The sequence below is a fragment of the Diorhabda carinulata genome, chromosome 7 (assembly GCF_026250575.1).
Source record: "Diorhabda carinulata isolate Delta chromosome 7, icDioCari1.1, whole genome shotgun sequence".
NCBI classification, from domain to species: Eukaryota; Metazoa; Arthropoda; class Insecta; order Coleoptera; family Chrysomelidae; genus Diorhabda; species Diorhabda carinulata.
In genome coordinates, this window is record NC_079466.1 from 17050672 (window position 1) to 17160502 (window position 109831).

The 109831-nt window shown below is 32.3% G+C and overlaps 5 protein-coding genes across 16 annotated transcripts; all 5 read left to right on the top strand.

The window, feature by feature from the left end:
• Positions 1-1451: 1451 nt before the first annotated feature.
• Positions 1452-30322, top strand: LOC130896317 (AT-rich interactive domain-containing protein 4B). Of its 2 annotated transcripts, none has more exons than XM_057804323.1 (20): positions 1452-1709; positions 1767-1877; positions 2310-2469; positions 4014-4182; positions 5771-5989; positions 6440-6635; positions 10283-10981; positions 12121-12518; positions 13673-13950; positions 15876-16051; positions 17705-18208; positions 18359-18791; positions 19463-19716; positions 20341-20646; positions 21195-21596; positions 22744-23126; positions 24341-24462; positions 25838-26074; positions 29013-29153; positions 30117-30322. In XM_057804323.1, exons 1-20 carry the CDS (start codon positions 1707-1709, stop codon positions 30152-30154), a joined length of 5229 nt encoding a protein of 1742 aa, XP_057660306.1. In that variant the 5' UTR covers positions 1452-1706; the 3' UTR covers positions 30155-30322. The 2 variants fall into 2 exon arrangements, with proteins under 2 accessions (XP_057660306.1, XP_057660307.1); XM_057804324.1 differs by having other exon boundaries at positions 1467-1709; positions 29844-30322.
• A 2449-nt stretch (positions 30323-32771) lies between these two features.
• Positions 32772-52068, top strand: LOC130896168 (heparan-alpha-glucosaminide N-acetyltransferase). 6 transcript variants are annotated; one of them, XM_057804078.1, is made up of 11 exons: positions 34651-34682; positions 34766-34863; positions 37834-38001; positions 39111-39366; positions 42002-42164; positions 43455-43659; positions 45106-45279; positions 47945-48054; positions 49203-49369; positions 50335-50521; positions 51724-52068. In XM_057804078.1, the coding sequence occupies exons 3-11, from the start codon at positions 37852-37854 to the stop codon at positions 52040-52042; spliced, it is 1731 nt and encodes a 576-aa protein (XP_057660061.1). In that variant the 5' UTR covers positions 34651-34682; positions 34766-34863; positions 37834-37851; the 3' UTR covers positions 52043-52068. The 6 variants fall into 6 exon arrangements, with proteins under 6 accessions (XP_057660062.1, XP_057660061.1, XP_057660056.1 ...); XM_057804074.1 differs by lacking the exons at positions 34651-34682; positions 34766-34863 and adding exons at positions 35685-35821; positions 35896-36025; XM_057804079.1 differs by lacking the exons at positions 34651-34682; positions 34766-34863 and adding an exon at positions 32772-32900.
• Positions 52069-56543: 4475 nt separating this feature from the next.
• On the top strand, positions 56544-75559 carry LOC130896346 (protein cramped). Of its 3 annotated transcripts, XM_057804357.1 has the most exons (6): positions 56544-57566; positions 61575-61844; positions 64413-64824; positions 66161-66209; positions 66267-66719; positions 69917-75421. In XM_057804357.1, exons 1-6 carry the CDS (start codon positions 56896-56898, stop codon positions 70447-70449), a joined length of 2388 nt encoding a protein of 795 aa, XP_057660340.1. In that variant the 5' UTR covers positions 56544-56895; the 3' UTR covers positions 70450-75421. The 3 variants fall into 3 exon arrangements, with proteins under 3 accessions (XP_057660340.1, XP_057660339.1, XP_057660341.1); XM_057804356.1 differs by having other exon boundaries at positions 66161-66719; XM_057804358.1 differs by lacking the exon at positions 69917-75421 and adding an exon at positions 75440-75559 and having other exon boundaries at positions 56793-57566; positions 66161-66719.
• A 3183-nt stretch (positions 75560-78742) lies between these two features.
• LOC130896347 (zinc transporter ZIP1-like) lies at positions 78743-93463 on the top strand. Of its 4 annotated transcripts, none has more exons than XM_057804362.1 (3): positions 78743-78863; positions 89457-89574; positions 92366-93463. In XM_057804362.1, the coding sequence occupies exon 3, from the start codon at positions 92370-92372 to the stop codon at positions 93402-93404; it is 1035 nt and encodes a 344-aa protein (XP_057660345.1). In that variant the 5' UTR covers positions 78743-78863; positions 89457-89574; positions 92366-92369; the 3' UTR covers positions 93405-93463. The 4 variants fall into 4 exon arrangements, with proteins under 4 accessions (XP_057660345.1, XP_057660342.1, XP_057660343.1 ...); XM_057804360.1 differs by lacking the exon at positions 78743-78863 and adding an exon at positions 84454-84702; XM_057804361.1 differs by lacking the exon at positions 78743-78863 and adding an exon at positions 88640-88894.
• A 4886-nt stretch (positions 93464-98349) lies between these two features.
• On the top strand, positions 98350-102619 carry LOC130896349 (uncharacterized). The gene is made up of 2 exons (XM_057804363.1): positions 98350-98639; positions 101187-102619. Exon 2 carries the CDS (start codon positions 101189-101191, stop codon positions 102566-102568), a length of 1380 nt encoding a protein of 459 aa, XP_057660346.1. The 5' UTR covers positions 98350-98639; positions 101187-101188; the 3' UTR covers positions 102569-102619.
• Positions 102620-109831: the final 7212 nt, after the last annotated feature.

Genomic DNA, 109831 nt, shown 5'->3' on the forward strand with positions numbered 1-109831 from the left:
GATAAAGAAGAAGAATTTGAAAGTTACGACTGGGACGATCAAATTTCACAATTTTTTTTTAATTTAAATTGCTTTTATCTTTTCAACCTCAGCTAATTTCCATTATTTGGCAATAGTTTCAAATTAAACATGATCTAAACAGACCCATGGAATAGGTCTCTACTGGGAAAACCATGTTAAAGAAAGTGCGCATCATCAGCTCATACTAATAAGCTACTCAATCAGTTAAATGTTAATTAAGACATATAGAAACAAAAAAAATAAGAATTAGATTGAGATTAAAAAGAGATTATTTGCTGGAATAATTCTTCATCCAGCCATTCATATCAAAAGTTTATTACCTATTAGGTAGATTGCAGTTACTCTGAGAGTTGAAGCAAAATGAAGAAAATATGTGTTGCTACTGCAAAAACAAGTTTAATATTAAATTTCGTTTGGTTCCTCTTGGGAACATCGATGATCTTGCTGACTTTTTAGAAAGGATAGTTCAGGGAACCCACATGTCACACAACTGTAGGATATGTACCGTCAGCATCTTATGGGAATCTATATTGGGTGACGACGACAATTCATCTGATACTTAGAAGTTTGTGAAAAATATAGTACAAAGGTTCTGTTACATACTATTCTGGCAAGTGGAACTAAAAAGCTTTTTGAAACTATTATTTATTTGATTTGGGCACTCTCTCTCTAGCTGACTTTATACGAATCTCTAGAAAAAGAGCGTTAGGTATGTTCTGTAGTTATAAAAGTGCATGTGAATCTGAGAAAAAATCTCAATTGCGCGAGTTATTGTATCAATTCGTCTTGTGGCGCTAGATTCATCAATTCATTCGAGTTCCAGACTAGAATTATCGATTTTTTTCAAACTGATTAATATTTAAGACAAAGACAAAGTGAGACACTGTTGCCAATCAAAACATCATGAGTTTCTAACAGATCGCTCTTTTTGTGTTTATGATGAATTCATATGTCCATTTTAATTGGGTGTCTTGCTTTTATCCTTAGATTAGAGAAGGGGGGCTAAACTTTTACCCCACTAGAATTTAAGAAGACATAGCTTCGGAAATTTATATAGATTCATCACAAGTGCTCTTCTAGAAAGTATAGTAAGGTCTACTTAACCAAATCTATCAGGTGTTTTTTAACGTCACAAATTATATGGCATTACATTACTTCAAAGTAAAATGCAAACCTCATGGAACCGAAAAATCAATGCGGAGCTATATATTCAGTCAGAAGATTGCAGAAATATTAACTGAGCCTAATATACCGTTATTCTTGTCAATGTCCCTAAGATGAAAGCTACTATAGGGTGGCTACACGTTTGCTATAATTTGTGACGTCACAAAATTGGATTATGTGTAGTTAAAAAAGTAGCATCCGGCAACATAAAACTTTACCCTACTGATTGGCTGTCATCCAATTGGTTTTTATTCATAGGTTGGTATAATGTGAATAAGAATCTGTCAATCAAAGTTATGTCGTGACCTGTGAGTGTATATAAAAGAATCAGTTTATTAACTATTGTAAATACAGAAAAATTCAAACACCTTTAATGGATGAAATTGCTAATTTTTTTGCGGAACAGATGGAAAAATTTATAAAATTATAACATGAAGTCGATGTTTATGAACTTTGCAAGGTTTTTAAGAATATAGTGATATTTTGGCTCCGTTTGTAATAAAACAACATAAATTATAACAATGGTAAGTCATTTATCTTATTATTACTTCATATTAACATTTTGTTTATACATTTTTTAGCAAGTAGACGACCCTCCGTATTTGTCTGTTGGAACTGCTGTTAGTGCTAAATATAAGGGTGCTTTCTGTGAAGCTAAAGTTAGCAAAGTGGTTCGTCTAGTAAAGTGCAAGGTATGTAAGATGCAAGTTGTATGTATGTTTGATATTTACAGAATACTGAATATTGGAGTTGTTTTCACTTTTAAATCAAATAAACCATTCTAGAAACATTCCTTAACTATCATAATTCCTTAACTTATTGTAGCTACTAATTTTTTCTTATATTTAATATGTTTAATAGTATCTTGGAATTTCAAGTCTTTATTAATATATAGTATAAAAAACAATATATTTTTTTAATTTGCATGTGAAATTATATCTTTCCATTTATGTTGTTGATTAACATTCTATTTAGATTCAAAGTGAATTTTCCCATAAATAAGTATTTAATTTATAGTTAGTTTTCAATTTTAACATTATTTTGTTTGCCATAGGCAACAACTAGTCTTTTATTTATTGTTGTAAAAATTTTATTTTGAATACTAAATAATTAATTATTTCCAGGTAACATATAAAATGGGATTAGGAACTGCAACACTTACCGATGAGCAAATTAAAGGTACTCTTAGAGTTGGTCAAACAGTGCAAGCAAAATATCAAGATAAAAAAGAGCTCGTAGAAGCAACAATTACTAAAATTCAGGATTGTAGCCAATATACTGTTGGTAAGCTGAGGAAGTGCTTTGATATTCCTGAAATCTCTGACCTTAAAAATATCTGTTGTTAAATTAATCAAATCACATTAAAAGACCATGGTTTCATGAACCGTTACTATTGTTCAGATCACAGTCTCACAACATTATACTTGACACTGCTTTTGCACTGTGCTGAGAATTCAAGGGACATGTCACCCACTATTTGCCGTGAAAATTAATTAAATAATGGATCCAATAATAGAATATAAATCATATTGGAAATTAAAGCTGGTGGTAGGCTTAAATAAAAAACAAAAAATGAAAAATTATGACTATCTCATCAATGGAAATGATTTGTTAATCTGTGGTAGAATTTTTTGGATAAGAAAGAATGTGATTTAGAATCCTTCAAACAGTCAATAATGCTTGTTGTTTTGAGTATTAATATAGAGGAAATGGGATAGATAGTAGGCAGAAAATGAATGTTGAATATCTGAAATTAAAATCAAAAGATGAAATCCTGGATATGGCGAGAAGTGTTTTAGGTATTGGTTGTAGAGCTCAGAGAAATACAAATTGTAATAATGACACCAAAAAAAATATTCATTAACGGCATTTCTGTACCATGTAACAGAAGTATCTCACCAAACATGTGTGTTAAAGTACTACATTTGATCTGTTCTGCTATATGTATGCTATAACTGTACCCTGAAAAACAAATTAGAAATATTTGAATTATGTGTCTACTGCTGTATGCTAAAAATGCAACAAACAGTGCTGGAATCCCAACATAAAAAATAATTCATCGGCAATATTGGAATAAGACAGAATAAGAATATTTCACCATAACTTTTTAGAAGGTTTCAATTTTTAGTTATTTCAATTGTTTTGAAAATATTTATACATGGGAAAACCGCCTGTGAATTGTGAGTTAGCTGCGTCAGAGTATTATGAGTGGGTGTTGATAAAGTTTTGACAGATTTTTAATGGACTTTGTTACATTTCCTGTAAATTATTAAGAAATTGTAGTAATCTTAAATTACCAATCATCTTCAAAGACTTCAGTCTTCATTAGATTCTTTATGTCTTGATCTCTTCTAGAAATTTCTGTGATTGTGGTAATTGATTATTTTTCCATTCGTCATATTTTTTATATTTTATTAAGAGGTGTTTCATGCATAGATCACTATTATACTTTCGTACTTTGTTTTAATTTTCTCACTAATAGATAATCATGTGTGATTAATATAAAGAGAAAATATTAAGTACTTGCTCACTTCTACTTCTACAAACTCTCCTTGACTGTTAGATTAGAATAGATGGACTCTTTGACCTAAGCCCTTTATTTTTTTCTCTGTAGATTTCTTAAAAATATATTTAGAACTGGTTGAGACACCAGAAGATGTAGTAGCTCTCATTCATTTCATTGTGACATTTATAATCGAGAACCTGCTACAGATGGTTCATGATGTAATGATAAACTGTACAAATGTTTGAAGTAAAACTGTTCAAATGTTGAAGTAGGTGATGATTTGATAGAACATTGTTGTCTAATTATACGAATGTTGTTTTAGTATTTGATGACGGTGATATAACAACATTGAGACGTACTGCCTTGTGTTTGAAAAGTGGTAGACATTTTAATGAAAGTGAAACATTAGACCAACTACCTTTAACTCATCCCGAACATTTTGGAAATCCTGTTGTCGGTGGCAGAAGAGGCAGGAGAAACCGGCAGCTAAAGTAAGATATGATAATATTAAACAAAAATAGAACTTAATAAAATTTAAATAAACCAAATTCTAAAAGTCATCCGAAACATTGTAGATTGTTCCAGTAACTGTTTTTTTCTATGTACCTTCTTTTCTAGTGTATTTTATACTGACCTGTAGCCAATCCCACAAAAAGTTCAGGTCCAATGAAAGTTTATCAACTCCTACTTTAGCAAGTCTGTCTGCTATTTCATTTTCTTGCATTTCAGTGTGTCCTGGAAGACATTGGAGAGTGACTTTATTTTTCTTACCTAAGTGATTTAACAGATCAGTTTGAATCTTACGAAATTGGAGCTCTAACGGTTGCTTGGCTATTGGACAAGATGATAATCTTCCACTTGCAACAATTCCTGTCTATGTTTAAGTGGACCCATATTTCTGCTTAAAAAATACTTGGTGTGTTATTCAAGCTTTCAGAGTGTTTGGTTCTGTGCCCCACACACTCTTATTGTACTTCTGTCTGCAATTTTGGGTTCATACCTACACCATGACATTTGTGTTTGTATATCTATCTATTTTTGAATCCACTTACTTCTACAACTTTGTTTCAAGATATTTCATCCTGAAACATATACCAGATTTGATCATTTTTTGAGAGAGGTTCATTCTTGACGAACTTTTTTCTGAAGCTAGGTTTGTTCCACCACATTTTTCAATGATATGTGAAGAACTGGAAGATTAAGAATCTTGTCATGTTCTCATGACCCCAGTTGTATATTGCAGGGCAGTCTAAGCACCTTCAAGACATTGATTATCATGATGCTCAGACCAGTTCTAGTGTTTGAGAACACTGCCTCATATGTGATGATTAGTCTCAATGTCGCCGTGTACTTCCACGGTAGGATCTTTGGGCCCCAACTTCAATTTTTTCTTGCTAAGTTTCTGCACACTATCAGAATTTTATTCCTCAAATTACAATGTTATTTTTTATTCTGCCTTCAACTATATGATACATATATTCTCCTTTTTGTTTAATCTTTGGTTTCTATACTATTGTAATGTTTTCTCTCAATTGTAATGTATTTAAAATTATATACTCATTTTTTTATTCTAATGTGTCGGATGAATTTAAAACATGACATATTTTCTTATTACTAATTTATTTGTTCAATTCACTTAACCGACATAATTAATAATTACTAATTTATATTCACTATTCGAGCCCTCATTCCTCGCGACGAGGTAATTTTAATATTACTGCTACTATTGCGGTTCATCTGTCGATTATTTACACCATGAAGTTTATTGAGAATTTACTTATAAAAAAGTGCATGTGCCAAAATTTATATTTTCAAAATGTTATGTTAGTAGGGACTTTGAGGCCTACATAAACAAGTGATTTTGTAAAACTCTCTGTTTTCTTAGTTGAACTCAGTAACTTTTTCCAATCCCGTCATATTTATTGGTGTTCACATTATTATTTTTTTATTGATTGGTTCGCCTTTTGAAAATCTTCGATTTTTTCCCCTTATTTCTTATTTGGACCTTTTTGTATTCAATTCGGCTTTCATCTCATAATATGTTAATGATCCTGATTTATTAATTAAAGTTTATTTCAGAGAAGATAGCAGTGAAGGTGAAGTAGAAGAAGAAAATGAACCAGATCTTGAAGCATATATGCTAGATATCAAGAGGGTCGTGAGTGTAGAAACTACAGAGAAAAAAAGAAGTAGAGACAGTTGGTTTCCTGGTCTTGTTGTTATTCCCTCGGCTCAACCCACAGTTAGAATTAATATGAAAGACGAATATCTAATAAGATCATTTAAAGATGGAAGATAGTAAGTTATTGTTATTAAATTTCAACACTCTTACAAATATTATAATTGTATATTGAGTTACAAAACCACTGACAAATTATGCTACTTTCAGAACACTTACACAAAGTATTAATAAGAAGAATTCAGTGGCTATCTCTCTTCCATTTACGGGTAGTAGCATTTTGGGAGTATTAAATATATGTTCTGACGATTACTTGGTTATTATTATTATTATTATTATTATTATTATTATTATTATTGTATTATTTATAATTTAAAAGTATCTTGTATCTGATTTGCTTTATAAAAATTTGAATGCATCTAAATGTTCTTGATTTTAGGTCTCTTCTGTTTTAAAATTAGTTAATAATAATGAATAATAATGAAATTTGAAATCCTCAGAAAATTTCTATATACAGATTTTCGGAAAAATGTTAATAGTTTATCTTATCCTTTTCATTTCTTTTTCAGTTACACTGTACCTAAAAAAGAAGTAAGCGATTTCAACAGAGAACTGGCTGAAAAAGTTGATAGTCCAGTATTGGTAGAAGCTATCAATAAGGCAATACAATTTTTGGATCATAATGAACTACCTCCGCATTGGGAAAAGAGTTCCTTATTTCATTCTCATTCAGTTGACAGTGAGAGTGATGAAAATTATACTGACGTAAGTGTTACAATATTATTTCTTATCCAAATTTATTTTCATACTTTTTTATCCGCAATAGCTGTAACATATGTTTCAAACAGTAGGCTAGTTCATCACAAAACAATTGAAAGTGTTAAAACGGTATTGTTCTATCAACTTAATTAGAAAGTCATTGTAATTTCATTCCAAGTGTTCTCTATGAGGAGATATTGAAACAAATTTATGTAATTTGTCAGCTTCCAAAACATATACAATTTCATTACAATTTTGCCAGTAGTTTCGGTGTGAGAGAAAGAAATGCTTTTTCAAGAAATTGTTACAATTTGTAGACAAAAGCTTGTAAAAATTACAAAATAAACATAAAAATAACTAAATAAAGATGCAAATAAAATAAAATATATCAATATACAGAAGAAAACCACAATGAGTAACAAAATTATAGGTAATAGTAGTAGGCGATAATTAGTATATAAGTCCATAGCAAAATTAAAACAGTATGCAGCATGCCCGGAATGAAATATTATTATTAGAATAGAAGTCGTTTACAGAGTAGAAGGAACTTTCCAGTAAATATGCCCTCAAATTATTGAGGAATGTGAGAAAAGATGATATCGATTTGTTTTCAGTTGGCAAGTGATTGTGCATGAATGTGGAGTAGTAAGTAAAAGTTGTAGTCCGCGTTCCTAAATGTATAGCTGTGCAACTATCTTTCTTAAATTAGAGAAGCCTGTTTACGAATTAGGCAAACTGATTCAAAGATGAATAAGGAAGGATGATTCAGAATTTTTAATCTTTTAAATAAGTCCCTGCAGTGAGCCCTGCTCTTTCTCTCTTTCGGGCACTCCACATTCTATTGGCTTGCAAGACGACATCGTTGTATCAAGCCTTACAAGTTGACTTCTGTTGGTAAGGTACGACTTAAACAATGTGAGAGGTATCCCCCTGAAACCTTAGTACTACAATTTGTTAATTAAAATTTTATGATTAACCCAATCAACAGCCTTAAAAAAATCACAAAAAGTTATTGCAGTGGAGTGTACTATCCGTATCAAGTCGAAGTACAATTATTGGAAGATCTTGAGGAAAATGTAAAAATTTCCATTATTTTTCTGTTATGTTGATAACTGCTAAACTGCTGATCAAAAAAACTAAATAATCAGTTATTATCCAAAAAAACTTGAATTCATAATTCAGATCAAACAAATTTTGACGTGACATTTTATAAAGTCAACAAAATAGAAAACCTTTTCAGACTTAGATATCTAAACTAAACTCTGAAAAAGGAATAGTGATTTTTAGTTGGCTAATAGTGCATTACCAGATGATGAACTTGGATGAATCAATTAATAAAAAAATATCTAATGAACATAAATATGTAAAATAGCTATACTTACCATATGTACAAGGATTTACTCAACAGTTATCAATTTTTTTTTAAAACTAAGAAATTAAATTAAGGCATGAAGGGAATTATCAAAAAATTTATGTGTAATAATTGTAATGCTATTTTACTAGGACACAATATTTTGAGGACATATTGAAAAGTCATCAGTACAATAAAAAAATAAAGCAGCATTGTCATTTTACAAAATCAAGAAAGCATACTTTTGATATGTATTCAATACAATAAATACAATATATAGCAAAACATTTAATTACACAAATCTTAAATTTTTAGCACGAATTGAACAATGGGAATTGGAAAGTATATTATGAAAAATTTTACAAAGCTAATTTAAAATGACTGCCAGAAGAAATAACTACCCCTCAAGAGCCTGATATACTAAAATCGGAAGTTGAAAATGCCTTAAAAATTCTCCGAAACAAAAAAATCACCAGATGTGGATCAAATAACGGCAGAGGTCTTAATGGCTCTAGACAAGGAGGGAATAGAAATATTTCACAAAATCTGTAACCTTAGCAACCTGAAAAACAGCATATCTTACATAACCGTCTTAAACCATTTCTTTTGCCACAGCTATCAGAGAAGCAAGCAGGTTTTGTGTCGAGAAAGGGAATTAGGGAACAAATATTAAATATCAGACAACTTATTGAAAAGGCTAGAGAATTTAATATTCCACTGTATCTGTTTTGTAGATTATCAAAAAACGTTTGATAAAGTTCCTGGAGCTATCTTTGGACCATAGTGGAGGAAATGGGAACGCCAAAATACCAGTCAACCTCTATCAGAAAAACAACGCGAAAGTCAGAATCGACAGGGTTCACTCGGGGGCTTCAGAACGTTTTTAGCGAATACGTCATGAGAGAGCTATATAACCCTGTCTTGATTTGAAATTTGGACCATTTTCAACAAATTGGTCCTGAATTTCAGTGGTTAAACTCCTTATTACAAACGCCTTCGAAAGTTATTTTTGCTCTTCTTTGAAATCACTACTATCAATATTTTTGTTTTCTTCTTGCTCAGTTAATTCCTTGAGTTCTTCATTAGAAAGACTAGCTGCCGTTTCTTGAATTATTTCTTCGACGTCTTTCACATTCAACTCCTCTAAACCGGTTTGCTTCGTTAGTTCCACTATTTCAACCATATTGACAGAGTGTCCAATGTCTTCGCTCTTACTTAAATCTGGCAAAATGTTCTTCCTTATTCCTTTTAAAGATCTTTCAGTTATCTCCATATTCCAAGAAAGGCTTATGCTTTCTACACGATATTGTAGATTTTCCAAAATTCTCTTGCTTGCTTTTCTTTTTCGTCTGTTAAGCTTAAGCGTTGTCTTACTGTATTGTCAAACTGTACATAAAGTATGAGTGAGCTATAAAATTGATTAAAAGAAACAAAAAACCCATTCTAGAAGTGTTTGAAATCAGTAAACTCACGGCTTACAAGAAAGAAAAGAAAGAGAAAAAAAGTTTTAAAACAATTGATACAAACAATTAGATTCCAAAGTATATTTTGGTGGTAAAATTTTTAATATAGATCCTACAAATGTGCTGCTTTCACCCTGAACATGTTATTTATTCAAATATATCTAAAATCAAAGAGTCCATTAATGATTATTTTGCGTATAAGTTGGAATTTCTGGAACCTTTTGTGATATTCATACTGAACACAAGTTCAAATTACAACTGTTTACCTTTAGTCTCTGAAGACAATAACTTGGTTATCGGAACGCGCGTCAGATAGTGTAATTGTGAGTGTTGGTGTAGTGGTAGTGTAAACAGTGTGTTCAGTACATTTTGCTTCCACATCGTATCAAACGAGATCCGTCATCGGTTTGAGAAATTTGCTTGAATTTATTTTCGTTCGCGTTTATTTTTGACGATAATCATTTATATTAAATTAATGTGTATTAATACTGTATCTTTTCAAAGTTCAATTCAATTCCTGTATAGTATATAACGATATGTAATGGGGATACCTTAAAATATAAATATGTTACATCACTTTATGGACATCAATAAAGGAGGTCTCAAAGAAATTACGTAGCGTTATCAATGAAACCGCCCATTTGGCTTGATTTTTTCGAATATTTCCAACAGTTGTCGTTATATTTACAAAATCTTGACAAACTAGATTCCGAAACCTTCCTCATGAATCTCTCTATATATTGGTCAGAACCGCATAAAAATCAATTCTTAGTTTTAAGTACAGACGTGAGATAAAACTTTGATAATATATAGTGATTAATAAAGAGTTTTATTTTCAGAGTTCTGATGATGAGCCTAATGAAGAAAAAGATCGTTTTGTGGCGCAGTTATATAAATTCATGGACGAAGCTGGTACTCCTCTTAATAAAACACCAACGATTTCTAATCACGATATTGATCTTCATCGACTGTTTCGTATTGTAGAAAAAATGGGTGGTTATAATCGTGTCTGTAATCAAAATAAATGGAGAACAGTAAGTCTTCGTTTACGTCTGCCGGGAAATCAAAGCACGTTCAACCAAGTAAAGGCAGTATATAAAAAATGCCTTTCGAGTTATGAAACTTTTTACCGAACTCTTGGTGTGACAATGCTAAATCATACACGACCAACTAAGAAAAATAAAGGTAGAAGTTTAATACGGGATCGGGACAGAACTACTCCTATTAATAGTCCAGCACCGGAAAAAGAAGAATTACCGATTGAGGAGAAGAAGGAAATAGCGACGAAAGAAACTTTTCAAGAGAAAGTGAAACGCGTCGAAAAGAAAAGATTACCTCCTTCAGCTGAAGTTAGCGATACTAATTCCAGTGATACCACCGAACAGGTCGACGTTATTAAAGAAATTCCAAAAGTAAAAAGAGAGAAACAGGAAAACAAAGTTCTACCTGTTAAAGATAAAAAGGGTAAACAATTAACCGAGAAAATTAAACCTGTCGTTGAGAAAATAGAAGAACAAATTAAAAAAGAAGAAGAAAAGGTAAGGTAAAGACCATTTAAAAATTAATTTTTATTATTAAATATTGATGATCAACCCCATTCCCTAATAATTTTAGTCTTTTTCCACTAGTAGTTAAATTCCCTCATTATAACTGCTAATTGTGAAAAGTTCTAACTGTCGAAACAAATTCCGTGTTTTGGGATTCTCTCTTTCGGGAGCTGTCTAAACATGTCATTTTTCAGCCTTCAGGGTTTGTGATAATAACACATTTTTGTTTAATTTTAATAAGATTATGTAGCACAACTACTGTTACATTTCCTTTCACTCCAGTGTGTCCGGAAACCCATTAGAGGTTGACTTTATTTTTCATGCCTAGCTCATTCAACTTATCCAGACATTTCCAAGCCAGCTTGGAACTTATGACATTGGAGCTCAGAAATCTAATGACTGCTTGGTTATCATACAAATGATAATCTTTGTTTTTGATAATTGCTTTCTAAGTTGAACTGGACACATTTTTCAATTGCATATATTTCTATTCAAACAATACTTAATGCATTGCCCAAGCTTTTACAGTATTTGGTTCTGAGTCTTACAATCCAGTTCTGTCTGCTATATTGGTTATTATTTATTGAAACAAGTGTATGGCAATGAATGTTTGTCGCGCCCACGTGTTTTTAAGTGGTTTAAGCTTTTTCAAGATTAACGAGAAGATGTTGAAGATGATTCGCGTTTAAGTTGCTTTTCCACGTCCCAAACGGATGGAAATACCTAAAGTCGGTAATCTTATTCGATGTGACCTCAGTACAGCTGGATTTCTAGGAATTGACAAAGAATATTAGCGGCAAATTTTACATGAAAGTTTTATCTAGCGAAAAGTGTGTGCCTAAAATTTTCACATTTGAACAACGAGAAGCTCACAAAAATATTTGTATTGTTAAAGTACCAACCTTATTCGCCGGATCTTGCACCGTGCAACTTCTACCTCTTTCATAAAGTCAAATCTGCATTAAAAGGAACAATATTGGAGTTTGTTGAAGCTTTCAAAGAAATAGCGGCACAAGTCCTGGAGGAACTGACAGAAAATACTTTCTATACTGTTTTAAACAATGGAAGATTCGCATAGAGCGATATATCTATTATAAATGATTAATGTTTATTAATTTCCATTTTTTTAGGTTCAAAATACTAGATCTAAAGCCCAATCCAAACCAAAAGAAACTGTAACTTCAGTTGTTGAGACAACTAAAACTGAGAAGAAACCTGAAACGAAAATTCCAAAAGATAATAAAATTCTAACTGTTAAAACTGCCAAGAAATGTATAACACCTTTGGTTCCGTCCGACGAAGAAAAGAAAAGAGGCAAGAAACGTATTGCAGATGAAAAACCAGTAACGGCAGAAAAACAAATAAGTGAGGTACCGCCAACTTATAACATTAACGTGGGTGATAAACTTAAAGTTTTCTATGGATCTTCAAACGAATCTAAAACTACTTATGAAGCCAAAGTTATTGAAATTGATAAAGACCAATCAGGACAAATTTACTTAGTACATTATACAGGATGGAATACAAGGTTAGTTATATGTTTGTTTTAGAACAATTTGTTTAGTTTGGCACCTAAATATACATAGAAAATCACATATAATCTGCACAAACTGTCCATATTCTTTTGTCTCCATTCATATTGTAATGTTTTTCTAATTTATATAAACTATTTCTCACTGTGGGGTGAATTTATACATACTGTCTTTTACTCAGTTTATTTGAACACTTACACTACCTTATATAATAATTATTCACCAATACTTAACTGATATAATTTATTTAAATTCATCAGTTCCTGTTTCCTATTTCATTCCCTTCACATTGTATTATAAACTACTCTATCTGCTAAACAAACTTGTATTTATACCCAAAAAGAATGTCTCCATAATTCTAGAATGAAAACAAACGAATAAAAAGACCTTCCTAGAAATTAGTTCTAAAAAAATAATATAAACAACTCGCGCTGCGATAAGAACAAGGCAAAAGACGCCGCCGCATACGCCTAATTTTAAACTTCCATTCTAACCGAACAGGACCGTCTTCACGATCCATTTCGTAAACAAGTTCGTAACAATATACTCCTTTCATTTTATGTATAATTTCCTATATATAAGGGTGATATTTATGTCTCAATAATATTTTTATTGCTGTTGTTTTAGTAAAGTGAATGTTTAGGGTGTATTATAGACTAGAATCAAAAAAACATTTTACTGTCCATATTTTTTTATCTTGTTCATCGACTTTTTAAGAATATAAAAAAATTGAAAAAAAATTAGAATTTCAATAAATTACAGGCTGGTAAAGTAGGGTCTACATAAAAGGTGCTCCTTGCTTGATATGATTCCAGCCGTTGTAGTGAAAAATTCTTAATCTGTAAATAAGAAAAAATTCGATGCTCTATAAACAGTTTGGAGTGATCGAGAGCTGCTCTTCAAACTTTAAACGCATTTTGCTCCAAATGGCTGTTTTTTTAATCTGCGCTGAGTTATTCTTTGTAACCAATCGACAGATACTTTAATTCTTTGTGCGTGACTGTAGGAAAAACTTTTTGACCATAATTCCTATTTTGAGTTCTCTGTAAATAATTTAAAAAAATCGCCGTGCGCAATGTACCAATTTCTATAAAAAAATAATTTTCTTTAAGGTGTTGCCTATTTGAAACGTTTATATTTATGTTTCTAGATATGATGAATGGATACAGTACCAAAGAATAGCAGAAAATTTAAGTGCTACCAAGAAGACCAAACGTTCAAAACAAAATACAGCTCAATTATCTGGAAGTTCTAAAAGTCCAGTTTCCAAACCTGGAACTAAAAGAACACGAGTTACTTCAACATCTGCTAGATCTTCAACTGCAGAACCTCCTAGATCTACAACACCTTCAAGTGTGACATCATCTGGTAGTAGAACTAAGAGTCCTGCTACCCCGGCGACAAGGTCTACTGCTCGTTTAAGAAGAGGTATATATATATATATATATATATATATATATATATATATATATATAGCTTTGAATCAATAATAATGCTTTGGTGTTGATGTGCTCAGGGTGAGTGTATCTAAAGACTCACATGAACAAAGAAGAGGAACATCAGAAATATTCTATCATCAGTTTCTAAAAATCTTAAAAATAATCAATTGCGCGTCACTTTTCATCCAACCAATTCAAACTACTAAACTGAAAAAGTTTTGAAATACAACTAAATTACATAATAATACAATAGTAACGAGTGGCGCGAAAACAACGCATGAATTTGAGTTGAGTAGAGGGTGTGGAAAGAGCGGAGCTGAGGGGCGGGGGCTGGTTGTTTTGTAGGTTTAGGGCGTCCAGTTTTAGAGGGAATGGCGCAATGGACCGTGTCGCATCGCGTTTTCGTTGTTGAACATTTGTTAAAAAGTAATGAATCTGTTATTACTGTTCAACGACTTTTCCGCACAGTGTTCAATGTTCCACAAAACGGTTCGATACCTGATCGCAACACAATACTTTGTTGGGTTGCCTCTTTTCGCACAACTGCACAAAAATCCAAAATATATATTGTAAGCTGTTTTAACAAGATCTATCATGACATTTCGCTGTGATTTTAGTACAAATTCACCACAATTATAGTAAAATCAGTTTGTAGAATATTTACAAGTTCATAGAATTTTATAACCTAAAATTACATAAAATTTATTTTTAAATAATTTTCAAACATCTATTCTATATTTATTGGCTCTGCTCATAACAAAATACATAAACTACATATAAAAAAGATGAGTGGAAGATGAGCCATACCAAATTGATATGTTGAGAAGTTTGGATTAATTTTGGATGAATTAATTAGCTGTTTAATACTGACTGTAGAAAAATGTAGTTTTACATCATTTGCACAATTTCAAGATAATGATATTGAGAAAAATACTAACGATAAAAACACTGAATCATGACAATGTCTCAAAATTAATTTTAAAAAACAAAAGAAAGAATCAGTTGAGTCAATGTTGGACAGCTTCATCAAAAGAAAATCATGACGCACAATCCATGATATTGTCAGGATTGTTATTGTGGATATATGGGAAAAATGGAGCCAAGTCAGTTTATGTATTTTTTTCAAAAACAAAATTATCCACTTGTTTCGGGGTTTTACCATCATCAATATTTTGTTTATACAAGGAACTGGTCTAGGCTAACTAGATATCAATACATCCTCGTATATGAAAGCACTTGAACACTACTTACTTCCAATAAACTCTTAGATCGGGCGTACTCTTAGGCGACCTTACCCTATAACAATTTGTTCGTGTAATTTTTTCGCCATTAAAATTTGATATTTAAATTAAGGTATAATTTTTGATTATATCTCATCCTGAGCATTTTTCAATATCTGGATATATCGCTAATAAGTTTCAAACCAAGCTTTGCTTTTAGGATAGGGTGTATTTCCATGAAGTGTAATTGAAACATTTTTGGAATATGATCTGTTTTGTTTCATGCAAATTCTGTAACAGTGCATAAATGATATTTATCATGATATTTGCATAATTGATGTGGTATAATTATTAATTTTTAACGTTTATAAATAATAATTAAGCTTTTTCACATCTTTCAAATAAAACACGGCAACTCTGCGAGAAATTTGCATTTTATAACTTTCAATGACTTATTGTGATTGCTTATGGCTTATGTCCTATTGAAGGATGATAAATAAACCTTTGTACCTGAGTTTTCAGTTCAACTAATTTAAACCTCCTACAATTTTATTTAACCCGTATTTCTAAGTAGCATTTGCTTTTTGTTCCTTGAAGAGCAATCATGCGTACGGTAAAACCGGTGTCTTGGAATACTGTAACTAACTGAACAATCAATTTTTGCACAAAAATTTATTTCATTAATTTTTTCAAGATTCACTTAGACGCACGAGAAGAATATCAGCCCAAACGGACATTTCGACTCACACTGAATCTGAAAGTGAGGGAACTGGTAGTGATTCTGAAGTGTCAAAAACCAGAAACAATACCAAATCTGATAACGAAGTAAAAACATATAGAAGAAGACCTCCGCGACCACCGGTACAGTTAGTAAGTCAGTTACAACTTACTAATAATATTATTAAATGTACTTGAAATTACTTTTAAGTATTACAAATAATATCAAGTTTTTATAGAATATCTTTTTGAAGTTTCGGCAAAATTTTGGCTATTATGAATTGAACTGACTTGAATTGTGACACTAGAAACTACTTCCAGAACCTATTCCTAATAATCATTCATAATTTTTATATGCGACTTCTTCTTCAACTACCATATATGAGGATATATTGAAAAATTCTTAGCCTACTATAGAACCAAACAAAATTCCAATGTCAAAATATTTTATTACTCAACATACTCTCCTCTTAATTGGATACATTTATTACAGCGAACCTGCAACGTCTCTAGACCTTTCAAAAAAAAGTTTCTTCTTGCTCTGCAAAGCAGACCGTTGCAGCTTTTATTATCTCCTCGTTGAAAGAAAATTTACGATATTTCAAACTTCTTAGGTCTTGGAGAACCAGAGTGTCGCTATTCAATCGATTGTTGTTTTGTTTCTGGATCGTAGAAATGTACCCAAGTCTCGTCCATAGTAACAATTCGGCTTAAGAAGTCTACATCGTTTTCAAATCGAGCACAGATCGAACGCGATGTTGCTACCCTAGCACGCTTTTGGTCAACATTCAAACATTTGGGGATCCATTTTGCAGCAATTTTTCTCATGTCCAAATTGACGTGTACTATATGACGAACGCGTTCGTATGAAATATTCAGTGCTTCAGATATCTGTTTTAGCCCAATTTGATGGTCTGATAAAATCATGTCTTTAACTACATCGATATTTTCGGGGAATGACACAGAAAATGGCCTTCCCGATCGATCATGATCTTCAATGAAAAATTTACCTCTTTTGAAGCTTGCAGTCCAATTTTTCACGGTCAATACGAAGGACATTTAATTTAAATACAGGTACTTAATGATGGCTCGATACTCCAAGTTTTCGATTTTCACAATTTCGGTTGACATCTTTTTTCTTTTAATTCATTGCGTAACTCTGGTTTAATTTTTTGACGTCAAACTTTACACTGACACTTCTAATGAGTTATTGTTCGTAACGCAATATTTTGTTTATTCATGAAATTGGTCCAGTCTAACTAGACATCAATACATTCTCGTACTTTGCAGCGTGTAGGTATTCTCTTGTCCAAAATTTCTAATCTATTATCTGAAGGCACCCCTCTTTGGCACGACGAAAAATTGTTGCCGAACCCTAAATGCCACACCAGTCTCTTATACTCCGTAGCCAGGAATATTGTTGACGCCCTGGTCCTCTTCTTCCGTCGATGTTTCCCGTTAGTATGAGAGTTGAATATCTCGGTCCTCGCAGGATGTGTCCCAAATAAGATATATTCGTCATCTGCTCGATCCATGGAATCCGCAGAAGTCTGCGCAACAGCCACATTTCCATTGCTTCTAATCTGTTTAAAATTTGAATACACAGTCTGCCAATTATAATATCATGCTGTCTTGTACTGTCATTTTGGTTTAATTATTTATTTTCAAATGGTAACCATATTATATCTTATTTTTCCACAGTGCACAAAGAATTTTCATTTTTGTCCACTTTTGTTCTCTAATTCACTGTTGACTGTTGACTTGAATATGTTGTTTCATACGTTCACAATAGCTTTCACTTTTCAGCCAAAAACGGATAAACGCAAAGATAGAGATGATGAGGACCTTAGTAGAGAAGAACAAGATCAAAAACCTTCTAGATCTTCAAGAAGAATAAAAAGATCCCCAGAAAAATCTGCCGAAGAAAGTGAAGATGAAAATAATCCTAAAGGTAGAGATTTTGATTTAAATCAAATCCGATCGGAGCTGAAAGGTTTTACGAAAGCCTTGAAGTTATCAAATTTAGACGCAGATGACGAGAAAGAAGTATTATGTTCTTCATCTGATGAATCAAATCCACCCATTTTAGACAATTCTACACATATTGAAGATGAAATTGAAGAAAAACCAGAAAAACCACTCGAGAAGTCATCCAGTTCTGAAGATGTTTATGAGTTCAAAGAACCTGAGCCGTTTGAATTTGAAAGCAGAGCTAAATTAGGAGATGAGAAGAAACGTTTGGTGTCCAGATTGTTCGAAGAAGTAGATAAAAATACAACTATACGTAATCTTGAAACCGAAAAAATTATGGTAATTTCTGCAATAATTATGTTTTTAAATACATACAGGAACATGTAGTAGCTCAAGTGATTCTGTACTTTTTGTGTCAGTAGATACAGTAATTGAAATATTAAATTTATTTCACTTTTAGATATTCAATTACTTTTTATTCATTTATAGCATCCACCTCGAAGAAAAGAAACTGAATTTGATTCTGAAAACGAAGAGGAAGATGAAGAGGAAACATTGATTCCTATGTCACCTCCCAAAGAAGAAGAAGAAGATCCTTTTGACAAACTTGTTGAATCGCCGAGCTTTAATCTGATAAAAACTACCGAGCGTGTAATTGAGAATAAAGAAAAAGTTGCAAGAAATATAGCTGATGATTCTTTAAGTCTTTTCAGAGATCTTCCGCCAGATGCTTCAGATGATTACAGTGGAGATATGGAACTCTCAGATTGTGAATCACAAACACAAATTTTTGCCACAAATCCAGAAAAACTGAGCAGTTTAGAAACTGGTAGTATGTTTGGAGGTAATAGTTTTTCCAAACCATCTCCGGATGAAAATCTTCTGGATTTAGAGTTTTCTTCTTTGGGGAAAACAGATGAAGGTAAGATACAGTATGTTACTTAACTTACAGATCTCTCAACAGCCAGGAGTGGGCGTTTCTAAATTCGCCTTCATACAAACTTAGCCAGACTCTTTGCAACCCTGATAGACCATATCGCGAATAATATTTCTATGAATTACCCTGAGCGTAGGAATTATTTTTTCTGTGATATGGAAATTAACTATGCACCTACGTAAAATAGCCAAATCGGCATAATCCATTGTGAGGTTTGAATGTTTCTCTTTTTATTTGGAGTTGTTGACAATTTCTCTACTCTGTCCATTAAGAACCTCGTTTTTCACTTTACCGTTCAAAGGCATTTTCAAAGTAACGAACACAGAATTATCACAACAGTTCACTAAATAATTTCTGCACTAACTGTACTAACCGATGTTGACTGCACGAGATCCTCGACGTTAATGAGCTCTCGCCCCCCTCCGCCGTCTAGTCTACTGCGCATCCAATTCTCAGAGGCAAAGCTATGTTGGTCGATCTGTACTTAAAGTATATGTTATTCCTCTCATCTACAACCTCATCCTGTTTATCAGACAGACTGAGTACTGGGATCATTAGTTATCTATGATGTAATCCGCAGTTTACTCTGCATATTTTTTACAATATATTTGCACAAAAGATACTTCTAGATCATATAATTTTATTGTTATCTACAGGTGGAGCGTCATATCCTTCAGATGAAGACTCTATAAGAGAACAAATTCAAAGAGTAATAGCTCAGAGCTCTTCTACCGACGATGACAGTAACGACGGTTTGAATTTACTTCCGACAACATCAGGAAGTTTTAACACTAAAACAACTCGAACACCTTCTTTAAGTAATGTAACAAGTATTTTGGGAGTTAATGTATGTGAACCTATTTCAAAAAAAGAAGTTGAAGTTATTACGAGAGAAGAATCTAAAGATGAGGTCAGTGAATATATAGTTTCAACTATTTTTTTTACATACATATATTTTATGTTGAGTTAAATACACTGCTCACAATAATCAAAGAAACTCATTTTACGTTTTAATTCTAATTTTAATAACATAGAAATCTATAACATAACTTCCAACAGTAATTAGTGTTTCAAATTTCACACATTTTTTAGATGTTGAAGAATCTGTACAAATAAAATTTTCAGGAACGAAATTAAACACAACCTTATGTGATTATCAAGTGCAATATATTTTTGCATAGTTCTTGCATGTAGTACGAAATTTGAAGACAATATATAGATTGAAAATAAAATTAGTGAATAGAAATTATTATATAGGCTTATATGCAAACCATTTAGGTCTATAGCCTTATAATTCTTCTCCACTTCTTTCAGTCCCGTGCTTTTTGAGTAGTTCATATGTCTTGAATAAATCATAAACACAATCATAGTTTCTCAATACGAATGTTGATGAATACAAGTTTTGTGTTACAATTTTTATACAAGAATAGTTATTTTCATTTTGTTTAACAGGAACTTAAATAATTTATGGAATAATCAAATTCAATTATATTTAAAGACATTCTGAATGCATACTCATTTATTTTTGTTTCAGATAAAAGCATCATCAATATCAGAAATTAGTGAAAACGATGTAAGTTTTGTCGAAGTGCAGCATATATCTCCAGCATTACAAGAAACAGATAGTGCCTTGTTGGAATCTATAGTGTCCCATCCTCCAATTTCTCTTAATGTTAAATTAGAGGAGACTGCTAAGGAATTGAGTAATGTTAAGACCGGTACAAAAATCGCTGATTCGATATTACAGAAATTTAATTCAATTAAGAATGAAACTAGTGCAAAAGTTTCACCTAAATCAGAAAATGACGAAAAGGAAGAAGTTAAAGAGTGTTCAGATGAGGTGAGTAATTGTTTTGCTATTTTCAAACAAGTGTTGGTATTCTATGTTCGTACTTACACTTTTTCATGTTTCTATCACACCTGTATGTTACCAATGATTAAATGTTAAGTATTTATTTCTATGTATGCTATTAATTCAGCATTACATGTTTAATCCGTATTTGCAAAATGTCGCAAATTGTCGGTATTCTATGTTATTAGGTTTCTGTCTTTACCTACATTTAATAAAAAAAATTAAACAAGTTTCACTCACTATGTTTTAGAGGTTATATCTCTATATAATAAAAGTTATATGCCTTTGTAAATCCCTTCCATTTGAGTTTTTCGGTCTTGTTTTGAGTTTCCCATGGCGAAAGTTACAAAAAATTCACCAGAGGGACAAAAATCATCAGAAAATCTTCTCTCTTTGTCTTATTACAATTGTACTTGCAGTTATTTATATTTCCATCACACCTGTATGTTACCAATGATTTAACGTTAAGTATTTATATCAATGTATGCTATTAATCCAGCATTACATATTTAATCTGTATTTGCAAAATGTTTTAGGTGTCTTTGAACAAAGAAACAATACTTTCAGAAGATACCAGACATTCTTCAGAGGAGAAAGTAACCCTACAGACGGTTGAGGAAAAAGTTGATGAGACACACATCACAACGAATTCCGGTGAAGAATCTATTGAAAATGTTTCTACATTAACAAAATCCGAAGTTCAAGATGTAAAAAAACGAAAGAAAGTACTTAGTAGAAGTTTTATTGAAGATAGTGAAACTGATAGTAGTGATTCTGAACAATTGATAATAGCCAGATCAGACGAGGATTCCCAAACTGCATCTGTTAAATTACGAGCAGATACTAAAGAAAGTGACAGTAGCAATATGTTCACACAACTTCAAACTACAGACGATTCCCAATCCCAAGAAGCAGATTTCAATTTTGAGGCTAAAAAGGTTAGTTAGTTGTTATAAATTCTGACATTTTTTTTATTTTATTTTACCCCGTTTTATTATGTATTACTACTATCGACCATAAGGAATCGTACAAGTGATTTTAATGTTTACTTAATAGTTATAAACTACTCAATAACTGGAGTATTTTAAAACTAACAATGTTTCCTGCTCCGAAGAGTGATACCCTAGGCGAGTATTAGCAGGCTGAGTAGTTAATTCCCTTCCCGGAACATCCTTTGAAGTTATTTAAACAAATTCATGACATATTAAAAATTGAGCCGGTATTGTAAGTGGTAGTATCATGATTCAGAGATGATAATTGAATCTGTCGAGTATTTGAATCATTAATGCACGTCTTGTTATTTCTTCAAGATGTTAGATTTCTTTCAAATACTAAGTGAATATTTGTATGGAATTGGGATGGAAAGTCATAAACTTTTGAAAATATATATCTATAGCACCATCATTAGTAAACGACTAGTAGTAGTGTCAAGTACTTGTTTCAGTCATGTTGCAGTTAATACTTGAATTCCTGAAGCATTCTTAATATTTCTCTTCACTGCTAGATTTCTTCTAGACACTTAAGTGATTATTTGTACAGAATTAGGAGGAAATTAGTCATAGACCTTCTAAATTATCAATCTGCAGCACCATAATTGGTAGACAACCAGTCAAACCCGTCAAGTACTAGTTTTAGTTATGTTGAAATCCATACTTCAACACCTAACTTATGTCTTGTTATCTCGTTATACTGGTAAATTGTCCAGATTGATATTCGTACAGAAATTGGAGGAATTAGTCACAAACTTAAAAACAACCTTTAATTAGAAATTCTTTCACGTTAAAATAGATTAATGTAAAAAATGACTGTCAACCTACGTCTTTGCTTTACTTCTTATATCTTAATTTATTTATATTTAAGTTGTTGTTTTCTTTATTTCATTTCATTAACTCAATTGATAGTACATTGTAATGGAATACACAGAACCAGAAGAAGACAATAATGCATTGGTAATTCAGTATTCAAAGCACTTATAATTTTTAATTCTAAATTGATTAGACCGTTTCCAGACAAATTTAATTGGCGGACGTTTGAGCGTTCTAATAACTATAAAGATTATTTATCCATCTCTTTTTGTTATTTCAGGACGATCTTGAAGTATCTTCATCTGCAATAGAAAAGATGGAATCAGAAGCGATCAAAGAAGAAGAACCTGACCCCAATCTGCATTCTCTTCTACTCTGCGAAGAAGTAATACCTAGAAGTCCAGCTCCATTAAGCGAATCATCAGTTATTCATGAAACAAAGTGTATTAAATCAGTTTTAGAAATGCCCTTCGCTAGTGCCCCTAGTACAAGTAACAATAAGAATATTCTTTTGGATCAGAAGAAAAGTCAGCAACAACAGCAGCAGCCTGTACCTATGGATGTACAGGAAATAAGAGAAGAGCATTTGGAAAATTCGACGATTGTGGATAATACACCTCCTACAACGCCAGAGAGTACTATGAGTAATATGTCTCCCAGAGGGTCAGTATCTTCTATTGAATTGTCATAGCTTCATTGCAAAGTTGGAATTGAGGATTTTATGTTTTTGAGCCCCATGTTCTAATTGCTTTTTAGGAACAACTGAAAACAAAGTAATCTAAAATCTTAGTATAATACTAAATAAAAATGATAGAAAGCCACTATTGATTTTATTGATATTGATTTGAATACAATATTAATCAACATCATATGAATAATATTATGAAATGATTGTCCATAAATGTATTCCAAACAACGATTTTTGTTGATGTCCAACAAATCCACACAATTTTAATACACTTTCGACAATTGATTGCCAGCAAAGCAGATCATTTCGAATTTTCCATCTATAGTCCGTTGGTAAAAGATCAATAATTTTTGCATTATGGGCATTACCTCACAAGCATACAATGAATCTTGTGATTAACAATTACTGGAGTAACTCCGATTGACAAGGTAGTTAAGTGCATGCATCATAATTCCGGATACTTAAGGAGAAGGGTTGTTATTTGTCTTTCACCTTGTACATCTTATTGAAGATGGCAATTCTGGCTCGTATTTGGTGGAGGTACTTAAATGGGTAAAAGGTATCACCCTGTATGTTAATCTGCCGCGCTTTTGTATATCCCAAAATCCCGCCTGGGCTCCTCTACTAATCATTTTATTAACTAAAAATTGTGGATTTATTTCTGCTACCTCGTGATCTTCGCCCACTGCAATTATAGCAGTATCGTAAGCAAACGTGGCTATCGTATTAGGCTCTAATTGTGAAATATTGCTGGTGCGTAGAAGATACAGGACTAGCCATAATACACTGCCTTGTGATACTCCTGCATTTATTTCTTTTGTTTCGTTAGAGTAAGCGTCTTATTTATTCTAAAAGTTCTATTTTAGAAATTTGTTAAAGTGTAGTCTCTCAAACCACACCAAGTCAAATATCACTTTACATCTAGAAAGACAGTTGAACAGTCTTTTTTTCGACGATTTTTCTATTACAACTGTAATCCTGTGGATATTATCAATAGTGGAGCCAAACTTATAATCTGGATAAGTTTTTTTCTTCAATAATTGGTTTAATACTTTTGAATAATAATTTCTCGAAAAATTTAAAAATTACTGATGTATAAATGCAACAAAAACTCTAATTGTGTCTTCTAACAGAAATTATTTATCATATATTGAATATATTTTCTATATTTTTACGTTTTCTTTTCCAGAGACGTTGATGGATTGTCTCCAAATATGGGCGATAACGAAAGTTGTAAGTCGCAAGATATAGAGTCCGAATATCCTGAGCAGAGGTCTTCAGTAACAAAAGTATCACCATATAGTGAAGAAGGTAATGAATCCTTAAAATTATAGATATTCCATTTTTGTCAAAAATGGCAATACTTCTTATTGTCTTTTCAGTTCTATTTTAATTTAAGAGCATGGTCAGGAAAGTCCAGATTTGATATCTTAACTTACATAACTAGTCATTCAACAACTTCTGGACGATATTTTCTGGTCATATTTTCTTATAATGATTTTATTTCCTATAGAACAACACACTTCAGAAAAATTTCCAGATTCTCGAGAATCGAGTCGACATGTTGAAACAGGCATGCTGCAAATCGTCTTCCCATCTCACATATTGTTGCGATTCTATCTGTCCATGATATTGGTAGTATTCTTCTCAATATCCACATTTCAAAGGCTTCCAGTTTGCCTGTTTTATGAATAGTATTGAAAAGATTTGCCAGTATTTGTAATTGGTCTTCCTCAAACAGCTTAAGTAGTTCTACAGGTCCAGGTGCCTCGTTACTCTTCATATTTTTGAGTGCATGTTTGATTTCTTCTATTGTTATATTTAATCCACTTTCCAAATTCCTTGTTTCTGACGTTGGATCTTGCTATTCCTTCAATCATTAATTGTTAAATTTATGTTTGTCCAGGCAAATTTAAGTCTAAGTTTTCTGGGAAATACAGTTGAATTTGTTCTTTAGCTGCAAACCGTCAAAAAGGGACATTTTGATTGATGGTCTAAGAGTTTGTTGTAAGAATTTTTTTTGTCCAATATTTCTTTTTCCTTTAATTTTATCAAACTTATTAACCTGAGTAACTCATATTTTTCTTCTCGTTATATACTGAACACACTGTTTACACCAACACTCACAATTACACTGTTTAACGCGCGTTCCGATAACCAAGTTATCATTTTCAGAGACTGAAGGTAAACTGAAAATGATAACTCGGTTATAGAAACGCGCGTCAGACAGTCTAATTGTGAGTGTTGGTGTAGTGGTGGTGTAAACAGTGTATTCAGTATGAATATCGCTAACGGTTCTAGAAATTCCAACTTACTTCTCATTATATGGTTAAGGTATTCTAATTTTTTAGTTCTACTAATGCTCTTTGTGTTGTTGCTACAATTTCTCTGATTTGCTGGTTTGTTTCTATGACACGTGTTTATAGGTATTTGTATGACGAGGCTTATTAAATTTTTTGTCGGCATTAATAATTATTAAATTAATTAATCTCAATTCAAACATTTTCTTCTAGTGATGCAACAACTGAAAAAGTACGCATCTCTGTCGAACATCTCGGCATTTCTTAATTTCATCAGTGTTAATTCAGTTTCAACTTATATTAATGTCACGAAATTTTATTTTTGTTTGAGAAATTGCAAACTGCTCAGAAAGTTTATAATTGATTAAACGCTTAAAATGTTACAGATACCCAAATGATGGGGGAAATGAAGAAAAATATTGCTTGTAAAAAAAGACGGAAATCTTTAAGAAATTCCGAAGATACTATGCCTTTGAATAATAAAAAAAGGAAGAAAAGTAGATCGAGACAAAATAGTGATAGTGATAGTTCTGAACATTCAAATACTGATTGTAATAAAGTATCATATAATAGACAGAACCGATCACCAAGGCCTTCCAAATACAATTTTTATGTAGAATTTGGTAAGTATTATTGGTTATATTAATATTTTTCAATGAATACTGATAATGCCCATTTTAAATTACTTGTTTAAAATTGTTACATCATAAAAACAACTTTATTAGTTTGTGGGTAGATAGCTTTCTCCTCCTCTCTTCATTTAGATATACTTCCTTAATAATTGTTTTTTTTGTATTGTTTGACATAAACACAAAACTGAAATATACTTCACTACATGTCAAACAAATCACATCTTCAGACATTATACAATTTATTGAATCTTTCATACAACATATTCTTCCATCTATGTATTACAATTTTACCAATCAATTAAATGAGGAAAATCATCAAAATGCCTATTAACCTCAGATTTGAATATTTTTTTCCATTCGAAGTTTGTCGATTTTTAATTTGGAAAATAATTAAATTCGTATTGCTATTACAATTTAAATTTGGAAGGATCAGTCACTCTAATGTACTGCAGGTTCCATTTCTGAGTCCTCTATTTTTTCTTATGCATATAAATGATCTTCCTTTGTCGATGAACTGTTCTCGTCTTTTGTTTGTTGCCTGCACTAGTCTCGTGGGAATGAATATATCATTTCAAAGATTATGTCCTATACAAGGCACTGATTTGCTGCTCAGTTCAGTTATAAAAAATAATACTCAAAATGGAATGCCCAAAAAGATATTCTGTGCACCATATATATGTGCACTGAAACAATTGTAGCATTGTTGCCAACGAGGATAATTAGGACCCAGTCTAGTTATTCTCGTATCCAGAAACACAGATCTATGCTAGAAATAATTTTAAAACTTACCACCCCTATAACTTCAAAAACCTCGATACAGAGTAATAAATTTCTAGCAGTCAAGTGCAACTTCTCTTGTGTAAACTTTTTGGAAATTGGGTAACATTCGATGAAGTAAATGTACTTTAAATGTTGTTTGAAAATAATCTTAACTAAGTTTGAATTTTTGGAACCGTTGGTGATATTCATACTGAACACACTGTTTACACCAACACTCACAATTACACTCTCTGACTTGTGTTTGGATAACCAAGGTAAACCTTCAGTCTCTGGAGACGATAACTTGGTTATCGAAACGTGCGTCAGACAGTGTAATTGTGAGTGTTGCTGTAGTGATGGTGTAAACAGTGTATTCAGTACGAAAGTAATCTTATTCTATGTCAACACATTTTTTTGAATACCAACTGGATCGGTTAACAGAAGCAAGAAGTGTATATAGATATGCTTCCAAACACAGTTAACGTAGTGATAACTTATTTTTTTAAAGTCCAATAGACTAACGCAATGCACCAAGAAGACCTAATAAACAAGATGTTGATTGTAATTTTAATTAAATTAACTTTTTTTTGCGAGGGCATCTAAAATAATTGGTTTACAAAATAGCAACACTGAATATTGAAGATTTAACACAATAAGAAGATTTAATCTAAAGTCGGATCAGATTGAAAACAATGGCCACAGTTTTCTTTGTAGTGTTATGCACTACGAATATTCTTTCAAAGATCATATGAACCAGCTCTACATTGAATATTGGAAAAACTGTGACAATCTGAAGAAAAAGGCCACTGCTTTGGGCAAACGTTGATTGGCTGTTTCACTACAATATGTACCAGAGCATTCATCGACCTTGTGCAGCAATATTGACAAAGTAGTAGCTTTGTACAACTTTTGGCTCTTTCCAGATTTAAAATACCGCTCAAAAGACACTAGTTTTATTGCAACTAATGCGATGAATGCACTGAAAGTAGTTTCAGGACTGCTTCAGCGAGTGGAAATACCAGTTAGAAGGTGTTATTCGATCAAATGGGGACTACTTTGAAGAATATCACTCACCAGATATTTAAGAATAACACCAATGCGGAGATATGAAGGTAGACTTGACACTTTTGCGACAAATCTCGAATAGCAAGTGGAGTAGCTCTATTTGAGATTTGGAAATTGAAGCTACTATGATAAATGGAAACGTGAAGATCACTTGACTGTCGAATAAGTTGTCTTCGTGATGAAAATAGACGTGTGTCAACGAATAATACAATGTATTGGTGTTTTCAAGTTACTGGGATGGTAAGTTTTTAAGTAAACACAGTCTTTATTCAATTATATAGCTTATGATTTGATATAAAGTTGTCTATTTGGAATTAAATCTTACAATAATGCAATGTATTGGGAGTTTCAAGTTACAGGGATGGTAGGTTTTTAAATGAACACAGTCTTTATTCAATTATATAGTTTATGATTTGATGTGAAGTAGTCTCTTTGGAATTATATTTTACAAGTTTTTGTCAAATGTTCCATCTTTTTTATGTATTTTGCATTTTATTTTTATGTTAATACCATTGTAGATCTATGTTATGTAAAAATATTTAATAAATGTTTCAGATCCAGTCTCCTTAATATATTCACTAATTTGTCTACCTCTACTTTAACTAAAATATCTTATACTGCTATTGAGATCATGCTTGCTTTGTCTTTCGTAAAACATAGATCATGAACAACGCATTTAGTTTTGTGTTTATTGAAAAAAGTCCATGAAGTTCTAAAATGTTGGTAATGAAAATTGTTTATGAGTGATATGGCCATTAAAAAATAGAAATAAGTCAGTTAGGGTCGGAGAACGATCAGCACGTCCTTTGACCTTAAAAATAGATAAAAATGTGCAAAAATTAAACAAGAACTTTAAATTTTGTAGGATCGCTGTAAAGCATTTTAATATATGATTTCCAAATCATATAAGTGTCAAATTTGTTCCCACCCTTTTAACTGATAAACAATGAGAAAATCGTGTTTCAATGTTCATGACAATGGGAGATCTTGTTGGCGCAGGATTTCATTGCTAAAATTGTTACCTTACAATTGGCACTATAACTAACATTTTATTTAGCTTCTATCTGAATATTGTTAATGAAATTTATCAAATATACATTTTTAGATCACAGCTTAGATAGTACTCAGCGTATAGCAGTGCTTCAACAAAAATTGGCCGAATTGAGAAAGACATATGCTGATGTTAAAGCAGAACTTGCAGCAGTTGAGAGAAGAAGGAAAAAAATTAGGAGACGTGAAAGAGAAGGTAACAAAAGAAAAACAAAGTATTTGAGGCGCCTAGAATCAAAATCCGCCAAGTCCATCTCAAGAAATTTTCAGAAAAGTGGAAAAACCTGTTACAAACAGACCAATCATAAGAAATTATTAATTTTTTTACCAAAAAATCAATAATTTCCACTTTATAACAGAGACAATGTATGATCGAGATACCCAAAAGAGTTTCATAAATATTTAGAAAAATTTTAAATCAATATTTGGACTTGTCGGATTTTGATACTAAGTTTTGGATTTAGCGGGATTTGAAACAAAAATAAGCTTAGACTGCAAAGCGGTTGAGCTATAAAAGCTATACTAATTGTAATTTTTTTACATTTTAATTACGTATAGGCTTAGTAAAACAAATATTTAATAAAAAATCTTGACTTCAATTATTACAAAATTACAATTATTGCAATGTATCCTAAAATGAAATTTAATGTTTTGTAAATTGTAAACAAAGTCTTTATTCTTATACTAGGTCAGACAATATCTGTATCAATTTCCTCATCAACAATAATGTTTTCATCTTCTTCATTGTTGAGATCTTCGGCTTTATTGTTGAGACCTTCGGTTTCTTGGTTGTCCAAATCCCGATAAAATTTTAGCGTCTCGTGGTTTCTCCACCCTTGTCCAAAGTGCTTTGTTAGCAGTTTTGCAACATCCTTTATTTTTACAGCTTTACGGATTTTGAAACTGAAAATGGCGTAACTGCCTTTAGACTTGGAGTATATTGCAATTAAACCTCAACTCTGATCTCAAAATACACTAGGATATGGCGGGATTTGCTACAAAATATCAGTTGTACTGAATTCAGCATGGAAAAATCTATAAGAAAATATCAAACTCAGCTTCGAAAAAATATGGCGGTTTTTGATTCTAGGCACCTCATTTGTTGGATCATATGGCTTTACAGTATTTTCAATTGTTTAAATTTTTTCTAAACTTTCAGCAATAAAAGCAGCTAAACAAGAGTTGGCGTGTATATGATTAAAAGAAGTTCCAATCCGTGAGGTTTGTCCAAGACATGAAATTAAAAAACATCGTAGAAGACTTAGTAGGTGTTAAATAATTTTAGTTATATGATAAATCTTTAATTTCAATCTCTGTAATTTAGGTTACCGCATATTTTGTAAATAAATTATCTATATGATTAAATTTCTTGTATTCTTTGATTTTTGTGGATTTAGTATTTTCACCAAAGGAAAACTCGTGGGCAGTCTCATCAATGAAGATTTTGGGACACCAAATAATTTTCTTGATAAACATTTCAAATTTGTCTTTAAAATCGTTTGAATTTAGCTACAGCTTATACAGAAAAATATAACATTTATTTAAAAAGAATACATTCTAATAAGCTTAGGACAGTGATATACTTGAAAAGAAAACAAAAAACAGGTTTAAATAAGGATTGTTGTAATTTTGAATAATACGTGAGTTATTTCCAGTCACTGTGATTGAAAATGTTTGGATTTGAAAGAACCATACAGAAAATAGGGTTGTTAGATCAGAATATTGTATCAGGTTTTCATTTTTTTGTGATAATCATTTTCATTTCATAAGTTATGTATTAATGTACAACATATGTATAAAACAGAACCAAAAGTTGAAGTTAAATCCTCAAAGCTGTGAATCTTGAAATACACCATCTTCAAAACTTAAACACATCTTATTTTTTCCTTGGTTTTCTTCGTCTTTTTCCACACATTTTAGTACTATTTTCAGCCATCTATCTTCTGTGATTCTACCTATATGACCAACCATCTAACTCTCTGTGTTTTAATTATATGGGTTATACTTGAGTGCTTATACAATTCTAAAAATGATCTGTTTGTTCTTCTGTACACTTGATTTTTATTTATTTCATCGTAAATCTTTCTGTGCATTTTATACACCAACTTTCTCGTTTATATTGCTCTTTTTTGTTTATTTATTAGGTTTCACACGCTTAGGCAACTCTCCATAACTAAGTATCTTCAATTCGGTAGAAGTACTGCCCTCCAAAATTACTGTCACCTTGACTTTATTTTAACAATAAAAAAAAATAATATTTATTTTGAAAATTGTTTTGTTAATGTATGCATTAGAACCAGATAAACATAACATAATTTGCATAAAAAATAAAACATCCTATGCAAGCCCACAATAACTTCTTGTTGGGGGTTATGGATTAGGTAACAGGGTTTTCATGAAAAATAATTAAAGACGTTAATAATTGGGAGATTGTGTTTTATTTCTATTAGAGTTAGGAAAGAATGTCTTTACAATATCAATAGTTCAAGATCCCACCGCTTAATCTTGCAGGTATCTGTTTTTATTGATGAAATTAATTTTAAAGGAATCATGAGGTTGTATGGAATGGATTAAGCATAGGTTGCCTTGTAAAAATTAGCCGCAATTACCTGTAATTAATTTTAATGTCATTAATATACTAATATGACTTGCAGCTATATGTTTTTTCAGTCAATCTTCCAGCATTTGAGAGAAAATGATGTCACAAATCAAAATAAAAATGGTTGCCAGCTCTCAGTCGGCCGCAGCATTAGAGTTGCCAAGTGTAAACAGGTATATTATTGTTAATTAACTACATTCAGCGGTTTTTTTAAAATTTTTATGCAAAATTAAAGTTTTATATACATTGAACACAAAAATCCATGGTTGCCAGTTGCATAATGGCCGCAAACAAAGGTTGCCATGATTTTTGTGAACGAGTCTCGCTCCAGGTAAGTGGAAGCGCAAGAGAGAAGATGCACGCATTGTTACGTGCTATTAACAATAGTATAAAGTTGTGAAAATTAAGTTTTATTATTTTTTCATTTATTATTTATTAAACATAAATTTTTGAGCATAGTGAAATGAAACTACGAAATGCCTAAACTGCACATAAACTGTATAAGTGTCGCAGCTGCCAAGCTTTGTCCTTAAAAACCGGTTAATGCAGCTAATTAACAATAATATACCTGTTTAGACCTGGGAACCCTAATGCTGCGGCCGACTGAGAGCTTCCTTTAACTGCTTGTCTGGGTCGGTTATTATTAACTGTTTACATAGTAATCCGACATCTGCCTTCACAATGAGGGAAACCCAGAAAAACCTTATCAAATCGAAAAACACAATTACAATTATAATATTATATATAGATATTATTTATTAATCAATCTTCTAATCCCATTTTTGCCCTTAACTCCAGGAATTTGACCTGGATTTATTAATCAATCTTCTAATCCCATTTTTGCCCTTAACTCCAGGAATTTGACCTTTGGTTGTGGCTTGGTGAGTATGTCTGCTCATCTGTTGAAATATGTCTAACAATTATAGTCTTTTTCTCACATTGTTCCCGAGAGAAATGATGATTCATGTGAATATTTTTGAAATAACACTTATAATATTTTACTTGTTTGGAATTTTTCAAAAAATAATGAGTTTTTCATCTAAGTTATTATAATTAAATCTTAATAGAAAAGATGAAATTTCAGTACCCTTAGTATATACTATTTAATCCTCTACTCAAGTTACATTCAATTTTTCCACCCGTTCACGCCCTTATAGTGACCTTAATATAAAAAGCAGGAAAAATAATACAGGATGCATTCAGTTATTCACCTGCAGTTATATTTAACCCATTCAATACGGAGAGCGTGCCGGCTTTAACTTTAATTTTGACCATAGTGTTGATAAATGTTTATATCGTATATCCTGGAATGTGTATAATTAATATTATAGTTAAATAATCGAGGTAGGTTGACATAATTGAAGTTTTTAAACATTTAAGAAAAAAATAAGCAATTCTTTTAAAATAATACAGTAGGAACCATTATTTTCTAATAATTAACTGAAAACTCTGCTATAAAATAAAGCTAGAATTTATTGTAGGTGATGGATTCTACCGTACAATATGTTATGATAGTTATGATAATAAAAAAAATGGTGGGAAAAGTGTGAAAAAATAATTAAATGAATGAACATACAGGGTGCTCGGGGACTTGATGCAAAAAATTCGGCGAATGAGTAGATAATATGAAAATAATGCTGTGATATTAAAAAATTTCTCATACGACCCCTCGTTTCTGAGTTATAGGCCTTTAAAGTTGCGGAAAAATGAGTTTTTAATGGATGATTACATATATCCATGGAGGGTGTTTGATGGAATAAATAATTCTACACAACTAATTGAACGTCAGGGGCGGCTCATGACCAATGGTTAACAATCTGTAACTTTTACAGGGACAATCTGTACAATTTAAAGACAGCAAAAATGCATTTTTCAATGATTTTTTAACAAAAGGGTTCAAATAAACTTTTTTTAACTCGACAAATTTATGGTTTAGGACATATGTAGGTTTTTAGATCGTTGTACATGGCAAGGAAAGCGAAAATACTTACAGGAAGTATTAGAACTCAATCAAACATTTAAGAAAAATTGAGTTGTTTAGCTTTGGGTTTTCTTTGATGATCTCGTCTCTGAACATTCTAAGTGATGTTTTTTCTGCCACACTTTACAGAACAATGTGGAGAGGTGGGATATTTAGAATCACTTCTAGTGCAGCTGTTGGGTAATATGTCATGGTCCCAATTGCACATAAGCAAGTAAGTCTGTACTTTTGAGAGATTGTTCCTCGTGGTATTCAGACTAGTTCTAGTACCCCAAATCACTGCCTCATGGTCTCACAATTGCCATGTACATCCACCGTAGGATCTTTGGGTTACAATCCCAACTCCTCCAAGCAAAGTTTCAGCACACCATCAGTGTTTTTGTGCCTTTGGTGATTATTTTGAATATTCAAATATTTCATCAACTCTTTCCATAATTGGAACAATCTTATGATGTAACATTTCAATGTATTTGACAGAATTCACTAAGCTTCCAGTGTCATTTATTGTAAAAAAAAACTCCAAGTTATCTGTTTAGAAGGGTGTTTAATAGTCTATTGGTTACAATCTCTTTGTAGTGGTTCATCTTCACTTCGTCTAACAAAAATGTATTGATATTCCCGTACAAATACATAGATCAATTGGAATGTGGTCCAACTTAGTCCAGAATATTGTTACGAAATAATGGCATTTTTCTTTTAATTTTTCAATAATCTAATGGAGAACGTCTTTTCTTTTTGTCACAAGTTGTACCGGTGAAATTTTATAAGATTTGTAGCAGCTATTTTTTATAATGTGTTGGATTTTTACCTGATCGATTAAATATAATGTTTATATTACATTTGAAGTAATCTAAAATATCTAACAAGGTAATACCTTACACATTTTGTTTATTAGATCTATTCTTTGAGTTCTCCCACTTCTAGTCATTTTTTATTTTCAATTTCGTATTTATAATATAAATATAACTATTACCTGTTATAATCATACAGGGATTTGAGTTTATGAACAATAACAAAGGATTTGAAAATTTTGCTCCAGGACAATCTGTTTGCTAAGTTTAAACGGAGTGAATTGAGCACCTAGGACAATGCACGTAAAGGCTGTCACCGATGAAAGCATCCAAAAAGTCCATAAAATAATTTCGGTAAGCCGTAAAATGAAGTTGAATGAGATAGCTGAGACCCTGAAGATATTAGAGGACCATACTGAACATATTTATTATTTCAGTACGTGAGGAGCTCTGCTAGAAAAGAAACACGAGCACAAAATCGACCAAAAACAACAAGGCATTGATGATTCCGTGCAGTCTTTGGAACTGCTCAATGGTAATAATCCCTAATGTTTGCTTTGATTTGTGACAATGAATAAAACATGGATCTATCATTTCACATCGAAGTCCAATCAATAGCTAGCCGAGTAGATTTTACGTGATCAACCGACTCTAGTACGTGGAAAGAAGCCAAATTTGGCTGACAAAGAAAAAAGTGCTTTTTCATCAAGACAGTGCACCATCTTATAAATTAATGGAAACGTTGGCCAAATTGCATGACTTGGGTTTCCAATTGATTCCGCATCCATCGTACTCTCCAGATCTGACCCCCAACGACTTTTTCCTGTTCTCAAGTCATATAAGGATGCTCACTGGATAGGAATTTTGCGCTGAGGAAGAGGTTATTGCCGGTACTGAGGCCTATATTGAAGCAAAAAACAAATCGTACTATAAGAGTAGTATTAAAAATTGTATCACCGCTATAATCGTTGTATCGCGCTGAAACGCAAAAATATTGAATAATAAAAAATATTCTTTCTATGCTATATTACGAACGTTCATCTTATACACAGTTAAAAAATAATATATTCATTGTATGTCAGCTTATTTTAAAAATATTCTTCTCTTAAATGGTCTTCCTTTTTATAATAAATTCAAAGATTTTAGAGTAAACTCTGTGTTACGTTTTGTAAAAGGTCAGCAATAGTGAAATTGACAAACCGGTCCTGAGTATACTTTACAAGCGTGTTGTAATATTATCTTTTTTGTATAAGCAGCTGGTGAGTGTATGAAAACAAAAGGTTCACAAGTACTTTTCACTAATCAAGGTAAAATAATTTTTATGTAAATAACACCACAAATCGTAGTGATAATCTATTTGAATGATAAAATTTGATCATAATAACTTTTGATAAATCGTGCAGCATAGAAATTTCGTAAATTACCAGTTCCAACTTTACAGTTGGCAATTTTATTATTACTGCAAAATTTTTGATGTCACCTTTTTACAACATGTGAGTAATAAAAGAATTGTTCCAAATTTGATATTAATCATAATTTGATTTCACTTTAACGATTGTAATTTTAGACTATTAAACATCGATAGGTAAAGCAAATACTATTAAAAACACAATGCACACACGAAAAAAATCACCAATTTAGGTCGACGAAAGTCAAGTCAAAAGTTTGGATTTTCTGAGTGATTTTATTATTAGTTGGTAAGACAGTCTTTCTCGCCGTACCATATTTTATTTAGTTATTTATGCAATAAGTGCAAAAACTAAGTGTTTATTGCACGCGACGTGAATTTGTCTAACGAGGTCGTTACGTCCACTATGACAACACTTACAATAAACACTGTTTGCACGAGTTGCATACAACATTTTTTCTACGTTCATGAAAAAAATGGTTTTTATTTAGATGTAGAAAATTAAGAAGCGTAATTTAAGAGCAAATTATTTAATAATTAATTAACACTATCGGTTAACTTTGAGAAAGTTAGGAACTAGTAATTAGGAATAATTTAACTTAAACATTATTTGTACCATTAATATTGAAAGTAAATGTACAGTTCTTGCAATTTTCAATATTGATATTTCTTAGTGAATTATTTTTTAATTCTACTCTTTGATTTGGTACTTCTCTAAAAGTACTGCACATTGTTATTTTCTTTATCTTGAAATATTTGTTTTGCAACATTAAGTTTGTTTGTAACTGATTGCTCTACGTATCCTTCCGCTACTATCGACGATTTCCATCCGCTATGTCGTTTGAACTTTAGTATATCCGCTCCAGTATCTGCAAGAAGCAGGGCCGGATTAAGATTAATAAGGCCCGGGGCTAAAATAATGACGGGGCCCCCTTAAGGAATTCGGAAACCCGGAAAAATTCACAAAATAATATCAATACGTTAGATTTGTGGTATCAACATATCAAAAAATACAGAATGATGGGGCCCTCTTGGACCTGGGGCCCGGGGCTATAGCCCCCACAAGCCTCTAGCTTAATCCGGTCCTGGCAATAAGTGTTGCGGATGATCTCTTAAAGCAGTGACCCGTGTATTAGCAAACGTGTTTACACCAATAGCTTGGACAGTGCACTTTTCATTTCGGTAATTGATAAAAAAACATTTATGTGGAATATGACTGGGACGTAATTTCGTGTATTTAAGGTAGATATCGGTCGAATTTAATCCTTCTTCAACCTCACTACTTTTTCTATGTGTTTAATACTCAATTTTGGAGCTCATCTCTACGATATGCATATACGATGCCAAATGTTGCAGTGAACTACAAATAATTTTAATATGTCTTACAAAAGCCAAACAATAATTACTAACTTACTTTTTTCATTAAATACTGGGAATTCGGAGCTTTTTTTTAGAAATTTAAATGTGTCCTGCAGAGGTCTGCTTCATATATGCCATTCGTTTTTTATAATTTTTAATATTAATATCTTCTTTTGTAGACAAGTAAACTCTCACCATTGAGTACTCAGATCAATGTGATGAGGGTTTAATATATTTCGGTCCTTTTGATAAATCTGCAAGAACCATATTTTCTGTAAGATTTACAAATTTTTTATCGAAGCACCACTCTTTAAAATGATTGTAACAAATATTCTTCATCACTATCATCTATTTTGCCGATAATATTTTTTACTTTTCAACTTCGTTCAATTGTGAAAATTAATTTTTGACTGACATTTCTAGAGCTGCAGAGTTGCAGTGCATAATAAATATGATTGATAATAAAATCAAATCCGCAATTGTTTGAAACGTATTACAATTTCACAGAAAAAGGACTAAATATTTCGCTCATTTGAATATTTATGTTTGTCTTGATCACAAACCTCTGTACTATAATGACAGATGAGTGCAATAAATATTTATTACACAATATCAAATTATACAATAATATATTATTCAAAATTAATAAAAAATACGTGTGCTTTTATATTTTTCCGACTTCTCACTGTAGCTATTCACTGTATTTTACTATTATCCAAATCGATAATTCTACTTCAGTTTTAGGTAGATTCAAAAATGAAATGGTGTATGATTGATGACTACGACGTTGCCAACTTCAAAGGATATAATTTGTCGAGCTTAATTTTGGACCAATATTATTTAAACATAAATGTTAGTTACTATAAAAACATTTTTTTATATACTCTTAATAAGGATTGTTATGAGGTAATTAAAGTTCTAAAATTTATACATAATCATTTATACCAATAATAAGTTAAATGTTATTTATGCAACAAGTGAGTGAAGTAATACTTTTTTTGCGAGTAGGACGGTTTGACCTACTACTTTACTTTACTCACGAGTTTCATACAAAATTTTTTCTGGAGAAAATTCAAGTGTATGAGTGGTTTTCTCGATTTAAAAATGGCGACATGTCGATTGATGACAAACCTCGCTCTGGACATCCATCCCGAATCGATGAAAATGTTGACAAACAATTGATCAACTGTCTGAAATCAGTGGAATATCTTGGAGCTCGATTCAGCAAACAGGTGACTGGTTCTTCCACCATGACAACGCACCTGCACACTCAGCCATCACTGTTAGCCAGTTTTTGATTAAAAATAACATGGTTCCGCTGCCCCACGCACCTTACTCGCCTGACCTGGCTCCGTTCGACTTTTTCTTGTTTCCACGCATGAAAAGGGGCATGAAAGGACGGCGATTTGAAAACATTGAAGATATCAAGAAAAGAACGAGTCAGGAGCTTGCAGCCATCTCTAAAGATGATTTCAAACAATGTTTCGAACAGTGGAAGCACCACTGGGACAAATGTATTACTTGAAATGGAGAGTATATTGAAGGGGATAAGATCGTTTTGTACATGGTAAGATCGTTTTGTACATGGGTGCTCCAGGTTGAAATATGAAGATTCCTTGGAACACTGAACCTGACCAGTGGTGCGGAGTTTCTTAGCCACGTTCGAGGATGAGGTTTCGAGAGAAAGAAGGAATTGAAGAAAGGGAATTTAACCCAAATTATCAGAATTTAGGTTAAATAGTTCTTATAGTAATGTTACTGAATAACAACACATTTTTTGATGGTTTGTTTTCTAGAATGGTATTGAAAATCGTCCAAGCTTCCACAATATTCTCAAGCATCCTATAAAATATTCTCTTTCTTTACATATGTAAGTCCATGGTGTGAATAATAATTATTTCATTCATTCATTCATACACCTAATTCTCGTATATTGATGAATATTCAATAGTTGTTGTTTTAAAATATCCTAATACAGTGTCCTCCATAAATTGATAAAATATCTACAATTTTAGTGCCCCTATCTTATAACTGACTACTGTATAGATTTAAATGAAGAATGCAGCAAAGATCTAACGAAAAATATCTTTAATACACATATGACCTTCAGACTGGCAACAGAACGAAAAGAGTATTTTCCCCAAGATCAAACTGAAAATGTAATATGTGATATCAATAACGAATTTGGACAATTTGGTGTATATAATGTAGAAGTTAACGAGTCCGGATGTTTTGTAGATGTTTTAAAACAACCTGTAAATATATATACACGTAAGTTAATTTTTCGACCATTATTACATTAGATGCTTCCCAATTTATCAAGCACTTTGTACGCGAATCCCATGGGTTCGAAGCTCAAGAACTTGACACTTAAGAATCTATTGAAACAAACTTCGATAAGTTTTTTGTCAAGTATCAAATTTTTCATGTCACAAATTAATTGTTTATTTGTCACCCAGTGCGAGATACAAGATACTTGATTAGTTGAATATAAAATACGAATACTATAGAAGCACTTCCTTGAAACTCTATTTTTCACTATATGTACCTTCTTAAGCCCTTTTATAGTCTTCTTCATTAAGTAATTATACATATTACTAATTTGTCTCTGAATCGAATAATATAAGAAAATTTTGTTTTAAGCAAACACAAATGTAAATCTAAATACATTGAAATGAAATTTAAATGAATGCCTAGAAAACGACAATTCTACTTGTGTTTAAGGGGGCCTCTAGTATCTTGAGCCGAAAATTTTTTTTTTCATATCTCATCAATAACATTTGTAGAAAATGTGTGCCAAAGGATTTTCCGATATTCGAAGTGGTTCACAATTAACGGCCTAGGCACCAAGCAGGTACACGAAGTGCGCAGCGGCTGCTCCGAAAGCCGAGCGGCGCTGACCATTGTATTGATATCCCTAAAACTAACTGCTACCTGTACCTTTTGTAAATTGGGCCCAAAGTTATGAAGCCAATTTATGAGGATTTTTCCAAAGTAGAATTGTTAAGCAGAAGCTTGGGAGCGGAAACTCAAATTAATAACGAGTCACTCAATCGTTAATCTGAACATCTGCTCCGAAGCACTCCATTCTGGGCCAAAAGTGGTTGAAATCGCCATAATCTTCAAGGAAGGATTCAAATCTATTCTGAAGACCTTGGAAACCATGAGAGTGAAAATCGGTCCACAAGCCAAAGGATGTTCAACAGCCCGGTAGCTCTCGGATCGACCGTTCAGAAAAGCGTACGACTAATGTTGTAAAACGGGCCCGAATCGCAAAAAGGGGAAATGGAGCAGCTCTGCGTGACTTCCAAGAAGAAGAGGAAGGCCTATTGAATGGTCCAGGCGTAGCAGATTGACCGAGAGATTAAATTTTTAGTATAAATCACAAGCGCGAACTTTCAAACGCGTTTTTCTCAAAACACCATTTTCCGAAACAGTGACCACGATATTTCAAAAACTACTGGAGTGATTTTGTTCAAATTTATCCAGCATTTTTGATATATTATAAGCCAGCCATTGAACTAGAATTATCATTATTACTTCGTTAGTTTTTTTTCTATGAACGAAAAACGAAAGCAAAAATTAGAAAAAAATAGAATTAGATTTCAAAAGTATATAAAAAAGTCTATTTTTGTGATTTAGATTTCATTGCAGTTCAATCGTTGGATTAAAACACCGTTTAGTTTTTTGATTTCAAATAAGCAAAACAGCCCAAATCTATAATTTAGAAAACGAGTATATTATATAGATTGAGTTTTATGTATTGAACGCCACGTGATTATGGTGGTATTTACATTGTTGTCAGATCTTTTCTTTTTCCGGAAAAATAATGAACTTTGTTATTTCAAATCGCTCTTCGAAATCCTTAAGAAATACTTATTATTTTTCATTTAATGTTCCCTATACCTAAAATACTTTTAGGTCGCTAGAATAACAAATTTGACGTTTCAATAGAGTTTATTGAAAGGCACAATGGATCGTTTATCTGAAAAAGAACTAATTGATATTTTAATGATATTAGGATATGATGTAATATCTTTAATAATTTATATCCTAACCGAAATCTCATAACAGGATCTACTGTCAGTAGTGAGTAGTCAGTAAATTAGTAAAAAAGTTTAACGAAACTTGTTCAGTAAAAGATTTATCTAAATCAGGGTGCAGAAAACTGAAAACAAATCTTTAAATGTTTGTGCCCTGTTAAAAGACGATCCAAATTTTTTAAGTAATGTTATTAATAACATTTGCAGGACTTATTTTTACGTTATTTTAACAATGAGGCGCCCGTTAAGAACGATACAATCCTTTGTTATTCTTTACTTTTATGGTATTTTTTGCTCGTTCAAGTAATAATAGAATTATTGTACCTATTGGATGAAAAAGTCATTTAATAATATAGGTTTGATATGGTATTGGTTCTTTTTGAGTAAGTGTTCATGAGTATTAGTATTTTCATTTTGCAGTATCTATCGGTGAATGAGGTTCAAGTTTTTGTTGATCCTAGTTGGACTGCCATTTTGGGTGATATATTTTTTTGATAATCGATCCGTGATATGTGGGTGGTTATTAATGATCACTACTTTTTCAATCCGGTTGGCCATTGTTGCCATTTTTATAGATTTTGCAAAGTTCTATCTGCATCATCATATATCAGCTTGTAGGTTTTGCTATTTTGAATATAAGTAATTGTTGTGGATTTGTGTCCTCTTCTAATATTAGATTATTCTTTATTTCATGAGATCTGATCGATATTTCCAAAACTCTCAACGATAATTTCATTAATCTGTTATTAAAATTACGTCTCAAAATAATTACAAGTGGTGCTGCAACGTCCTATTTTTTATTTATAGTGCTTTTACATTTCATTCATTTTATCATACTATTTGTATCTATTAAATTTTTTTAGCAATACTTACAGTTACTTTGATATGGATTGTCGTATTACTAATGATATTTGGAGCTACAAAAATTTGGAAAAAGTTGATCTCAAAAGAGGAATCTACGGAGGAAACTCATGACGGTGTTAATAAAAGAAAACAACGAATTTTATCTTTGGACACTTTTAGAGGGTATGTATGACAATTAACACATGTAAGGTCGACCTGTGAAGGACGAGCCTAAATCTTTTAGACTCTACTCTTTCTGTTTTTAAATAATATGTTCCTTTGGAATGAAAATTCCGGTATCGTATATCTTTCTACTATTCTCGCTCATTCTACTTATGTATTCGTCCCATTCGCGCTTTCTGCTCAGTACCCATTCATTAATATTTTCCACTCGGCATTTTTGAGTTATGTTTTTTCGTAATTTTTCGTAGGATTTTTATTTCGGTTGTTTCCAGGAGCATGTTTGTTTTTTATGGGTCTGATTACAGTTGTAGGCTTGGTTGTTGACTTGGCCTCATTTGTTTTTCCATATAGGGATGGGTGCTATTATTACTATATTCCACGCCCCTGGAATTGCTTGTGTATTCTACACTGATAGTAATTTCTATGTAATGATTCCTATTTTTAGTTTTTCTGTCGTCATAATTACATCTCTCGTCTTAATTTTTGTTCCTGGCTCTTCTCGTATTGCGTGTGCTCCATTTATAATGCCGTCTTCTGTTTCTGATTGTTCCTCATCTCTTTCGGCTTCTTTATGTTTCGCTGTTATTAGCTCTTCGAAGTGTTGCTTCCATCTGTCTAATATTTCATTTTCTTCAGTTATAATATTACAATTTGTAGTTTTTCTTCTTCTTTTCTGCAAACTTCTTCTTACGAATTTGCTTTAACTTTTCTTACTAGGTTTTTTACTTTGTCTCTCTGCTTTTTGGATATTTCATAATCTTCATCATTTTTGTTATTGCTGAGGTATTTCACGCATTATCTTTTTTTTAGCTTCTTTAGTGCGCTTATTTAAACCAGAAAGACATTCGTTTTTACTGGTCACCACGCGTATGTATCCATGAATGTCTTTATGTTGGTTGAAGGTGTTACCAACCACTATGTTATTCAATTTACAAAAATCTATAATTTTCTGGGTTTTATGTTACTTATCCGAACTTTCCGATGCCTCCATTCTCTTTTTCTATAGTGTATCGTACTTTTTGTGAATGTAGTAATATAATAAGTGGGATATTAGATTTTATCTTAAATATATTTGACAATATTGGAATTTTTAATAAACTCTTCATAACTTTTAAAAATGATATTATTCGCACATACCGTATTGGTGTAGTACGTCTATTTGGAACAAAAACATAGACACGAAGCAACTACTGGTTTCACCAAATTGGAATTTTTGCGATTAAGGTTTATGTACGAAATTTTCCAGACCAATTTGGCTAGATTATTACAGAGACACTATTTTTTTTGTAGATTGACTGTAGTAATAATGATCTTTGTCAACTATGGTCAAGGGGGTTATACAACAATAGAACATGCACGTTGGAATGGACTACACGTTGCAGATTTAGTGTTTCCGTCCTTTTTATGGATCATGGGGGCATGTATACCAATAGGAATGATATCTAATTTCAAAAAATCAATTTCAAATAAAAAAATCACGTTAAACATATTAAAGGTGAGCTTTTGGATGGATAGTATATATTGATTTTATTATACAAGTAACATGGTCGAATACAAAGAAAGCATGAATCAAAATTGCGGTTCATTATCCTACACATACAAGGATATAGTGAAAAATTCTTAGCCTACTATAGAACCAAACAACATTTCAATGTCAAAATATTTTATTACTCAACGTCTCTAGACCTTTCAAGAGAAATTTTTCTTCTTTCCCTGCAAACCAGACCCCCACACCTTTTATTACCTCCTCGTTGGAAGAAAGTTTCGTTCGTATGAAATATTCATATCCGTTTTAGCCCAATTCGACTATCAAAATTGCCTTGAATTTTGATTTGGTCTCTCTGTCCTCACTAAAGCGCTTACACCACTTAAAAAACACGTTCGTTTCAAACCGCTACTGCACAAATACTATAATAGTGACGGAAACGTGTTTTGGGACGTGCGTAGACAAGATATCTAGACACCCAACTCACTACTCGTTTTTTACCCCAACCGTCTAGAGCGCGAGATGATTTAATAAAATTTTTAATAATCAATTAAAAATAATCAACGTTGACAAACATTCGTTTTGGCTTGCAGAAGGATACAAAATGCTTCTTCTTCGCATATTTTTTTCCTGTCAATTATTAGTACTGAGTAAAATGCCATTTATACAAATTTTAATTTTAAACCCTTTCAGAGATGAAAATACAGTCATTAAAAACATAATGAAAGTTATCTCTTGGTGCTGATACCTATGATAAGTTGTTAATTGTGTATACTTTGGTAACAATCTTTTCCGAATGAAAATGTAACAATAACCAGTGCCCGGATTTAGGATACTTGGTACCCAGGCCAAATTAACCTGAGCGGCACCCGCCCTGGCCGCCCATTAGGTGGAAAAAATAAAATAAAACATAGAGGGAAGTTAGCAATTATATTGTAACTTTTAATTTCACGATTTCGGAATTAAAAATGAATGTATGACGTTTATTTTAATTTTACTTTCTAAAATTGGTACAACATACATATCTTAACATAAATGAAACGAGATGCAACGAATGCTCAATTTGAATTTGAATAAATAATTTTGGTTTCCAAATTGGACTAAAACCTCCAAACATCTCTAAAAACAATAATTTCTATATCTATAGAAAATTGATAAAATTATTATAACTTGCAGTATTGCAGTTAAATTATTAAATAAAATTATTATAATTAGATTGTATTGTTTAAATACAAAAGAAATGTATTTGATTTACATTTGCGGTGATTATAAATTTTAGAGAATAAAAATTAAATTTCTTTACTTTCTTTACTAAAAAGGCGGCGCCTACTCAGCCTAGTGGTAAATCTGGCACTGACAAAAAGTAAAACATAAACTGCAACAAATTTGTTTGTGAATTATTTTGACTAGACATTGATAAACTGATTTTCAGTGATTATTTTGTTACTTTTGTAGAGATCAATAAAATTATTCTGTTTAGGAATATTTTTGAATGGCGGTTCCGATTTAAATTATCTCAGAATATTAGGAGTGCTGCAAAGACTGGGCATATGTTATTTTGTGACGTCGATAATTTGTTTGTATTTAATGAACAGAGAAGATGAAGTCAAAGAAGAACAAAATTGGCTGGTAAATACATTTTTTTTATCCAATTCTCCCTTCTTATCTTTTTTAACATACCTAGCATACCTAGAGTGAATTCACTTGCAACAGCGAGTTTTTCATCGGAAGAGGACGTTATTCCATACTGATACCGGTCAAAAATTTTGGGCCACCCTATAGTTTGTGTAATACACAACAAATAAAAACAATACAATCAATTTTAATATTAATATTTTAGAGGATGTATGTAGTAGGTGAGATTATAGTAAAAATAAAACTACAGACTGTAATTGTTACAAATTTAATTTAAATTTTTGATTTGATGTAACCCTTTTTTGCTTTTATTATTTCGGTGCTCAATTTAGTGACGACCAAATCATGACTTTAAGTATATTCTTCCTTCTTTTAAATAGTCTTTGCACAGCTTCAAGGAATGGTTGAATATAAACTTTCTGCCTATCAGGCGCTGGCCAGAACGTATTATATTTTCTTTTAATATTTTTTATAAACTATCTTCAAAATACTTTCAATTTTTACAAAATGTTCTTCAGTCCACTGCCACGTCTAGATTTTATTTTGGCATCTTAAAAGAGTTTTCTTCACTGCCACCCTTCCAAAAAGGCCAGCTTCTCTCAATTTACTTTTCACTGTACTCAAGTAGTAGAAGTACTCAAAGGCAGATCCCAAGATTCTTTGATATGGGCTGCTATCTCGGGACCAATAAGTCATACTCATCAATACGTTCATCTTCAATGATTGTTGTTTTTCGAGGCCACCCTAAACGTTATATATCGCCAAATCCACTGGTGGATGTATAATTTTTCACGTTATAGTCTCCGATACTTCATAGTATTTTTAATTCGGCAGCAATTGTACTGTTACTTTTGTGTAAACTATGAAGAGTTGCGTTTAATGTACGAGTTTCAACCAATAGTTTCTATGTTTTATACATTTTAAGAACTTACAAGTCAGAATTTGCGAGAGCGAGAACAATTCGTATTTGAACCTCGTAAAAAGGTGTATTGCTCCAAAAAGTATAAACACAGCGTTCTTGTGTATCACAGAGCTAATTGAGACTAAACTACAATCATAAACATCGAAGAAATTATTCACGGTTAAAAAATAATAAACAAGTCAGCCGGCACTTGCAAGTTTTAACTTGTCGCACTCACCGACATAATATAAACATGCGCTCGTATAAAATAAACAAATAGTGGACACTATTATTTCTTATTTGTAAGACACTGTTTCGATCTTTGTTTGAAAATATGAAAGAGAAATTTATTAAAGTGTACCAATTTGAAATTTGATTAATGGATTAAAGATTATGACAGATAGTATATATAGTCAAGAAAAGAAACTATTTTGAAAAATAAAACTTATTATGGAAAAATTTCATGTTTCTTTGCTAGTTAGGAAACTTTTCACACAACCCTCGTAGTAGTAGTAGTTTTTATTCTGTGGATATGTGCTCTCATAGTTGGTATAGTACCCCGATAAAATCTACAACAGTCATGTCAAAGATACGGCCTGCGGGACGCTTCCGTCCCCTGGGCTGTATCAATAAGGCCCGCGATCGCAATGTGCCACAGAAAGAAGAATCATGTTTTTTAGTGCTTTTAAATAAGAATCCTCTACGGATATTGTAAATACTCGAACTCTCAAGTCTACGGATGTTTATAAGTAATTTCAAGGGCTGCGCGTGACTAGAAAAGCGAGAGAGAAAGACAGCATCGCAATCTCTTAGCAGCAAGCTGAAATATCCTATTATTTTTATCGAGAACGATAGAATCTTCCATGCGCTTCGAGTCTAGACTAAAATGAGTGTGTCGGCGCGACGCGAGTCAGTTGAGTCGAGTAATCGAAGCGATGCGATTGGAGAAGGATTTTAATTGTACTGAAAAAATAAGAATGACACATTGTCATCTTTAAAATCTAAACTTTAAGGTCAATAATCGATGTTTACTAAAGCTAATACAGAGAGCGAAGATTCCCTGAAATCGCGAAAAGATCAAAACCTTTCACTGATGGTGTGGTGATTTTATTAAATACTGTATGTTGAAAGATGCCGATGTTTCATTTCCATCTCAAAAGTCAATAATTCAAAATATCTCGCTCTCAAGAAACACTGTTGCTTTAAGAATAAATGATTTATCTCAAAATTTGGTTCTTCAACTGAAGGAGAAAATTGAGCAATTTCTCACTGGCTGTTGACAAATTCAAAATTTAATATATGGCAATATCTGCAAAATTGACTTTGACGGTGGTAGTGGTAATGTTAAACGACGTGCAATATTAATCTATGAAATATTTTGGCTTTTGAACAAATTGCGAGCAATTTCTTACAAATTGTCTTGCACCATGTCTGCCTTTAGGACATTGCTCGTATAAGAGAAAATTTTGGCGGGAAGAGAAGCACTCCGACATCTTTTTAGACTGGATCACCCAAAATTTCTTAGATACTGTTCAGCCAAACCAAGCTATACTTTATTAGTAATTTGTTCACAAGACACTGTCGTGTAAGAGATCCTCTAATGAAATTATGTCTTGCTGAAATACCAATTATCATTTAAATTTCTTTTCTCTCTGATCTTAGTATTCTAACAAAGCAATTTTTTAATTATACTAATTACAATTGATGCGATTTCGATTTTTACTGAAATATTATTATCAGATAATATTTTCATTTTAGAGACATATAAAGGACTTAACGAAATTGTATAGAGGATGGTTGGCAGTTATTGGAATTTTAATTTTACACACCGTTCTGATTTTCTCGATTTCCGCTCCGAATTGTCCAAGGTACGAATACATAAGTTTTTAAGTTCCATAGGTCATGAATACGGTAATTATTATAAGTTGATTTTATCACCAAAATATTAGCAGTCATATTTAACCATTTCTCATAACGAAACAATAACTTTTCTACATCATGTCAAGTCTACCGCCAAAGAGATCATGTAAGTCATTACAGCGTATCGAAGCTATTCGTAGCGAAGTGTGGTCCACATAACCACGTCTTTTTAATAGGTGTGATAATCCCTGGGTGCTAAATTTTTTTCTACAAGAAAAATGAAATAGATCCTGAAAATCTCAAGTCAAAATTTAAATATTTAAAGGTATCTCCAAATTTTTCAGTTTCCAAGACTCTATATCTTTTCGGACTACTTCAGAACATGAATATCAACGAACTTGATATTTATTTCTTAAATTTGACATACTACATACAACTTCTAGCTCATAAATAATTTTCAATTCCTCTAAATAAATTTTATCTGATTTCCAGAAATGAGGGTGTAGTTTAAAAAAGAAATCGTAAAGTTTTAGGGACTCGAAAAAGTATTTTCCGTTACGAAGTTGAAGCAAGTTGAAGTAACTTCTTTTAAAGTTTTTTTTTTCAGCAAAGTATAAGATCCAACTTTATTGCCAGTATTACTTGCAGTCTTATTGAATCCCATCAACATTATTTAACTCTCAAGATTCCATTCTTTGATTAAATTGTCAATACCACTTGACTGACTGGAATCTGTTGACTTCTCAATTAATACGACACCAACTGTCCATTGATATTCATGTTCAGAAGTTGCTCGAAAAGAAATGAAGTACTTATAGAAAAAAAATTAAATAATGAGAGCAATAATTTAAAAAAATCGATGTTTGATGATTTTAAAAATTTTTAAAAATTTGGGGTGACTCTTAAATTTTCTTTTGACCTGCCTTTTGAAGAGAACTATTGAAACATATTTTAGTACGAATTTCGAAAAGAAAAAAAAATTATGGGACACATTGAATGTTTGAAGAGTTAATACCTTCTTCATTTTTCATGAACTATGGCTCTTTTAGAAACTTGTATTCGGAAATTTCCGTGATTAAGTGAATTAGAATTGAAGTTTGACCAAATAAGCATTGACACCTGGGCTAAATTAATTTACTCTGCTGTATATTTTTAGGGGGTATATGGGTCCAGGTGGCCTGCATAAAAATCGATCTTATGTAAATTGTATTGGAGGAGCAACGGGATATATAGATGGTCTAATCCTAGGTAATCATAGATATCAATATCCTACAATTTATGATACCTATGAAGCTAAACCGTTTGATCCCGAAGGCTTAGTAGGTACGTAGATGCATATGTATATAAATATAAAAATGTAAATATTTTATTTTGAAATCACATTTCCAACCATACAGGATCCCCCAAAAGCTGTTGAACAAATCAAATAAACAATTTTTAAAATTAACAACTAGATCAATTATGAACAAGAGCGTAGCCGATGGGATGGTTTTGGGGGTTCAACCGCTGCACAAAACGAAACTTGCGCTTTTAATTGAAATGGATGAAAAGATACCCCTAGTTGTCATATTCGGAATATAAAAGTGGAGTATACTGCAGAGTTTGCGTGATAATGGGATGTTCACTTGATGAAGGTAAAGGCGGCCATCAAAGGAACGGCCAGCTGGTAACTGAACCTTTTTGTAAATGAAAAAATGCCCTAGAAATATTTGAAGCTTATGCCAAATCGGAAGACCACAAGCGAAATTCAGAACTGGCAGATAACTTTCTAAAAGTAATGCCTTCGCAGGCTTTTTCGGCCATTGGACAGCGGCAAACAAGGCATCTCCTAGAGAGGTAAAATCGATTCGGGTCCAATACAACCATTGCAGAATTATGGTAATTTCAGAGCCCTGTTGCGGTTTGTGGCTGAGCCTGGAGATAAAGATTTGGCTGAACATTTTAATACTTCAAAGAAGAATGCCCTGTACACAAACCCTCAGATTCAAAATTAAATAATGACATTTGTGGTGAATTAAAACAACATAAAATAATTGAAGAGCCAAACTATTTGCAATTCTGGCTGACGAAACCACCGACATCGGACGTGTAGAACAAGTCTCGTTATGTATGCTTTTACAGATAATAAACACCATAGACTTAAAGAGATGCTCCTTGAGTACATTCCAACGGTCGATGTTTCAGGTCTCGCAAATCTTATTATTACAGCTCTGAAAAAGCATGGACTTGGGCTTTTTTGATAGTAGTTTTGTGAATCCTTAAAAATACAATATGAAACTATTTTTTAGGCTGCTTAACTTCAATTTTCCAAACCTTTATTGGAGTTCAGGCAGGTATTACATTAATAATATATAAATCTCACTCGGAACGATTGATTAGATGGTTATCGTGGGCGGTAATAACTGGTATGTTTGGAGGAATTCTCAGTGGATTTTCGAAGGAAAACGGTATAATACCGGTAAACAAAAATTTGTGGTAAATATTTTAATTTAGAAAAAATATATAAATTTTATGACCTCAAGTCATTTCTGTTTGTTTACATGTTACTAGGTTTATCTTGCTATTGACTATAGTTTATCAATTAAAAAAAAATGAATAGTATTCCGATTTAGGATATGTCTATTTCATAAAAGAGAATTATCATGCCTTCATGGCGCAGTGATATGTAATTAGGTCTTTGGAGTAGAAAGTTTTAAGTATTAATACCTCCACAAAGCAAAAAAACTCAATATAAAGCCCATCAAGTTTAAACAGCGAGTGACTATGGAAGGCCAAACTGGTGTGTTCTTGGCTTGCACTGGAGTAGAAAAAGTGCTATATGAACTAGTGAGTGTTGACCGCAAGGAATGGGTGCCCGGTTACAATGGGAACGAGGAGGCATATTAGCTCGCCAGACTAGCATCACCAAAACCACTAGTGGACCCAGAGCTTTTCCTTGCTTTATCTAAAAGTGAAACATTGCTGAGAACTCTCCGCGAAGATGAAGAGAACGTGGTGCGCCTTCTGTCTTACGTGCGTACAATATGACGGATGACTGGTTATTTAAACGGACACAGTCATCTCCAAGCTATAAGCATTACTAAGATTTTCAAGAGGCTCATGTGCTCAACGGTAATTTTTAGAAGATGACTGAGGATAACTTCCATTTGAATGTTTTCGTTTTCAATAATTGACGTATAAATTAATTAGTCATTCTAAGCTGATTGACGTCAAAATGGCGGCCGTGGGGTAAACAAATGTTTCTCATGTGTATCCGTGTTAGTTTTTCTTGATTTTTTTCGCCAGTGATAATTGTTTTGTATTAGATTATTCTGTAGATATTTTTCAGTTGAATTAATTGAATTGAAATAATTTTTTAAACATTAATTTTCACTGTTCAAGTTTATCAAACATGATAACCCACTTAATGCTTTAGATGTAATTAACCCAAATTCATGAGATGAAAATGGTTTTAGTCAGAATCTTGCTCGTTTTCCACAAATTTTCAGTGTAATAGCTTTACAGATTATATTTACCCCTTACCTACACTAAGCGCAATTATGCTTAAGTTGACAAATCATTCAAAAACTTACGACAAAAGTATTTGTTTTTCCCACGGTGGTCATTTTTAAATGGGTTCAGTTAGATGGGTTCATTTTAACAATTCGTTGAATTGCTCAATAACATTTTTTTTTCAGGTCCTTATCTTTTGTTATGGCAACTTCATGCTTTTCATTTTTCATGTTAAGTATATGTTACGTATTAGTTGATTCGAAAAAGTGGTGGCATGGAAAACCCTTTATATATGCTGGTCAAAATGCAATTCTGTTATATATTGGACATGAATTATTGGATGGACATTTTCCAGTTAGATGGTACATTCACAACTCGAGCAATTTGACCGAGGAACCTCGAAGAACTCATTTTTTAGCCTTATTATCTGACACATGGGCCACAGGATTTTGGATTCTGATTACTTACTATTTGTATAAAATCAAATATTTTTTCACTATTTAATCTTTAATATTATATTCTCAAGAAACGTTTAAGTGTTTTGATTCTCTTTATATTATTTTCTATTCCTGATCCATATCCTGAAAAGATACCTAACAAGAATATAGTTTTATAATTTTGAACATTCCATACGCTCCGAATATGAATCCTTTTAAACCAGTCGAACAACATTCATGTTTCATACAGTTTCTCAAATTTTTTAGCTTTCTCTGTAGTAATGGACTTAACATATTACTCTATGGAATTGAAACAAAAAACTAAATAAAAACATCTATTCCACCGGCCTACAACCGGATATTGAATTCCTTCGATTACTTTCGGTTCCCACACTTGTAAAATATCTTAGCGGAAATCTATTTCATGATGGTTTGACAAAATTAGAAACGAATATCAAATTATTTCAATAAATATTAGTATCATGAAGGTTACAAAACAGTACCCAAATATTTCACTGAACTAAAATTGGAAACAGCAAAAAACAAAAGAAAAATTATAAATCAAGTACATTGTAATAATTGTGACGCCTTGGACAGACATGTCAATAATTAGAAAATAGATTAAAATGTCATCAATGCGTTGAAAAAATAATCATCAATATTTTGGCTTGGGAAAAATAAGCGGAATATCGAATTTGTGAAAAGTCATTAGACTTTTATGCAAAATTGTTTCGAATGAAATTTTTGTATACTTTTAGTGTTCGTTTTGAGATATGAGATGATCTGCACAAAAGCCTAACGTTTGGTTATAACCCTATTCTATAAGAGAGAAATTAAATGATGATAGATATTTACAACTTTTACAAGATGAGGCGTCGTCAAATTCCAGCATAATTGTAATTGATTTTTTGACATAATACGAAACGAGAGTCACTGTTTTGCCAGATTTGGCTCCCTATGCTTTTTCTTTTTAAAAATTTCAAAAATCCACTTTGGGAAACGTTGATGAGTCCATTAAAGCGATAAAAAGTGATTCGTATGGAAAATTGGCATGCTTGTATTACTCACTAAAGTTTCCATAGGTCAGAATACAGCTTATTTCAGATATGAGCTGCGATTATTAAATAAAATAACGTGTTATGTAAACATTATACTCAATAAGTTTCAATTTAAAACTGAATGAGTTCCAATTTGAAAAAAAGTAATGGAGGTAATCATAGAAATGTGATAAACAAAAATATTTAATAATTTTTTTATAAATGTATCAATTATATATAAAAATATTTCATTTTAATTTGTCTTTTCTGTCTGTCTTCATCAGATGTTTTTGGATGTTACAATTTTTTTCAAATATGCTTCGGTCATTAATTGATGTCATTTTAAAATATGTGTGTAAGGTTTCTAGCGTTTTAACTGCTTCGCGTTTAGAAATTTTCACTTAATTTACTTCCACGCTCATTTCATCGTCATCTTCTCTATGTTCCAATGAAGACCGCTTTCCTTGGCATGTACAACGATCTAAAAATCTACATTACTCCTAAACTATAAATTTTATGTACATAAACAAAGAATACCTTTTTGTTAAAATCGAAAAAAATTAATTTTTGCTATCTTTAGATTGTATTTAGGTTGTCCTTGTAAGAGTTACTAAACACACTACATGGACATACTTAATCATCCAATAAAAATTCATAATGTTCGAATGTCTAATTTATGGAATATACTAAAATATAAGTTCTGATTTCGCAGCTTTAAAGGCTTATAACCCAGAAACTAGGGGTCGTATGAGGGTTTTTTATGTCACAGCATTATTTTCACTCATTCACTCACTCCTGATTTTTTTGCATCAAGTCCCGGAACACCGTGCTTCGACCCAACAGAGGTAACAGGTAACAGCGCCAAAGTGTTGAGATTTCAGCATGAGTTTTCTCTGGAGGTTTCTCTTATCCAGGTCCTACTTAACCAAGTTTGACTGTAATCATATAGTTCAATTAAGTAATAAAATTAATAAATTCATACGATTCAAAAACCAACTGTCAAAATGAAAATAAACATGAATTATCTCTGGCGCCTTCCTCACTTTAAATTGCGAACCATCACTCAATGAATGAAACTGGTTGGCGATAATACTTTTTTTAGATTTTCCTATTCAATTGCAATCCATAATAATCATTATAATATGCATAATGTGTCATAATACAATTCAACTGGCATACTCGACAAGAATCCAATGATACTTCGTATGGATCATATCGCTTTACTCTACTGGGCTGGGCTTCTGGTTCTACTAAGGTTAGATGTCAGTATATTTGAAATATATCTTAATCTATTTTAGTAATTCTTAGTCTTTTATTTCCACTTGTAGATCACAGGGTAATCGTTTGTGAAACTTTGAAAGAGATTCGATCATAATATCTTGTGATATTATTTTAGGAAGAGAAACTCCCTTGATCAAGTTACTCAAGTCTCCCAATGTCGAGCCTGTGGTAGAAGACGTGTCCTGCCAGAAATTCAATGTGCCTGCAGGACCCTCCGAAGAAAATTCTTCAGCTGGATCCAGAATTTCTGTTTCTGTAACTGGAGTTGATCAGATTGAAGCAAGTAAAGACGAGGGAACATTGCCAGTTGTACAGTCACCTTAGCTTCCCAGGAGTAGCCGCACCAGGCGGTTAATCTTGTTAATAATTATGTGCTTATTATAGAAAGGGACATCACTGTAAAAGAAGCGCTTGAGTCAGATGATTGCAATTTATGGAAACAAGCTATGCAGGAAGAGCTAAATTCATTGGCTGAAAATGATATTCGTTAACCCACTCGAAGGCCAGAAGGTTGTTGGTAATCGATGGGTGCTGAAAGTCAAACGCAAAGCGAATGGCGATGTCAACAGATATAACGCCCGTTTGGTTGCAAAGTGGTACACCCAAGAGGAGAGTGTGGAGTTTGAGCAAACCTTCAGCCCTGTTATTCGATTTGAAACAGTGAGAGCTCTGTTGAATCTGGCTGCTGCTGAAGGTATGATTTGGGTCTTGGACTTCAAGAGGATGTGTTCATGAATCAACCAGCTGGTGTTGAGGATAGAAGTGGTCGAGTATGTGAGCTAAAGCGCAGCTTTTATGGACTGAAGCAGTCACCCCGCTGTTGGAACCAAAGGTTCTTTCAGTTTATGGAATCTCAAAAAAGTACGCCAATGGCCGAAAACTGACGGTTGCCATCTATGTTGATGAAAGGATAATTTTCTCAAAATTAAGAACAGAGTTCAGGATAGGGTTGGATGGGCTCCTTGGATACGTTTCTTGGAATGCAAATAGAATTTAAAACTGATGGTTCCATATTCTTGCATCCAGAGGCTTACACCAAACACCAAACACATCTTAAGAAGGTTCAACATGATAGATTCAATGGACCACCATTGGAAAAGAGTGTACCCTATAGACAAGCTGCTGGAAGCATGCTCTATCTCACTATGACTACTCGTCCAGACTTATCATATGCTGTTAGTATATTTTCAGAAGTGTTGTATCGTTCTGACTGGGAAGCCGTAAAAAGGATCTTTAAATACTTGGAGGGGACTTCACATTATGGTCTGTTGTACTGTGGAGGAGTGCTCCACTGATTCCGATTATACAAACGACCCTGAGACCCGACACTCAAGATATTGATTTGTTACTACTTGTGGTGGAGCTGCCGTTACATAGATAAGTCGCAAGCCACCAATCGTGGCATTAAGCACAACTGAAGCTAAATATGTGGCTGCAAGTGAAGGCGTCAAGGAAGTAGTGTGACTGAGTAGGTTGCTGAATGAAATAACAAACCTGTCTCGGTTGCCAACGTTACTTGTTGACAATATGACTACTATAAGACTAATCTGGAGCCCAGAGTTTCATCGTCGAACTAAGCACATAGAGGTGCGCTTCATACGGGAAAAAAAGTCAGGAATTAGCAAATTAAGCTGGAACACGTTTCAAGTCATTATCAACTTGCCGATATGTTCACGAAGAGTCTTCCTGCTCCTGCGCTCTCCACTAATAGGAAATCTATTGGAGTCTTATGTTTGGAGGAAGGTGTTGGAGCTACCTACCTCGTTCTTGGTCAAACACAAGACAACAACAATTGACTCACCGTTTACGTATTGATTTCTGTAACTATTTACTTTTTTGACATTGACTTTTTATCAATTATATATGAGTAGTCGTTGCATTATTCGGTGGTATGAGTTATTTCAATTTTAAGGTACTATTTACAATAAATTATAATGAGTTTTCAGACAGAGTAAATGTAGTCATGAAATATGGACAAAATATACAAATCTACAATGAAGAAATTTCTTTAAAAGATCTAACCTTAAAATGAATGACTTAAGCAAAATTTTAAATTCAAATAATATTTGCAAAATCAACTGTCAAACATGAATCAGTGTGTGTATGTATGTATGTATATTTTTAACAATTTTTCTATAAGGAAATGATGTGAATACAAGCCGCAACAAAGAAAATTGTATGAAACACTCGTAACAGAAGGCCATTCCAGTTTTCGTTTATTCGGCCACTCGCTTTTGTTACTTGTAGTTTAATATACCATCTTATCTCGAATGGGTTTTTACTAATCAAATCAACATAGGACTTTTTAAAAATTCAAGTCCCACAATAGATGTTTTATTGTTTCAATATAACCTTTTTTGAACTATATTATAGGTGAACTATCATTTTATTAACTGTATTATCACATTTCTATTTAAATAAAAACTCGCGTCGCTAAGGACTGTCTAAGTAGAGACCCAACAATTTTTATGGTTGACAAGACATTGACTATTGACATGTGACTACGAATAAGAATGATATAAACAAATTTGGTGAAAGTAATTATTGTCGTAGTTTGATGCAATCGGAGTCATTTCTTTAAAAAAGCAACAAAATAGTGATAATGAATAAAATGGATATAAAATCAGAAATAAATTTAGAGGAAAAGTCTACAGTTGCTGTAAGTAACACAGAAGAGGAACCTTTGGGTTCGTTAACACTTTCAGATGTCCCTGAATCAAAGGGACAACAATTAAGATCAAGTGCTAGAGTATTTAAAAAAATGAAATTAGATTCGACTGCACCAGTAGTTCCCGAAAAAACCGAAAAGAAAGAAGAAAAACCAGAATCTAAGAAGTGCTTTAGACCTTTATGGTCTTCTGAAGATAAAAATGTTTTTTTTGAAGCATTGAACGAATATGGAAAGGATTTTGAAAGTATTCAGCTCTATATAAGCAATAAATTTAGAAAAAAGGGTGTACCAGACCATTTCGCCAAAACTAAGGATCAAATTAGACATTTGTACTACAGAACTTGGCAAAAAATTTCAAAATATTTGAAATTTTCTGAGGGAATTAAAAAAGTAACTCAAGAGTTGTATGGTCTGATTAATTATGGAGAATTAAGAAAAAAACTTGGTTCGGTCAATGTGAAGTATTTACTTAAACTTAATAAATTAATTTACAAAGGATCAATTATATTAAGAGTGAAAGGAAAGTCTATCAAAGTGAAGACTCCATATTGTAGAGCACTACGAAAATTAAACCAATTGGATGATAAATATGAAGAAATAAGGTAAATATTTGAGTTGAAATATGTTCTACTGTTAATTATTTTCTTAATTTAACATTTTCTTAACAAATTAACATATTGTTTGATTCAATGCAAAATAACAACAGCTGGATTACAGAAACTTCATTTTATTTAAAAACCTTTTTTTCAAATCATCAAAAAATTTAGTATGAATAGAAACAAAATAAAAAACTAATTAAATACATCTTTGATATTATTATATTTATTTCCTTATATTAACTGGAAAATGTGAAATGTTTGCAGCCTAAAAGATTTTTCATTGGAATTGGGTTTTGATTTAGTGCTCTTAGAAAAAATGAGAAAAGTATATCATAAACCTAGTGGTCTTATGAATGCTTATTAAGAATTGTAGCCACTTAGATTGAGCTCTTTTGACCTTATATTATTGTGGGTGATCAGCTCACATTTTATCACTACTTAATTACAGTTTATCACAAGGTTTTGAAGCTATTCTTCTCTATTTCTTTCTGTCCTGCATCTGTTTGTTCCAGTCACATATTCCTAGATTTTGCATATCTTGTACAAACTAATCTTCCCATCTATTTTTTGGTCTACCTTGCAATATTTTCTTGTTTGGTCTCCATTCTATAATTTCACTTGTATCCTGTCGTTTTTCCATTCTTTTAATGTGTCTGTACCATTTTATTATTTTAGCTTTAATTTTATTTCTATATCCTCATGGTCTAATATATTCTTAATTTCATAATTCATAAGTCTATACTCATTATTTCTAACTTTCACCGTGAATTTTCCTAATTATTCTCCTCTCATATATTCTTGGTTGTCCTTTGTCTATATTTGTTAGTCTCATAGTTTCAGAGATGTATGTAAGTACTGGTTTTATCACAGTCCTGTAGATTCTTAATTTGGTTGGTCGGCTTATTCTCTTGTTCTGCATTATAATTTTGTATTTATTATATGCCCTATATCTGGCATAAATTTTTTATTTTGTTTTGTCTTTGTGACATTTTTGTTGCTTATCATTGTTACTAAGTTCATTGTTCCTAAGTACTTAAAGGTGTCAACTACTTTGAAGAAGAGGTCATTTACCTTAACTGTTTCTTGTTTGTGAACTTCCATCTTTCTTTCAATTTCCATATCTTTTGTCTTTCTCTGATATATTTTACATCCTCTTCTTTCTGCCTCTTTTACAAGTTTTTCTAATGTGTCTTCAAGACTCTTTTAGTCCCTTGCTGTTAGATTTAAATCATCAGTAAATACTATTACTTGTATTGATTTATTAATGATACTTCCATCGATATTACATTCTCTTATGCCTTCAACTGCAATGTTGAACAATACCGCTGAGAGCCCATCACCCTGCTTTACTCCACCATTTATTTCAAATTCCTCAGATGGTCTATTCTTTGTCATTACCCTGTCCCTAGAATTTAGCATATTCATTTTCACCAATCGTATCAACTTTTGGGGTAGTTTTTTCATGCCCTGTCGAATGCTTGTTTGAAGTCGATGAATAGCATTTGAATAGTAATGTTGTGCTCATAGCTTTTTTCCATCACTTGTTTTATAGTATGTATGGCATCTGCTGTTGATTCTTCTTGTCTAAAACCTTTTTGATATCTCCCTCTTTCTGGTTCTACTACCTTTTTCTGTCTTTCATTTATTATTGTTTCTTCCCTCCCTTCATTTTAGCTATAATCAATCCAGTAGGCCACTCTCTCGGCACTGTTTCTGTTTCCCATACTCCTATGGTCTTGAATATTTTGAACATCAGGTTATCTCCCCCTTCATCATTCACTATTTCGTCTTGTCCTTCTGTTTTATTGTATTTCAGTTTAATGATTATGTCATTGCATTTCACTTCTATTGTTTTTTCTTTCTTTTCTAGTACTGTACTATTATCACCTAAATCATCTTCTTCGTATTCACTGTCTTCTTCTGTTAAAAATTTTTTGGAATACTGACTCCAATCTTTTTCTTTAATATTGTTGTAGTTCGTTTTCTATTTTGTTTCTTTACATGTTGATATAATTTTACATTATTTTTATTCTCATTTTCCTAGTTGTCCATATTGTCATTTAGCCATTTTATTCTTTTTTGTGCTCTTGTTTATTCTTTTTATATATTTTATATATTATAATCATTTTGTTTCATAGTTTGTAGCCATTTTAACCTAGCTTCTTTTTTCTCTTTAATTTTTATTGTACATTCCTGTTCAAACCATTCGTTATTATTTTTTATATCCTATGTACCAATGACTTCCTGTGTTGAATTTATAACATTTGTCTTAATCTCTTCCCATTGCTCATAAATAGTATATTTTTCTTCGCTGTTTTGTAGTTGCTGTTCTATTTCTCTTCTGTCTTCGTCCTCACTCATTTTCGGTGTCCTCTCTTTCTGTTTTCTGCTTTTCATTGTCTTGTTCACTATATTTACCATTCTTAATTTAATTTTAATTATTACTAAATGATGATCAGTCTTAACACCTATTCCTCTGTGTGATCTTAGGTCTTATATCATTTTTGATCTTCTTTTTGATATTAAGACGTTTCCTTGATAGTTCCTGGTATGATTCATGTAATTTTATGTTCTTTCTTATGTTTAAAAATAGTGCTATTTATTGATTTTCTCGCACTGCATTATCGTTAGTTGTTTCATTTAAAGTGTGTTTCCCTGTCACATACCTTAACTACTTTTTCATAGAATTCATTTTTGTATTTGTCTTTTGCTTCTTACGCCGGTGCGTGAATATTAATTATTGTTATATTTGCTCTACTATTTTTTATTCTTAGCTTTGATATCCTTCCACTTATAACTTCATATTCATATACATTTGTCCTCCCTTCCATCTTATTTCTTGGAGTGCCAATATGTCTATTTTATATTCTAACATTTCTTTTGCAATTTCCTAAGTTTTCCCATTGTCAGTGTCCTGATATTCCATAATGTCATTCTCACTGTATCCTTCCATTATTTTTTCTTGTTTTTACCCTTAGCCATTAGCCATTTTATTTCTTTGTCGACTTTCATTATATCTATGTTCTTTTCTTTAATTACTAGTTTTTTTAACTTCTTCTCTCCATTCCTCTATTTTCTGGGTAAAGAGCACTGCCGCACTTTCTTGTAGTCATTTTCTCTCGGCTTTTCCTCCATATATGCTTCTGCTCCATAAATTTGATATTTACAATTAATTTGTAAAATTTGAGCCTGGCATTGCGTCCTTATTCTTACCTGAGGTAACAACCTTTTTCTTTCTATTTGTACTTTTTTCGAGTAGTCTTCATTAATCCATATATTGATACCTTTCAGTTTTTTGTTTCATCATTTTTTTGTCCATTTTTTTTATTTTAACTATAATTGGTTAGGTTAGGTTAGATCTCTGATTCCTAAAATTATTATATTATTGTGCCTCATTTCTCTCTGTACATTTCCCAGTATTTTTTCTTGCTTTACTTATTTGATTAAGCCTTTGAAATTCTTGTTTTAATTTATCTATAATAATATATGCATTTCTGTCTATTTTTTCTTTCATGCTCTTGAGACTTTCATTTATCTGTGAGAAAATTCCTTTTATTGTTACCATGTCGTCCTTTTCTCTTTTATTATTCATTCCTTTGCTTAACGCACCTTAACGAGTTTCGCGTTCCTTTCAGCTACGTTAGGCACCTATTCAGTTTAGCCCCCAACACTTACTCGGGTTGACCAAACTTGTCTAGCTATTTTATATTTCTATTCTATTTGGATTAAGTCTGGGTCTGTATTCTAGTCTAGTATATATTACTGTATACAATCTTCACTGTTATAAGCCCATTAACATTCACTAACTTCTGTAGTTTCATTTGCTAATGTTCAAAGATATTCCAATTTTTATTTTTCACTTATTGGTATATGTATGTAAGTATACTGAGGAAGAATAGCTTGGATTCTTTATTGTTTTGTCTATATACTTAAAAAAATATATACATAAAACAGTTGAAATTTGTTTTTATTTTCAATATGATTTATAAATAAAATGTGTAATTTTTGTAGACTTCCAAATAGATTGACAGTAGAACTACGGCCTAAGGATATGGCATCATTCCTGAAAGTTCAAAGTGTTGCCCAGAATCCAAGATTGAAAACTTATATGCCTCTACAAAAAAGATTGAGTTCCTTGATAGATTGCTTGAGTAAAAGATGGAAGAGTGTGGAAGCAAATGTTTATGACAAAGCTTTAATTTCTACATCTATTACTGTTAACTCTATACCAACAGAGCAGGAAATTCAAATTAATAAGGAACGGCTCAATCCACTTTTAAGGTAAGTAGTACAATACAATTTAAGGGTATCCTAATTACTTGTAGTTAGATAATACTACAAAATTCTAACGAGGTGCTCAAAAACACAACTGAGATGATGGAAAGAAAAATCGAGAAAACTTCTATCTTTGCTTACCAATTCTGTAAACATCATTTATTTCAGTCTTTGTTAATCATCTATGTCAGCCAGTGTTTGTAAAATGCGCATCACATATTGTAATATTAAAAATTTTTGTTATATTGATTTATGCTACATAAAGTAAAAATTTATTCATTAAATTTTATTTATGCTAATCTAAGGTGAAATACCAATTATTGACAATTTTTGTTGGGATTATGGATTAGCTTTGTATCTGTGAAAAAAAAACTAAATACGTTATCAATTGGAAGATTATTTTATTTCATTATTTCTATTAGAATTTCAGAGGTATGTCCTTACAATGTTGAGAATCAGAGAGAACTAACTACCTACTACCTAAACTTAATATATTTTGGGTTTTGTATTATCCATTTTATATTTAAACTTATACCTAGTTTTATGACTTGTAGCTCAGAAAACCTGTTTTTTTCTTTATTTTAGGATATACCAAAATGTATTCTTTAACAATGTTAAAAATGTATTTAATAGATGTTTTAAAATCGAAAACCTCCAGAATTATATTAAAGTTAACATTATAAATAGGGTTCACGCCAGCATGGCGACATAGCGACAATTGTCGCCAAATCATCAAGAAATGTCGCCAAAATCATACACATCGACGACAAATTTGTCGCCCGAAATATTTTTAAAAAAACCTATGTTTTATATTTACTGTGCTGTTTTTGCATAATAGAATTTATATATGCCGTAAAAATATGTATAAAAGTGTGTGTAGCACACATATGTTAATTTTTTTACTTTTGTCTACCACGTTATATTTTTGGACCACTAAATCATAACTTAGGTGGTCCTTTTGGACCACTAAATTTTCATTGCTGGTGTGAACCCTAATTAAAAAAGTATAATATCTTAAAAGAGAAGTATTTTTGCATTGAATATTCCCACACTTTTTTGAACTTTTGATTTCCTTTATTAGAAATTTTATAGATATTTCATTGTAGATATGCCATAATGATTTTTCATTTATTTTGTTTTTTTTATTATTTTTTTATCCAGAAAAATTTTATTACAACAAGCTTATTATTGACATCCAAATTTTTATGAAAATCTATTTATTGACATTCCATATATATATATATATATATATATATATATATATATATATATATATATATATATATATATATATATACATACTAATTTTTCTAGAAATTAAACACAAGCGTGATAAGCTTTCAAGGGAAGAATAATTAGTACAGAAATTGTATTATAATTTGAATTCGTTCACACTGATTAGTAATTTTAGCAATTATATGTTTAGCAAACAATGGTAATTTTATAGGAAAGTTTTACAGTGTAGAAAACATTTGACATTCATTATATTGACAAAATTAAAAGTAATGTTGTGGATTTGAATAAATACATTGGACATATCAGAATTTGACTGATCCACTCCAAAGAAAACCATATAAATTGAGAAGCAACTCAAACCCCAAAAGTATTTAAAAATGGATTAAATAAAAAAAATTGATCACAATAAATAGTTGACAGATTATTGATCAGATAAAAACCAACAATTTGAAGATATTATGAAAATTAATATCATTGGCGGCACACTATAATTCAAATCACTTGATAGGGGGTTACAATACGGGTTTGGTTAAATCGCAAATTTTGATTCAAATAACTCTTGTTCCCCTACAGAAAAATATGAATATATATCTCCTATTTTCATTGCCTTTTTGGGCTGTGAGACTATTTAAGAGCAATACATTGTGAATTATGAATGGAAACTATTTATGATAGTTTTTATTGTAATTAAAATATTGTTCTTTTTTAGTTATTTAAATTAAATAAATTAGTGTGATTAATAAATTCCGGATTTAAATTACTCTAAAAGATATATAGAATTAATGTTTAAAGTTGATCAGAAATGTCATATAATTTTGTGAGTTACTGAACTCCTGCAATAATTATAATATCATAACATAGTTAGTTAAATGTCTCCAAACGGGTACAAAATTAATTCTTTTAAAACGAGTTGTAGTTTATTTATTCGCAACTAAACCTCAACTCTGCCTTCAAACAGTTGTACTAAATTCAGCATGGAAATATCTATAAGAAACAATATCAAACTCAACTTCGAAAAAATGTGGACTTGGCGGTTTTTGATTCTAGGCACCTCAAATAATGTTGCATGTACCCAATCACCTTGTCTAAGTTCTTTACAAATTGCGAAGTCTTCAGTTTCTCCTGTACGGTAACATTTGCTTTTGATTCATTCATTATCATTACAATTAGTCTTTTTAACTTCACTTCTATCCCTTTGCCTTTTCGAGCATTGATCATTTTTTCCTTTAGATTGAATTGAACTTGTTCAATTCACTTATATATGCTAAAAATTATAACAAAGTTACCTTTTCCTTTTATACTGAATATATAATTTTTTCCCGATACCTCAAATTTTAGGATTACGCCTCCTGTAGATTGTAAGATAGAAGTTCCCTCTATAAGCCTTGGAGAATATTTTTCTCGTCAAAGTATGTGTTTTAATTCATACGAAAACCGGTTGATGTCAAACTACAAAGCATATCGTAATTGTGATAACTACAAAATTATTAACAAAACTACGAAAAAAGGTGGCAGATCTAGAACAGATAGTGCTAGTGAAAAATTGCAAAAAAATGGAGTTAACGTTGAGGAAGATGGCTGTGATAATATAGTGGCTGCTGAAAATGAGACTAGCAATGAGACCACTAAAGATGCTAGCAAGGAAACTAGTAAAAAATCGGAATCGACTGAATACAATACAGAAGAAGTTAAAGTGCAGGATGATAAAACGGCGATTGATAATGACAACACTGAAAAATTAGAGAGACAGGTATGTAAAATTTTTACTATTATATTTATATTTTAATATTGAAGCAATATTCACTATTTACAAATTAGGGTAGACTAGGGAGGGTCGGTACGCCTTTCAATTAACTCAAAAATACTAGTTCTAAACGATTCATATGAAATAATTTAACATTTTACAAATAAGTACTGTAATCAGCTGTAAATACTTAGCCTTAAACACATATCAAAATAATAGTTATTTTGTGATAGAATGTAAAGTGTATCAAGCCTCTTATATTAAAGCAATATTGATACACCTTACAGGAGTCTTGATACAACAGAACTATCATTAAAAAAATTTAAAACTTACCAAATAAAACTACTTATTCGAAAAAACGTATAGTGATCATATTTTGGTGGTAAGCTTAACTGCCACATAGATGTTAACGTTTATTATCCCGATTAAAAATTGCTGTCCTTCACATTAATTTTCAAATTACTCTTGAATATCTGTTGGGTGAACATCAGATGTAAAATGATCTTCAATACTTCTTAGTTTTTTGTCATTTTCTTATTTCATTCCGAAACTAGTTTTGATTTTATAATATTGGAGCTTAGAACTTTAATGGCTGCATAGCCTTCGGAAACAATGATGTTTGCTATAGTTCCGATCTAAATTGAACTGGATACATTTTTTATTTGCATATATTTCTGCTTGAAAAATTCTTGGTGTGTTGCCCAGGCTTTCAGAGTGTTTGGTTCTAGACCCTTACACTCCTATTCCTGTTCTGTCTGCTGTTTTAGAACTATTCGTGTACCATTTAATGTCATTTCTATTCATTTCTCTTATTGTGTTTTGATCCCACTAACTTTTTAGAATTTCGTCCTGAGACATAATAATATGAATGGATTCGTGAGTGTCTAGCTCTGCTAGATTACTATTTTTAGTAACAGTTCCTTTAGTGATGTTCATTTCAAGACCCATTGTATAAATCTCAAAACCGATTAAGATGACAGATTACGATTAAACTCCACGTGAGTATCGATTGTATTTCTTTTCAGCAAGCACGATATATTTGAGTTTTTCTGAAATATTGCACAACTTGATAGTTATGTTTTCTGTCTATCGCAGCACTTTTTTGATTTTACTTTCATTCGTCAAAATTATTTATCATCATTCAAAAATGCTGACTAAATCTGACTAATAGGGTTCTTATATATATCAAACTTATAATCCTGTCTTTCTTAAACAATAGTCATTAAAAAAAGGAGAGACATCAATCAGTTAAGAGTTTTTCTTTTAAGGTTATTATATGGTAAAATATGAATGCCCTTTGTATACGTATGAACCAAAGTTTACAAATTGTTTGTGTTTCTAGGAAAGAATTGAAACGTTGAGAAGAGGTTGGACAATAAAAAATAGCGAAAGTATAACTATGGGAGAAATCTATTTAATGTGTGGCAGTAATTCAAAACTTGTTCTAGAATACAGCTGGGATCCAGAACCAATACCAGAATCTGAATTAAATAATAAGCTGGAACCAGATATTACCGATACTCCGAATTACGGTCAAAATTTGGATCTAAGTGAACCACTTCTAAAACTATTATCAGTCGCTAAACTTCATTATAGAAAAAATATCATTAAGTGTCCTTGCGGTCACGTTTGTGGTACTAAGAATAACGCTCAATTAAAAAGAGACGTCGAATCAAAAATAAGGAAAATTCTAACCGATATTGATAAGTGTTCTGAAGATACTGACGAGAAAGTGGTAAATGGTGAACATATTTTCGAAAATCCCCGAGAATTTGTGAGGCCGACCCCTTACGTGCAACCTAAGTTGCCTGGTACTTCATTCTACCAAGCTAATGCTTCACATTTTGTTTCCAAAATTGACTCAATACAAAGCTTTGCACCAGGTTATTACAATAAGAAAGGTATGTTAACATTTTATTAGCAAGTGACTTAGAATATTATAATAAATAAGCTCCACTTGAAAATTGAAAATTCAGTACAATAAACAAAACTGTATGTTAATTTCTGAGTTAGGGATGGTAGAATGTCACAATAAATAAATGATTTGACATCGAGTATATTTATCAGTTTATTTTATTGATTCGGTATTACGCATATATGGAGGGCTCAGATTAGAAGTAGACCAAGTTCACTTTTTGTCATTTTTGAATTAGTAACGCTGTAACATCTATCAACTATAAGAAACAGTGGAATAATGAACTAATTGTAATAAAATCTGTTAGACAGCAGCAAGTTTTGTTATTTAGTGACAGGTTATTTTCTTTTGGAATACTACTAGTATGGCAGCTAATGGTGGTCCCGTAGCCGTTTCATACTTCTCTCAGTTTTGGAGCGTTTTTCTATGTTTTTTGATGCGTAGAATCGATTTTTTCGAGGGTGCTGAGCCCAAATCTGGTCGAGTAATTTGTTTTAAACAATTTAATTGTTTATACAGCTATAAATCTTTAAACAAAGAGAGATATGAAAAAAAATTTCAAATGAAAAAGATCAATATTTAAAAAGTTATCGCCAATATAATGGAAAATTATTGCAAAGCTTGAGCTTCAGAATGAGATGTGGTAGATCTTTTTAATATTATCTGTTAAAAAGTTACAGAAGTTTGAATATACAAATTTTCATAAAGAAAGCACCGTTATTTGTTTATAAGTGTTTTATATAAATTTAAAAAAAAACGAGATACACGTCATAGTAGCTTAAAGTGCTAATCAAAACGATCATTTTGACCACTTCCAATTATGTTTTCGACCCTTAGTTGTAAAGTTATGCAGGTTTAAACTGCAGAGGTTAAAGAGATTACTTCTTTCATCATCATCAAACCTTTCAATCCTTCGGATTATGGCAATCGCTTGTAGCGCTTTAAAATCCTTTTTGAAGTGAATTACTCTTCGTTTTCTAATTTTGTTTTCTTCTTGTTTTGCCCTCCAGTTATCCATATTAAGTGCTCTTAAGTCTTGCTCTATTTCGTTTCTCCCAGTCTTTCTCGGCCTGCCTCTTCTCCTTGGCCACAATGGGGTCCATTGTGTTATTCTTTTGATCCTTGATTACTTCTTCACAGTAACTACTTTGAAGTTAACTTTTTATGATCTCAAAAATACATTAATATTGAAATATGTTTATTATTTCATTGTTTTATTGCACCTTACAAATAATTATTTTTAAATTTATTAAACAAGCTAATAATTTTAATCGTTTGTTGTATCAGAATTATTCTTGTGAGTATTATTTTAGAAAAATAATGATATTTTAATTTACAACTTGAGTGTTACGTATAATCTTGAAAATTTTATGAAATATATTCCATACGGGGCAAAATGTTGAAACATTTCCAATTATTACTTATATGTACGTGTAATAACAAATAAGCACATTCCCTATAAAATACTTAACACACAAAAATAAGTTTTATATTTATGATAGATATTATGTTTTTATGCATTATTATGTCACAGCATTTACATGTCGTGTTCATTTAATTATCATTATTATAATATTCTTTTCAGGGCATATTTTTCTTTATTATTATTATTAGTATTATCGTAACATGCATAGCCCTGTGATTGTTTATTGCTATTCAAAAACCATATATACATTACGGTGATAGATAGACTTAGTTGCAATTTACATCTTAATGTGTTACAATTGTATGGATATGGTGTTTTAATAGAGCGTACGTGTCAGAATTGATATAAAATATTCCGTCCTGGAGATTTTTTTCTCGAAGGTGAGCAATTTTCTGGTCGGCTTACTGAAGTTGATGATGATCAAATCAAAGTCATAATTGAAGAGGATCATCATATAATTGTTCGAGAGGTTGCGAAGAGGCTGCATGTATCGCACACAACAATTGAAAAACACTTCAAATGTCTTGGGCTAGTAAAGAAACCGACTCTTTCTTGAAAAGAATCATCACTGATGATGATAAATGGGTCCTGTACAGTCACATAGTTCGAAAACACGATGAACCGTACAAACCACATCGAAAGCTGAATAACAATAAAAAACGCTCATGCTGTCAGTTTGGTGAGATTATAAAAGTGTTTTTTGAGCTGCTTCCAAGGAAACAAACGATCAATTCTGATGTTTACTGTCAATAATTAATGAAACTGGAGCAATCAAAGGTAAACGGACTTAATTGTCAAATAGGAAAGGTTTAGTGTTCCACCTTGATAATTGCATGGCCTCACACATCTTTGGCAACTCGTGAAAAACTATTGGAGCTTGGCTGAGAAGTGATGCCACATCCCCCATACAGCCCTGATCTGTTACTATCTGATTTCCATTTATTTCGAAGTTTGCAGAATTGTTTGAATTGTCAAACTTTCACAAATGACGATGACCTTTAATCGCAACGGATGCAGCTTTTCGCTGATAAGTACCAGAAATTTTATGAGCAAGAAATCATGAAGCTGAAAGAAATATGGACCCTCCATATTTTAGTTTATGATACAAAATATGCTTTCTTGTATTGTAATAATCAAAGTTATTGTTCTGGTACACGTTGAATTTTTCATATTAATTTATTATAATAATTATATTTTATTTGCGCTAAACTAAATAAATAAACAGGATGGTGTCGTAATCTACATCGATAGATCTAATTTGTGGAAAATTGTGCTAGAAATTAAAAACAATATAATAATATCATGTTTAAGTGAATAAACCATAAGGTACTACAAAACGACAGGGGATGATTTTTAAAAAGTGTTCGAAATAGTTCCGATTTTCTTTTTGTTACTATCTTAAGTCGTATTTTCCATAAATTTCAAGACGAGACGTCACAGAGTAATCTGGAAGCTTGTAGAATGTTAAATCTAAATCTGAAACGTCACTCTACCAATATAAACTTCGGAACGGTGTTAAATAAGCTCAGCTCAGTTCAATGATCAATACCATTATTGAACAGCTTTAGCTGGTGTTTATTTCCTCTGGTTAGGATACCCCTTTTAATTAAATTTGTTTCTTTACCTATATATTTATATAATTGAATTTCGAGATGAGATATCCCAGATAGGACATCTCAATTAATTTAATGTTTCGCAACGTGTCCTTTATTTTATGTTGTATGTATCATTTAATAATGTTCCCCATCATTTTTTAGGTCGCCGTCCTCGATCAAAACAAGTGGTAGTCGAAAGGAAACTACCAATTCTTCCCAACAATGTCGGAAGTGGTCATCAGATTGTCAGAATGAATATAATTTCAAAAGACAATCCAAAACCACCTGATCCAAAAAAAGTTGCTACGACCTCCAATATATTCAATTCCAACGAACAGCCGTCCACTTCAACGTCTAATACCGATTTTTCAAATAAATCTGAAGAAATATCAGTGGAAAATTTCAATAATTCTAGTATGGACATAAAACCCGTCAGTCCTACTAGAATTTTAAATGAAACCGATCAATGGATAAATTCTGAAGTGGAAGATTATTCATTAAGCAGTTTACTAGGCCATTTGGAATCTCCTGTGAAAACTAGTACTAGTATAATAATAAATGAGGACTCTCGAATGTTTCAAGATGTTGATGCACAATTACATTCAATGTTGACCCAAAATAGCGTGGACTTTTCTGCAAGTTTTGCCGATTTAGCGGCTGAAGTAGCAAGAGATACAAAATGCGAACTGGGTTGAACACTTGTTTAAATAGAGAAAGTAGTGATTTATAGAAAGGATCGAGTCATATTGAATAGTGGACGTAATTTTTTCTTGATCGAGAATATTAGTACTCGTTGGATTACTGAATTAGGCTCCAACAATCAAACATAAATTTTCTTTAAACATTCTTTTATAATATATCCTATTTTAACTGTGGCATTAATAAAAATAGACTTTCTCGTTTCTTCTTCAAAATAAGACATTTATAATAGCTGCAGAATTGGGATTTTAATCCATATGTTTTTCTTCTAAAGTAAGGGCTACCACATTTGCATTTTTTACAAGAGGCATTGATGAATCGGGTGTCCCAATAAGAATGGCTCTCGGCCATATCTCGGGAATCGTTTATAGTATTCGGGAAAAAAAATTTATAACAAAAGTGATCTCGAGAAAAACCTAGAAATTATTTACAGAGTTGTAGGTCCACCGTCAGAGGGCGTAATTAAATACCAAAAATTATAAAATGAATAATTTACAAATTTTGCCTAATTAAGATGCATTTAAACTATGATTATCGTATTCTTCAAGAAATTCAGCGTATATTTTATTTTACAAGTTTTAGTCTATCCCTTCAAATAAGAGGTGGGGGGAAGCGGGAACTTTATTATGAAAAAACGCCTATAAGTCCAGTTCTACTTAACCTATCTATGCAAACTTAGTCTTTTTGAAGAGAGTTCCTTTCTACCAACGTAAGAGTTATAATCTCGAAACAACCTAATGAGTAATGTATACGCTAGAGGGAACTATTTATTTATTTTTTTTTTAAAATCTAGCTATCATTGAAAAATGTTGAATGGAAACATGCAGTTTTAATTAAGGAATATAAAAGTAGACCAAACTAGCAACAGAATAGCGAAAACCGCATGTCGATATCTTTTTCGTATTACGAGATATCCTAAGAAATGTGTAAATTTTAAGCATTTTTCTTTAAACATAAATTACTATGGGTTGACTGAACGGGTTTTAACATTTTTTGACTCCTCAAAATTGTCTTTCCTTGTTCTATTAATAATAGTTCCAATTATTATGTCATTATTACTTATGCTGTCGCCGGGAAACTGCGTTATGGAAGTTAAAATGGAAATATATAAAAACAAGTAGTGGGCCATGAAAAAAACCAAACAAAAAGATATGCCTTGTGTCAAATTAATAAACCTAGTAATTTGTTCATTTATGTGTCATTGCGATTTTTGTGCATTAAATTCGATATAAAATTTACGTAAAAGTTATATCTAAGATGATTCTTACAAACGAAGAATTTTATAATTTTTGGTATTTAATTACGCCCTCTGGTGGTGGACCTACAACTCTGTATATAATTTCCATGTTTTTCAATTTTGTCACTTTTATTATAAATTTTTTTCCCGACACTGTACTATAAACGGTTCCCGAGATATGGCCGAGAGCCATTCTTATTGGGACACCCGATACAGTAAGGTATAAAAATTATAAAACGTAACTGTTTGTTTTCATAATTGTTAGGAGTGCGTGAATGCTTTGAAGAGGTACAGTGTTGTTTGTTGCGAATTGGTACTAACCGCTGGTCAAGAGAGTTTCAGAAACTTTGTAGTTTTCTTTTTTTGCACAAAACAGTGCACAACACTACAGTGTACTTCTATTGTTCTTTTACATTAATAGAAAATCATTTATATTTGAATACTGTTATCATGTTTAGAAGATACTCGATGTTAATAATTGTGACAACAATGGTAACAATTCTTGGGTTTCACGAGTAATGCGGACAATTTTTGTCTCTGTGACGCGAGCGCCATCTAGCGGTGAGGTGCGACAATTGGGCGTCGGCCATATTGTTGATGCGTTTTTCGTGAACAAACAACAAAAGCTAGTGAACTGCACTGTAGTGAAATTTTTATCAATAATCCGACCGCTCATATATGTTAATTGCTATTTAACATTACGCCAAATATCTTTTTTTAGTTTTATCAAAAGCCTAGATTGATGGAAAGAAGTGTGAACGATAGTGCTAATTACCGATATTGCTTGTTTTACATCTACTCTACACGGATCATCAATCCATATTCCCGATGAATACGTCCAACATGAATATAATAGAGAAAATTTCGGGTTTTTCGCACAGGAAATAATGAGAATAGTCCTAGAAAACAACCCGCCCGGCTCAAGGCCTCCCGGGAGACCAACTAAAAGGTTGAAAGATAGTTGGCAATCCACCTCTCAGGAAAAGATGCAGAGGCAGCTTCAGAATTAACAGATCGACAGATCTCCAAGAAGTAGAAGAAGAAATAATGAGACTGTACAAGACTTCGTAAAAGACTGGAAATATCGAAATGTCAAAGATGATGTGAGACCCTGAATTTATTAGTTTGTTATCTAAATAACTGAAAAAAAATCTCAATTACTCGTAGGGACGCAAGACATAAATTTCAGTAGGGAAATTGAAATCAAGTGGAAAGAAAGAAACACTATCCAGTTGTATATTATTTCATCGAATGAAAAGATATAGGGAAACACAAAATGATTTAGGAGAATTGAGAGCAATGAAAGTGAGAAGAAAAGTTATTCGGACATAATATACAATACAAAATGTGATAAAGAGTTAAATCCTGATTCCAGACGAACAAGAGCAAACAAGAACACTATAGTGCCGCATGCATAACAAGTGGAATGCAAAGCTTGCCAAGCTCTATCACACGTTCCCCTGGCAGCACTTACACACGAGAAAGAAATACAAAGTTAGAGGTGAGGAAATTGTGAGCTCTCAACTGTCCATAGCTTCTTTGGTCTTGAAGCTTGTGCGGAAAACTAGGTACTCCAGTCTGTCTAATTCGGTCACGCGTACGAATAATCACTAGAAATGCTCCGGTTTGTCCTTTCTTCCGGAAACGCATCAACAACATGACCGACGCCTTGTCATTACTGTTGAATAGATGGCTCTCGCGCGGCGTCGCCCTTCCGGGGCCTCGTGCACCCCAAGGATACCATATAATATATTGAATTGTTATATATTTTTAGGTTATGAAAATAGCAACAATAGATTAAATTTAACGTATGTAACAAAAGTTTTCAGAAAAAATTCGTTGTTTTGAATTTAATTCTGAATAAATCTAGTTGCCATAGAAAACACAGATTTTATAATGTTTCATTTTTCATATGTCATTTTCGTTTTCATCAATTTTTAACTTAGTTATGGCGTACAAGTTAGATATCCGAAGAAGTATCTACAGTTTAGTTGGACGGTTGTCAACAACTGACATTTTGATTAAATATAGAGAGCAGAAAATTGCAATTTCGACCATTAATAAAACAATAAGTGAACAAGGACTACTGCCCAGTCAAATATATTGGTGGTATGTGCAAAAGACAAATTAGGAACACCAACTCGAAGGTTGGCTCGCCGATTTCGGGTTTTCCACATGACTATCAAACGAGAACAATAGAGAAAGGGAGTTCAACATCGGAGAAGGAAAAATGTCCAAAATATACTGAAGATCAGTTGTGCAGAATTCCAATATGCTGTGCATAAAGAAGACGTCACTTCACACAGAATATAGTTTTGATTATGGATGAGGAAAAATATTTAACCTTATCACATTCAGATATTGAAGACAACGGTGGATTTTACACGGATGATGTAGAAAATTGTCCCAATGACGGGAAATGTGAATTTGTAGATAAAGTTTTGATCTGATGTGCCATATCCGAAACAGGCATTTCACGTCCTTGTGTTTTCCTGATTTTTTGAATACTTCTAGTAATTAAATGTTGTTGCATCGCGATTAAATTTTTCAGCATTTGTTTGCACCAATCGACACAACCTTTTTTTGAGCGGTTGTCAAATTATGCGATATACAACGCGAACAAATCTTTTTAACAGCCAAATGTTCATCCAATATTGAATGTATGCGAGTGGAATCAATGTCCAAGTACACCTCAATCTCTCGGTATGTTACATGACGATCTTGAAATATTTCTTCTGGCATCGATTTTTTCTGGCACAACAGCAAATTTTGGACGACCTTCACGAAATTCATCCTGTAGCGGAGTGCGACCACGATGGAAATCGGAAAACGAGCCAAACACATTGACTAGAGAAGGTGCTTCATTACTGAAATAGAAGCGAGTTGATCGGCACACTGCTGTTGGTTTAATCCACGGCGAAAGTCGTAGAACATCATTGCACGAAAATGCTATTCTATTTTTTGACCAAGATTAATGGTAGAAATATCTGTAAACAATTCAAATAGTAATCGTATAACACGTTTAGAGTACGTTCACCTTTAAAAATGTCAATCGTTATGTGAGACTTGACACATCTTATATTTACATCAATGTTGCCATATCTCTAAACTTAAGTAGTAACCCTCGTTTAGTGTATATGAATTTATGATGTCATATATGTAGACTAGATATAGAGCTAGACTGGTTCAATATTATTATATATACTTAAATCCCGCGAAGTATGTAAAATTTTTCTATTTCCCGCAGAATTTAACCTTGTATTTTTATAAATTTATTCGACACTTTTCCCATGAAATTATAGTCAACTTTGACTGAATTATATCATCATCATAAGCATTTTATTCGGTACGTCAATATGACTGTGTATTATGAAAAATTGAGAGAAATTCAAATTATTGATTTGTTATATTGAATGGAAATTGAATTTTAGTGTCTTAAATTGATTAGGATAAATTTATTGTTATAACATTTGTAGGAAAAAAAATTGTTGCTGTTAAAAAAATTTGAATAATAGCATACTATAGTCAATTGAACCAATATAAATATAAAAATATCAAGAAAAAAGTTGTAGCAAGTAAGGTTTTTTTGTAACATTAGAAAAATCACATACAGAACAGTTAAGTTCAATATTTATTCACAAAATGTCTGTACAGGTTTTTTTACTTTGTGAATGTTTGTATAATGGATATGAAACTAACATAATAAATCGAAAATATATATTAGTAACAAATTTTATTTTTCCTTCCAGGGGGGTCATATATCTTCTTTCTTCAATAAAGAGCTGTAATCCACCGTGGTCGTCGCTGGCAGCTCACAAATTCTCATAAAAAAATGATTAATGGGAATGGGGTAAAGAATTTTTTAATGATATTCGGCAGCTAAGCAATTTATCGGGATCTAAAAGTTCATTAGTTACCTGTTTGCAGTTTGCCTTCATATTGTTATCCAGAAATTCCCTCATGACACTTCCCAACGCGATTCAAAATGAATCTTCTGATTTGTGGCCCAATAATAATACCTTCCTGTAACTTAGCGTCAATTTACTGGGGAAAGACTTCATAGTCTTCACAAAGTTTTTCATCTGTCCAAGTTTAATATGAAGATATTTTTAGATTTACAAGAGGAAACAACTAAACATTGTGAGATTCTGATTGAAGTTCGGATTTTTTCGGCCAAATTTACCTCGCATAGTGTTCATTAAATGCACGACTGTCTTTTCACGAATTCCCACTAAAATAGCGAGAATTTTTGATTGTCACATATATGCCGCATGTAGCGGATATAGTCTAAAGGAGGCGCATATTTTCTTTTTCCATCTTGTAAAATGTAGTAAACACGGCATTTCTTTTTCTAAAAATTCTCTTTTTTTGGAAAGAATTTTTCACTTATTAAGACGGGAATTCCAAATTTTCGAAATTTTGACAAATCCTAAATCATTTCACTCTTTTTGAACAATCAAATGTGGCTAGACGGAACTGGAACCAGGCTTGAATGTAAGTTCGGGACTTCCTAAAGAACCGTTATTATCTTCATTATTTACCAAAACAATAACTTGCCAATCCAAAGGTACCATCGGTATTGGTAATTCTGCATTGAGAGGAACAAGTCTTATAGCGGATTGTAAATGTGGATATTCGATCTTAAGCTTTTTTTTATAATAACTTTCGCCATACCACTGGAACTGTAAAAAGCATAATTTGTCTCTTCCCTTTCTTCCACTGAACCAATGACATGCTAAATCTGACATAACGCACATGGGGTGTCCACAATATAATCTCCGATTATACAGCAAAAGACATAAGGTCAGCCATTTTTATATTTTCAAAAATGTGGTTTGTCATTTTTTTTGTTGTTGAAAAATGTTCTTAACAACACGGAAGCATTCATTTGAAAGCTTAAATGTGAACTAAGAGAATAAATTAGGCAGTCTATAGAATATTCCTGTTAATAAGTAGAGGTGGATCCAATATACCAAATACCTGCGCACAATAAAGGATCTAAACAGGATATTAAAAAGTGGTACGTATTAGAACTATATGAATATTTTCTCTATCATTTAGAAGGTATTAGAATTTTAAAAATATTTTTTTGAACTGAATCGTCTAGACCCGTCGCTTATGGTGAGCGCCTTTTACCTGGCAGTGAAATGTCATATGCAGTAACTTATCCTGAGCTACCATCCACATCTTCTTCAATACCACATACAGAAGAAAATCTTGCACCTGCTCCGCTATTGTTGGAAAAGCAACTGCACTCTCAACGCAGTTCGCAATCACGAAGTCCATCTGTATTTGAACATACTGAATTCGTTATTGAATTTAAACCAGAAATACCACACCTCATCAACTATAAAAATCTCAATGACTTAATAAGAGACTAAAATCTTCCAAAAAGTAAAGCCGAGTTACTAGCATCACGGTTAACAAATGGATATTCGATTATCCCGTTAAAGGAAACGTTCTTGTTTCTTCAGTAAGGAAGATGCCCTTTGTTTTTGCCATGACGTGATAGGTCTATTTGAAGAAATTGGTATTCCATGTCATACATCCGAATAGCGTCGTTTTATTGACAGTTTAACTAAAAGTCTGAAAGCAGTTCTACAAATGGGAACAAATTTCCATCGATTCCATTAGCACATTTCGTACATCTCAAAGATGACAGTATTAAAATGCTGTTAACTGCAATTAAATATATGGAGGCTAGGAGGCGAATATTGAAGCTGGAATCTTTGTTGGCCCTGAAATAAAAAAAAAGTATTGTGATATTTACTCAGCAATAAAGAGAAAAAAGCCTGGATCAGTTTGAATAATGTTGTTCATGGTTTTCTTGGAAACCATAGAGCTGAAAAGTACGAATCTATCATGGAATGTAGAATGTCTCTAAAAATACATATGGTACATTATCATCTAGATAAATTTGAAAACAATAAGTAACTTACCAGAAGTCCAACTAATAGATTCAAAGTAATAGCTCCCACTGAAGATATTACAATAGCGGCAATTTTTCCTTTATGATGCCTCCGATATTTCCCGAATTTGGTACAGACGATGAATCCGATGTATAATCATCGATACTTGATCTAGTTACAACAGCTAATGCTTCTTCAATTACAAATTCATTTTGGCTTGGTTTTGGAAGATCAGTTGCCGGCATTATTCTGTCTCTTGTTTGTACGCCATTTATTGTGGACATATTTTCCTTCAATGGATACAAAGTAGTTCGTTCTTCTGTTGTAACTTGAATTGTTTTAACTGCAACTGTAGCAGTATCTCAATCTACCGAGGTACTTGGAGCAAAAGTGTTAATGCTCATTTGAGTTTCTGCTTTTAATTCTAAAGTTGTAGTTTCTAGTTCAGTACTACTATATGTATCCGTTTTTTGATCAGTTTGTGTCTCTGATTGAGATTGGGTTGTTGCTTCACCCTTTTCAATGGTATCCTCAAAAGTAAATTCTGTACTACTAGATTCGGTAGTAATATCTTGAATGGTTTCTTGAGAACGCTTCCACCAACACATAGTGGAATTTGAGAGACGTTACCAAGGCCAGTATACTGAAAGCATGATGGAAGCCTATATGTGGAGGTTAATAAGAGAAACTTATAGGGAACATGACAGAAAAAGTGAAAAAATCATTTTGAAATTTCTTAACTCCATTTTATAACTGTAGGTTTTTGATATGTCTTAATAAATTATCTCTTTGTGGATTTTCTTTGTACTTTCATTGATTTTATACTTATAAAAACAAATTCAGTATTTTTTATTCTATTTATTATTTCAGGGTATGAAAGCAATAAAAATAAATCACGTATAACCCGCGCGCAAAAGTGTTGTAGACCTTAACGAAAGTATTGTCAACTTCTGAAAAGTTAGTTTTCTGACAAATCGTGCACGTATGTGTCATCACTTGGAGCTATAATTGATCAATCTAGTATATAACTTTATGATAAAATGGTTTAATACTACATATCAGTTTCGATGTTTGATTTATCTTATGAAATTGGTATTATTCCTATCCTTAACTCGAATGAGATAGTTACTTGCGTTATCTTGTGTAATTGTACGATTAAAATTATTAAATATAAGATCTAATATCAAGAAATTAGTTAGGTCTTGATATTTTTAAATATACATCACTAGCTGATATTTTAGAGAATGAAGTGTCATAATTCAATGTAAGTTTTGATAATATTTCATTAATTTCTTATTAGACCGACAGTAGATGCTATTCATGTAGCGAAAATCAGTATATGTTATCCGGATTAATCACGGATTATCAAATTTCCAATTAATGTTTACTTTCGATTTAAAACTTTATTAAATATTCGATATTTTAAACCCATTTTCGTGAATATATAAATAGACAGTTTTAAGAATTCATAACGAAAATAAACAAATCTCACTTCTATGTCTAGACTTTATATTTTAATTGTTTTTGAGAGAAATTTTACGTGTTATTTAGGCTGCCCAGGAAGTATCATAACACAGCAAATATTAATGGTATCCCAAAAGTACAGTAATCTATTACAATAAACCAGTCAAATTAGACCAAAAAAAGGTAGAAAAATTCGCATCCACTTGAAAATTTGTAGGATTATCCAAAATACAAGTTCCTCTTCGATCAAAGCTTGAAAAAAATTTACTCGCGGTCCTAATGTCACGAAAACTGGTTTTTCGTAATTTCTATTTACCTTTCTAATTTACCTAAGAGAACCACTATATATTGAAATATAACAAACAATTCAATAAGTTAGAAGAATTGCAATGGTCATATTATCCGCGCAAAATTTGAGGTATTTTACCGCGTTTTTTAACGTGGTTTTCCCGGTAGGCCTTTAAAACAGATCTTTTTAATTCGAAACTATTGAATATTGATGCTGGGAAGGATTAACCCTACGTTAGGCGCGCGGTCTACACTCGTAGACCAAAATTATTTACTGTTTAAAATGCAACAAATAAAATTTCTTGATTAAAAATTGATTCTTCTCTTTTATGTATCTTGAAAGGTACTAAAGTAAATTAAATACACTTTATTACGTTATTAGCAGTTTTTAGTCTTGTTATACATTTATAAGGATTATTTTCTTTTATCATTTCACAGGCTTTTGTATTTTCAGTTATTCAAACACAAGACACATATGTCAGCCAAGTGTTCTTTGCATGAAAACAGGTGGCATTTGCAGCAATCTCGCCTGGAAGACTTATTTCGACTTGTCGGACATATGCTGCAACGTCCCAACGTTCCCTTAAGATTTTTCATAGATTAGATTTTTGAGTTTCTTCTAGACCTACAGCTGCACGTCTTCTAATGTCCACATGCAGTTCTTTGATAATGATTCAATAAATTTCCGTCTTTTTGTTTTCCGAGTTATTTGTCTTGGCATTTATAGCAGAGATGTTTAACAAATCGTAGAAAATTACCATAGGCCATCGCCTGGAGTTCCTTGAAACATCATAACTTCAACACATTTGATCTTCTAAGTCTACGCCTATTTTAGTTTTATTGTAGAAGGTTATGATTTCTGGTTTTACCATGTCTTCCGTTACTGGATCAATTGCATGGTGCATACTTGATGCAGATAACACAACTTTGTTCTTCTTTGGACAATATGATACTGACGTTATTTCGTGCTGAAATCCAAAAATAGAACTTTTCTCTTCCCTTGTTTTCTTTGGTAAAAATTTTAGAGTTATCTCCAGCTTGTTTTTCTTCAAGGTACCAACCAGTATCAGTTTCTTTTTTTTGCAAACTTTCAATCAGTGGGATACTTGTAAACCTGATGTCAATTGTAATGTTTCGGTTGGTGCCTTGGACTGGCTGAACGAGGTGGAGAACAATATCTTTCGCAATGTTTTTGAAATGGGATGACTCTTCAGGTTGTGTACCTACGTATGGTTCCAGATCAAATGTATACGCGGTCTTTGTATCAACTAGCGCGAATATCTTTAGACCGTACTCAGCTGATTTGCTGGGAATGTACAGTTAGAATGAGCAACGACCTCTAATTGCTAAAAGCTGTCAATCGACAGTAAAATATTCGCTTTCAATAAATTTATTTTGGAAATTTGCTGGAAACAGCTCAAGGATTTGCCTTATTGCTGCGAGTTTATCATTTTCTTTTCTAGCAACACGGTCAGTTATATCATCAAATCTCAATAAAAATCGAAACCTCTTTTTACTCATTGGAATGTAACAAGCCTCAATGCCACCACCTTTTGAAGAAGCTTAGTAACATTTTTTCTTGAGCTTCTTAGAGTTCCCATCAAAAACAGTAGTCCTATAAAGGCGCTTATTTCTTTTTCGTCTGTAAATCTAGCATCTCTAATTCTCTAAAAAAGATGCTGAATTTTCTGCATGCATATATTAGTTGATTCAGTTATCATTTGTGTGATAAGATCAGTTATAAATATTCGCACACATTCAATTTTTGACTTTGTTTGGCGAGCTTTTCTTTTGGGACCAGGTGAATGTGTGATATTATTGCTAGTTCTAATGCGAACCTGCAAATTTGTCTTAGTGCTGTTCCACTTGGTCACCTTATCCCTTCCAATGTAATACTTATTTTGTATGCTATTAACATGCATATCACTATCACTTGACCCTAATATCTCTTTATCCGATATTTCTTCTTCTGGGTTTGATTTGTAGTCACTTTCGTTCAGTATATCTTCTTCAATTTCCAGTTTCCTCTTTAAATTTTTCCACTTTCGGGTTCCTTTAAGTTTCAATACTTTGCGACATAGTTTGTTTTAAAATCAAACACACTAATGCATTAAAATAGTCAAACGTTAAAACTTTTGCTAAAAGTTAAAACATGCAAGAGAATAAATAGTCCAAAATTTGTTTGAAACTACATTTTCACAGCTGCAGAAAATTGTATTTAGCTGTTATTTCTGCGTAGGTGTGAATAAAGTGGTTCTCATTGTCGACCAACTTCCAACCCTATATAGTCTTTTATGTCTAGCTGTTAATCAAGGTACACTTTAATTTACCAGTAAAAGATGTTGATAAACAGCGGAATGCATTTCGAATCTTATCTAAGTACGTAAATTCTTAGGAGCTCTATACGTAGAATTAAGGAAACATTGTTCAATTAGTCTTACCAGAAACTTTTGCACATTGAACTAAATCTCGAACATTTTAAAAACTATTGTTTTGCCCCTCCTAAAAAATACAGATGCCTTATCACAACCAGTTTTTGCGTGTAATAGTAAAACTTGATTTTGACAAAGGTGGACAAACTTTTTTTTTTCACTTATATACGTATATATTTTATTGATATTGATCTTTTCCAAGTTTAGAAGAAATAGTTTCGATTGGAGTTAGAACAATCATCCATACGATTAAGTCCACACCTTCATCTTCAGCAATTAGTTGCATTTGTTAAATTAAATTCTTCTATGGCTGAATCAATACAACTCTCCCAACATTCGCTATTTGACAGAATTGGTAGCTCTTAGAAAAAAAAACTATATTTCGACATCTTTCTGATCTACAGGTTTTGTCTGAACTAATTTTTTGATCAAACTTACCGTTATTGCAACCTTTGAACCCGAATGAATTTTTTTTACACAATTAGAGCTGGGTAAGAGTTTCTGTACGATTCCTTATCTAAATCAACCGGAAATAAAATTCAAATTTTCTTTGGGGTTATTTGAAAGATATTTTTATTCTAATAAAGATACAAAAATCAGAAGGGACCTTATGGAGGTTTGTGAAACAGTATGAATCAATTATTTGCTGATTATTATTGCACAAGGTTCGATTAATGTGCTGGCGTATTGTTGCAATGAAGGAATACTCTCTTGCCAATGGTGTTGACATATTTTCAGTACTGCAACGTAGTATTCTTTAGTGATCATGTGACCTATTGGAGCATTTCGTGGTATGGAACTCCATAATATAATAAGTCAATATTGTCTTCACTTTGACGTTCTTTTTTGGTATTGGCTGTAACCTCATGATTCTTCATCAGTCATTTTTACACAACAATAATGCAATGACCGAAACTTTTTCAGTCGATAACTTCGCATACGTGACTTATTGGTAAAGCTGATGTCCCAGAGTAGTAACTCGGAAGTTAGGAGGCGGTAGTCAAAAGGTGGGCTCGATACGTTTGCGACAGACTCCGCAAGTGATTCCTTCCGATAAATGTAGTTAGTACAATTTTTAGAATTATGAAGACTATAACTAGGTGATTATTTTAGACTATAGTTCAATATTTGTAATTGTTTTGTCAAGTTGGTTTGTAGTGTAATAGAGAAAGATTGCTCAAGATTAACCGGCTATTCAATAAGAGTTGGCGACCTTATCTTCTATATGGATTAACCAGCAATTATATAGTAGAGACTTTCTCAACAATATTTGGAGTGTTTTAGAAATGATAAAAAGAATTTTATAACTATAGATGAGACTTTGTTCTACCTGGATGATCCCCAATCCATAAACGAGGATAATGAGTGTTACAAACTTGGACTCTAAAGCGATTTATCTTCTTAAAATTTGGCGAGATGTCAACATGAATGTTTTTTAGAATGCAAAAAGAATTTTGCTTGTGGCAAAATAATAAACGAAAGGCTCTCACTTCAGGGATGAAATCAATAACTTGTGACAAGTGCATTGAACTTAAAGGGGGTATATTGAATAATAAAATCTCTTCAAAACCATAAAATGATGATCTTTTTATCGAACGATAAAGCTAATTAAGCAAACAAGGTATAATGTTTCTTTCTTTTCTTAAGTAAGTTTTGATTTGAGTCATATCGGTACAATGACATTCGACCGCTAAATTTAAACGCATTTAAACGGTTTATTTTTAATAAAGATAATTCAAATAGTAATGTTATTATATAATTACCATCAAAGAGCACACCAACAGTTGGCATAAATGTCATCAGAGGTGACGAACAGAGGCAATATTAGACATGTACGAGTACGAGGCTGTAAAGCAAGTATATGCGATAAATCATTGGTAACATATTTAATTATTCTTAGTTATACCAAAGTATAAATATCAAATATAAATAAGTGAAAAATTACCTAAGCATTGAATGTGATCAACTTGTGATCAATTTTATCATCTTCACAAACAATTCAATCAAAATATTTGAACCATTTTTTTGTAAACACACAACTGATGAGGTGTGCTTTGGATCATTGAACTTTTCATACAAATTTTTGGTTGGATTTCGTTTAAATTGAGAGTAGACATATATTCAGTCATATCATTCTTACAGAACTGGAACTGGCAAACAAGATGCCTTCTAATTACACAGCTGATCATCTCCTGAATACAAGGCGCTCGGCTTACTTTTCACTTAATCCTTGTATTTCTTATATATATAATCTTAAAACACTATTGAATTAAAATAATGAGTTAATTTATTGTAAGTTCAAATAATTGAATAATCGTCGGTTTTTACAGTAATTAATAAATTATTCTTTGAAATTTGAACAGTTACGTGAAGTTTCCACATCACTACTTTTTATAACTGATATATGAAGGTTATGAAAAATGTGACGTTTCCTAATATCTAGGAGTGACTTAAGTGTCACATTTGATAGAATTAGATAAAATAATTATAATAAGCATTAAATAGAATATATTGAAACACAACTGTCACCAGTCCCAACCACTTCATATTCTATTCAATATATTATAGTATATATTCAAATAATGGGGCATTTTTTTTAAATAAGCCGGCTGTTTTTATCTGAACGTTTTCAGTATCACGTATTCTTTCGTGACACTCCGATTTCTTACCTACCCAGTATAGGAAATTGCACTTGGTTATGGTTATGAAATTAAACACTTTAGTAGTTGTTGAACATTTTACATATTTGAGTCGACTCACTATAAAATATCTCTCAGGTCACTTTTCAAGGAAAAGATCCCGTAGGTGCCTTTACTCAAATTAGCCGTCTTAAACGTCTGGCAATTTCAAGAATACAGTCATAAACAATATTCTGCCAAATGAGGAGAAATTATGGTCACTAATTCCAGAACGAATGTGGTAAGATGTATCAAACTTTATTTATCTTATTTATTTTTAATGTATACAGATGAAGTATACAAGACCGAGCTACTGATTATCGAATAGGGGATTGCATGTGAGTGATCCACGTTTGTGGAGAGTTGCAAGAAGTTCAGAGCTGCGTCAATTTGGGTATGTGAGTACTATTAGAGAAGATTGACTATGACCACAAAGAATATGAACAAGACCCGGGATATTGAGAAGAAACATGGAATTCACTTTTGTATTTGTTACTCCTAGATGAATTTGATCATAATTTTACTTGGCCACATGATAAATAAACTGAAATATGTTTAAAAGGAATAGAGATATGTAATAACAACACATCCCAAGCTTATCCATATTGACGAGAAAATGCAATAATATGCTTAAATTGCGACGGCGTAATTGAGAGTGCAAATAGAAATAGAATGTTTGTTGAATTGTTTTTTATTTATATTAAATATCAAGTGAAAAGTGAAGTTGATCTGTTTATATGATATCAGTATAATAGTATTTTCATTACTAGCTTCAAGTGTTAACTAAATACCGACTAAGGTTGTTTATTTAAGTCAGGTTCGTTTATTATTTTTATATTAAACATGAGATAAAATTGATATTAGTTCGTATCTGCTTGATAAACTTCTGTAACAAGTACCGTAGTCAGATTCAAACTGCACATTCCAAAATAACTTTGAAAGATAGAGGTTCTTTCTTTTCCTTAACATTGTACCACAACTAATTTAAATTTTTCTATTGATTTACCCTCTATTTTATTAAAAATATCAAATCTTCTTCAGTTCTTGTTACAACTGTGTTTTACACGGAATCATTTTCTATAACGCCTTTATGTTGTTGGCTGATTTATCCCAGAGTTACGACAAAATCTCTTGTTATTTTACCAAAAAATTAACCAGTAGTGTTTCTATTCTCTCTAGTGTTTCTTCTCAAATTTTCATAATATGAGATTTTTAATGGTTCATTGAAGATATGACTCATCACTCAATAAGTTGTGCGACTTACTACGAAAAACACATTTTCTTTGCCAAAAATAGATTTTATTCATGAATGTATCTCTTTTAAAAGCAATACAATCATTCCAACGCTTCTCTAACTTCTCGATGTCGTGCTTGAAGAAGGGTATGTTTCTGCCTCAAAATATGCTTCAGTTTCAGCAATTGCTTCTTTATTTGAGCTGAATCTCTTACCGGCGAGTATTTTTTTGTGATCAGCAAATAGCCAGTAGTCACTGGGGGCCAGATGTGGACTATAAGGTGTATGAGGAAGCAATTCGAAGTGTAATTTGTTGTTGGCATTGACTTGAATCGGCGCATTGTCTTGGTGAAATAGTGTTTTTTTCTTCGAAACATGAGGCCTTGGTTTTTGCATTCAAATAATCCAATGACTCTATGTAGAATTCGCTATTGATTGTCTCTCCATTTTGGAGATAGGATATTCCATGCGCATCCCAAAATAGTGAAGCCATAACCTTCCCAGCAGACTAATGTGCCTTTGGACGCTTCGGACGTGGTTCGCCGGCTGCAGTCCTCTCAGGCGATGATCGTTTTGATTCCGTAGTAAAGTGATGAATCCAATATCACATATCGATGTAAAACAAAATCTGATTTATTACATGTAAACATGGCCGAACACTGTTCCAAATCATCAACACGTTGTTGCTTTTAATCGACTGTGAGTAAATGCGGCACCTACTTTGAAATTAGCTGTTTCTAAAATCAAATGTTCAGGTATAATTGTAAACATCCTGTCTTCTGATACCTTATGGCCTTAGCTATCTCAAGTAATTTCAATTTACGATTAGATATAAGTAAGTAATCACCTTAATTGGACGACTAGAACGATCACCATCATCGATGTCTGTACGACCACGTTTAAATTTAGCAAACCAATAACAAATGGTTCTTTTCGATGGAGCAGAGTACGGATAACACATTTGAAGCTATTATTGAGCTTGTACAATTTTTTTTTAATCTAGAAGCAATGATAAATTAACACACGAAATTGTTTTGAAGATAACAAAATTAGTTGCACTTAAATGGCTTTCACTTTTTTCTGACTAATCGAAATGTGATAAAATTTCACATATAGCCTTTTGAAAGTTGGTACATAAACGTCATATGGATTTAACAATTACAGTGCCATCTGTGTGTCAGTCACACGACTTATTGAGTGATATAATGAGCAATTATTTGTCTTAATAAAAAATAAACCGAGGACTTAATTTTTACACCTAAAAGACCAATATTCATCTTCATTTTTTTTGTTACGAGCTTTATTTTTGTCATCCACATGTGTTATCTATTCCATTTCAGTCACATTTAGTCCCTTTTAAGTATGAGAAATAAATATTGCATGTTTTTTATTAAAGTAAAGATTAGGTTTTAGAACATCCAGGAATCTATAGTTCAACTAATGGTTAACTTACAAAATAATTGGCAAACTGTACAAATTAGTAAAACTTTTATAAGTGTCTGCAGGGTACAGTTTTGTAAAATCTCTTCTATATTAATGTGCAAGCAGTTTTTGTCAAAAATTCAGTTAAATTATCAAACCTCATTCTAAATCAATTGCTGTCCTCATTTCGAAGAAGTCCCTGGAACTAGGTTATTATCAACCCAATTTTTAACGGATTATATCCAACATCCAAAGTATTAATGAATATTTTGCGGCAAACCTGAAGCCACTCCTTTCCGTTGTTAAAAAAATATATGGGTTCGTCTTTTCGTGTCTATCTATTCGAAAGTTCAGCATGAATAAGTGAGTTACAATGAGTAGAAACTCCATAAAAGCACTATAACTGTCTACGGATGTTTAGTGGCACATTCTCAGTGGAAACGATAACTGATTTATTGAGAAATCCTAGAAACATCTCCGTTAACCTAGGATATCATATAAAAACTTCAAGAACCATCTAGTTGGACTTTGATTAAGTGAAATGTATTTCATGTGGCGTGAATGTGGAAATTATTTTGAAATATAGATTAGTTTGCGTTGTAGAATTACAAGCGCCGGTTACCACGTCAGTATTTTGAAATTAAGCTAGATCTTGAGAAAATGACGTAAGGTGAACTAATTCGAAGCCTACCTGAGCTCTTGCAGCTGTTGCAATGACAGACTTGTAACTGATTCAAAAGAACACCTTTGCGCAGTTTTCTCCAGCTTTTCCTTCTACTAACTAACTTCCTTGCTGAAGGTCGAATCTTTTTCGATGGAGACGATTTTCAATGTTTAAAATCTTTACCTTGCGTTGTGGTTTCTTCATTGTACAACAAGAATATTGTTACTATTGCAAGAATTTTTATTTTTATTCCATTCCAGTAATGAAGTTCCAATCCAGAGTACTGTGATACAGTTGTCCTGTATTAACGACAGTCACCTCAATATCCAATCCAATTGACTATAGTTACAACAGTTTTTATATTTATTATTATTTTTTTTTCTGTCATTATATATGCAATATAAAACTATTTGATGTTTTGAGGTTAGGTGTCATTTTTGTGGTTTGTTGCTATTATTTTAGATCTAGCTCTTTGGTTTCAATTCTTATTCTTTTCGTCTTGGCCTCGGAAGCGGAAATCTGATTTATCCAAAGATTCGTCGCGGGTCCGTGTAGCAAAAGTTGCACGAAATCAAGGATCTTCGGTTCACGCAGAGCTGAGAAGAAAACAGCAAGCAGAGCGACAAAGTGTTTTGTTGCAGGTAGCTAGAAGAGCGATAGAAACGCCAGAACAATCGCAGACGAGAAGAATTCATAATGCAGAACTACGCGCCGAAATATAATGCGTAAGGATTGGTCGATATTTAATGGTACTGGGTTTTAATATGATCCTCCAATTGAATATCATAATTATCCTTTGATTGTCATTGGCTCAATGAATAAAAAATGTCACTTTTGTGATGTTTTCAAATGGAAAGATGAAACTGTTGGAATGTGCTGTTCCAGTTTGATTCCCATTACTTGGTGAACCAATAGAGTCTTTAAAAACTAAAGTGTTACAGATGAGTTGAAGCAATTTTCAAATAGTATAAAAAAGTATAACTGTTGTTTTTAATCATATTGATTCCTTTCTCTTGTAATGATCTCTGATAATTATTTAATAACTTCAATGCGAGCAAAGCCGCGGGTAAAAGCTAGTAAAATATGAAAAGACATCACATTGGGATAATTGAGGTAAATTATCATATGTTTTTCTATCACAGCACGCACTTATCTTTCATAGTGAATGTTTATTTTTATCACGCCCTTTATTTCCACATATGTTCTTTTAATCCTTGATTACAACTGTTTTGAAATGTACCATTATTTAACTTCCCTTTTATATTGTAGTTTTGTTCTCGGCATATTTAATTTTTCAACATTTTTGAATTTTATATATGTTCGTTGCATATATCTACCACAGCATTCTATGTCCCTTGATTAAACTAATAAAGTAAACTTAAGAACTTCTTTCCTTCGGTATTTTTCATATTTATACTTATACGGTATGTTTAAAGTATACTGTCCAGTTTTTGAAGTGACAGAAATTTTCCCGATTAGAGAATTCAAAATCATGATTTCAATGAGAGTAATTTCACACCCCAGAAAAGTGAAAACATTTGGTATATCTTGTGAAGATAACGTTTTAGATAGTTACAGTTTCCGGAACCTAAATATTAATCAGATACTATCCAATGACTTACATCAGGACATAATTATTCCATTTGAATTTACTGCCATTTTTTTCATATTTCAGATCTATCTATGATTGAATGCTTCTTTGGATATAATTATAATTTCAAATCAACCGTTCCCGCTAGTAGTTGAAATTGTACAATTTTTAATAAAACATTTGGAACTGTAGATAAACTGCGGTAAGTATATTTGAGCGAACTATGAGAAGTTGTTCTCCGGTGTGGTCCATATGCCCGCAACTGCACTTTCCCCACTGTCCAGAGCTGTTTTATGGACCGCACGACGTATTTATTTTGAACCTTCTCCGCGGCCCAAAGGACTATATTTAAATTTGTTTTACAGTTAAGTTGAACCGTCTTTGGTCCTTGTAACATTACCTTTCACTTGGTTTGTTTTTTTCAAGATTTTTTTACTGTACCCTACACAATCTTTCATCACCTTATGACTTGGACCTTCTTTCTTCACTGGGCAATGGGTTTTTTGGTTTTGGCGTCTCTCAATCAGCACCAGCCGTAGATTCTTTCGTCTGTAACTTCTTTGCTACCTACACTGGCTTGAGAATCAGTGATTGCGATATTCTTTTATAAAGATTATTGGCATTTACCATGTCTGAAGCAATTTTCCTATGCCTCTTCAACGTCCTTCTCAAAGAAGTGTTGTAGCTTGGCATTTGATCAGACAGATCGATAGAAGATTTGCTTTTGTTGTAGTCGACTACGGCTAAAGGTTTTACAACCATTTCTGATCGTCTGTCAATGCTTATTGCCTCATCAACATACTTTGTAGAAAGCATCATTATCCTTCCATTTTAGTATTGTTATTCCTCTATCGTTTTCTTTGCTAGTAATTTTATTTCTTCAGCTTTTGAACAATGTCTATGGGTAGTCTTAGTATTTCGCTAACTCAAAGCTTGTATAATACACACTAAAAACATCATTTTTTACACTTTTTATTCGAAATAAATCTTTTTATTATTTTTCCTTGTATCCACACCCCATATGGGCTCTGGGAAAACTTTATCAATTTTGGTTGGTACTCAATGTGTTAAATATAAATGTAGTTCAAAAAAACTAAAAAACGCTCTTTTAAAGTACATCAAAAATTGGAAATAATTCCTAAAATAAGTTTAAAGCAATAATGTATTGTATAGTGATTAGTATTGTAAATCTCCAAAAGAGGGTAGACAGTTGTAAAATTTGTCTCGATGTAAAGAGAAAATTTGCAGAGATAATTTCTAAAAAAAATTTGCCGAAAAAACAATTTGTTTAAAACTTTAAAACACGACCGGCGAATCTGGAAGCCTTAGTCCGGTCGGCTAACGAAAGCAATCAAAGTGGTGGGATATACTAACACTAATAATCCACAAAGGAGAGCTACAGACAAATAAGCTCACAAACAAACCCACATACAGGAGAGGCTGATATAAGCGTGTTAAAAAAAATTATTTGCTGTAAAAAATTAGTTCTATGGTTAAGAAATATTATCGATTCTAAACTTGTAGCGTGTCTTTACAAAATGTCTCAATTATTCCAAAGAATTCAACAATTGCGGTTTGCTAATATCAAAAATAAAACAACTTTTGTCACGATAAATAATTGTGATGAAACATAAATCAGCTGAATTTGTAGCTATGATATACAAAACATCAAATTAATATTGAATTAATGAATTAGATATTCAAAATGTTATCTACCAGCTTCCCTATAACTACAGATCGAAAATTATTAATTTATATCATAATCCGAGGTCCAAATCAATGATCGCGACTTAAATTGGAAATGTACGATACTGATTGACGGATTGACGTAGACGATCTTGTGATCACTACCAAGTTTGATCATGTAAGCACAGGATCGCGTCAATCTAAGTCAGTCTTGCATTAATCTATGTGCAAGATGAACGGCGATGACACACGCTGTAAAGTCGGAGCTCAAGGACTCCTCCATAAAGGATAGACGGTCTACTGAGGTCACAAATTAGTTGATATCACCTCACTTTATAGTAAAATATAAATAAGCAACATAAAACACGAGTAAATAATGCGGTTTCTTTCATGTAACCTCACTTCATAAGGTAAGGGAATATGAGTACTTCTATAAGTTTGGAAAAGTATAAGATGAGAAATGGACTCAAAAAATTAAAGCAGAGCAGTATATGAACTGAAAAGATTGAAGAAATATCAACTGGACTTAATATATCCATTGTTCTTGTCAATATAACCAAGATGATCCAGTCTGCGGCTTCACAGAGATTAAAAATCCACCATATATCCATGATCTGGTCGTAATAAGGTGTAAAAGATTTAACAGCGACGATGATGAAATGTTTTTGTAGTCATCATCTTCAACAGTAAATTGTATTTATTCCAGGAGATTTAAATCATTGTATATTATTCTTTTTTGTAACTACTGTTCAGCCCAGCGCCTTTTTTGTATCCTTTTCTTGAAAGTAAGCACTAAGAAAAAGGCTGCAATAACTTTAAGTTTATGCTGTACATGACAAAACATATTCACGTGGCAATTATTACACATGTACTGACGAAATCAAGTCTCAATATGTAATTTCACAGCATGATACATCAATCAGTGATTGTGATCAAGAACTCCAGGATCGTGATCTGATTACGTGGGCCGCCTTAGTTGTTTACCTACTACGAAGCGGGTAGGGTCTTATAAATTTTGTTTGTTAATTAAACCCACAAAAACCAACTCAGTGGTGTAATATTGGGAGTCTGGCAGGCTATTCTATAAATCAAATCCATTGTCTATGAAATCATTTATTAAAACAGTGCCTCACAGCTCTAATCTAATGCGAGATTTTTTTCTCCGTTCAAATTTTTATACCATTCAGAGAATTTTGCAGAGACCACGACAAAGTAGAATGATCTTGTTCAAAAAAATTGTGTTTTATTCAAAAAATCACCCACCCTTGTAGTTCAAATAATGTTTCTATAGAATCCTATTGTTTTAGGAAGATGAGCATGCTCCGAACATTACAACAGATAACAGAAAATGAGGAAGAGCCCGAAACAAACGCAACTATAGCAAAAATCACAGCAATGTGTGTCTTGTTTCTGGCCTCATTTGTAATTGGCAATCTACCTATAAAATTGAATCATTGGTTCAAATGGAGTTCTGATGCAAAAAATAACTCTCCCGTTAAATTTTTACTCGGATTGGGTGGTGGAGTTTTGCTATGTACAACGTTCGTTCACTTATTACCGGAAGTTAATGAGCATTTTGAAGATCTGAATCTCACGCCTGACATTGAAATACCTTATGCTGAGGTCTTAATGTGTATTGGTTTTTTTACTATGTACTTCATCGAAGAATGCGTCCACGTATATTTACATAAAAAAGAAACTGTCCCAAATTTTGAAGCAGGAATAGACAATCCACATGAAGCGGATTTAGAAATAGCCATAAGACGTAGTGTTTCAATAAGACGAGGAGAGGAAGACTTACTGAAACGTCAACAGTTAGCACTAGCTATTCATCAAAATGAAAATTCACATGCTCGAAGAGAGCATTCTCATTTACCACTGCCTACAGCACAACATTCTGCAGTAACTATAATAAGAGGATTATTAGTGGTATTGGCTTTATCGATTCATGAACTCTTTGAAGGTCTCTCTGTAGGTCTTGAATCATCATCTCATACTGTTTGGTACATGTTTGGAGCTGTTAGTGCTCATAAGCTCGTGATTGCATTTTGTATCGGTATTGAACTTGTCACTTCAGGTTTAAAAACCTTATTTGTAATTGTTTTTGTTTTTATGTTTGCGGTGGTTAGTCCTTTAGGTATAGGAATAGGAATTTTAGTAAGCACGGGAAATGATTCATCTACTACCGTAGTTTCTGTGATATTGCAGGGTCTAGCTTCTGGCACTTTGATGTATGTGGTATTTTTCGAAATATTACAGGGAGACAAAAGAAGCGGCATGAAACAATATGGGGCTGTACTTTTAGGATTTTTGGTGATGTTTGGTGTAACTTTGCTAGGTACGTAACGAGTTTGGTGAAATATTTGTATATATTTTATATTTATAAATAAAGAGAAAAATTTCCATGTGTTTTGTATATCAATTAACTTTTATATACTCTAAATTGAACTAATACCAGTTGAAGCAATAGAGAAAGGATATGAAGGAGTGAACATTGAAGTTCTAAGTAATACGATTGAAGGAGAAGTTGAGAAACTTGTTTACATACAAGAAACATAGAATTCCACTCAAAACTGAAACACCTGCAAAAATAAGAGAACAAGTTTAGCAGTTATAAGAATTGGGGAGTCATATTAACACTGGTTAAGTTAAATCCAGAGATCTGGGGTACATAGCGAGTAATGGTGAATAAATATCAGATTAGGAATTCTCAATGTATTCGATATCAACATTGGGCTCAAAATTGGTATCCCAGGGAAAAATGAGGTCTAGTTATTATCTGAAACTTTTAAAATAGTTACCCATTGATTATCATAAAAAATAGGGTTTAATTAGCAACAAATTATACTTCGTAGCAACCGGATCCTGCAAGATCCCGCGTAATTTATAGCTTTTTTATGAAATTCAAAATAATAAACTTTATTATGATTATAATCAACTTTTTAATAAAAATACAAAAATTAACAACGCCTCACTTACGAATAATTGGCTAATTATTTCACCAGTTTGGCTACCCATTTATTAACAAAGGGTCCAAATATCAATATTTGGTTGACCTTTGTAGATACTTTTGTACTCTTTATCTGAGGTTATAGGTAATAGTTATAATCAGTCTTTTGTATTCCAAAGAGTATCGTATGAATTTAGTTTACTAATAATCTTTTAATTTTTCTTGCTAAATATTTAATCGTAACGTTAGAAATATGAAATAATCGAACAATCAGTCACAAACATGAAATAATCAAATCAGTCACTTCTCTTTTTAAACATATGATCTTAAAAAACAAATGGCATCGATGGTTTTGTATCCCAACCTACTTCTTATATGTAGCCGGCGGCCAAAAAGGCTCTTTCTGCCCCTTTACTTGTTGGCTTTATAGTTGATAAATAGTCGTGCTACAAAATCAAATATTTTTCTTTCTCTTCATCGGTTTCAAATGCTGCCATTTTTTTCTTTGATATTCTATCAAAGTTTTTTTCTTTTGTAGTTTATGTCTGTTTAGTGTAATCTTCATTGTTTTGTTTTAGCTGCATTTCTAATTCCTCTTGTAAAGTCGAATTATGTTCCAGAGATTGTTGGCTATTATCCGCATCTACGTCTACGTCATCTAAAAGTTATTTGTTCTCAGCGTCGTCTTTAATGACTCTGCATACAATGTTTTTCATTTCTCGCTGTAACTTATTCTTTTTTGGCATCACAAATATCGAATTGGGCGTTTTCAATTTTTGGTCATACTTAATTGGAAGCTGTAAGTGAATCAACATAGCAGTAATTTCACTGCGTCTTTCTTTCACTCTTGCAGTTCTATACTTTAAATTGTATCTTGCTTTTCCAACTCCAAAATAAATCGAAATGTTGTGTCTGCAGTTCTTATGTTACACTTTCTTCTGCATAGAACTTCCTACACCTAATTTAAAGGGCTGTAGGCTGTCAACAACATTTTTCATTTTGTACCATTTTTCATCCATAAATTTTTATCTCAGGTGTGATGTCGATGAGAGCTTTCATAATACATGCTTTGAGACTGTAAAACATATCTATCATATCAAGCAAGCTGTTCTAGCAAGTGCGGCAGTCTAGAATCAAGCTTAATTCTTTTCCTGTATTTTCTTTCACATATTTTGCAAACTCATTTCATCTTCAGTTGGCGACCATCTGAAAATCTTAATCACTTTTCGAACTTTTTTGATAATATCATTATAGCTAGGAATCACTTCAGCGGGTTATCTATCGATAGTTATTGTCAAACCTAGTTCATCATTTATTTTCTCCACATTTTCGTTATCATCAATATCTAAATCGGTCAACGACTTTTTTGTAAGTTGTATATCTCCTTCGACCTTCTTTATGTACAGAATATCGATCACAGTTAATTGTATACCGTGTGCAAAACAAAGCTGTTGATAACAAGATTCAAATTTGCTAACTTTTACCATGACACTTGCACCTTCCGTTGGCATGCCTATAATATCGGTTTCAAATTGAAGACCGAAACTCGCCGAGCTTCAATACAATGCTCAGCAGTACATGAATCATGTATTTTAATCAGACCAAGATCAAAATGAGCTTCTTTGTGATGAACATTTACGTTCACATATCGGTGGTTTTTTGGGATGTCCACTCGTCGAAGCTAACGAAAATCTGTGAAGTTGATTCTTGAGATGTGCAAATTCGTTATTCATGTCATCGTGTTTGAAAAATTTATAACTGTATTAGGAGAGTTGGAGAGTTGAAGTCTACTCTTCAAGAACAAATACCTTAAATCTGAAGACGTTCAAAATGAAACAACCATTTTAGAAACTATTTTTTGCATTGAATTCTTTTCCATCAAATAGCCATAGATATTTTTTTTTTTAGTTTTCTTCTTGGGAAGTTCTGCCTTCTTCAACAATATTTTGAGATGATGTTGAGGGTACTTTAGACCATACCTCTGTGTGTTGTTGAGATGATTGACCTATTATTAAAAAGTGTTTAGGGTTTTTAGGCCAGTGGTGGAACGTTGACTAATTTTAAAAAAATTAGACACAGTAGATATTTGTTTTCCCTCCATCTTCAGACTTTTTGAAATAATGCCATAAGTTTTTTTTTCATTTTTCTCACCAACATCCTTCTGTGCCTGTTTTGAAAGAAACATCCTTCAATAGTACCTGTTAAGCAATAATTTCTGACTTTGTAGATAACTACAGGCTAGTACAAACAGTTAGCAATTGAAAAATTAGATTAAAATCAGTAAACGAAAATCAATCTTATTACCTCAAAGTGATTGGAAATTTGTCGTTCTCGTGATATCTTCAATTAAGAACAGTAATTCGAAGACAAATAAATACTTTATACTTCGTAACCTTGTAGTGCAGATCGATTAAATTAAAACCACGTCTACGATTGACGACTTGATGAGTCGAACGTCAACTGACTGAATGAATGACACTTACAACTGATAGTGATAACTGACATGTCGCGCTGTGAGTAGCGGCCAAGGTTACTAGAATAATAGAAGGTTTGTGACAATAACAAGCTGCGCAGTAGAAAAGTGACGTAGTAATATATTAAGTTATGTTTACAGTTTACAGTACAGGGGTAAAAACTTATTATGAGTATTTTGTAATACCCTTAGATAAAAATGCGGAGTCTTGGGCTCCCAATAATGTTTGTGAATTGTGTATGGAATCTTCAAGATTAAGGAAAAGTGGTATAAGTAGTTTCTAAAAATTTGTAGCACAGACTATTTAACGAGAACCACGAAATCTTCTCAAAAACTTATTATTTTTATTTTATTTATTTTATTTTATTTTTATTATTTTTATAGCTTGAACGTAAACGATATAAACACAATAAAAAAGGACTAAATGGCAATATGTTTAAAGAGCCAAAAATCTTTTCCCGAAATGAGTTAGATTATTCAGTAAAATATTTAAATCTTTCTAAATAAGCTTTAGAATTGTTGAGTCAAGACTGAAAGAAAAAAATTGCTTTTCTCAAATACTAAAATATGTTTTTATCGTGAAAAATATTGAGGAAAGTTATAGTAGCAAACCGCCATGAGTTTTGGAAAACCTGTGTTGAAGTTGCTATCAAAGAAGAAGATGAGTATGTGGTATTACCCTCTTTAAAACCCATCATAATTCAATCAAATGATGACTCTAGTTTAGATGATTCTGGCTACCATGTTTATTCTTCAAAAATATACTATGGAATTGAAAGTTTTATCTTCTTGTGTTTTAATTGCAAAGAATTCATTTTCCTTTATATTTTTTGCTTTGCTTTTGCTTGAAATTTCGTTATCCAAAAAAAAACGAATGGAGTACAAATAGGGCTCAGTTCACGTCTGGTACCCTGTTTAAACCAAACTCCCTTACAGGCAGCTACATTTTACTCGTCTATTTACGTATTTAATATTCACTTAGATAAGTTAACGAGGTATAATAATTATTATTTTCCAAGTTCCAAGTAGGACTACAATTTAGTGCATCTGTCTAAATAACGGCATATAATGCCGTCCAAATTATAATAATTCGATTGCCTTTTAAAGAATACTTTCTCGCATAACATATACAGTATAGTAAAAGTATTCATAAAAATAATAAATTTATAAAATGAGGTATCCACGCCTATGGTAGATTAAACAAAATTATCAGCAAGGGTTTTTATATTGCAATTGATATAGGAAGAACATACATCGCGGTTGATTATTTTCATTGCATCCAACAAAAGATAGCCAGTCTCATCTCCTTGTACATCGTTCAATTCATTTTCCACTCAACATCTAAAGATACAAAAAGGAAAGGACTTTCATGTGAGGATGTAGGTTAAGAGATTTGTAGATAGGTTATCTAACCGACATAGGTTCAACCTACTAACTACCTTTAACCAAAATCAAAAAAAGATAATTTGCTTTGGTACTTTTCAATTCTATTAATACAAAAGGATTGGAAGAAATTTTAACAGAGAATGTTTGAAATTGAAATTCAGTATCCCTACTTAAATTATTTTATCATAATGCAGAAAAAAATCTTTATGCAATAAAATAAAAAAAGTAGCTTTCTATTTAAAAAATATTGATGACGTTATAACTTTTACAATTTTGATGTCTTATTTTTTCGACTTACACTAAAAGATGCAGAACAAAATAAACTGTTTCACATGTTTTTACATTTTTTCGAAAAACGCACATTGTAGATTTTATGAATTATGAATGAATTACTTTTTTATTACCCTATATTTATTCTCATTCTCAATATTTTAAAAGATTAAAATCACAATATCCTCAATAAATTACTTCCTCCTACGACAATATTCATTTTCATTTTTTTGTTAAACGCGTACAGTATTAAGTATAAAATTTAAATTTCGAGTAGGTACCCGTTTTATCTTATCAGTTTATTGAAGTTTTGCAAACAGTTTCGCACCCTTCACTTCATGACGCGTATGTATCAAATGGGTAAATACTGATAAGATTATCTCATTTTGTGTTAAATCGTTAAATTTCTTATCGCAAAATACTCAAATTATATATTCTATGTTAACTAGACCAAACTAGACTTCCATGTGCCAGCTGTGAGAAACAATAAACATATTTACTAGTAAGTATTCACTTTTGTTTACTAACGTGTATATTTCCGTTAACTTGTGAACAGCGATAATTCGTTTTTGGTATACCTCTACAAAAAAATACATTTTGCGTAGTAATTTCTTTCTACATATACTTTTCGATGTAGTTACTATGTGTAGAATTGTACGTGAGTGCTAACTGAGTCTTTTTTGGGAAGCCTATGGCAACAACTTGCAGTTGCTTTTATCCAAAAACTAATTCACGAAATTCGTTATGTATGTTACTCGTTAAAAGACCGTATAAAGGAAGGATATCTTCCTTTTCTTCTAATGCAATCCATTAATGGTTGTTTTGTGATAACAGTGATGACTCTATTCCCTGAGGAATGTATTATTAAGGACTATATATTGTGCAGGACTGACCATTGTCTGATATTTAGCAGCAAAGAAATTTTAGATCTTCCGATCTCTCTCCGGCTTTCAATCTTACCTAACCATAACTCCTATATCCAGGTTCTCCAGAGCCTCCTGAAAAATTGCCATCGAAAATAAATTAAACATGAGTGGAGACAGAAGAAATTTTTGTCTTGGTCCTCTTTTAATTTTTATAGTATTGGACATATTATTATCTATTTACACTTGTGTTTCACCGTTCCAAATTAAGTTTTCAATGCAGCCAATGTCCTTCTGATCTATGTCGATTCTTTGAGGAGCTGCATTAGTTTGTGGTATCTTTTCGCTGTCAATGGCAATTCTACTCTTATAATAGTACTTGCGTGGCGATTACTGCTTTTCGTGTATCTAATCGTTGTCTAAACTAGAATTGTGCGTCGCTTAAGTCTATTTCGTATTTTTGGTGCACGATTGTTTTGGAATATTTTTGAGATATAACTCACCACGCTAATAAGTATGTGAACTTCGCACTTTTTTACCTTAGTCTTCCTAAGTAGGAGGGTGAGAGCTGAACATAACCACTATTTGGAGTAGTGACCTGTCGATCAAGTTTTTCTGGAGGGATCACGTCTGGGCCAACTGCTTTATTATTTTTGAGGATTAAATATCAGAAATCCTCCAGATCTGAAATTTGACAGAGACCTTGGGTTCATCATTACAAATACTGTTTCTAAGTTGATATTTTTTTCTCGTATGCTATATACACCCTATATTTGGTCACATTTTGGGATTCTACATGGAAAAATTAGGTCAACTTCGAACGATATTCCATGTACCTAGGTTTTGCCGTTCTTGAGGTATTCAACTTTTTGCGGAAACGAAGAGTTGGCGTAAAAGTTTGATTACAACGAATCCATTTAATTTGGACAAATGAGATTTACAACAGAGATATAGTATAACTTGAACTATCATTGTCACATTTGTTTTTTCGATTATTTCATAATATAGTGTTCAAATACTAAAGATCACTTGGGTCAAATTTAAATATAAGTTATAATTTATAATACTACCGTATTTCTAACCAGGATTATGATTGTAATTCTTATGTAAATAATGGTTGTACGCACCACTACACAAACACTGACAATTAAACTGTCTGACACGCGCTTCCATAACCAAGTTATCGTCTTCAGAGACTGAGGGTAAACTGTACACTACCTTCAGTCTCTGAGACGATAACTTGGTTATCGTAACGCGCGCCAGATAGTGTAATTGTGAGTGTTGGTGTCATCTTGGTGAAAACAGTGTATTCAGTATGAATATCACCAACCGTACCAGAAATTCCAGCATAGTATATATTCAAAGAACAAGTCTTCAACAATAGATTCTATAAGCCAAAGGTATAGTTCAGACAGTTGGATGATACATTTGTAATCTGGAGTCATGAACCAGAAAAACTCTAAGAATTTTTAAAATACAATTTACAATGGAAACCGAACGAGCCCCAGCTCACCTTGTTGGATGTTTTATTACTAGAAAATGAAGATAACTAGGCCTTTCCCGATTGCCCAAGGTTAATATTTCTATGGAAACAGGATTTCTTAGGTAATCAGTTACTTAGTTAATAGTCTCGAATGATATAAGTTATAATGCGCAAATCTACAGGTATCAAAATTAGTTTATTGAATAAATAACCCAATATACAGATACTCCGTCCTTTAAAGAACGTTATAACGACTGTTTATTGACTTATGGATTTTTCTATGAGCAGATGATCTATATTTTCGACTGTTTGAGGTCCTACATTGACAATCAACTCCATTTGATCAAGTATACCTTTCATCGAGGTAGTATGCAATCAGGATCATTTCACTCACTTTCGTTTATTTCAATTTGGTAAGAATGTGATGGAGATGATGAAGGTGGAACTGGTAGTAAAATTAACAAAGTTGGTTGTTCGTAGAATGTCCATCAGGATGAATACATTCATTATAGTACGATTAAAAATGTCATAATAAAATATGTCCATCCTAAAATCCAGCTCTGCATACTCCACAATGTTTTTAGAAAGTTATTATCTCTATACCTAATTATTCTGAATTATTGTTCCAAAATTTTAAATTGTTAGATAAATTGCTCAATACACCTGAATCTTACACCTTAATAACAATTCTATTTATTTTCAGATATGTTGATCTATCTGTGTCCTACCGACAAAAAATATGCGTGCTCGTGGGAAGGTAAATCGGAAGATATTTTGCACCATTTTGAAGAAGAACACGATGACCTTTTACATTTCAGCGACACATTTTTCATTGATCTCGCAATATTGTCCGAAAACAGGCTACTATTCGTTGAAGATGAAATTTATCTTGCACAAACTAAGATATTTGACAATATAATGGAAATTAAACTAAGGTATCTTGGTCCGGAAGCGATTTCTAAAAAAATAACCTATCATGTACTACTGAAGGTCAATTACGATCTATGCCATCCTGGATATATATCTGTTAACAATAATGGCAGTATAACCGTAGACTTAGCAATATTGGAAAAAGATATTGGAACCATTACCGCTGTAGAATGTACATTTAATATTAACAAAGATATAGATGATGAAACTGATGACGTTTTTGTCAGTCAAGTCGAATCAAATGAGAGAATTATAGAACAAGGTGAATACGAAGACGTTGGACTAACTGAAGAGAATTATAATATGACCGGTTTTGAACATTTACCTTTATCCAATAGTGGAAGTCAATCAAGTGTTGGAGGAAAATGGTATAAAAACGGCTCTAAGAATCCAGATGTTTCCCTTTCTCGCTCGAAAACTATCAGTGTGGACGATATAAAACGAAGACACATACAAAGAGCTAAAAGTACTCTTAGTTTAGGGGCAATTTCAGAGATAGATACGGATTCCTCACCTAATTGTACAGAATGCTTTGTACCGTTGATACCTCCAATATTTCTTTGTCGCAATGGCCATAATTTTTGTCAAAAATGTCAACCGGGATTGTGCCCTATTTGTTCAGAGAAAGTTACTTACCATAGGAACATTCGATTGGAAGAAAACTTCGGAAAATTTCTGTTGCCGTGTAAATATAAAAAATATGGTTGCCCACAAAAGTTATTGAATGATGACCTTTACGACCACGAAGCTTATTGCACTTTTTGTGATTATCAGTGCCCTATTGAAAGTTGTCATTTTGAGGGACAATTTAAACACATGTGGAATCATTTAAAAGTTATTCACGGAACAAAGAAAATTTTGGAATCGTTTATTGTCACTTTTAAAAATATTCCAGAGGCTTTTTTGGTAAACGAAGAGCGAGGTATATTTTATTGTTATGTTACATTCATTGATGATTATGTTCAATGGAAGGCCATTTTCTGTGGACCGAAAGAAAGAAGATTTTTCTGCGAATTAAAGTTTAAAGAGGGACAATTGAAGCAACCAGTTTTGTTGAATAGAAGTGAAAATGTTTACTTTATAGCCTTGAGTTTACAGGATTTGAAAAGAATGAAAGTTAAAGCGAAAAATGCTATTCTAACTATAACTTCATGAGAATTGTAAGCATCGTTATCCAATACATTAAACATACGTACTTGCGTCATATATTTTTTTTTATTAATTTAATAGAAAAACGTAGAAACACGTGAATTTCTTATTTTTTTTCTTGAGACTATGGTGGTTATTGGCAGCAGATAAAACATGTCTTCTGCGCATAACTTAACGGGCTTTCAGACGATGGTAAACTCATCTATGGAATTTCGATTATCCTCAGTCAGTATGTTATTTGATTCCACTCTATTTCTATTTTTTAGTTTTGTATTATAAGTCTATTTCATTTCCCGAAGAAAGGGATTCTATGGCAAGTATTTTATCAAAATCATCATTAAAAATAAGAGAGATCGCTATCCAGTTAAAATTATATTGTTTTACTGACGATAGAGATAAAACCAGTACTAATTCGTACGACCAGCTGTACGACTTTTTTTAACTATGAACCTAATGTACAACCCACAAAAATTATCACATCACTGGTATTTTAAGATATTTTTAATACTTAATTTTTTGGGACAATCTGTATATGTATCAACTGAATAGATATTTCTGGTTTCTTATCATGGGCAAAAAATATCACAATTTCTTACATATGCTCGAGTAAATCATTTCTGTCTTGGAGAATGCGTTGAGATCGAGAACTTTCTAAGTAAATTGTGTTATTGTATAGTGAAAATTTAAATTTATTTTGTTAATAATGGATGTGCCTCAACGTTTAACAAGACATGTGACGAATGAAGAAGCTTGAAGTTGTTATTCGCTACCAAGAAGCAGGGCAGCTAATCAGAAGATCTGGACAAGCCGCGGAAGGCTAACTTCGTTAGTAGATTATCGTTATTTGAGGTTAACGGCGTTAATAATTAGGGATACCACCGCTCGAAGGCTGCAAACAGATCTGTTGGCTGCTCCCAATGTCCGAATAAGCATAAAAACAAAAATCAAGATTTTGTCTGTATTCATCAGAGAGGCGTGTAATCAGGTTAATTTTTGTCAAACTGAAAGCTTTCGCGCTGTCTCTATCATGGTTTGGGGAGGAATTTTTTTCGAGAGTCGCACGGAGTTAGTAGCAGTGAATAGTGGAAGACTAAATGCTGACAGGTACATAACCAATATCCTAGAACCTCATGTAGTGCCCTATATGCCTCGTATCGGTGACAACTCTGTGCTAATACACGATAATGCTCGTCCACATGTTGCTAGAGTGGTTCGGCAGTACTTAGAAGAGGTCGAGATACTCACCCTGAATTGGCCTGCACGTAGCTCGGACCTCAACCCAATAGAGCATGTCTGGGACCATCTAGGATGGCAAATTCAGCAACATCCGGCACCAATAAGAACACTAGATGATCTTCAAAATGTTATTCTTAACTTCCAGGAAAACATGCCGCAAGGATACGTCCAGAACCTGTTTAGAAGCCTTCCAAGAGGAATAGAAGCTGTAATTAGAGCGAGGGGTGGCAACACACGCTATTAGAAATTCATTGGCTGGTTTTAGTTTAAGCACCGTTCATTTTTTTGTGTAGATGTTTTGTACAATTCTTTTAATATTTTCTATGTTTTGGTAAATCAAACTTTTTGTCCTTTGTCCCTATTGGTTTTTAATTCGTAATAATAATAAAATTCGAAAAACAGGCAACACATTTAAAATATTTCAAATAAAATAATGAGTGATGCGATGATTTTTGTTGGGTGTATGTGTGCATGAATATCAATGGAAACATTATAAACAACCTTCGTTACGCAGATGATACCGTGGTAGTGGCCAGTAGCCTACCAGATCTTCAATCTCTTATGGACGTTATTATAGAATATAGCGAGCACTTCGGCCTTTATATGAATACGTCCAAGACCAAACTATATAAAATTGGTATAAAATACAAAGAATGGCCACCCTAAGATTCCATGAAGAGATCATTGAACAAGTGTCATCTATAAGATCCCTGGGCACACTTGTCAACCAGCAATGCGACCCAAATCAGATTAAGAATTGAGGAAGCGCGTAAAACTCTGAACAACATTAGGACACTTCTGGCAAATCGCAACCTCAGCCTGGAACTCCGGACCAGAATACTTCCCTGTTACATCTTTACTGTTCTACTGTACGAATGCCAAAGTTGGACTATGGAAGCGGCCTCAGAGAAGAAAATTGATGCGTTCGAAATGTACGTCTACAGGCGAAAGCTGCCGAATCTTGGACGGACCACAAGACAAACATAGGCGACAATAGCCATTTGGATCGCCAACCTCCGTAGGGAGACGGCGTCGTAAGAAGAAGATGAACCTAATATTCTGCTGATACTGATAGTGATATATTTACTATTACTATAAATTTACTTTTTGACGATGCTGCTTATGAGCTTTATATAGTCAGTGAGGATTCTCGTGACTCCAGAAACGATAATTGTGTCTATTAACTATTTCATTCTATTAATAAGCAGCTACATCTGAGAAGAATTTATTTTATGGAAATTCCATCATATCTTTTCATCATTTTCTCCAAAAACTGCATATGCGTCATATTCATCTACTAAAAACTTTTGAACAAGATATTCCGTATATTGGTGATATTTTTGGATATTCAAACACTTCCCAATCGATCTTATAGACGCAGGATGATTTAGGGCCATATATTAAATCTTTTTGTATCACTAAGAAAACTGTTTACCTTCGTGGAAACCATGTGGTCGGCCACTTCTGGTCCATTCCTCCACTGTATCATGTACTTTTGTATTGTTGGAGATTGTAGTATCAGGACACCAAGAATGTGATTCTAACTATTTTCTATACTCTTTGGCATATTTTTTGTGACAAATCATTGAAATTTATGAATTATGAATTATGAATTTATGAATATTATGAAAATTATGAATTATTAATTGATATTTTGATAAATTTTGTGAATATCATTGGCGCATAACAGCGTTACATAAACGCGTATAGAAAAGATGTTTCACTACTCTAGTTCTGTTTAACTGAAAACAAAATCTGAGTGACACTTTGATTTTGAGACGTTAAGCTCTACATACTCGTAAATGTTGAGAAATGAGTGCTCCAAAAAGTGATAAAAAATTCCAATTTACGCCCTTCTTTGATAATCTCTTCAATTCCTAATGAAAAACTAACTGAGCTATTCCTATATCCCACTTCACCTTAGGATATATGTAGTGAAGATGCTGAACAAATCAACTTGTTTCTGATATACCATGACAGCAGTTTTTAAAGCTTTATTAGGAAAAAACGCAGACAAAAGTTAATATACTTAATTAAAAATCAAAATATGATATCAATCATGACATCAATAGGCCATACCTTCTTCAAAGGAATCCTTCCAGGGCCTCTCCTCTTTTTTCAAAAATTCGACATTTGGCAAAATACGTCAATCGTGTGTGCTTGAGTATTTACTCTCATGACTTTTATCCCTTTGAAATATATCTTTGGTAGTGCGGAAATGTGATAATTTCAACAGCTTATGCACAAGAATGAGGATGCTTCGACTCTCTGCTCCTTAGCACTTGGGAAATAAATCATCTGAACACCTGCATCAGTTTGTGATTTTTCAACGGCTTTAAATTAAAAAAAATTCTCTTTCTGATATATTTTACACATATTTCAGATGGAGTTTATGAAAACAAGTCCTCAAGAACCGCTTCAGTCCGAATAATTAGACAAAACCATTTTTTGTTTTTGATTCATACTCCGATGGGGTAGTCTAGTACTTGATCACTTTCTTACTTCTTTTGGCTTAGTGGTTTAGTGTCCGTCTATTCTTTTATTTCCTTGAATATAGTGCTTTGTACACATTCTCTTCTGGTGTTTGCATTGTTGATGATTTGTCTCTTTTAGAGATAAATCATTAACATACTTATTACATTTAGAAACCACCTTAAGGAGTGTATTCACTTGCTAAATTTTTCCCTATTTAAGATCTTACCCATCCTCGGAATTTTCTTCCAGTTTGTCTCGTTCACAGCCGTGGATAATTGACGCTTTGCCCATAAAATATTCTCGTGACAATAAAGCTTATTTTTTTACTATCTAGAATTCGACTGCTTTAGCAAAACTTATAAATCACAGGACCACAGGACCAAAAATCCCCAATGAAAACGACACATACGAACTTTGATTCAATGTTTAGGGAACGATCAATTTTTACTAAAAATAGAATATCCATATTGACATATCACATAATAATGTATTAATCTAAACAAATTTCATAAAATTTGAGTATTTTAACTGAAATGAGTACCTCCAATTAATATGATTGTTTTTCATTATTCAAATTTTAGACAAAAATCTCATTGGGGCATTATTTTCGAAATATAATGACTTAAATTGTATTTTTATTAAAAGACCTTTCTTCTTCATGTGTCTACGACTAGTAATATTGTGTTAGGCGTGCTTCTAGCTACCAGTTTTCGACCACAAAATAAACCGACAGAATTTTTGTTTATGAGATCTTTGATAGTAACAGAAGAGATTTCTTATTGTCGAACTGCCCGTCATCCAACATTTGGGTCAGTTTTTGATTATTTGCGAGAAAATAGCACTTTTCTTATTAAAAAGACATGTGGATGGATGACAAGAAGATTATTGACACTGTTTCTATGAATCCCACAATAAACAATGGGCATCATAATCCTGAAAAACTCTGTATTTCAACACATATATTTTTATATATAAATTTATTTGGTATACCAATTCTAAAAAACCCCGACAATACTACTTATCTTGTTGCAGAAATGGCAGCACATAGTTTTCGAATTACGTGTATAGTTCTTAAATATTTATTCTACTATGAAATATATTTTTTTAGATTTCTACAGTCTATCTTATAGTTGGTGGTTAAATTTCACTTTGGTTATAATAAATTTGTTATTGAAAAAATTTGAAAAACGAAAATGTAATTTGCCGAGCGACATATATGTGCGCCGTATGTGTAACAATGAACCAATAAACCTACAAATACTAAATCTTCATAATAGAAATTTCGTTTACGCAAAATAAGGCAATATTTTCAAATGGAAAATACGTTTTCCTAGACGTTTTCAATACTTTGTCGTTTGTTTGTACAAGGTTAATTTTGTGTTGAAAGTACATAATTGCGCAAAATTTGGATAAGACTGTTCAAAAACAATAATTATCAGTGAAAATAATTATATGATGGAATTATTTGTATTGCTTAGTCCTTTTAATAACTACGAGAAAAAAAATAATTTCATGGTCGTTTCATTTGCTAGACTTGTTATTCAATAATTACTGGTGCATAGAAGCAATCCATTAATTACCAAGTACACGATCTGTTTTTAACCAATTTCAAAATCTGCTTTTCGGACTGAATAGGATTGCTCAAACTTCACACTAACACGCAACTGATTTGAAAATTGTATACGGTCACCATAATTCAATTGAAGCTTCAAAGGGCTCTAGGGAAAAATTGAGAGAACGGATTTCCCATTTGAAAGACTATGATTTATTGTCGTTACAAATATAAATATGTACGCGTATTATACAGTTTTGAAATATCAATTACAGATTATATATAATCTTGCCCACAATTTTCTTTGATCTATCATATTATTTTATAAATTTTCAATAATATGTGAATCTTATGCGAGAGTATTCGCTAAAAGGTAATCAAATTATTATAAATTGGACGGCATTAATCGCCGTTATTTAGAGAGATGCACTTAATTGTAGTCCTACTTGAAACTTAGAAAAAAATCATTAGTATACCTTGTTAACTTGCTAAAACTGAATATTTAATTATAAAACGTAAAAAGACGAGTAATATGTACTTGCCTCTGATGGTGTTTGGTTTAAACAGGTACTGATGTACCCCATTCGTTTTTTTGAAAAAAGAAATTTCAAAGCAAAAACCACAGAGAAAAATAAATTCTTCGCAAATTAAACACAAGAAAAAAACATTTCAATTTTATAGTATTTTTATAAATAATAATGGTAGTCAGAATCGTCTGAACTAGAGTCTTCTTTTTATATAGCAAGTTCAACACAGGTTTTCCAAAGCTCATGGCGGTCTGCTGCTATAACATTCTTTAGGAGTCCTACAATCTCTTTACTCAGTTTACTCAGACTGTGGTGGTTAGGTAGAAGCTGTTCATTAAATCACTTTTTAAATAATTCTGCTGTCATATCTTCATGATAAATTTTTACTATTGTCAACCCAACCGAAATTCACATCGTGACTATCAAACCATGTGTCATCTAGATAAATTATTTGTATATCAAGACTTCGGTAGTCTTTTAACTAACGCAAATAATCTTGTCGCCATCGAACGATCCTTCACGATTCGGTTATTGCCATCCGTTTATTCAGTTTTTTGTGTTTCAACCCACATGCTGACAAAACTTGACGCAATGTTTCTAAACTGGTATTATTGTATTCTGGATAATCTACCACCTTTTGCAGAAGTACTTCTAATGTCGCAACACTTATATAAACTAAAATTATCCTACGAATGAAATCTTGAGTAGCTTTGACAACTGATTTCGGTTTTTCTATACATGTTTTTGGTTCTGTACATGATCCACAGCAACCCCTTTCGTAGCTACTCGATAAATGGAAAATTTATTTACTCTAATTAATTCAGCAATTCTTATTATGATTGCATTAGGAGATTGCTAAATATCTTCTTTTTTTGAACATTTGAACTCAATATATTTATAATAACTAGCTATGTTTGTATATCTAAATCTTCATTCTTAAATTCATACCTGTCTTTACTCTCACTACACTATGCAATTTCATTGTGAAATTTCTATTTGTTCAAAGAAATTTATGAATTAAATGAATCTCACCAAGTGACCCCACTGCTTATCGCAGTTAGGAAAGAATTACTTCTGAGGACTTGACCGAGGTATGACAGTTTTCGGCATTTAACTATTATCAAAAGTCATGAAGGTCTGTGTTCAGACTTCAGCTCCGTACAATAGCACAGACCAAATATAACATTTAATCATTCTTTGTCTCATTTTGAACTTCAAACTATCATTACAGAATAGTAATCTCCTCACCTGGAAAGTTCCCAGGACTAATTCACTCCTGCATCTTATTTCCTTATCCTTATCGAATTTCTCAGTGAAATAGTATTAAAAATTGGATACCTCCTTTCATGTTGGGATTACCATGGATGGGGATAAATTTGAAGTAATTGGTTGAAATTTTGTGACCGAACTTAACCTAACCTAACATTAGCCTGTAGATAAGAAAATGGTCAACCCGGACTTATACTAGAATAAACCTTT

Excerpts from the sequence above, each read along its gene's own strand:
- LOC130896317 (XM_057804323.1), top strand. Across the intron at positions 4,183-5,770 it reads AGGAGAAACCGGCAGCTAAA|AGAAGATAGCAGTGAAGGTG; the intron begins GTAAGATATGAT and ends AGTTTATTTCAG. Across the intron at positions 5,990-6,439 it reads TCATTTAAAGATGGAAGATA|TTACACTGTACCTAAAAAAG; the intron begins GTAAGTTATTGT and ends TTTCTTTTTCAG.
- LOC130896168 (XM_057804079.1), top strand. The coding sequence starts at position 37,852 with ATGAAATGGTGTATGATTGATGACTACGACGTTGCCAACTTCAAAGGA. Across the intron at positions 45,280-47,944 it reads AAGAAGAACAAAATTGGCTG|AGACATATAAAGGACTTAAC; the intron begins GTAAATACATTT and ends TTTTCATTTTAG. Across the intron at positions 49,370-50,334 it reads TGATCCCGAAGGCTTAGTAG|GCTGCTTAACTTCAATTTTC; the intron begins GTACGTAGATGC and ends ACTATTTTTTAG.
- LOC130896346 (XM_057804356.1), top strand. The coding sequence starts at position 56,896 with ATGAATAAAATGGATATAAAATCAGAAATAAATTTAGAGGAAAAGTCT. Across the intron at positions 64,825-66,160 it reads CTGAAAAATTAGAGAGACAG|GAAAGAATTGAAACGTTGAG; the intron begins GTATGTAAAATT and ends TTGTGTTTCTAG. Across the intron at positions 66,720-69,916 it reads AGGTTATTACAATAAGAAAG|GTCGCCGTCCTCGATCAAAA; the intron begins GTATGTTAACAT and ends ATCATTTTTTAG.
- LOC130896347 (XM_057804359.1), top strand. The coding sequence starts at position 78,844 with ATGAAGTGTCATAATTCAAT. Across the intron at positions 78,864-92,365 it reads ATGAAGTGTCATAATTCAAT|GAAGATGAGCATGCTCCGAA; the intron begins GTAAGTTTTGAT and ends CTATTGTTTTAG.
- LOC130896349 (XM_057804363.1), top strand. The coding sequence starts at position 101,189 with ATGTTGATCTATCTGTGTCCTACCGACAAAAAATATGCGTGCTCGTGG.